The following is a 130,039-nucleotide window of genomic DNA, read 5'->3' on the forward strand; positions in this document are numbered from 1 at the left end:
TACAGACGGAATGTATATACACACACACACACACACACAGTCCCGGCTCACATGCTTAGAATTTATAGATGCGCAATTTTGGGATTATTTTTGTACATTGAAAAAATATTGGGGGTCCTTTGCTCTTGCCATGACAATGTTTGAGAACCACTGCTCTAAAACAATATTAGACAAAGTTTGAGACACAAACACATTGCTCTCTCTCTCTCTCTCTTCTCCTTTTGTATAAATTAAATAGGCCTATTCATGATTCTGCTTATAGAGAAGTAGCCTATGTTAGTTTGTTTTATGGACTTGAGAGCTACTTTCAAAACGACCAGCTCAACATACCCACCAAATAAAACTATCATCCCATTGCTGCAAATAGTGACAAAATGTAATTGAGGGGCCTTTCATATAGGCTACATATAAGACAAACGCACATGGAATGGGAAATAGAGGGGGGACAATGCAAATCGTAGGCTTTTATTTTTGTTGGTATTTGACTTTGCTACTGATGATTGTAAGCAACAACAAGTATTGCATTGTGTGTTTGAGCTGACAGGCCCTTTTTGATGTCAATCACTCAAGTCATTTCAGTTCATCTAAAGCGGAAGATGCAAAAATCGTTTTTTTTATTAAAATTATATATATTTTTACTGCCATGTCATGTGGTCTACCTGCAAAGCCTTTGTAGATCGTGATCTACCATTTGGGCACCACTTAACGTCAGATCAGGGGTTTTTGTCGGCCAGCGCCAACAATGCTCCCCGAAAGCATAATCGCAGCAAATACCGGGCAGTGTGTATGAGCCTTAACATGTTGACTACACTACACTACACATAATAACTAATAACCCGTTTTCAGCTTAAAGCAATTATATTTCATTGAAGCAACTCCTTAGCATTGTTTTCATACCATGGATGTGATAAGAAAATATCAAACATAAGGGAAATATTAAATAGTATCGGGTGTACCAGTTTGGCCTTTTCTTTTTTTTCAATGGGGCAATACATTGATTAAACAAACGTTTGATTGATTGAGTTGTACAATGTTATACAACCCTAAACTACTTTTCGAATACACTACACAATACAATACAATTTCAGAACATATAATATTGGCCAATATGTCAAATATGTAAATATTACATATCCCATTGAATGGAAGCGGACCATTTGTAACACATGTTACAAATGACCCGCTTTTGCAAGTTTTCTTTGCAGTTGCTTACAGACCAGAATGAACGTGAATTCCGTCTAAACATGATGAAACTAATGAAGAACATAAGCATGAACACATCCATGTGGATTTTTATTCACCAACACCAAAGACAAAAATTGTAGCACACATATACTCCAGGTGTAAAATTATACGCATTTTGAAGGTAAACACTTCAAACTTCCTGGGCACGTAGAGTACGTTGCTGTACACATACTGACGCCATGGCGTCATGGTGGCGTTGACCAATCAAGATATAACGTCCATGTTACAACCGTGAAGCGTTACAACCTTGGCGGCTCTCCCCTACATTTGTTACTAACATTAGGTTGTGGCGAAGTAGAAACGTGGCCAGCAGATACTGTGTTTTGGACAAACAGGCTAGGTATTGGTGTTGATTTGGGTCAACTGGACAAACAGCGTGGTGTTGTTTTGTGTCTGTGTTTGTGTTGGAGCGCCTCAGTGTGGCCGTACAGGTCATGTGCAACCTCTTCCACAGAGAGATGGAGACACTAAATCTCAGCTGGACAAACATGTTTGCATGCATGCATCGCTGCCTTGCATGCTGTGTGCTACTGTTGAGTCTGTCACTTACTTTGACTGATTTATGGCATTGTCTTTCTGTTCAAATCCAACTATGTTAATTTAAGAAATCTGGGCATATAGGTCATTGTTTCTTCACTGTGCACACGTGTAGCCTATTGTATGTCAGACTGTATGTCTGTCCCACAGTCACAATCCTTTAGTAATTAGGCTGTGGAAATATTCACGACAAAACAATGGTACATTTCCAATAACCCATCCGTTACTACATGTGGAGTCAACTCCCGCCATTTCTTTCTTCCCATAGTGCGTGGCGAAGTAGCTCTGGGATGAGTGCGCGCGAAGCGCGCACGAAATTCTAGTATATATATATATATACAGGACTGTGCACACACCTGACGACCCTGTAAGTGCCTGGAGTGAGTATGTTTGTGTGCACTTTCGTATGCACATTGTAGTTAACAAAATCTATACGAACCGGCACAAATGTTTTTTTGTAGTAAAATAAAAGTGAGAAGATTTGTCAGGCAAGCATGAGGAGGCATTAATGTTTATGAGAGGGATGAGTCTACATTAATGTGAGTCAAATGCCTTAACAAAGTGCTGTGTTTGTATTGCAATACTAATTCCAGTTCCATTTTGTCTTGTTTCATTACTTCAAATTGCACTTGTTTATCTGTATCCATTATGTTCTCTCTCGTCTCTCCTGAAAATCTATTTTCAGACAGATCCGTTACTGAACACACTCTATTAAATAGCAATGATTGCTGAAGTGAGCAGACCCACTCTGGAAACTAACTGAAAACAAACTGAATTGATCAAAAACAAAATAAAAATGAAAACTAATGAAAGATATAAAACTATGATTTGTAATGTATAGCAGTGAGAACCATATTCGAGTCGCAAGTGTATAGTTTATTCTGATTTATTTAATTTATAAATCTGAATTAAAAAACATTTTTTAAATATTCCGTTTCTAGCTAATATTTCCAAACGTGTTGTGAGCTTGTAGATCTGCAGTTTTCACAACTTTTCAAACAGGACTTAAGTCATTAGTTCATAATGGGTTTTCTTTTGTCCTGGGGAGACACCAAATTTCTCTTTTGGTTCTGGTGCTGAAAAAGGTTTGGGAACCTCTGATGTAGAAGTTCCCAGGCTAGTAGTAGCATAGTGTACCAATGGGTTTTTTGGCTGGAGCTTATGGCCTTGCTTCGGCTCTTGAAGGGGGCTGTTTTTGCTATTCTGGGATGTCCCGGGGTGACCTGAGGCGAGCTGCGAGCACCCATGCCAAAGCTCTGAGCAGCGGCTAATGAAAGTAAGGTTCCAGCAGTTTATTTCAGCAACAAAATTCCCTGGCAAAAGAATCTAGGAGTTAGGCCACCAGCGTTTCATTAATTGCCAGTGTGAATGTGGAGAATTTGAAGCTATATAGCAGTCGTTGTGGGATTTGAGGTTTGAAGACGAGAGGGTTTTAAAAATGAGCCACGGCCAGGAGGTCGTTGTGGGTTTTCTAAGAAAGGTGGCTGGCTTGGAACCTCGTCAAAGGATCAATCTCAATTCACGAAATGTGCTGAGATGTAGTGGAGTATAGTATTTAAAAAATAAAAAGAGAAAATACTCAAGTTAAGTAATAGCACCTCAATATTTTACGTCATTGTTATTGTATGTAATTACTTACTTTTCACACTGGAAAATCCTTAATAATGATATGAATTTTATAGTATTTTAGTAGTTTACTTTAGGCACTGGTTCCCAAACTTTTTACCTCGAGATTAAATTTGATGTCTCCCCATGTAGAAAGTAGTGAAAATAAAGTGTGTTCTAACTTACAGAATTGATTTATTACATTATTTTGGAGAAGAAAAATAATCTATCTATATATCTATATATGAGACCCACATATGGGTACTGAAATTTGGACAATTTTATAGACTTCTCAGAAGAATGACCTATTGAACCACTCCCTGAGGCTCAACCCAAACTGGCCTTAAGCGAGGTCAAATATGCTTCGAGCAAACTATAAAGTAAGATTGATCACAGAGGGAACTGAACTGGATGTTTGTCACTGAAAATATTTACTCAAGTCCAGCCTCTCAATATTTTCCTCAGAGATGTAATGTAAAAGTATTGAAAATTAGAAATACATTTGGAAATACTCCACAAAAGTAAAATTCCTCAAAATTGTACGTCACCACTCCACCACTGTTTGTCTCTGAATATATAGTTACTCAAGACAAGCTTCTTGCCCTGAACCATGTTGGGGCTCAACTCAGGCTGACGGGATAATGATACCAGGAAACCAAGACAAAAGCCCGAGAAAACGACACTCACCACCGCAGAGGTTCTCTGGTGAACAAGCAGCCCACGGAGACATCTCTGCTTTATGTCTGATCATAAACGTGGTGACAGACAGCTGTATCCAACTTCACATCACAACATCCACTGCATGGGACCTGCATGGTGAAACAATAACAAAACCATCAAGCAGAGCCCGGGTCTGTGTCTGTGGCAAGACTTGGCCTCACCCATTCAAGATTTGTTTTTTACATATTACATTATTTATAACGTTGTCATTTTGATCATAAGACCCAATTACTGAATGTCAGTCTGTAGGCTTTCTTCATAATATCAATGATATGACACTAGGATTTACTAGAACACAATATATACGCATAATGAGTTCACTAGGACAGTGGTTCTCAAACCTTTTATTTTCAAGGACCCCCAGAACTCTGAGAGTATACAAATGGAACCAAATGGACCATGTAGTGTCCATTTGGTTCCATTTGTGCGCACTCAGAGTTACAGACCTGTAAAGATCATTAAAGGTTCTAGCTCTTTCATTTCTTATATTATTGTACACTCATTTGTATGTCCACCACAAGCCAGCATGGCCATGACCCCTGCCATCAAGCCTCATTTATAGGCTTCTGCAGAGAAAAAAAACAAACAAAAAGGATGCTAAAATATTGTTAAAATAGCAGATCTACAAGCTCATGTGTCACAATGCGATGTGTTGTGAGCTTGTAAGTTTCCTAATTTCAACATTTTTGAATAGGGCTTTGGGAAGCCCATAGGGCCAGGAGTCACTTGCCAAAAATAACTGATCTACAAGCTTAGCTCACAGCCGTGAACTTGTAGAGCAGTGATTTTCAACTATTTTCATTTCAAGGGCCCCCAGTTTGACCGGAATCTATCTCTGGGACCCAAATATAAAAAGACCCATAAGGGTCCACTTGGTTCCCAACTATCATTTAGCTGGGACCCCCTGGAACTGCCTCAACGACCCGTAGGGGACCCCAGACCGCACTTTGGGAACCACTGATGTAGTGGAGTAGAACTAAAGGTATAATATAAAAGTAGGCCATTGAAACTGGATAAAACTCCAGTAAAGTAAAAGTAGCCTACCTCAAAATGTTACTTAACTTAAGTAACCTGCTGCAGGCCTATTTGAGTAGGCTACTTCGTTTCCATCACTGCATTTGAGTAAACTACTTTTTCCACCACTGCTTGTATTTTTTGGCTACTGACGGAAAAGCAGTGGAGCCAACTCTCGGGTCCAGTTGTTGTTAACTCAAATGCCATGGTGGCTATAAAAATAATAATCTTTATTGTCCCCGAAGGATATTCATCGTCACAGTCTGTTCAAAACACCAACAACAAAACACAGTCACATAGCACAAGTAGCCTACCTGTAGCTATAGCCTAACACACCGCGGGGCAACTGCATGTTAGGGTTTTAAACACGTCCTATTTCAATATCCAGAGTTGTTCTTTCCATCAGTCAAAATCAAGAAACTCCATCAAATGAAAGGCATTGAATGAAAGTCGACAAGAACCGGCATCAAAACACGTCAAAAACGGTTTGGCTTTCCCCCTTGCACAGCTGATTCCCATCACCGAGTGCCAGTCTGCACCTTGAGGCCTATAGGGCTGCCCACTGATTAGAATGACATCCAAGTCATTATTACCAAGGCCAAACAATTAATTAAAATAAAACAAAACAAAATAATCAGAAAGGCATTTTAGCTTCAACAATATAAGGGTCAATTTGGTTACCAACTCTGCTGGGGTCCCCGGACCACTGGTTGAGAACCACTGCAATTAATTTATAAGCACGTTAAATGAATGACGCACGGTCGCACGTGGCCTGCCCATGGATAATGAATGTATGATCAATTAGTCTCTAAATAAATATAAACTGATAAGAAACTTCATGTTCTTATTTTAGGCTGTAGCCTGCCTTTTAGCATATAGACTATATGGGATATAAACAAATTGCCATAACCGACAAAATAAAGGTGAATTCATTAAAAATCCAGGTTTTAACTTGCCTTGTTCCATTGAGCAGTTTATTTGGTGACAATGGCGCACCATGATGCCTCTGAGGCGAGCCAATTGGATTATCCTCGCCCTGCCTGAGCGCTGGCTGTTAACACTTGCGACCCGAATGTGAAATACGGCTATAATGATAACAATAAATCAATCAACTATTTTAATGAGGTTGTCATAATTTAATAACGTTGTCATTAGCCCATGCATAAATTAAATACCACCACAGTTTGGAAGAATAGCCTACTGCACCACTGCATGGTAGGCACTGGGCAGACGGGAATGAAACCAGTTTACACGTTAGAAAAGATGACGCGCGCGCGCGCGCGCACACACACACACACACACACACACACACACACACACACACAACACACACACACACACACACACACACACACACACACACACACGCTGAAGTCCGAGCAGCGATGCGACCTGTCCTGAGTTGACCGGAGGTTTTGGGACGCAGCCTGGACATTATTGTCATCTGTGCGTAATCGTCGAGCGCCGTCTAGTGAACGCACGTGGTCATTCACTTCCCATAAAGTCCAATTAACGGAGTCAGCTCAGCAGCCAGCTATACGATGGGATATCAATATAGGCTAGTTTATTACTAATTACACTGTTCAAATCTGCAGTGGTACATGGGAAAAGTAAACTACTCAAATGTTCTACTTATATAAGCAGTGTTGTAGTGGTACTTGGGGGGACGCCAAATATGACACGTACTGCGCGCGCACATGCACGCGCATTTGTGTGCCCGTGTGCGCCCACAGACACACTAAATAAATATATTGGACATGAGAGAAGTGGGAGGGATGCCCCCCCCCCCACACACACACACACACACACACACACACACACACACACACACACACACACACACACACACACACACACACACACACACACACACACACACACACACTCACACACACACACACACACACACACACACACACACACACACACACACACACACACACACACACACACACACAATTCAAAGGGCTTTATTGGCATGAGAAAACGTTTACATTGCCAAAGCAGAAAGCACAATACGATCAAAACAAAAATGATGTACATTTGAAGGTCAGAATCTACAATAGATAAAATTCTATGTACCAAGATCACTCGATGCAGGTATAGTGCAGGAATATACACAATGATTAGTCTTTAGGGTGGTTGTGTTCCATTTGATATCCTTCACAAATCTTGCTGCTGTGTTTGCACATTGTTGTGCTTCACCCGCAGCAGATTAGATATGGGAGTTTTTTGTCATTGGTCATGTTTTCAATGTGGTCATGTGGTTGTAATCTGTGGGAAGTATGTGTCTCTGATGTCTTGGTACAATGGGCAGATGGTTAGGAAGTGTAGCTCGGTTTCCACTTCATTTTGTGTGCAGTGGGTGCATAGTCTGTCTTCTCGGGATACAGGTCTGCTATGACGGCCTTTCTCGAACACGAGACTGTGCTCACTGAGTCTGTACCTAGTTAAGATTTTTCTTTGTTTTGGGTCACACACACACTACTGGCACTGTATATAAGTTTAAAAAAAATATCAACACTGCAATCAATTAGCCGATATTGGCATCAAAATGTGCTCGAAGTACTTTTACTTTTACTTTAATACTTTTAGTTGCCTAGCCTAGCATGACTCATGCAGAATGTTCCAATTCACAAGTATTAAAATCTATACAAATCTTTTGAAAACAGCAGACATGCTCATTGCATATCACATTCACATCACAAGACGTTATGAGCATTATAGGTCTGAAGTAAGAGTAGGTAATATAGGCTATGTTTGGCATTAGCATTAATAAGTAACTTCTAACTTCAAATAACTATAGAGTAAAAATACAATATTTGGATCTGAGATATAGTGGAGTAGCTATACGTAAAAATTCCACCTCTGCAACCACTTCTGAGACTTTATAGGACCCTGCATATAGTCAGTTGTTGATGCACTCTACAAGTGGATAACTTTAACTACTAGTGGGTTTATTAACACTCAAACACATGGTGATTTACTTGTAGCTGTATAGGCCTATTTCCAACATAACTCTGCCAACTTGCCCAATAAGACTATTCAATTAAGTGTGATCCAGGCTATCCCAGCTACTTCATGAGCAGTTCGTGGACCATTAATAAAAGGGGTTTGTTAAAAATTAACACGACATTGAGTAAGTTTATGAATTAACTATGGTTAAACAGTTTGCCATGCAATTAAGTAGCCTATAGTCTTGAAACATCTCTCTCTCTCTCTCTCTCTCTCTCTCTCTCACACTCACTCACACTGTGTCACACATACACACGCGCGCGCAGACAAGCACACACACGCACACACACACACACACACACACACACACACACACACACACACACACACACACACACACACACACACACACACACACACACACACGCTGACACATACTGACACACACTATAGAGTTGACGGGAGGTAAATCCCCACCATGTGAGTGGGCGGTGCGGGCTCCGGAACAGGCGTCCCTCCCCTCTCCTACTCTCATTCAAACGCAGCTGTATAAAAAGAGCACCTATAGGCTCTCGGCGTCACTCACAACAGAAGAAAAAAAAAAAAGGCGACGAGTGCACTAATAAGCAGCGCTCTCTCCCAGCCGGTAGGCAGGCAGGCATAGGGGCATCATCCCATTCATACTATCATCATCATCATCATCTATCCGTGAAGAAGGAGAAGGAGAAGAAGAAGAAGACGAAGAAGAAGGAGAGAAGTGAAGAAGTGATGCACGACTCCGGCGGTGTCCATACGCCGGCCAGGGTGGCTCTGAAGCAGGCAGCCCTGTGCCTGATGCTGCTGCCCCGGTTCCTCCTGGCGGCCACCATGCTGTGGCTGCTGGACTTCCTCTGCATCAGGCGGAAGGTGTTGCTGAGGATGAGCGACAGTAGTGTCGGCGGCGGCTCGGGCTCTCCGGAGCCGGACGACCCTCCCGTGTGCATCTCGGACTCCAACAGGATGTTCACGATGGCGTCGCTGCGCGCCGTGTGGTACGGCCAGAAGCTGGACTTCTTCAAGGCGGCGCGGCTGGGCGGCGCGGCGCCCAACACCGAGGTGGTGCTGGTGCAGGAGGAGCCCGGGCGGCGGGTGCGCATCCTGGACTGCATCCGCGGCCGGCGCCCGCTCATCCTCAACTTCGGCAGCTCCAGCTGACCGCCGTTCATGACGCGCCTGGCGGCGTTCCGGCGCGTCGCGTCGCAGTACGCGGACATCGCCGACTCGCTGCTCGTGTACATCGAGGAGGCGCACCCGTCCGACGGCTGGGTGAGCTCGGACGCGCCGTACCAGATCCCGCGGCACCGCTGCCTGGAGGACCGGCTGAGCGCTGCGCGGCTCATGCTGTCCGAGCAGGTGCCCGGGAGCATCAGCGTGGTGGTGGACGCCATGGACAACGCGTCCAACGCCGCGTACGGAGCCTACTTCGAGAGACTTTACATTTTGCGGGACGAGACGGTGGTCTACCAGGGCGGCCGCGGACCCGAGGGGTATCGGATTTCCGAGCTCAGGAACTGGCTGGAGCAGTACAGGAACGATCTGACTAGTGCCCAAATGGCCGTTGTTCAAGTCTAGATCTTTATATTTGTATTTGTATTTTATATGTTCTGCCTGCAGCATGGCCAGTTTCATGCTTCAGTGAGAAAAAAAACTTTCCAGATGCTGCTATACGAACTGTCAACACGATACATTTTATTTTATTTTATATTCATATGTCAAATGTATAGCCCATACCAGTCATTTTAAAGGCTGTTTGGCTGTCATGTGCTCGTGCCATATAGGCCTACTCTGTGACTGTGATGGACAAGTCTTAGAATCATTTAAAACTGTGCAGAATTCTATATCGGTAATACTAGCCTATTTAATTTGTGATCACTTTATTTTTATACTGTGTGTGTGTGTGTGTGTGTGTGTGTGTGTGTGTGTGTGTGAGTGTGTGTGTGTGTGTGTGTGTGTGTGTGTGTGTGTGTGTGCGTGTGCGTGCGTGCGTGCGTGTAGGTTTAACATCTTTAACTCCAGTGAGTGTGAAGTTCGGTTTTTAAAAGGTGCTGCCAGAAAACCGATACTGATGTAATTACACTGGAGCAGGATGGTGTTAAACTGCGGGATTCTCCTTCACGATCAACCGCCAAAACGCCCTCTGTAGCCGACTACTTATAAAGATGTATATTTCATTGAACAAATGTTTGTTTTTTGTTTGTTTGTTTTTTAATAAATGTCAAACATTGTATTTAATCTCGACTCCTCCTGAGACTGTGTATACATGCTCCTGAACTTTTTCTCTTTCTGCTGAGAATGAGCTTGTTAATTAGTATTCATGTGGAAGGAAATTAGATATTTTGTACTCTGAGCTGCTTCTCTGTCTGAACAGTAAACAGGGATAGACTAAATGACTTTACTTGTATATTGTCTGTGCTTTCATTCCCACAGGAGTGATGCCTCCTGATAAGAGGTCATCTTGAAATGACCATGCAGTCACAAAATATCATCAATTATAGGCTATAATATTTATTGTGATCATGATTTCAAGAGGATCAGTCCAAATATATTGTTTTCATCTTTTTCTGACTAAATTGTTTTCGCTTTGTGTTTACAGCGGTGACCTGAGACAAAAAAAGGTTTGTCTTTGCCATAAGGGCTCTTTTCAGACCATTGGGTCTGAGGAACTGATACAAAAAAATAGACTACCTTGAATGGGCTCTGTGAAATACACAATTTGGAAAGAACTTGCTTGCTCTACTTCCTTCACAGGTGTTACAGATGATACTATAAACTAAAGGCTCTGTTCCATTCAGGTCAAAAAGAGTCAGGGTGCTGCTATTGTGCATGTTGGAGCCAACATGCACAGTAGCAGAGTTATGGGGGTCCTTAAAATTGAAAACCACTGTACACTTAACTGGAACAGAGCCTTCATTAGTATCATCAGTAACACCAGTGAAGGAAGTATAGGCAAGTGGCCCGGAGGTAGGAAGAGTTATTCTGTGTGCATAAACACCATTGCCATGCTGTGACCTTTGACCCCACCATGAACAACTAGGCCTCTTCACTTTGAACGCGTCAATGAACGCTAAGGGTCTCTGGAGTCGACCCAGTTTGAGAACCATTGATTTAAACGTGTCATTCCTGGATTCCTGTAAACATCGACCTCGGAACAGATAAGAGAGGACAGCATATTGAAACTCTCAGATGTCTTAAATCACTGGTTCATAAACATTTCCATGCATAAGACGATTTTGTCTTGTTAAAGTTTTTTTTTCAAAATTATTCCATTTGATTTTCCCAGAATTCTTCCAAGATCTTTCTAAATAGACTGGGATATTTTATTGGGTTAAAGATCCCTATGTCGGTCCCTGGACCCCACTTTGAGAAACACTGGTTAAATCCACACAGTGCTATTGGTGTCTCTGACGTCTTTTATAAAAATCGTTGTGAATGAATACACAAGGGTTCCCCAGGGTTCACTTAACTCCGAGAACGAGTGTAAAAATTGACCCAAATGAGGTTTTCATACAGCTCAACACATTTCTTTGCTCATGGATTTATCAATCTTTGAGACTGGTAAACAGAAAATCAATGGAGCAGGTCGATGTGTTTGCTGAAACATGATCTTTGTAAGCCTTCCAAACACACACTTTGATATATAGCCTGACGTGGAAACATATAGGGTCAATGTTGTGTCTAGACATGCTGTAGGGAGCATCCATTATGTATGTCAAAGATTTAATACTTAATGGACTGATCATTAAACAAACATGACCCAGCCTGAGCAAAGTAGACATGTACTGTAAGTGTATATGGCACCACGTTTGACATTTATATAAATTTATGTTCGTGGGGAGAGAGAGAGTGGGGAGGTATAGCTAAAGGTCCTTTGTACAATTGTAGATAGCGTTTCTTATCTGAAATGCATCTGTTTTATATCTCACTCTCATTTCTAATTTAATTTTAGGAACTGCACCTTATCTCACAAGCACGCAGACGCACACACACACCCGCACGCACACACGCTGTTGTGGGAAATATGAAGACTCAAATCTATATAGTGTATGGTTCCATGCTAGTCTGTCTGGTCGTGTCTGTGAGCAACGACACCTTGGCCTGAAAGCCAAAGTCTTAATCCAATCAAGTTGTATGTAAAAGACCATGTCACACCTATTGTTTGTTATGAGTAGGTATCACTAGGTAATTCCTGTCTCAGGAGGGGGGGCGACAGCCAAGACAGCGATTGTATTGTACCTTTGTGATGGTCATGTTTATCTGTGGACCTGCTCGGGGGGTATAAGAGAGGACCCACGGAGAAGCTCAGACAGAAAACTGGTGGGAGGGACTAGGGAGACCACAAGTGAGAGATGTACTGGGAGACAATGTTGAGTGATACAGGCTAAGCCTGCTATAGACTGAGAGATGTTGTTTGCTTGTTGCTGTTCTTCTGAATAAACTTCTAAGATATACATTCACCCGGATGGACATATATTTCCATAACAACACACACACACGCACGCACACACGCACACACACACACACACACACACACACACACACACACACACACACACACAGTATTACTATACTTGTGAGGTCAGAAACATTCTACATTGTATTACATTGTATGGTATGTTTTGTAATAAATGGCACGTTTACCTTTATATTGACATGTGTAACCCTAAGCCCATAAACCTCACCCCTATACCTAATCTTAACCCATAACCGTGACTATATCCATAAACGTAACCCCTAAATTCCTAATCCAATTCCTGACTGAATATTTTCCTAGCTTTATTATAATCACCTCTAAAAATGTGTATTAACCATGAATACACCATACCGGTATCTATTGTGGATCTCACTGGAGAAAAATACACCCCCAGAGGTATTTTCTATACCTACCACTTTTGTTTCTCCATGTTTTGACCTCAAAGGTATCTATAATATCTGGTTATACCTGGCGCACGCACGCACGCACGCACGCACGCAGGCACGCACACTCTCTCACACACAGACAGCCATGCAGATACATTTAGGTTTGTGGAAAATGTGATTATACATCTCTAGCACATGTCTGTCCTGCTTCAGAACATGTAATGTCATTACATCAGCGCGTGCATGTGTGCATGCTTGCATGTTATTTGTATGTACATCTGTGTGTGTTTATTTGTATGTGCATTTGCATAATGTCTTTGCATGTGTGAGTGCATGTGTGTGTGTGCACATACTGTATATACAGCACATGTGTGAGTGCATGTGTGTGTGCACATACTGTATACACAGCACATGTGTGAGTGCATGTGTGTGCACATACTGTATATATACAGCACATGCTGATCATCATAATTGGTCACTGTCGGGCAGAAACCTCTTATCGTCGACATATTCTAACTTTTAGTCTTTTTGTAAATGAATGCCGTACTTGATCATGATACGGCGTCACACCAAAGCATCTAAAGTACAAGTAGCAGATCTGCAAGCTCAAAAAGTGACGCATTTTGAGCTTGCCGATCTGCTACTTTTGAATTTGTACTGAAAATCCTGTTTTGGAAATGAGGTTTCCATCCGACAGAGAAAATGTATGCCTGTACAGTACACACACACACACACACACACACACACACACACACACACACCCGGCACCCATCCGCACACACGCACGCACGCAAACACACACACACACACTCACGCAAACACACACACACACACACACGCACACACACACACACACACACGCACACACACACACACACACACACACACACACACACACACACACACACACACACACACACACACACACACAGCATTAACCCTGGCCTACATACTCGGATGTACGATCGAAAATAGCCAATCTATAAGCACACAACGTGCACAACCTCCGTATGTAGATCTGCTATTTTTGCAAAATGTTCATACATTTTCGACCAGACTATATTTCAGCCCATTGGTTCTCCAGTTGGGCTGTGTTTCAAGCTGCAAATAATTTCAATTAAATTAGTTTTTACATCATTTCTAATGTAATTATGAATTAACGTTATGCTGTCATACATTTCTTAGTGTTTTACTAATGATTTGCGGGGCTCGCTTCCAATATCTACACAGGCCACCCAGGTGCCCCGAACCCCAGGTTGAGAACCAGTTTTAGCCTATTTCACATCATATTGCTTTCTATTTTTGCCTATCATGATTTATGACATGCCCAGAATTAGGACGCTATAGGATTCATGTGCACGGCTAATTGTACACCAAGGGACTTAATGCCATTATCTCTCTCTCTTCTCTGATGCACTGAGACTAGTTTGTGTTCAAATCAATCCTCGTGCCTTTGGGACCACGTACATGCAGGCACAGCGTTCAAATTAGTTTCTGTCAGTGCCAAATTGTTTGTTTTTTGATGGCCAGCTTTGTGTCTGTGTGTACCACGGAATTGATTGGCTGAGCATGGAATGTGGATGATGATGTATGATGATAAGAGCGCCCCTCACTTCATTTTTTAAATACCAGAGTGACATTTCTGTGAACGCTTTTTCCCCCTAGAATATGGAAGCTAGGATTTAAGTGCTGTTCACTCAGAGTGGTTTAAGTCAGTGGTTTTCAAACTAATTTGTTTTTAAATGATCCCTATTTTGATATACTGTAGATTAGGTCACGGATCCCCATAATTCGAAGACATGTAAGGGTCCATTTGGTTCCCTTTGTACACGAGTCTCAAGAGTAAGGGTTCCATTTGAACACTCAGGGAAACAGACCCGTTTGATTCCTATCATACATGTTGCCGTGTGAGTGGACCCCCTGGAAGTGGAACCCCAGCTTTGTGAACCACTTGTGAATATACACAGGTGTGTGTGTGTGTGTGTGTGTGTGTGTGTGTGTGTGCATCCTGTACAGTGAGGTATCAGCTATCCTGCTGTATAGTCATAACATGAATGCGTCATGTCTCCAGATCTGAGCACCCGATCCCTGATAGCACAGCGGCAAGCCGGCAACGTGCACGCGTGCGCGCGCGCGTGTGTGTGTGTGTGTGTGTGTGTGTGTGTACATGACCATTGTTTAATGATCAGAGGATTCATATTGTATAGACCATAATAGTTCCAGTTACAAGATGTGATGAATACAATCTGATTGTTTAAAAGTGACTCACAGTCACAAACGGTCTGTGCTCTGCTGCAAAAAGGAATTGGTGTTGAGACGTGTTGAGAACAAGGTGTCCACTGACTTCCCTCTGGCCTCTTTTGGAAGAGAGCTGGTTGGGAACCGTAAGTTATGTTATTCATATTCAGCATATTGTTAATTACAACAAATGTATGGTTAGATATAAGTACCGGTTTGGAGATACTGCAAAGCAGTGGTTCCCAAACGAGAAATGTTATGTTTTTGATTGACCTGGGCACCCAAACTATAGTGAAATAGCCGATCTATGCAAGCTCACAACGCTCTTATTTATGGAATTTCATGAAAGTACTGAAAATGATGTCAAAATGATAATTAAAAACAAAATGTAGGAAACAAAAAATAAAGGGACCCATAAAAATGTGTCTGCGACACACAATTGGGTCCCGGCAAGTCCCGACCTAGTGTTTGGGAAAGTGCTGTAAAGTATATGTTCCACAGCTGTCTCTCTGTCTCCCTCTCTTTGTGTGGTTCACGTGTGCCATATGCTTGAGAGTCTGCATCATGTCCTAATAGTTAGTCACCTATTTGGATTTCTATTGTAAAGCTCTCATATTGTTTATTTTCCGAGATGTGTTTATAAGTTAAAATAACATGAGAAATATCCCTTAGGCTACAGTACAAAATAGCCAAAATTTGCATTTTAAAACAAAATGGGAGACGCCAGAGGGGTTTAATAACAAAACTAGATAAAATGCCCATCGGCACAGGTCTCCACCAGGGAAGGTCAGGTTGTGGCCTCATGGTGGCGCTATAACAGGCCATTGAGGAATATTCTGTCGTTGGCATCCAGGGAGTGTGTGTACAAAGTTTGGCATGGATCAGGCCAACGGTGCCGGAGATTAAAGATAAAAAAAAGCCAGCAAAGTACAATCTATTTTGAACTTTGATAGCTTGTAAAAACCTGTCTGTCTGATGTACACAACCATCCATAATCTTCCTCCTACACAAAGAAAGGAATCTTTGTCTTTCACACTGTGTTCAGACACTACCCGGCAACAAGTGCTTAGAGGCGACTATGAAGCACAAAACAGAGCAATCTCTTTCTCTACCTTGTTACTTGAGAATGTTGACGAGAACATTGAATGATGATTTTATTCCACCGCTGGCCCCATGATGCTCATGGAACAAAGAAGTGAGGGAACATACAGGACCTAAGCCGACTCCACCGGTTGCACAAACAGTAAAATGAGGGCATTGAGGCCATTTCACGAGAATACAAATTCACACAATCCATCCTATTAGAGCCTGGTGTCTCGAAACGTTAGTAAATATCCTCCAATAGAGGCTATGAGCAATTGCTCATGCGTAAAGTGAGTGGCAAATCGAGTGGCAAAGTGAGTGGCAAATGAGTTTACTGTTGTTTAATGCAATCAGATGCAATTGGATGTATGAACTGTCAAGGCCAGAAAGTAGGTTTTTTTGCCACCCAGTAAGAATTCCTGCATAACTTCCGGGTATGATGCTGATGTCACGCACATATACCGTGTGGCGTGCAGATTTGTATTCTTGTATACCGTCTAACGGTTTTGATCCACCAGCACCCAGCCTAGTAGGTCTGGGATGTGTGCGTATCTTCTGGCTGTTAATCGGCTTTTCTCTCATCTCATGACATTACGGGTACATCCGTGATGAACTGATTAGAAGTAGGCGGTCATAGGTCAAAGGTTATATGGTCACTGTGACCTCTCAAAACACATTAATTTAATTTCTTCAAAGTCTTCATTCACTGCATGCAGTGCACTATATGAGTCTGGACACAACAGACTGGTTGGCATTAGTGGGACCTCGATCTTAAAAACATGCACGAGATTTCCACTCAGCTATAGTGAGCCCACCTAGCACTCCAGATGTATTGGAACTTTGGAAGGTAACCCAGGTATAGTCCACTTGACCAAATGTGCTGACCTCATCACATTTGTGATGATGACTATGGACAATTTTAGCCGAAGGAGTGTTTTTCGTGCAAACCTAATCAATGGATTGCAATGGATTCAGAATCATTATTATGCTAATTATGTAACATATAAAGTTAGCATCCAGCAGTTTCTAAATGCTGGGGATCCATACTCAACATTTCTAACATGATGAAACTTTAGGGTACTCAAAGTGTCCAGGTTCACAACGGGGCTCTATGGGCTGGCAAGCAGACTAGTACGATTCCAGCTCTCAGCAATGTGCCGAAGTGTCCCTGACACTTAACACCTACCTGCTCCCCCCTCTGCACGCCTCTCTGGGCAGCATTGTTGTATATTGAACCCATTGCATCACTAAACTGTCGACGTGATGCAATAAGTGTACGTATTGAGTCCTGGGTTATCTTCACCTGAGGGTCAACTCAGGGTCAAAACATTGTTGCAGTTTGCTTGTGTTTTTGCACAGTATAATATGGTGAGAGCAGCAAACTGTTTTCCTTTTGAGACCGAAGGAACCGGCTGACCCGACCGAGCTGACCCGACCGCCAAATAACTAACTCGAGTTAACTCAGCAAACGGCCACTCAAGGTGAGAAGAAGTAACAGTTTACAGTTTTGGTTTGATTGGATAAATGTCAGCCTGGGAGTCACTCCACGTCACTATGTGCCACCAGGGTGGCATCTGCAACCCCGGGGTTACCCGGGCAACGCTTGTTGCTATGAGATTGATTTTATCTGGAGATCTTCCCAGTCTGCTCTCACTGACACAAGACTCACACAGGACGCATGAAGGACTCGCACACCCACACTGTTTCATATCTGCAGGTGGTCCATGGGAAAACCTTTTAAAATGTTGAAATATTTTTATCGTAACTTTGCAGTGGTGGAAAGTAACTAAGTGCATTTACTCAAGTACTGTACTTGAAGTATTTGTACTTTACAGAATTTGCAATACTTTTACTTCTACTCCACTACATCTCAGAGGCAAATATTATACTTTTACTCCACTACAATAATTTGAGTTTAATTACTATTTACGTTTTTACATTTTGATTATTAATACTAAACACAAATCAGCAGATCTACTGTACGAGCTCACAATGCGTCGCGATAGCTTGTAGATCGATCAGCTATTTTCAAAAGATTGTTTACACATGTTGAACTTTTGAAATGGGACATTCTGCTACTTTTATGTAAAGTAAGCCATGAGAGTCATGAGGCCCATAGGGCAGGAGCCTATCTTCTGTTTCTGTAGCGTGAGCCAGCTTGATGTTCAAGTACAGCCCCTGGACATGACACTAGCATGTCGCAGGGACTTGATGCTGAGTGCCAAGCAGGGAGGCACTGGGTCCCATTTTTTTTTGTCTTGTACACTCGTGTACATTTTGAATACGGGACTTCCACTTAATTGTAACAGAGTATATCTGCATTGCGGTTTACGGCAACTTCATTAAAACATGCGAGTACCTCTTCCATCACTGCTGTAGGCTATTGTTTATGGATGCTGCCAGACACACAGTTACCTGCAGTGGAATTTTATTGAGTCTGAACTTTGGCTGCATGTGGAGAAGGCGATCGATGCCTCCCCCCACCCTCCCACCCCCTCACCACCAGTTTGATTGATTGGAAGGGGAAAAAAAACATTATTCCAAGTTTAACCGTTTGTAGAATAAGCACAGGAAAGCACAGTTCAATACAAGATCTGCTAAGAGGATTGAAAAGCCCAATTAAGCACCAAGGCTTGTTTCCTTTGCGGTCCTCCATTTTCAATTCATCAGACCAAACAGACAGACTTTTTACTGGTGCCAGCTAGTTTTGAATTGCAGTTTAATTTAATTTAACCCCCTTGTTTGAGAATTGAGACGAATCTGGTTTGAACATGATTTGTGGAACTCCCTCTGGTGTTGTGACTCAGTGTGGACGGTGTTGATGTTTAGGAAGTAGTTAGAGTAGATACATGGGTATCTGACAGTACATTTACTCAAGTACTGTAAAGTAACATTTTGAGTTCTCCAGTACTACTTTACTGGAATGTTTCCAATTCTCAATACTTTTACTTCTAGGCCTATACTCCACTATCCAGGCTAATACTCCACTACATCTCGGATCAAAATAGTGTACTTTTACTGCATTGCATTTATTTGAAAACTTGAATTACTAGTTACTAGATTTTGATTATTATTACAAAACAGACATTAAACACTTCAACCCGATACATTTCAGCCATTTGAAAATAGGCTTAGATTTGTATACATTTGAAATTTTAAACAGGAGCATTTTGCATTAGGACTAGGAGTACTTTTACTTTTGGTACTTTAAGTACATTTTGATGCCAATACTTTTGTACTTTTTGAACATTTTGAATTCCGGACTTTTCTATATTACAGATAATTTTATTACTTAACTGAAAATTGTGAGTACCTTTTCCCCTGCTCAGTGCTTCTCAGCCCTTGCCTCCCTCCCCCCTGCGTTGCGGGCTCTATGGCTCTATATCTCTGTTAGCCCTGGTCCAGTGCTTACAGCGAGTCTCTCTCTGACAGAGACTCGCTGTAAGCACTGGACCAGGGCTATATGTCTGTGCACTTGTGCAGCGCTCAGCGGGTTCCCAGAGTGACGCACGTGTTCCATGCCTGCATGCGTCCATGATTTGTGACGCGGCTCAGCCGGCGGCGGACAGGGAATACCCGCTGTCTGGCTCTGTGACAGGCTCATACCTCATCACGACAGCCTCGTTCAGATGGTGATGTACGACGGTGTGTTGTTGAGATGATGAAAACATGGGATCTACGAGCTCTGTTTCAAGCTACGTTTCAGTCATATGATGGATAATAAATTAGCCATTAGTGCGGCCATGAGAAATAATCACATTATTGATTGTTGTGCAGCAGCAGCACTCTCTCTCTCTCTCTCTCTCTCTCTGTGTGCGCGCGTGTGTGTGTGTGTGTGTGTGTGTGTGTGTGTGTGTGTGTGTGTGTGTGTGTGTGTGTGTGTGTGTGTGTGTGTGTGTGTGTGTGTGTGTGTGTGTGTGTGTGTGTGTGTGTGTGTGTGTGTATGTCACGTGTGTGTACTCTCTACTCTGTGTGTAGAATGAACACAATAGGTGTGTGTGGTGTGCTCATGTTACATGTAAATGGATGTTCAGAACTCTGACCTGCTAGTGGCCTTTGCTGCACACAAACCAGATGGCTGACACTCTCAACAGAGGCCTTCTTCCCTTGGTCAATTACACACAAATGTCTAATTATATCCAATTATGTAAACAATTAGTAGTCCAATGGAGGTTGGCCCGCTTACATTTGAGCTCTAGCATCCCTATTCTGAGGCTAACATTTTGTGAAAATATAGTCAAACTACATCGCCTATTTTCGGCAAAGTATATGTATATGCCTACTCAGTTTAGAGAAAATGGAGAGTTGGTAACCAAATGGAATATGGACCCTTATAGATCTTTAACACTTGACAGTGTAAAATGACAGATCCATTTGGCTTCATTTTACGCTCTCAATTTAAATTATTGTTAAACATCTACATTACTTAATTTACAAGAAGTCTACACAATTAGAGAATGTAGAATATATTTTGGTCAATGTTTGCCTGATGGTACCAACATCAATACAGCATGGAATTGTGGACAAAATCTTATCCAACGACAACAACATAACATTTTGTGTCTGAGAGGCTAAATCTCATCAGAATTGGTCCGTGGCTCAAATGCAGAATAAAAAATAGACCTTGATATGAAAAGGGTTGAAAACCACTAGGTATCCCTTTAGATACACATAGTGTAACCCAGCTGGGACATTATATCACATCAGCGCTGACATTGAGAGCATGCAGACAGGACACGGCGTACTACATGGCACAATGCAGTAGTTCTGGTATGGTGATTTGGGTATAGTATGTCACCAGGCAACCGAAATAAACAGTGGTTTTCCGTTGCGGTGGGACCTTCGTCAGACATACAATACACAGTACACAGACAATGACTTGTACTGTACATACTGTACACACAACGTACTGTACAGTGTTGCCAGACCCTGACTGTGAGAGAAATAAGCGACTATAACTAAAGGCCTATTCACACTCCAGTTGTAGGTGATAAGGTGACCACCGAAAACTACAACATGACGTCACGCCACGGTGGTAAACGACTCACTGCTCACCCCAACACATCTCTCTGTTTTTATTAACCACCATGGATAGGCCTTAACACGTTTAAACCTATTGTCTATTTGAAAATAGAACACAAATCTGGTATTTGAGGGTCTCTGCCCCAAAAAGAGAGAGACTTTAGAAATAAGTTTTAAAAAGAAAAGAAAAAACACATTCACACACAACCACTACTACTAATATTTACGGTAGTTGCGGGCGGCAGTGGCTCAGGAGGTAGAGCGGCGAGTTCGATTCCCAGCTCCCCCAGAGTTAGTGTCAGAGTGTCGTTAGTGTGTCCTTGAGCAAGACACTAAACCCCAAATTGCTCTCGATGAGCAGGTTGGTGCCTTGCATGGTTTCCTCCGCCATAGGTGTACTGTATGAATGGGTGAATGTGATGCACAATCGTTGTAAAGCGCCTTGGATAGAGGCACTATATACTGTACATGCACCATTTTGCCATTTATAAGCGACTTTACAGAAAAACATGCCCAAAGTCGCTTATAATAGGTAGACATGGCAACACATGGGTACTATATGCTCAAGGGAACATAGGGGCCAACGGTTAACAAAGGGATGAGTAAAGAGCAAAAGGACAGACAGTACAATTATTGTATATATAGGTCACTGACTCACTGGATATGGGGAGGTAACCTGCAGCGGTTGAGGGGTAGGACCTGTTCCTCAGTAAAAGTATATACAATTGCAGTTTTTGTCGCACCACGACTAATCTTCAGTGTATTTAAACAACCTTTTTAAGTACTTGATACTTAGGTATTCAAAAGTGCATGCTATAAAGAATGTAGACATTTCAAAGACTTTCCAGGAATGTTCAACACATATAGCTTGTAGGCCTACATCTGTTATTTTCACTACCGGCATTCAAAATGGTGCGTGGTTAATTTAAAGCTTATCACTAAGCACACTCTGCTATACAGTATACTTACTTACTTATTCCTGGCCTATTCCCACTCAAAGTTTTAGGTGATCAATCAATCAATAAATCAATCAATCAATCAATCAATAAAACTAAAAGTTTTAGGTGATAAGGTGACCACCGCAATGGTTGGAATAACTACAACATGACGTCACGTTGTATTTTGTGAGACAAATAAGTAACCAGGTCTAGGAAAACAAGCCCCAAAGACGCGACTATTAGGCCACATGAGCACTTCAATTAAACTGTATATCGGTGAAAATAGCAGATCATAAATAGCCCCCCCCCCCCCCCCGTAAAAAAAACACAACTACTGTACCAATATTTAGAAGCGCCTTTACAGAAACGAGCGCGAGGTGCACTTATAGTAAGCGTACATGGCAACACTGCTTGTGCAATGCGCACCCTGTACATTTTGTATACATTTTTTCCAGTGTGAAAAAGTCAAATTGCAACCACATTTGTAGCACCTTCGCTGGGCAGCAAGCCAAAGTGTGTGTGTGTGTGTGTGTGTGTGTGTGTGTGTGTGTGTGTGTGTGTCTCATGACCCTCCTCTCCAGTCCCTGCAGCACTTCCATTTCATTCCATGCCCCATCAACTTTTATCACCCTGCATGTTATACGCATAATGTGAGTGGCTCAGCCTTCCCCTTCAATGCTGGTACCATGATGCTTACCTTCCTCAAAGGCTGATCACATCCACATGAACCATGACAGACAGACAGACAGGGACATGTGGTTCATCACACGCACGTGCGCACGTACACACACACACACACACACTTACGGTTGTCCATCGAATCCGATGATGACGTCCTTAACGGTGAGTTCTTTGGTGGCTAAAGAGTCCAATCCTGGAATGACAGGTTTTATTGCGGGTGGGGCATGGGTAGGTTGTAGTGGTCGTAGTGGTAGTGGCAGTCATGGGTGTGTTCCTCCTGTGTCTCTGTTGCTGTCTCTCTCACTCACACACACACACACACACACACACACACACACACACACACACACACACACACACACACACACACACACACACACACACACACACACACACACACACACACACACACACACACACACACACACACACACACACACACACACACACACACACACACACACACACACACACACACACACACAGACACACACACACAATTACAATTTAGGCATTTAGCAGACGCTCTTAATCTTGAGCGATTTACATTAAGCAAGAACAAAAAAGCATCATACATCACATAAAATCACATAAAAAGCATTTATCATGAAACATGCGTAAGCTAAGAACGTAACAGTGGAAAATCTATATAATCAAACTATACATATAAACTATACATACTATGCTGCATATGTACTATGACGTGCTATGGCTACATACAATGTAATTATAGTGCTGTCTACATAACATGCTATAAATCTGTATCAAATGAGAAATGCATCTAAGGGGGTAGGGTAAGTGCTATGCAGCTATGGGCCGTGATGGAGTCTGAAAAGGTGGGTTTTCAGACTACGGCGGAAGATTGATCCCAGACAATCCACTGACTAGACAATCCACTAGATAACTCCACTAGACAATCCACTAGATATCTCCACTAGATATCTCCACTAGACAATCCACTAGACAATCCACTAGACAATCTTTCTTACATATATTATTTATTTGACAATTTAGCCAATGTTTGACCAGTTTCTATAGCAAATACTTTGTTGATTAATTTTGATGCAGTGATGGTATTTTAATCAATCAATTCATTGAAAATCAATGACAAAACAACAACAAACACTGTCCTGGATAAGATCCTTCTCAAAAAGAGCCTGTGGACTACATTACCCAGAGAGCCATGCAGCACCATTATGCAGAGGTCTCTGTCCCAGCTGACAGTGATCTAATCATTTATAGAAACATCAGCCGCAGCTGTGACATTTCCGTGGCCGCAGTTATAAGCCAGATTTATCCCATTAAGTTTCTGATTAATTAAAAATGTGCGACACCAATGGCAACATGACTTAATAGTCCTCTCAGACCTTGTATTGATTTCCTGTTATTATTCTACAAAGCAAACTGTAAATAAAGTTTTCAAACAAGTGTTTGGTCAAACCACATGACTTCCATTGGAAAAGCATTGGGGCGGCCGTGAAACACAGGCAGAGCACAGCACAGTGGTTCTTTAAGTGTGTACGAAGCCTCAGCCTACTGCTGTCCCCACACCTGCACGCAAGCTTTCACAATGACCACGATGTCCCAGAATCCTGCTTTTCAGTTCAGTACAGCATTTAAAAAAAGAATACATCTGTGTCCGTACAACAGTGCAATTTAGAACAAGAACACTGCAATTTGGTGCCACAGTGGCACAATCAGAAAAACAAGTTCACAGTAGGCTACGCTTATCGAGCCCTACTTTCATACGCAACGCAAAAGGCCTACAAAAAGTCGGGTGGAAACCTATGTTCCAATAGCTCCAGTGCAAGCTCTTGTGTTAATACTTTCCATTTGCTTGTAAAACCCACAGACAAGCTCACGAAGTGACGCTATTCTACCACTATTTTCTTTCAAACTAAACATAACCTACAGTGCTCGTCGTGGTGGTGTGTGTATATCCCATAAACCCATATGCTTGCCTGTTCATCTTAGTGCTGGCATATGCACTGGCCTCTCAACAGTGTGTGTCTCACTCTGCAGATCCCAGGCCCGGTGAATGAACGTAGACTCCCATCACAAAACACTCACCTCAGTAGCCTCGGGTAGCCATGCGTTGTAACCTCTCAGAGACCTAATGTGCTCTATTATTGAGTGGTGGGGAGAGAGAGACGCACGCACGCACGCGCGCACACACACACACACACACACACACACACACACAGTTTTACTGAGGTTAAGGTTAGGAATAAGATTAGTTTTAGTCATAGTTTTTTACATTATGAAAACTTACATTTTGATGCCACTACTTTTGTACTTTTACTCAATTACAATTCCACTTTTACTGGTAACAGAGTATTTCTACATTGCAGTATTGATACTTTTACTAGTAAGTAAAAAATGTGAGTACTTTTTCCACCACAGCCAAGCAGGATGAAAGTGCCAGGCAGAAGTATAATGTAATAATAATAGATGCTGGGGGAGGAGACGAGACGAGAGAAGAGAGGAGGAGAGAAGAGAAGAAAGGATGAGAGGATAGAAGAGAAGAGAAGAGAAGAGAAGAGAAGAGAAGAGAAGAGGAGAAGATGAGAGGATGAGAGGATAGAAGAGAAGAGAAGAGAAGAGAAGAGAAGAGAAGAGAAGAGAAGAGAAGAGAAGAGAAGAGAAGAGAAGATGAGAGGATGAGAGGATAGAAGAGAAGAGAAGAGAAGAGAAGAGAAGAGAAGAGAAGAGAAGAGAAGAGAAGAGAAGAGAAGAGAAGAGAAGAGAAGAGAGGATGAGAGAAGAGAAGAGAAGAGAGGATGAGAGGATGAGAGGATAGAAGAGAAGAGAAGAGAAGAGAAGAGAAGAGAAGAGAAGAGAAGAGAAGAGAAGAGAAGAGAAGAGAAGAGAAGAGAAGAGAAGAGAAGAGAAGAGAAGAGAAGATGAGAGGATGAGAGGATAGAAGAGAAGAGAAGAGAAGAGAAGAGAAGAGAAGAGAAGAGAGGATGAGAGAAGAGAAGAGAAGAGAGGATGAGAGGATAGAAGAGAAGAGGATAGAAGAGAGAAGAGAGGAGAGGAGAGGGGGAAGAGAAGAGAAGAGAAGAAAGGATGAGAGAAGAGAAGAGAAGAGAAGAGAAGAGAAGAGAAGAGAAGAGAAGAGAAGAGAAGAGAAGAGAAGAGAAGAGAGGAAAGGACAGGGGGGAAGAGAAGAGAAGAGAGTGGTATCGCCGTTGGGTGAAGGTATGAGTCATCGCGGCTGATAGTTCCTCCTGTGAGTCGGTTCATCTGAACCATTCATCCACGAGCTGAGGAACGATGCTGAGTCACACTCTCTCACTCACTCGCTCACTCTCACACACTCTCTCTCTCTCTCTCTCCACACACACACACACACACACAGTTAAAGTGTATTGCAGCTGCAGCTGAAAGCTTTTTCCCTAAAATCCTGATTGGACTGAGTCACAATGGGGTCGACGCTCGCTCAAAAACTTTTGAGCCCAGCTGTTTCCATGGCAATTAGGTTCTGACATCTCCCGTGGTGACGAGATCTTTCTGGAGGCTGCCCAGCAAGACAGGGGCCAGGCCGGGGGGGGGGCAGGCCGGTGAAGGCTGTCAGAGACAATTTAACCACTAAAAGCAAATACGTCTTTCAGGCCAAGGACCCCTTACAGAGACAGATGAAGCACCCCCCCCCCAAACTACTGTACATACTGTATAAAATTGTGTTGCAAATTAATTATTTTGATAGATAGCTTCATAGACTTGTTTGACGTTGTTGTGTGGTTGGATTCATGTTAATGTGAATTTTCAGACAGTTAACCACTTAAACCCTCAATACTTAGAAACACACATGTACAGTACTTGGTCCGCTCTTTATACCCCTACACCCAAATAACTCAGAATAGGGATGCTAGGGTTCAAGTGGTTAATGTAGAAAACAAAAAAACAGTTTCATATCACACAAAGATTTGACAGCCTCCCCCTGTAGGAGCTCTGAGGACTCCCATGGGTCCTGGACACCCTGAGGTAAACCCTATACATTCCGTTGAGCAGGGTCCCCCAGGGGTCTGTACTCTGTAGCCTACAAGGGGAGCTCATTTCCTGCTACAAAGCCTGCAATGCATTGTGAGCTATTTTTGAACAATGTATGCCCAAAATAGAGCCTCCGTGTTGAAAGTGCAACCATGGGCCCCTTGTTATTTGTCATTTCCAGTGACTCATCGCAGGCCGCCAAAGGAATGTTTCTTATGAGATTGGGAGCCGATGGTGTTGATGTGAGACAGTGAGTTAATTGTCTGACAAACACAGTAATTAAGAGGAAAGGGGTGCTCTGCGCAGCGCGTATCACCGCCATGGAGGCTGGGTTAGCTTCCCGGGGCTGTGTGAGTCGTGGGTTGCAGCTGTGAGGAATTAAGCTGCTGCGGAAAAAGAAACAAGACCAGTGGTGGTAAAAGTATTTCTTCCAAAAGTATCAATACTGCAATGTAGAAGCACTCTGCTGCTGTAAAAATCTGAATAGAGGGTATATGCGCATGCATATAGTGAATGGCAGATCGAGTGGCCAAGTGGGTGACAAAGTTAATTTAATGTTGTTTAAAGTCATTTCATGCAATGAAAAATGACTTTTGGATGTATGGGCTGTGAAGGCCAGAAAGTAGTTTTTGCCACTCAGTACGCATTCCCGCATAACTTCCTGGTATGATGATGTCACGCGCATACCCTCTATTAAAAAGTAAAAGTACAAAAGTATTGGCATGAAGTACGATATGTATGATATACATAAAGTACCAAAAAAAACAGAAAACAGCAGGTGCATGTGCATGTTGTGAGCTTGTAGATCTGCCATTTTCTAAAAGTCAAAGTTTAAATAGGGCATAATTAAGTGGCCAATTTATGTTTTGTAATACACTCTCTCTAGGTCGTCCTCAGACGAGCCCTCCATCGTCGTTTCCAGTCATCCCGGTTCTCCATACATCCGGCCAGTTCGTTGGTACTTTGCGCTCCTGCGTCGTTCTTGAGTACATCCACGTATGTTAGTGTTGGACGTCCTCGTGACCGGTGCCCGTGTGTTGGTTCCCACAGCACTAGTTTACTGGCTGGCAGCTCTTGGTGTCTTTGGCAGTGTCCTGCTAGTCTCATTCTCCTGGCTGCTATTTTCTGGGTCACCCTTGGCATTCCATCATACAGAGTTGTGTTTGTAACATGTGTGCTCTTATTGATGTTGAGTACTGCCCGCAACATTCTGGTGTAGCACCCATCGAGAGACTTCTGCAGGGTTGGCTTCAAGGTCCAGCATTCACTGCCATATAGGAGAACGGACTCTACCGTTGCGTAGAAGAAACTGAGTTTGGTTTGACAGGGGAGGTTGGAGTTCCATACACTGGCCATGCCGTTTAGGGCCCTCCATGCAAGGGCCTTCCTCACTTTCAGGTCTTGTTCGGTGGAGTTGACCCATGAGCCCAGGTACTTGAAGTCATTGACTTCCTTCAAAGCAGTGCCTTCTGTTGTTGTTAGAGGTGGATGCTCTGATGGGATGTTATAAGTGATAACTTGAGTTTTCTTGGCATTCAGCCGGAGGCCAACCTTGGCACATTCTGACTCCACCCTGGTCAGGAGCTCCTGCGCTTGTTCCACGTGGTCAGAGAGCAGGCTGATGTCGTCCGCGTAGTCCAAGTCTGTCAGGACTACTGTTGGGTGTCGCCTCGACCTCCTTGGTGTTATGGTGAGGCCAAGGTCCTGCTCTCGTCCATTGATGGCCTTCCTCAACGCGTAGTCCAGGACTATGACGAAGAGGAAGGGGGCTAGGGTGTCTCCTTGCAGTACTCCAGCCACGATGTTAAACTCCTCACTGTTGCCATCTGGAGTCAACACCTTGGCCCTTGTTCCTGCGTACATGGTTTCTATTGCCCGGAGTAAGTTGGGAGGGACACCGTAGGCCTTAAGGATCTTCATCATCGTTCCTCTGTGTATCGAGTCAAATGCTTTCTTGAAGTCGATAAAACACAACACGGCAGTCAGGTTGTTCCTTTTGACCTCCTCAATGATTCTCCTTAGGGCCAAGATCTGGGCCACGGTAGTTCTCCCTTCTCGAAAACCGTTTTGGTTCTCCCTCAGATGAGGGTCGATGGCATGCCTTATCCGGTTCAGGATCATACGGTTGTAGACCTTTGCGGTGATGCATGTCAGGCTGATGCCTCGGTAGTTGTCTGGCTTCGAGAGGTCCCCAGCCTTAGGCACAGGGATGATGTTGGACAGAGACCAGATGTCAGGCTGCTTGCTGTTTAGCAAGGCGAGGTTACAGAACTGTAGGATGACGTTGTCAAACCCGCAGTTCTTTACCACCTCTGGAGGTATGCCGTCCGGCCCAGCACTTTTGCCCACTCTCAGTGTGGCTTTCGCCCTGGCTAACTCACTGACCGTGAAGGGGCCATCATTGATGTCGAGGTTCTGGAGTAATGGTGGTATGTCTTCCTCCTCTCCCTCAACTGTTGTTCCCAGCAACCTTTGGAAATGGTTGAACCAGGTGTTCACCCTTTCCTCAGGGCTGAGCCCCTCCACCTGTCCCTCCTTGGTCCTCTTCCGTCCAGTCATTTCGTTAATGACCTTCCAGGCCTCACCGTACTGCCTCTCACCTTGCGCTTCCTGGACTCTATGCACCCTCTCCATGAGGTCCTCCCCTTTGATCTTATCGTAGGTTCTGAATAGAAGCTGTTTGGCTTCATTCAGTCGCCCACGTCTCTCCGCAGTTGGCTCTCGCGCAAAGCCAAGCCGTGCTTCCTCCACCCTTCCTCGTGCTGCCACGACCTCCGGGTGCCTGGACTGCAGGGTGGTTCTGGATTTATCCAGAACAGGCACACACAGCCTGGTTGCCTCCTCATTTGCGACAACGAAGCGCCTGTATTCATTGTTGGGCTCCTCACCCTCATCCAGCAGCTGAAAGCGCCTTGTGACCTCCTCTGTGTACCTGGCTTGCAGGCCAGGGTCTGTTGAGAATGCCTTCCAGTCATAGCGGATTTTAGGGCTTGGCTTGGGGACCCTGAGGCTCAGTCGCACCCTCATGGAGACCACGCGGTGGTCAGAGCCCACAGAGCTGAACGTGCTGTATGACTCAGCATTCAGGATGGAATTCCTCCACTTTTGCCTCACTAGTATATAATCCAGTTGTCGTAGCATACCTGAGGCTCGGTCTTGGAACGTCCATCTCTTGCCTGATCTTTTCCTGAATATGGTGTTCGCTGCCAGTAGCTGGTGTTCTATGAGGAGGGAGGCAAGGTGTGCACCATTGCGGTTGGTAGAGTCATGATATGGGAAGGGCGCGTCCTCTGGTCCGAGCCTTGCGTTGAAGTCCCCCAGGATTGCCAGAAAGTTGTGCGCTGGGACGTCTTGAACCGCTGTTGAAAGGTCCTCATAGAACTTCTCCACCTCCTCAGGTGGTGCCACGTTGGTGGGCGAGTACACAACTATGACTGTTGTTACTGGGTTGCCTGAGAACTCTGCGATAAGGATCCTGTCGGTGTGATGGTAAGCCCGACGGAGAGCCTTACGCGCTCGAGAACCCAGCAGTAGCCCTACGCCCCCTGTTGCAGCCTGGGCCTCGTTTCGCCACGCGGATGAAGTGATGAGCGTGCATCTCTCCACTCTGCGGTACACGATCCGGTCTTCAGTGTGCACTCTCCTGTGTTCCTGGATCCCCAGGATCTCCACTCCCCTTTCCTCAGCACAGTGTGCTAGCTCCACCAGTCTAGCATCTTCTCTTACTGTACATGCGTTGAAGGTTCCCATAAGAAATGGTCTCCGACAACGCAAGAGTGCATTGGACGGGGTGCTGTGATCGGACAGGGCCCTCCCTCGCGGGTTTAAGGTCCTATCGTCATGATGTCCTCCGGGAGGAGGACCAACACCACCGTCCGCTGCGATGTTCCTGCAGACTCCCGCTGCTGGAAGTATAGGATTTGGGATGACTTTGTACTTCATGGTTGGCTTTACAATGCTAATTAAGGACTGTGGGGCGCAACTCCTCGCAGTCCTGGTTTTAATTCAGAGTGTCCTTCTCCTAGATGGGTTGCCTTGCCTTCCACGGCTATGAGCCCCACCTGCCCATACTATTTGCCCATAGCTGGGACAGTGGTTGGCAGGCGCCAGGGCGTGTCCACACACCGGTGGGCCTGCACGCCTTGCCTCTGGGGCCCACTGTTGCTCCGAGATCCTCTACAGTTTGGCCTGGGACCGCAAGGTACCCAGTTACCGTGTGTGGCCACGAGGAGGCACTGCAGAAGTCTTGGCGGTGGAGAGGCTGTGTACCGGCAGGAGGAGACTTACGCAGCTCAGCTCCTCTTTTCACCCCCCGCGAGGAGGGCTAGCCGGCGGCAGTAGCTGAAAGCAGAGTAGCAAGCAGAAGCAACATGCACAACATGCACTAACTACAAGCACTACTGCAGTCCTACTGCACTACGCATCACACAGCCCTGCATGCACGCACGCACACACACAAATAAAGTAATACACTAATAATTTTAATCTACAAAGAAACTAGAAAGTTCTTGAGTAAATGTACTTAGATACTTTCCACCACTGCGTAAGACTGCTACACGCACGCGCATGCTGTGATTGGAATCATATTTGTACTATCTTATATTTTACTTGCATTGTTGAGGAAAGTCCAAGCATTCCAGAGACTGGTACTGGCTGTATTGTTGGCCTGGCTGATGATAGGACTCTGGACAACATACAGAGTCTGTTGGAGGCTCTTTTGATCTTGTCATCATATTACCTCCTAGATAACGAAAGGGCTCTGCCTGCCAACAGGGAGGGGGAGAGAGAGAGAGAGAGAGAGAGAGTGTGTGTGTGTGTGTGTGTGTGTGTGTGTGTGTGTGTGTGTGTGTGTGTGTGTGTGTGTGTGTGTGTGTGTGTGTGTGTGTGTGTGTGTGTGTGTGTGTGTGTGTGTGTGTGTGTGTGTGTGTGTTGGTTAGATATCTCCATCTGCAATCTATCAGTTCCACAGTTAATAGTGCAGCACATCACTAGGACAGGGCTGAAGACTGCAGTGGTTAATAGTGCAGCACATCACTAGGACAGGGCTGAAGACTACAGTGGTTAATAGTGCAGCACATCACTAGGACAGGGCTGAAGACTACAGTGGTTAATAGGGGGTCATACCTATGTTCCCTCAGCCCTATGTTCCCTCAGAAGGAGCATTGGTCCGAGGTGCGCTGGGGGTCGGGAGAGGGCGGGTGGTTAGGTTTAGGTGTCTGCCCCGGGGGAGGTTAGGGTGAGGGTTTGAGGTAGGTTGTCGATCGGACCGTCGGCATATTGACGCGGACCCGAGGGAACATAGGGCTGATGGAACATAGGTACGGCCCGGTTAATGGTGAAGCACATACTAGGACAGGGCTGAAGACTACAGTGGTTAATAGTGAAGCACATACTAGGACAGGGCTGAAGACTACAGTGGTTAATCGTGAAGCACAGTGACATCACCAGGACAGAGCTGAAGCACTTAGAATTGTAGTCCCAACCCACAGGTTGAGAACCCCTGTTCTACACCCAGAAAAGGGCAGTTTTGGGCTGGGCTACTCAAGAATTTTCACTCAGTCAGCGTGGCTGTCACTGTCAGGGTATTTCCAAAGTGTTTAATTGGAGTGGTATCTCGCTGCACCTGGGGTGGGCCTGGTGCCAGAAATTGACTGTTCACTCTGCCAATATCTGCCCAACGACAGCGTGTAGTGGAGCATACAATCGTTCAGACCTTAAAACGGCTGAACTCAACAAATAATAAACTGGAACAGGATTATGGTTGACGGACTGCACAGATTCTGCTCACGTTGTGTTGCCCACTTGCCCTTTCTGTATGTTGCCATTTTCAGTAGTATACAGACCTTTAGAATGTTCACGTTGCAGCCACTGTCTGTACACTGTGCCGTTTGTATACTGTACATAGCAATTAGTCTATTAAGTAGAAGAGACTATGCTTGCACCACCTGGTTCTCAGTCCAACATCTCAATGGCACAAAAAACTAAGCTTCAGACCTCCCAAAACAAACTAATCTGACTTCTTCTAGGCCTAGGGCCCATGACCCACCTTTATGCAACATATCTTGATAGCATAGGATGGCTCTGGGTAGAAGACAGTCAAGCAATTGAAAATGGGACTGACTTTTTATTGTTCCCTTTAGTATAATTTAATTGTTATTTGATATTTTGCCATCCATACTAATACACTTGAAGTACAATAAATGAATAGACTAGAAAGATACAAGCTGTATGTCAGCTGATCTAAATCTTCAATTTTAAAACCTCACATTTTCCCACGTTAAATGTAGGTAACCGTGCAGGACGCAGGTAGTCCAAAATAACAGATACTACATATCTGAATATTAGCCCACATATCCCATTATTACAAAAATACTGAAAGGATGCGCGCTCAACTTTTATTTCCACAGCAATCCACAAGATGGCGAGAGAGGATTTCATTGTATACAAGCCTCTTGGCCTGCCAGGATCAAGGGTTTGTTATTGGCCATGAGATCTTGAGGGAATTTAAAAAGGACATACAGTATAATCAGTAGTAGACAGAGTACTCAACACCAGTACTTGAGTCAAAGTATAGAAACTAAGTACAATGTGTACTTGCTTTTAAAGATAATTAAGTATTCAAATGTGCAAAAAAGAAACAATAGTTCAAATAACAGCTCTACAAGATCGGCTATTTTCACTAATTGAAATAAGAGTCAAAAGTACAAATTTGGCTTGATATGCCAAATTGTGAGAGTGAAACTCAAGTAAAGTACAGATACTAATGCCAATACTATAGTGGTATTCATAGTCAAATAAATGTACTTTGATACTGTCCCCCACTGGCAGAGGCTACAATTCTGTCTAAGAACGACACACACGTGTTTAGGATGAAAATATAAAACTCACATGTTCTCTTTATTTACTGTATATAGATAGATGTACACCACTGGAGATTTGGATAAAAGCACACAGAAAAAGCTAAACGTATGTCGAATCTCAACACATATGTCTGCCCGGAGCTGCAAAAAAGAATTATGAAAATGTCAGGTTACAAATAGATTAAAAGTTTAAAAATAAAAACTATCCAAATTCTATGCGGTTTCTAAATGCAAAAAGTCACATGTGTTGAAATCTTTATCATACCATCTATCTGCAGAAATCTGTACACGGGGGGTATTTTTGTAGAAAATATGGAAATCTACCATTTAATAATAGATAACATAAAATAATAGTACATAATATGTACAATATTAGATGAAGCCATTTAGTACAAGACAGTATACTAAAGGACACTTGCAATACAGTCATTCTTAAAAAAGTAAAGAAAAAAAGCTGATGTAAAATGAAAGAGCTCCAAAGAAGCTACAGTATTATTATTAAAGCCATTAAATGAAGAACAGACTCTAATGAGACTCTCTGATGACAGCCTTGTAAATGTGACAACAGCAGCACATCACCAGTCCCAGAGGATGGAGAAAACACTGAGGATTGAAGGGAACTATCGTTTTGCTTTCATCAAATCAGTGAATGAGTCGCTGTTATGGGCTGTGGGTTTTGGTATGTATATATTTAAAAAAAAAACTTAAATTAACGGTTAAATGTTATTCTTAAGACAAATGACAATAGAGTAAAATAAAAAACAAAGAAGGAAACCAATGAGATTTGCATGGGATTATTTACAATTTGCACATTCAGTGGAGAGACACTGACTTGAGAAGCTTCTTGCAGGCAACAACAAAAATAATTAACACAACAGAGGGAGAAAACCTTGCAAGCATCCAGTAGGACTTTGACGTCCAAAGAACAACCACTCTGTAACTGGCGGGGGTTTGCTGGGATGAGGGGGGCTTGGGGGGCATACAGCCACAGCGTGCAGGTCTGATGGGAGGGAGGGTGTTAAGCTTAACATACTCCATGACACGACGGTGTGACGTGCCAAAAAGGTGCCGATCTACAAGCTAAGAAATCGGCACTATTTTGGGTGAGCAAAAGTCATCCTATGGCGTATATACATTGGGCTTCCTGACATTGCGGGACATGAATGTAAAGAACAGCTAGAGGGTCGAGGATGTACAAGGGGATGCGTTGAGAGATCGATTGCCTCTCTTATAGACTAGGGCTGCGTCCGAAGATTCCATACCAACATACCATTTAGCGTCAAATTATGGGACTCAATCAAATGCAGTCCAAATTTGGGTAATATTACAGTGCTCTGGACACTGGACACAACACTGGTGTTAATGTCCCACAATGCAATGCGGTAGCCGTGACATACATGCCATGCAGTGACCAAATCACTGGCATAAAACCAATGGCATGTCCACCAGACCTTTAACTACTATGTGTGTAGTGCTTCTGCATTGACACAAGATGGGGCACTTTCCTAACATTCTGTATGCTCTTATCAGTATGTCTGAAATTAAAAGTATTAAAAATGGCATACCGATTAGTATGTAGCATGTGATTTTGGACGCAGTGTAGCTCTTTAAACGTATCATAGGCACACAGCAGGGGGGGGGCGGAGCTGTCCTCCCCACTTTCACACCACAACAGACAGCATCGAGGATTTCCAAATCTTTTACTCGTTTAGTTGCGTTCTCTTCAAGTTTCACCAGGAAGTGCTTCGTTGCTGAAGTGGTCAGAGGGCGTGGGTTAAAGTCCTCTCATTCTCTCTTACAAATCTTGCTTTGTTGGTTCCAACAAGGTCATGAGCTGCGGTCAAAGCAGCTTGGATGCACTTTGCTAGTTTAACGAGGTGAGCATACCCACTAACGAGGAGCTCCATTCGATGGGGTGGCTCCACTTGGAAACCAATGTTGGATTTTAAACAGGAGCTGCTCTTCTCTTTAACCCTCTGCTGAGCCAATACACCCCCTCCCCCCCTCCATTGTACAATTAAAAAGGCACTGTGAACTGAAAGGCTTGTGTACAACTTCTTCAAAAGCAAAACATAACTCACCACTCACGCCATCTAATCTCCTAACTAGCTAGTAGCTTCTGCTATGCTTGAGAAGGAGATAGTAGTCACCGGAACCTGCTTCCTCCTTGCTCGGCTCAATGTGCCACTGAGCAAGGCAGTCAGTGAGGAGGTAAACACTGAACCTAGGTACGGCGACTCTCTCGTAAGTACAACACACTGAGCTTGAGTGTGTATTTATTAGCATGACTTGAATGGCAGCATGTACACAGAGTGACCAGATTTATGACTCAAACGGAGATTTATGACTCAAAATGTCTTATTTGACAAATACCCTCTCATATTTAACCACTCAACACCAGTGAAGCGGGGGAGATTCACAAGGAACTAAGCCCCCGCCACCCTTCCCCCGACAGACACAGACACACACACACACACACACACACACACACACACACACACACACACCAACTTATTGCCCAGAGTAGGCTATTGAACAGCTCTAAACATTAAATTTGAAATCATACAAGCGCCATTTAAAAACTAAAGGTGATTGACAGAGAAAGTAAAAGTTGGTACCAAGCCACGGTTCTCCATTTGAATCTAGAACACCTGGACCTCCATCAGACCATCAATACTGGATGTCAGACACCTCGGTCCTGATCAAAACTTTCAGTGGTTCTCAAAGTGAGGTCCAAGGGAACCTCGGGGGGGATCCTTCTTGGGGGTTCCAAATGGACCCTTACGGGTCTGTAACTCTTAAGTGTGTACAAATGGAACCAAATTGACCCGTTACGGGTCCATTTGGTTCCATTTGCACACACTCAAGAGTTATGGGAGCGTGAAATGAAAACATTTGAGACCCACTGTTAGATCTACTCTTCAGCAGATAAGGGAGATGACAAAGAAACAGATCTCGTCGTCAATAACAGCAACCAAGATGCAAGTAGTGTGCTGCTCTCCCAGCTGAGCCAACATGACAGTTCGTAATATTCATATCTAGACTTTACAAACAGGAACTTCATATTCAACCGGTTGCCCTGTGTCACTTTGACCCATATTCAATCAAGATAAATCTCTCAAGTACAATCAGGGAATATTCTTTGGCTATAGTCTACATACAGTTTAGTTACCCGTGTTTCAAACCTGTGTTTCAAAGAAAGCGGTCAGCTATGTTGACCCTTCACACAAGGTTTTGTTTTGTTTTTGAACACCCCAATTAACTTTAAGAATTAAAAGAAAAAGAAAAAAGTTTTACATTTTTAAATTCGCTTGTATGGCTACTGCCGACTTTATCCCCGACTACTAAAGCGGTTAGTTAAACAACTAAAACTATAATTATACTTCAGTTAGTTCCAACTTAGCAATTTTATTGGCTGAGCGGTAATAAGTGCCAATGTTTCATGATACATCATTCGGAACACTGTTCTGAGTGAACTGTACCAACAAAAAGTGTCTAAATCACTAATGGTGAATTGGTGGTGTATATAATATATTTATGAAATAGTTTAAAAATATATAATTGTCTATAATTACATATAGGTAATATACATATACCAGATTGAAAGTAAATAAATTTGTGGTTTTTATAAAAATTAACCAATGAATTTTCTTAACAAGAGCTCGTGACTAAATAATTACATTTGATGGCATTGGAACCCTTTTTTCCTATTTCCTGAAAAGTAACAGTTTCCACCTGACTGACGAAATAAAATTGTAATGCTGTGCAATACAAGCATTTCAAAAGAGCTTGCGTGTTCAGAATAAATAATGTTTACTTTCCATTCTGTTTTCAATTAGAACCAAATGTCATTTCAACAGGCTAACTTTCTGTAGGGGAATGTAACCTGTGGTGCTTTGGTCAGTAGCTTGCTGCACTTTTATGAAACGGTAGTCGGTTAAATATCTAGTCACATTTTGTACAGCCCCGGGTATGAAAACTGTCTTGTCGTCATTGTAGTGAATGATACAACATAGCTGAATTTAAATCACTTTTTTTAAATGTCACGAATGTGACGTTTGATATTTTTTAAACCACTTAAACTCCAATTGGTCGAAAGGATTCCCAAAGGTTATAAACTAGGCCTTTTCCCGTTTTCACTGTACACAAAATATCTTAGCTGAAAAAGGTAATCTACCACAGTGGTTCTCAAAGCGGGGTCCAGGGACTCTCTGGGTTCTGTGAGGGGGTTCTAAATGGACCCTTTCAAGTCTGTAACTCTGACAGCATACACCGTCAAAATGTAATAGTTAAACACCGATCTACAAGTTCGCCATGAGCTGGTAAGACCTATAATTATGTCAAATGTTAGAGCCAGAAGAGGGATGATATAGGGTTCAAGTGGTTCTAGCTAAACGTAAGGTTTAATTTGAGAAGAGCGAAGAAGTTTAAATTACTCATGACGACAGCTACGCAGTATGGACTGTGGTTTTATAGCTCAATGAATGTTAACCCAGTGTTATTTGTAGGAGGGCCATAATTTCCTCACCTGCGCTAATCATTCTAAACAACCAATAGGATAGGTAGTTGAGCTACAACAATGGAAGTCAGGGAACAAAGAAAACAGGGCCAATTATTTACATGGCCATCTGTGAAAGAGGAGGCAGGAGAGAGACGACTCACATCGGGGACAGTAAACAGAAGACCTGAGAGATGACTACACCCCAACAACATGAATGACGAGAGAGATAGAGAGAGAGAGACTGAGACAGACAAAAAAGAATAATACTACTCTTTGAGGGGTTTTAAGGGTCAAGGGCGTAGTTCTGGTCATGCAACAGTCCAGAACTACTGACATCATTACTGGACTATGACTACTGTGTGTGTGTGTGTGTGTGTGTGTGTGTGTGTGTGTGTGTGTGTGCTTGCGTGCGTGTGTTTCAACAGTGTTACATCTAAACCAGGCTTCTCTGATCTCCAGTAGAGATGTGGTTCTGTATTGTAGTCGGGTCGATTCGGTTCGGTTCAGTCGAGTTCGGTTTGGTTGCCGTTGTGTGTGCAAGCGAGGTGCTGTAGTTGTATTGTTGTGCTGGCCCCTGTTTGTGTTGCGTGTGGATACTTGCTGGTGTGTTAGTGAGTGTGCATGTGTGTGTGTGTGTGTGTGTGTTAGTGTGCGTCTGTGGTGATCATGTCCTCGGCTCTCCGGTGAGTCTCCAGCGCTTTGACCGTGTTCAGGTCGGCGGGAAGCTCCGACTTCCTCCTCATTAACGGAGGACATTTGCGCGGGTCCCTCTGGAGCTGAGGGAGAGAGAAACGGCGTTGATTTAGTTTTAGTCATGGTCTTTTTAATAAAATTCTGTTCAGTTTTAGACATATTTTAGTCACCCGAAATGTTCTACTTTTAGTCTAGTTTTAGTTGACTAAATATAAATTATTATAGGATTATAGTCGGGCTGATTTTCACTTAGCAGCATGCAGGAGAAAAAAAACACTATCCTACAGTAACATGTACTGCTTCTTCCTCTACGGTTTTCTTCAGCATGCCGACATCGTCCAGCAGCAGTCCGTCTGTCTCTATGTCCATGGGACTGCCCAGGCCCGTCGAGTCCACGTACACCACAAACTGGACAGACAAGGGGACAGCGTGAGACAGGGGTCACATGAGGAACACAACCAGATGTACTGGCAAAAAACACACTATTCAGGTTTGAAGATGCAGATGTGAACCAAAGGAAAAGGGGCACGAGAGCGCTCTCTCTCTCTCTCTCTCTCTCTCTCTCTCACACCTGTGGGTTTGTCTTGGCCAGATGCTCAATCTTCAGCCAAGCGTCTTCCCTCTCCTTCCACTTGGCTTTCTCCCTAGAACACAACACAACACGCAAACCAAATCATATAAAATGCCCCCCCATTACTTTCTGCTGATTTTATTTAACACTTTCAAATTCAGATGAAAAAACAAATAAATAAATAAAATAATTTAAAAACAAATGTTCCAAAGCTGTTTTTTATTTTATTTAAGATTTGATCTTGTGTTTACTCACTTGCTCTTCTCTGCTCTGAACTGCTGTGTGCAGTCATCAAACAACTTCTGGTTCATCTCCATAAACAGCTTCAGAGCGTTGTAGATCAACCCGTGGATAGTCCTGCACAGAATCACACAGGGTTTAAAAACCCCTTCAACCTAATACAATTATTTAACCCAGGAACAATAAACTCAACATTTGTCAAACCCCGAGTATATTTGTCCCAATGTTATGGGAAGAAACCACCACCTCTCCCCCTCTCATGCAAGTCATGAGAGGGGGTGGGGTTAGCAGACAATTGGAGGGTCCAATGGAGTTAAGGTTTTGTCCGAAGCACCTTTTAATACTGTTCATCGGTTCAAGATTTTTTTATAACCAACACAGACGTAAAGAGTGTTCAATAGCATTGATTTATGGGAGAAAAAAATCTAAAACCTCAAAAATGGAGTAAGCTGGTTTCCTCCTGACAGCGACGATTTAACACTTCTGGTGCCGCCAAATCTTTCAGAATAAAGGCAATAAAGGCCATGCAGATGAGGGACATTTTATTCTTTCCCCCAAAAAACAGGGGTGTGGGCAAGGAAACAAACCTACAGTACCTCCTATGATGTTACTGAGGATCATGAAGCTACCAAAGGACCCACCCACCTCAGACATCAGCAACATTATGAAAATCTCAAACGTAATTGTTCGTTAGTGTTCTAGGGTTATAAAAATAGCTAATGTTGTAAATATGTAGATTTAGAAAACTAGACCTGTGCCCACCTGGCACCGGAATACTCTACTCTACTCTGCAACAATGAAAATAGGGAATGCATACCCCACCCTGTTATGCAATACCTGTTATACCTGTTGCCATAGCACCCGTTTTAACCATCTGTCTGTGTCCCTTTTGTGTCCATTGATTGATTGATTGAATACTTTATTAGCAGTGTCCAGAAAAAAGGCACAGGGATGGACAGTTCAATACAAGGTCTGCTAAGAGTGTTTAAACCCACGAATGCACTATGGCTTGTTTCCATTTGGGTCCTTATGTACTCAATTCATCAAAACATTTAATGACAGACAAAACTACGGAAGAAATGCATTTTGTCGAGGTGCCAGCAGATTGCCAGAAGTATTGCTACTAACTAATGTCTATTACAACTGCTGTTCTAAATCCTTTAGACCCGTTATTGACCTTATACCCACCTTGAAGCGTACCTTAGTTACGTTACCATGATCAACAGCCAATAAGGGACCACCATTCTTACCAACATAGATACATACATGCATACATATGTTACCTTTTACCCATCCAACATTGAAACGTATCTTAGTTACATCACCATCAATAGCCAATTAGAGACATGCATACCATACATACATACCACTTTTAGTCCAGCCGACCACAGTACTTGCGAGCTCTGTTTGCGCAAGTAAATATGATACTATACAAAACATCATATAAACATTTGAGGTCTAGGGGGGGAGGGGGCTAGGTTTTATAAAAATATATATTGAGATCTCTGTATGTCCGTCTGCCTGTATGGCATGCCGATAATACCATGCCCAAAGTAGGGAAGTCAGGTTTAACATGATCAACATTCTCCTTGCTGGCACCTAAAACTGAACGGCAGAACAAGTAGCATTTCCATCACCGTCAATATATAGTATAAAAGAGACTGACTTGTTCCAGTGTGTCTTGGAGTTGCGGTACAGAGCAGGAAACATGATGGGAAGGATCCTGGCAGCGTTGTCACTGATCAGACTCATGATGTATTCGTTGTTCCAATAGTACAGAGCCCGCTCTGCAACCTGGAAGCACACGGCAGGCTTTTAGAGACTCTTTAGACCCGTGTTTTCCCCTATATGCATTATTGTGGTGGGCCTACACAAACATGACCGCCAACCACAGCAATGAATCAATTGCCAATGGATTATATTATCTCTTTTTTTTTTTTTACAATTCACACAGCAGTGGCTAAGCTAGCTTAGTGTGTGTGAACCCTTTCACTTCCCTTACAATTGTGCGTTCACGTAGGTTAGTGCATTCACGTCTGACGTGACGTAAACAAAGATGGCGGTGCCCTGTTAGGCTGTGGCTAAATCAGTACTCACGGCTGTTACCGATAGCTTTTCACTTGCAATGTCGTTAAGAAATGGTTACCTGCAATATCTGTACAATGGACTTCGCTAGGCTTTGGATAAATTCCACAATGTAATGCGGGAGCATTTGAAGAGCAGGGCCGTTGCATTATCCAGTAAACCTTGTTAACTTGTTATGAATTAAAACGGACGCGGAAAGGCTCGTGCCCGATACAGTAGGCGGGCAGTACACCGGATCCGAGCACTAAGGAGTGAGGTAGCTCCTCACCAGCGGCGGCAAGTAGTCACTCATTAAATTACAATATCTATAACCACAAAAATCTGCACGCGTGAAACCTCCCTCCACAATCAGATTCTGGCTATGGGAAGGACCGAGACCGCAGGCAAATCTGATTCGTTTATCAAATCTGATCTTTAGGACCGACTGTTCACAATGTTATTTACAAGCGATCAGAATTGTTCATGTCCGTCCCATCTGCATTGGTTGCTGTGGTAACGACATGTGATGCATTGCAAACTTGTTGGACGGCTATATCTGGTGAGAGACACTTGTTGCACGTCAACGTATGAACAATAAATAAGTCTCAGGGGTCAGTGCCACAGCAGCATGTGGTGGACATTTTTGTAAAAAGAAATGCCACAGACAAAATGAGTTGACAATATTACCAGAAACATATATAGAGAGATAGCCCTGAATGACCATAACAGGTTCTGTAACTCTGTAAGTTAAGGGTGTCATTGCAAATAAAAGTACTTGACTTTCAGTATTTGGAATCTTATGATCAAAACATTACAATGGTTTGAAAAACAGAAAATCAAACATTAGCCACGGACAAGACCAAGGCCTCTTTTAGACGGCGACCATCTCCAGATAAAACGGCAAAGTCCTGTTGCGTTCTCAATTTTTATTGACCCTTTACAAGAGAACGCACACTTTATGAAAACGCTATAACGTCGCTAGGTGGCAGTAACGGGCTGCCAAATAGACCAGTCACCCACGGACAAGAAGATGAACCCCTACACGCAACCCTATTGGGGTTTTGAATGATTCCAGAACACAACGTGGTTGTGGACGTCGCGCGCTGCCTGCTTTCTACTAACACATCGAGGTGACAGGCAGCCCAGAGCATGCAAGCAGAGCGCGCCACGGGATGGTTATATATTTTATTTTATAATACATTAGGCTACATAAACACTGGTGGCGCGGCTGCCGCCTAACAAGGCTTTTTATTTACATCACGGTTTTACATTCACCATCGCTGATGAGCAGCGCTTTGTAGGCGAGGAGGGAGGCTTATTCAGGAACTCTGCATCAATCAGTAATAAACATATGCGCTGTGAGCCAACGTGAGCCATGATGTCATAAGTTTTGCGGATTCACAGTTTTGCCTGTTTACACGGAGAAGGGATGAAACGGCGGTCTCAAAGATTTCCACTCTGGAAGGTGTTTTCACTTTGCTGCGCTTTCACCTCCTGAAAACACCAGCAAACGATACTTTATTTTGCCGTTTTCTATGAACACCGTTCGGGTGTAAAGACCACCCAAGTCTCTGCCACGGACACATTTGTCAGTGTACAGACATATTGATAAGGATTCAGTGTCCGAGTGTCCAAACGGAGAAACATCTTTAGTCATCAGATCGGAATCACATTTAAAATCACCCGGCAATGTGCTTCAGATCAGACTCGCAAAAATATTTTCCCATCTGTTCAGGTTTACCTGGAAGTGTGGACTGGACACACACTTGGCCAGCTGTCTGAATAGGGGCTCCATGACCTTGACAAACTCGGACGGCTCGATGACGTCCAGGATCTCCTCCAACTCGTTGAGGAACATGACCTCCTTTGGACTGTGGGTCTTTGGCCAGTACTTCAACAGAGCCATCACCGTCTGCACGCATGCACACAGACACACACACACACACACACACACACACACTGTGAAGCATTCCACTTGAAGCAGATATCTTTGCTCTCTTTCCTAATAGCGTAAAGGGCGAGAGCCCTGGACTGCAGAGCGCTAGAGAGGGTGGTGCGGAGCCTCCCTCCCTCCAGGACTAAGAGGATCAATAAAACCCATTAAGACCTGAGGTAGAGTCTAAAATGTCTTCTAAATCCCAACAAGTTTCCTGAAACAAGTTTCTATATCAGCAATCCGGGAACCCAATAAAAGAAAAACAGCACCCTCTGCTGTTTGTGTTCTTGAGAGATGACTATATCAGTGACACTCAAACTTTTTCATGTCAAGGACTCCCAAAATTATATCTAAAAATGTTTTGTTCCAGGGACCCCCATGAAGCAAAACAATTGAGATAAAAAATATTATTTCCACAAATGTTCACGACAATTTAAATAAAAATACATTGCAGATCTACAAGCTTGTATAAGTGCTATTTTTGAATAGCATTCAAGTATAAAATATAGTTAGTGGTTAAAATCTAAAATGACACAGATTCTTTCCCCATCAGGCAGGCCAAACGAGGGACATTTTCCACAGTCGGGCCATCAGGCTGCTGAACACGTGCTGAGATGCCCAGATGTATAACTACTGCTGCATTTTCCCTAAATTTAGTCGTGCGATTTCAATCGATTCCTCCCCACACACAGTTCTGTGTCCAGTCACTGCTGTATCCTACTGGCTCGCCTGCCAGCGAGCGAGGAGCCCCCACTGGGAGTACATAGACTCCTCCCACCCAACACTCCCTTCTAACAGGTGGCAGTGGTACCACCTTCACACACTTTATATATTAGTTTAGATATTTTCACATTCACTCTTATTCATTCAATTAAAGCACAGTTCGTAGGCAGCTTGCACAAAATAATTTCAAACAATCTTATTCCAATGTGCATAGAAAAAAAAAAACTGAACATAGGGGTCTGAACATAGCCTTTTATGCAGTCTTACCGGTTCTGTAAGTGTGCTGTCCTTCTCTAGAAACTGAACCACACAGTACGCCAGCTGGCAGAGAGAAGGGTGCACACACAACAGATAAGTCAATGACAGCCGTAAGTTGTAAATGATAATTAAAAAAACTAAACATGTTGAACATGAGACATCATGAGGAAGCTGGCAGTCACCTGCGGGTGGTAGACACTAAGAGACTTCACTTTGTGTAAAGGCAGTAGGACTTTCAATAGGAAGATCTTGTGCTCCTCTTTCAACGGCAACGCAAAGCCATTGATTATACTGAGAAGAGAAGAGAGACGTCACACAGTTAGACTGAGAACGGGCAAGGTGCAACAGCAACAGTTGCAACAGTTAACACTGTTTCACTGCGAGTCACGCAGTGAAATTCATGAGGGGAAGGGGGGGAGGGGGGCAATAGGGGTACGTACCATAAACGGTCAAGAGGGGGAGACATGGTATAGCGAAATACTATGCAGCATAGGAATAATACTGGTAAGGACCAGTATTTTAAAATCAGGTAAAATCAAAATGTGTTAATATTTTTTTTCCATTCCGATTCGTTAATGTATGTTAAAAGAAAGATTGAAAAAGTAATTGATAGAATAATTGCCAAGATAATCGACAGTTGCAGCCCTCTTATTTACTGAGATAGTCAGGAGCTCTAGTATTACCATGGGGCGGCAGTGGCCGGATGGGAACCGCAAAGTTCATAGTTCAAACCTGTGATCCCCCAGAGTTAGTGTCCTTGAGAAAAACTCTGAACCCCCAATTGCTCCCGATGTGCAGGTTGGTGCCTTGCATGGTTTCCTCTGCCATTGGTGTGTGAATGGGTGAATGTAATGCACAATCTATGTAAAGCGCCATGGATAAAGGCGCTATTTAAATTTACCATTTACCATGATGGCAAAAAGGATCATTTTAGCCAGATTAAAAAAGTATTGATTTTCAAATAACTAGTTGATTATCAGAGGTAACATCAGCGCTGAGATTCACTGATTCTGAAGTTGTGAACCGATCAATTGTGCAAAGGATATACAACACTACAGTAACAGCCCTCAAACTAAAGTTCTTCTGTTACAGTAACAGTAACAGCCCTCAAACTAAAGTTCTTCTGTTACAGTAACAGTAACAGCCCTCAAACTAAAGTTCTTCTGTTACAGTAACAGTAACAGCCCTCAAACTAAAGTTATTCTGTTACAGTAACAGTAACAGCCCTCAAACTAAAGTTCTTCTGTTACAGCCCTCAAACTAAAGTTCTTCTGAATGGGAATTAAGAGTTGGTTAATGAGGATATTAGCTTACCTTCCTAATATTTCCAGTAATTCTGCTATTCCATTATGATGCTCCGTCTCATAAATGAACCTGAAGAGAAGCACACAATGTTACAATCCGTCCATCCAATCAGAACATCCAGTAGTCTTTGATGAAGTGACTGAGAGTCGCATGCCCTTACAGACACCTGCATAGTCTCACCTATAAAATATGTTATTAATGTGTTTCCTGATGTAGGCTCTCAGACCCAGGAATTTGCCGTAGATTCGGTGAAGAGTGGTTTTCAGGAAGTCTCTCTCCCTGGGGTCTTCACTGTCAAACAAATCTAACAGCTGACAGGATGGAAACAGAGAAAAACCTAACATATTAACTTGAAGGAGTAGTTCACACCAAAGATTTCTTATTTTCTATCAATTGCACACCCCACGAAGCCTTGAATTCGTGGTTCAAGTTAATATGGAGATGTGTTTGGTTTTGTCAGATTCCTATGATAAATAAATTATCCCTAATGTGGGCATGCTCATTATAGGAGAAAGCTCACGATGCATTTTGAAGGTGTAGATCTCCTAATTTAGCTTCTCTGTCGGGCAGAACCCATATCTCCATATTCTCTGTCACACATACTGTAAGTATCTTCGCATCACATTTTGAGCTTGTAGATCTGCTACATTTACTATTTTTGAATTTCATTCCTGAACAGTAACAGTTTTGGATATAATGGGGTTTACACCCAACAGAGACCCAAATATAAAATAGGCCATTAATTTATGAACAAATAAATACAGATATAAGGTTTCTGCCCGACAGCAATGTGTTCCTGTATGCCAACCACACATTTTGTTCTGCGTGCGTCATCATGCATAGCTTTTATTCCCCCTCCTCATTTCATGCAGGCTTTTGGTATCATGTGTGAAAGATTAAACTAATAAATCTATAAAAATAAGAAAAAAAGAAAGAAACTACACCGTATATTACATTTTTATATGAAGCTCTCACCTGCATTACATATTTCTGGTCAATATATTTCTTGGCTACATTTGGTTGAAAATCTGGCGACTCCAAGAACCGGAGGAAGAACTCATAGACAAGCTGCAATAAAGAAAGAAAGATGGTCATATCACAGTAAAGATTTAAACATTTAGACAGTGTTGCATACAAATTAGGCTTAATTGTCCAGAGAATAATATAAGGTTAGTTAATGTATGTGTGTTTTGGAAGAAAATAGAGGCCACCTGATTCACCTGCTAGCTAATTTGTGCATGCGTGTGCCGTGTGCATGCGTACCTGTAGGTGGGGCCATGCAGCCTCTAACGTTGGCTCGTCCTCCTCTGGGTCGAACTCCGCTCCAGTGGGATTGGACGACGGTGGCAACGTCCTGAACATGTTCACAGCAAACTGGACACGGACAGACAGACAGACAGACAGGTCACAACCACAGTCTGAGTCTACTGATGGGCACAGAGAATTTGGCCAAAATGTGAGCTTGTGGAGTAATTATTTGCACAAAACGACACCATCGTACGACAAAGTATGAAATAGGTGTTAAAATAAAGGACATGAAAACTACTGTAGGCAGATTTGGAGTTTATTTAGCATTTAGTCTATGCTAGTAAGCAAAACAGCTGCAGCTAATCAAATTAATAATGGGCACAGCACGTCGTTAGATTTAGGCCAGTGTGAGACCAGTGTGCAAGGAAGCACACAGGTATATGGTACTGACTCAGACAAACACACCCACTATTCATTAAGAAACAGGATTGCTGGATTCACATGAAGAAAGGAGAAGACCATCATGGCCTGAAATTCAATTGTCTTTCTTCAGCAAACAGGTTAACCACATAAGCCCTGCTTTGTGTCTACAATGGTATTTTTCTTTCTCTTTCTGCACCCTCCCCTATAAAACACCCAAACGTTGCCAGCTACATGGCACATTGTATACGTTAAAAGTTGAAATATCACAGTGGCCTATGTGATATTTACAGAACAGAGTAGGACAAACAAACAAATCGTCAATGGAGCGCTGAAAAAAGTTAAAGCTTTTGTGTGTGTGTGTGTCAGGCTTCTGTATAATATTTTTCTGGCTTCCATAGACAATTTCTTGTAGCCTGATACTTAGTGATAGTGATGCAAACACATGCAGGTGAATGTTGGTTGCTCTTCCCAGTATGAGACTAAAAGACTAAGAAGAGGATGACAGGAGACCCGCCGCGCCACCACGTCGGATCTCCGATTACAGCTCCGACAGCAGGATCGTGCTAGCATACACACAGTCATTATGTCCAAAGAGGAGTTGGTCGTGTCAGTCGGACACACTTTGATGATGAAAGCCAACAGCTGACTTCAAAGTGTCCCCATTGTTTAAGCAGTCAGCCCTCCGAGTATATTTTCATGCTGATTTGGCATCCCTCTTGCATTTTCCCCCGCGCTGATCAAATGAGAGGCGGGACGAGGGTGAACAGGGGTGAATCTGCAGTTTACCGTGAGGTATTGAGGCAGGGCTTTGATAAACATCAAACATCAAAAGGGGGTTTAATTTAGCTCCGAGAAAGCTGACCTGGAAAGCCAGAGGAGCACCCAGCCAACCAGCCTCACTGGAAACTGTTCAAACTAATGGAGACACAGCAGGCATCCTCGCTGTGTGGATGTTGTATCACGTCCAGCTCTACAGCTGGTACTAAGGAACCTCTAGTACTGCTGGTTATATACTGTATCTCTCCTAATACTGTTGGGGTTTCTATCCTACTAGGACCCCTAGTAGTCCTACCAGGAGCTCAAATATTGCTGGTTTATTACTCTAGTACTGCTGCGTTATCCCACCAGGACCTCTAGTACTGCTGCCGTTATCCTACCAGGACCTCTAGTACTGCTGGGACTCTAATCCACTTTCTAATCCACTGTAACCCTAATTTACCAGAAAGCTTATTGCTTTCACCTAGCTGAATTAAAATTAAATTAACAATGGATGCCATCTCCACATTGCTAACCATCATTTCTCAAAATTGTCTTGTCCCGTCTATAATCCCCATGCAGTCATCCTCTAAAATTCTAAATAGAGCCTACGGTACATTTTGACGTGTAAAATCACCCAGCCCTAAACCTATTTTTTTACAGGTTTGTTTGTCGTAAATACAGTAAACATCTTTAAAATAGCACCACATCTTCAGCAAACAAACAAGCTTAACACCTCCAGTAAGACTCAGACTGTAGTAGTAATCAATGTACAGTAGGTTTGTGTTAACCAGATGCCTTCTGACTCAAACTGGGTTAATTGACAGCGACATGTGAGTTTCCTGTGACTCCGTCGTCAGGGGGAAAGCTAAGTAGTATGAAAATAAACCACCGACCACAGGAACGCATCTCCTCTTATACACGGCAGTGATCAAAGACGCATTTATTTACAGTACATGACAGCGGTGTCAAAAAGGACCCTTATAGATTCAGTTCTATACTCAACCTGGCAAAACTTAATTATGTTATAAATTATTCAACATTTACTAGCTCAGGGAAACACCTTTTCATTATCACACTTCTTAGGGGGTGACACCTGTAAAAAGGTGAGAGGACTTACAAATCAAAACAGTAAACGCACATTTTCACAACTTGGCACCATCATCACCCTCCCTGTGTTCAACGCACATACAGTATATGTGAAGTAATAATTACAGTAGAACACAGTAAAATCCTCACTGTCCATTTACCCTTTGATAACCCAAATGTTACCAAATGGACCTGTAAGACACACTTGCTGGGTTATTGCGCAATCGATAACATTGTAGTGCATCAAACATTAGTTTAACCTATGTTAATAATATTTAACATTTAGTATAATACAGAGGTTGGAGGTGCTCACTACTCTTCTATTGAGTAATTGTGACCCGACCGCAAGTCACAGTTTACTATGAAAATCTCCCGTCAGTCAGTCAGTCCCGCCTTGTGACACGCTCCATATATGGCCAATACAGAATTCATTCCATATGTTGATCTGACCTCTGACCCTCCGATCTCCATATATGGAGCTGACCTGTTCTGACATTCCATATGTTGATCTGACCTCATCAAACCCTGGATAGCCATACATGGAGAAGACTGTCATCACCTAGATCTGCATATATGGAGCCGGCCAGCAACTCTACATCTGTTGTCACTGACACCAGGTTAATAGTTTAACTCCTGCTTCTTAACTGTGCCGTATTAAGAAGCTCCGTTTCATCTCTTCTCGCCCCAGGGCGTCTTACTCATGTATATCCTCTGGGTGGGGTTCAAATCCACTGCTGCAATTTGGTGGAGCGTCTAATTTGCTACGTTCAGGGGAGGAAACCCAGGTGGGGCGGCGCCCACCAGCAGGGGGAGTTGAACCGGGAGCATTTTTAGGACGGAGGTGCTATTTTCTTCTGTTGGGGGCTCCTCACTAGCAGGTGTCCTCCCCACACATTTATTAATTGGCTAAATTGGGCAATTTTTCCTTTTAATGGAAATTAATTTGGTATGACAAGTATCGCATGAATCTCAAAGCATAATATGTACTTCCCGTCTCAGCTCAGCGGTAGACATTTCGGCAGAACCAGGTTCAGGTCCCGGGTTGGAGATAAATTGTACATATTGCAGCTTTGAATTAACAAGTGAGGATTTTACAGTGTATCCCATTGCATCACCCCATCCTCCCAAAACCCCCTCCCAGGGGACGTACCCATCCCAAACCACAGCCCCCCTGCAGTACTGACCATATGTACCACCCATCCCAGACCCCTGCTGCCTGCACTACTGACCATGTGCACCACCTCTGGGTAGATGGGCTCTGTGATGACGTTGCGGTTGTGGGTGATGTACTCCACCATCTCGCTGAGCGCCGCCCGCTTCACCTCCTTCCATTTCAGGTCGCTCAGCGGGTCCGAGACGAAGTCGAACAGGACGCAACACTGACGCAGCTTCTGGATGAAGAGCTTCTCCTGCTCCGCCGGTGGAACGTCTACAACCAGAGGAGAGGAGAGGACACGGGTCAGTGTTTGCATGGCGGGAGGAGGCGGGGGGAGATTGTTTGAGGTTCTTTTCAAGCAGACCAAAGAAATCCCATCCAACACCAGAGGTGTGAACCTGCACTGGCCTCATCATGATTTGATTACAATGCAGTAAGCCTGTCACACGATTTATTACATAAGTGCCTGATCATTCATTTCGCGTAATCGTTTCCATTCCATCTGTACTATAAAAACAGCCAGATGAAATGAACAGTAATGTCGTAATTCCAATTTTCCATCATTATTTCAACGCTTGTTTAAACACTTCCAACATCGCGTCCCTATTTTGAGCACTAAGGGCAACATTTTTATTTTCTTTTAAATTCCTAAAATGGCAAAAATGCATCGTCAACTAAATGTTGTCATGATTGTGACAGCCCTAACGATTCAATTCTACTTGTTCCATCTGTTAATACAATAAATATGATGAATTGAATTCCTTTTTGATTCAGAAACTGCTTTTACACGACGTATATACAATAAATTACTCTCCTTCAAACATACATTTTTGTGTCTACTGAAAATGTTCAATCGTCAAAATCAAATCCTTCTGCAGTGCATTATAATTTTAAGTGTGCTGGCCTTGTAATAAAAAATAAGTTTTCCCATAACAGCTCTAAGACAGATTCTTCACAAACATGTCTGACTATAAGCTCTATACAATACAACCAGCGGAGTCCGCTCGTTCTGAAGCTGCACGCACACGCCCAACATGTGCACGTCTGCACGAGCATGCCTGCGAGAGTCGCCAACGCAAGTTGACGGCGTCACACTCGCAAAACACATAGAACAAAAGCTCTCTACCTCGCTGCTTTGCATAGCATTACTACTAGAGCTTCAGCCAGATGAACTACATCGTCACACCAATCCGTACAAAGTTACTTATTTAAACGGGTATCAGCCTTGATGTTCATCATGTCACCTAGACCACCTGTAGAGGACTGTCTGGGACCCTAAATATTATGTAATCTCTTACAACCAATGTTAACCAATATAACCATGAAGCCTGATTATACTTATGGCATGCCACGTTGTTAGATTTAGAAGTGTGAGACCAGTGTGAGACCAGTGTGAGACCAGTGTGAGACCAGTGTGAGACCAGTGTGAGACCACCACGGGTAGACGGTACTGACAAACCTAGTACATCTAACACACACCCACTATTCATTAAGAAACAGGATTGCTGGATTCATGTGAAGAAAGGAGGCCATCATGGCCTGAAATTCAATATAGAGACCTCTCTCACCGAAATAGCATGTACAAGCTCTCAATGGGCTTCCCTAAATATGAAAAGGAGATAGATAGATAGATAGATAGATAGATAGATAGATAGATAGATAACAGCCACAGCAGGTCGCATTATCGATGCGTTGTGAACTTGCAGATTTGCCATTTTCAGTTGTGGGCATGTAGATTGGTGACTGTGTTGTGTTTGTAGTTGTACAGTGTTAAATTAACACTGAGGATTTTACTATGTACGTAGTAAAACTCAGAATGTGCCCAGATGTCTGCCATCAACCACCCAGCATGGGTGTGCATAGCTTGTAATGACTTATTTCTGATCTCAGCCAACCCTCAGTCATCTCTCCGGTTGCATTAGCCTAGCATGTTATGTAGCCTAGTTATGTTAGTGCATGGGTAATCATGGCTCCTGGTAGGGGAACAGAGTGCCATTCCGACACACTGCCATGATCGACTACGTGGCTTACGCATGCGGTTATGGAACAGACTAGTTAGTATTGAGCGTGTTGGAATGGCAGTGCGTTGGGATAGCAGGCTTAGGAATGCCGGTGTGGAACCATAAATCGATAGATGTCCACTCTTCTAACACTAGAGATCATGCGAAAAGTGTTTGGAATACATCACTGTGACTGTGAGCACTACTCATCATCACCTCATGTCAGCTTGAACAGGCTGCAACATGTAACAGGCTGCCACTTCATTCTTCACATGGCTGCCGGACAACACAGTCCAATTGAGCACAAACGCCCAGCTAAAATTAATTCAAGAGCTCAAAAACAAACAGAAAATCAGGGTTACAGCGGCTATAAGATTGATGATGGGAATTTGACAAGCAACCCCAGCCACTTATGCTACAGTATATGCAGCAGGAATACCCCGTTTGCAGCGTGTTGGCCACTGTTCTGACAATTCTCTGTTGCAGTTCATCTGAGTGTCAATGCATGTATACCTATCAAAGCCTCCATGAACCACCCAGAGTCACTCAGTCAACACTGTGTCTCTGCTGTACAAACACTGATGATGTGTGATGATTTCATGAATATGGATATAGAGTTGGAGAGTGGAGCCACACCTGTTGGTCTGCGATCACTAACGTCTTAAGCGTGATCACGAGTCCCTGGAGGAGATGAAACTCAATCACGACTGTCAGTGAGTGAGCCAGTCAGGAATGATGGATGCATGCATTAACAATTTAACACGGAGCCCGCCAGAAGCATAGAAAGCGTAGATTAACCTTTGCCTGGCCAACAGCGTAGCCTACGTTTTATAGGCTTTGTATTCTTTAATCCATGTTTTGATCGGATCACATCGATAGCTGTCTCTCGTTAGCATCCTAGTGTAAAGTGTGACGGTGGCCGTGGCCATTTTGAAGATGCGCGCACATCCACTTGTACTCTATGTGCTGCTTTCAATGACCTGCATCTCCAAATCCAAATATATGATACTCGCGGTCGGAGAACAACAACCGGTTAAGACACCACACACAGCATTGTAACATCCGGTTACGGATATTTGGCTCTACAAAATAAGGGTTGAATGCATGCATGCATGAATGCCTGCATGCATGCATGCATAACACTGTCTGTGAGCCAGCCAAGCCTGGCGGTGTGCATGCGTGAGCAGCATGCGGCGGACAAATCGATGTTCATCATCTGCCGAGCATGACCTGGACCAACTACATGTCAAATGACGGCACCATCTGCGAGCGGCAATTGGAAAGCAATTGGAAAGCTGGCTGCAGAGCGAAAGCAATTATCCTCCCCAAAAAATGGAGTGAATACCATGAAAGTAAAGTACAGCAGTTAGCTTAGACTGAAAAGAATACATTTAACCACTGACCCCCTGGTGACGTGTCCCCATTTTGGGCAAGCATCATGACACAAGCTTGTAGCGCTACAAGCTTGTAGCGCGGCACGAGTGCCCTGCTATGAGCTTGTAGATCTGCTATTTTTCAATAGCTAAAGTATAACATAATGCTTAAAACACCAAAAGAGGTTCCCGTCCTGAATGACTTGAAGTACCAATAGTTTAACAACCGAGTCTGACGCAAGACAGTCAAGACTATGGTGAAAGATAACTACATACACGTCTTGATTAGTGGTGCATTCAATTAATCGATATGGCAATATATCGATAGAACATCCGGACGATAGGTGAATCGATCGAGCGGCTGCTGTATCGATACGGCAGTAGACGGCATGAATTATCTGGGTGATCAGCGTTGACAAACGTAGCTCTGTTTAACGTCATCAAAGACGCCCTTGCAAGTTGCAATGCACTCCCTTCCCAGACCCCTTGTTAGGATGTTTTAGACATCTTATTTTAATTTAAAGTTTCTGTGGGCCTGAAAGTGTTTTATTGTATTTGTGCAACAGAGACATTTTGAATAAACATATAATCGATATATATTGATAGACATATTGATATATATATCTTATCATGGCCTCTGTATACATATCTAATTATCTATACATATCTATCATGAGATTGCAAGCAATATCAACCACTAGTCTTGATGTTGGCCTGTCTCTAGACTGTAACAGATGCTACAGTAAATTCCTCATACAAGGCAATAATGTGTTTCTGATTTTGAAACGTGAACCTGTAAGAACAGCTGGCTACATAAAACAGCTGCATTATTACAAACAGATAACTTGGCGAGAACAAACTGTATAGCACAAATCTGGGTGTGATCATGGATAGATTTAAATTGGACACACAGATCAACTCAGTGATCTAATCCAGCTTTTTCCAGCTGAGGATCTTATCTAAGGTCAAGTCCTTTTAATAATTCTGCTGATTTTGAACGGGTAATACATGTTTTCATGTCGATCCGGCTTGGCTACTGTAATGTTGGTGTTAGCCAGCCTCCCTCTCATTCTTGCAGTTAGTCCAGACTCGAGAATGTAACAGCACATCTTTTAACCGAAACACAGCAATAGCAAGAACATTTCACACGCATATACTGCATGTCTCCCCTCACCGTCTCCCAGTACATTTTGGGATAGATTTTGGGCACGTCACTATAGGCACAGATTTTCCAAAAATAGCCAATCTACGTGCTCAAGCTGAAGCACGCAAGAGATCGTGTAGCGGACTCCAAACTCTGGAAAGAGTTGCTCCTGTGTGTTGACTTGCCTGGCCCTGTTAAAAGACATCTGTATTGCTTGGCTTTCAACTCAGTATGAGTTAGCTTTGTTTAGTTTTCTTATCATCTTAATGCTTTGATAATTTTATTGTAAGTTTGTCTTTTAAACTGTTCTTTGTGTCGACTAGTACTTTGGTCAGAGTTTTTTTTTTTTTGTGTTTTATAAATACAATTTGGATGGATTTAACCTTTCCTGCAAAGTACTGCTATTCATCTCTGCAGGGTGTATGACCTATGCAGGGTTTATGTGTGTTCATGCCGTAAGAATAGATTTGTTTATCGCTTTGAATAGTTAATTAGTTACGTTGTTTTCTTTCTCTCAGCGCAGCTGTGGTTTTTGAGTCAAACCTATTCTCACTCTAAACAATAGGCATGTTTAAGTTACCGTAGTGACGGGACTTTGGACCAGTGTGACTGCGGCTAATCGGAGATGCCTGCAGGCGTCTGGTGTTGCATTGGATACACGACGGGGTCAGCTCCAATCATCACCCTGCTGATGCTACCAACTGATCTACGGTGGCCATGGGTTGAGTCAGCCGCCTCAACAGACAAAGATGTGATAGCTTTTTGAACCATGACAAACATGACTAATGACACGTGTGTGTACAGCGCCAAAACATGTTGGATTTACTGGACAATCCATTTAAACAAGCTCATGAAGCTTGTCTAGCTTGGCCGTTTTGCCATTTACTTACATCTTGATTCTTTGCTTCTGGAGTTCCCTGGACAAGTATTTTGAGATCTGGGTCACAGGCCAAATACATATAATTGTGGGGGTCCTTGACATAAAATGTTTTGAGAACCACCAATTCTAAAAAAGAAACTTGACTTTTTCAGAAATGTCTTTTTTAGAATCGCCCTCTCAGGTTTTAATGGGTTAAATCACTTCCTAAAAGTCCAAATAGCAACAACTCTGTGATGGTGAACAAGAGCTGGACATCTTGGTGTGAAATGAAAGACAAAAGAATGAACACATCACGGTGGGACGCAGTTCAGATAAGCAACGATGGCTTATCACTGCAACAACAGCAAACACAGAGATGTTCCCACTTCCCACACAACAAACCTCAAACTGACAGACAGCAGAACACTACACAGGCCATAACTAGGCCCGTCACAATTATCATCTAATTGCAATTTATTGAAAATAAAATATTATTTCAAAAGATTTTAAAAAGTTTAAACTAAAGAAAATCACAACTTTATCAATTAAAAACAATTCCAACGTATTTCAAAAGCATATCATGAATACAAATTTAAATTTAAATAATTTCCATGATTAAAATGTGAAATAAATGTAAGATGTAATGAAAATAGCAGATCTTCAAGCTCTCACAAGCTTGTAGATCTGCCATTTTAACTAGTTTGGGTCCCAGGCAAACTCTTTTGGGTCTCGAGCTAATAAAGTTTGGGAAACACTGCCCTAAGCAAATCTCACCCCGTTGACATCGTCCTCCGTGTAAGGAAGCTGCTGCCCGTTCACTGACTCTTGCCAATGACATGAGACCAACACACAGCCTAGGAGCAGTGGTTCTCAACCAGTGGTCCTTGAGGCTGTTACAGGTGGTCCGCAGCCAAATGATGGAGAGCTAGTAACCAAGTGTACCCTCATAGATCTACCGTAATCTATAACGCTCAATAGTTAAAGTATTGTTAATCATCTGCATTACTTAATTTACAAGAAGTCTCCACAATTAGAGAATGTAGAAGAAATGTCATGTTGGTCAACAAAATGGTCGCACAATTGTGGACAAAATCTCATCTAACGACGGACAAATATTCTACGTTTTGGGTCTGCAAGTCTAAATCTCATCAGATGGTGTTCCGTGGCTCAAATGCCGAATAAATAACGGACCTGGATATGATAAAAGGTTGAAAACCACAGCCTCAGAGATGAGTGGCGCCGCCTCTCCCCGAGGCTGTCCTCAGGTCTGCTCCGGTTACACAACAGCAGCACTTGGGTTTCTGAACGGGCCTAAAATATTAAGGGACATGCCGGGTACTCGACACAGTCTGCGTGGCTTGGAATCTGGATCATGACCTTTCCTATGCTACAGGCTGCAGTGGGGAGATACAAGCTTAACCCGTGTATACGAAAATAAACCACTAACTGATTGACTGAACTTTTTCATCATATACATACATTAAAATATAATAATACAATTGTTCATCATACAATAAGGCATGGGAGGATAATTATTATTATCGTTTATAGTGATAAAAAAACTGCTCCCCAGTGCTCCTCGCAAAAACGCAGGTCTCATTGAAAATGAACTATAGGCGCGTTATATTGCTTCACATTTGAAAGGCCCTTTATTCACTTTTATTGAGCTGCAAATTCAGTACCACTTAAAACCTCTATACTTGATCAAAACGGACCTGTAACGAGCACATTTGGTATGCTCTTATATTTAACTTTTCACAAATCGATCGCCAAAAATAGCAGATCTACAAACTCACAACATGTTGGCACGTTCCGCAGAGAATTGGGATGCTGGGGGTTCAAGTGCTTAACAAAAGTGCCATTTATTTTGCCAGAGTAATCATGACATGTAATTTTCAAATCATCCCATCCCTATATCGACGACACGTCCGCTCATGAGGGACACGTACTGTAGTGTGAACAAAAGCTCACCACAATCCAGGTCTAGTCGCCCGCGGGCACGTGCACAATTGAACACATGTGTGCCAATTTCACAGGACCACGCTAGCTTGCGGCAATGCCTTCAACTTCTCTGGTGTCCGAAATAATCGCCCACCTCTCATGAATTACCAAGGTTGAACAACGCCTGCTTGGTCCAGAGCGATATTATTGTTGGGATATATGCACAAAATAAATCTATTTTTCTATAAGTATTAACTTCTCCCAACTTCAAAACAAGCCATAACAGTTGGGTTTCAATTTAGTCATTAATTGCTTGGCTTCTAAAATTATTTTGTTGGTACAAAATCGTAGCTGATTGAACTTGGAAAACATTTCCAGAAAGATAGATTGATACATTTTAAGTTCACCTTGTCCATACACGTAATAATAATAATGAAATGAATTTATACAGAACACTTATTACATAAACATTTAAAAACATAAAATGTGTGAATAAGGGGCAGTGTGAAATACAAACACTAAGAGAATCAACAATAATGAATGAATAATGAGACTGGCGTCTCCATCGTTCACTGCATTCAACAAGTCAGACGCGCTACATATGTTAATTTGTATACACGTTACAGTTAACCACAGATGAGAGCAAACACATTTACGAAAATCTTGCAGACATGCCCTCAAACATAAATGTACAGCAGGGGTAGACAACCTTAGGCACAGGTGGCAACACAGGTGGCCCAGGGGAGGATAATCACTTAAAGTGTGCCAGTGAGAGGGGAGGGGATTTTTTTTTTTCTTCTTTTAAAATATCAATTAAATTAAGTACCCTCACATTCTGTATGCAAATGACTCCTGCCTATCCTGCACACACAGATAGGTGGGGTTATATTGATCATTACAATGTCCTGATGTGAAAGAAGTTCAGAACATATGATTTTCTCCTATAGACAGCTTTTGTCCTCACACGTCTCACTATTTGCTATTGACAATGAAAAGGGAATTCAGGTCAAATGTCTGCTAAATATTGTCCCCACGGCCCACACGTTCCAATATTTGCCATTGACAATGAAAGGAGATAGCAGGGGGTGAACCCGTAAGAAATCACCAAGTTTTGGCTTTTGGTGACTTATTTTTATTTTGGCGTGGTGTTAGGTATGGGTATAAGGTTTTCAAAAAGCTGTGCAAACGCATTGGGCACGCCCCTAGTAACTACTTATACAAAAACCTTATACCCATACCATACCTAAGTGCGCCCCCTGCTAAGAAATTACCGGTAGGTCAAAATTCTGCCAAATATGACGTAAATATCAAAACATTAAACGCAATTGACATTTTAGGGAAAATGTATGTGTAATTTACGTCTTTCTTTCGGAGTAGCCCCGGGGCTATGTTTGCCCTATTTGTCATTTATGTATGTTGATGCTGTTGGTAGTCAAGGATGCCAGTTTCCACCTGATGTGGGAGTCCAGACTGCTCCTGAACGTACTGCACTGTACAGCACAGTTTGTTGCTGAAGGATGTTTTTGTCTCTTACGATTCATTTGAAAGGATAATTGCATGGTTGTGATGTAATTTGCACCTGGTACCATGACAATACACACTCCATACTTGGGCGTAGCTGCATTGGAATTCCTTACTTTTCCGTTCCTTTGATGGCCATATATGAAGATCCCTGATGTCATCCGTATATCAGGCATGCAAACAGGCCCAGGGTGAGAAAGGTGACAGTGTGCGGGGCCCGACGCTGTGACGAGCGTTTTTATCAGTACCAAACCCACTTTGGGGGGGATCGTGGGGGACAGTAGGGTTATACTACGCTAAGAGTCATCAGTACAAACCTATCACTCTCAGTATGTAGAAATTAATTCCCTGACAAGATCATAGAATAAAATGACAGATGATTTACTAAATCAGTAAAAAGTCTAGTCAGTATTGAGCAAGATGTTAACATTAATTTCCTGATACAAAAACAAAAAACAATTAATTTACTCCAACAGTTTTGAGGAGCGCTAGCCCCTAATATATTTAGCTAGTGTAGATTTTTTTCCTAAATGCCATCGACAATGAATGGAGAATTAATGTCATACATCGGCTATTTTTGTCTTACACAATTAAATTACCATGAATGGGATGAATGGAATGACAATGAATGGATGCGCGCGCGCACACACACACACGCACACACACACACACACACACACACACACACACAGTAACGTGAGATGCTAAATAGCACACAACTCTGTTGACTAATATCCTTCCTATGCGTGAGGGGCCGTGGTTTGTCATTTACTCAACTGTTAATAATTATTTTTGATTTTGTGAGGAACAGCAGCTGGAGCTGCAGGATTCTTTTCCAAAATAATTATTAAAAATAAATGAAAACAGACAATGAAAAACCACGGCCCCCTCACATATCAGTCAGGACAGTTTAATGTTTTGATGTTTAATTTACGTAATATTTGGCGGAATTTTGACATACTTTCTTTCATTGTCAATGGCAAATATTGAGACGTGTGGGGACAAGATTTAGCAGACATTTGACCTGAATTCCCTTTTCATTGTCAATGGCAAATATTGAGACGTGTAGATCTACTAGTCTGACAACTGGGGAGGAAAGTGGACCTTGATATGAGTCAACTCTATCCTCCTCACCTGGTGAAGGCAGGCCTGTCTAGTGCCCATACTGTTCTCGCCATGGGGCATTTGAGTGTACCTAGTTATGACTGTGGCACACAGCACAGCATCTAGCTACATACAAATGGTCTGCTTTGTGTTGGTTGTGGTCACTAACAGGCCAAAACAAAGACCTTCACGCCTATTAGAGGATTTCAAGGCCAGGCCAGGCTACATCATTACCAGTACATTGACACAGGGCCCTGCAGGCAAAGCAATATGCTGAATCAAAATGATGACATTGACAATATCCAAACAGCATGAAAGCACAAAAGTGTGCGTGCGTGTGTGCGTTACAGGGTCATTCAACGTAATGTAGCCGAATACAGCATGACATCATCATCAACAGCTATTCTTACATTCTCCTATTATAAAGACAAAAGTGTTGCCTAAATACACAGATAGTGCATGAATGTTTGTTTTCTTTCACCACCAACGCTGCCGGCATACTGATATACTTGATCTGCTTAGAGAAAATAGCAAATAAGTTATTGAAAGACCAGAAAAAGCACAAATAAATACATGAAGCAAACATATGTTGCGGCCCCAGACAGATTTTTTAAAAACTTTTTAGGACAAAAATGGCTCATTTGAAAATAAAGGTTTGCCTACCCCTGCCCTAGGCAAACAGGAATGCTATTGGCTTACACATGGTTGCTTCATAATCCATTTTCTAGCCAAGATGGCTCATTGACACAGAGCAATCAATGGTGAGCCAAAACATAAAACCGGGGTGTCATTTAACCAGTTAAAAACGCTGAGACAAAATAGCAGATCTACTAGCTCACAACACGTTGCTGTGGACGCCCTGCATAGCGGATTTCCGCCATACGACAAAGTATATAGGCTTAAGTGGTTAAGGGTTCCAAGACAAGTATGGAATGGAACACTGGGGTCAACTGAAGGACTTAGGATTTAAGTGGTTAACGAGGGTTTTCCTCAGATCTGAAATGTACAGTAGGCTTCAACCCCATCCACCCTGCATTCACTAGGCTTCAACCCCATCCACCCTGCATTCACTAGGCTTCAACCCCATCCACCCTGCATTCACTAGGCTTCAACCCCATCCACCCTGGATTCACTAGGCCTCAACCCCATCCACTAGACTTCAACCCCATCCACCCTGCATTCACTAGACTTCAACCCCATCCACCCTGCATTCACTAGGCTTCATCCCCATCCACCCTGCATTCAGCACACACAATGAACCCTTTTTACAGACCACTGCAGCTAATAAAATTGATAAACGAGTCAGCCTGATTAAGGTAAGCCAAAGAGCAAGCACTGACCAGTCAATAGTATGGTTGTCAATGGTTGCGAACTGGAACACCTCGGCTGAACCAAACATACCCTCTATAAATCTTTATCATATTAGCTGTGTTTATTGTTATGACACGTCTGTTCAAAGGGGGCTATATATGCTACAAATTTCCATTGAAGTTCAGGTGTCGTAACTGTGTGTGTCTGTGCGTGTGTATGTGTCTCTGTGTCTGTGCGTGTGTATGTGTCTCTGTGTCTCTGTGTCTCTGTGTGTGTGTGTGTGTGTGTGACAGAAGGAGCAAACGGTTCCCACAGCTCTGTCGCACAACACCACACGTGCATACACAACAGATTAGACATTTCACACAAACACACACACTCTGACCTCACTTCCTTTGACATCAGGTGGGGGGATGGGAGAGGCAAGAGGCAGTAAAACAACCCGCGTCCCCACACCCCCGGGCTGAATCTGAGCTATGCAATGCCCTAGGAAAAGCCTTCCTCGTTGACATATAAACACTGTGCTTCCTCCTGAGACAGACACACAGGCCGGGCAGAGAGACAAAGAGCAGAGGCGCGCTAGCACGCTACCTCACGCAGGGAAAAGTCACTACGTCCAACAACAATCTGCTTTTACCGGCCACAGTTGGTGAACGTTAAACATTAACATTCGTACAGACATCAAATAAACACGCGCGTGCGTGCGCGCGCACACACACACACACACCACACACACACACAAGCAGGCAGCAAAACAAGCAGCACTCTGGTGGTTCTCTCACCTCTAAAATGCATGAGGGCCACGGGCGGAAAAGGCCCGTTGGAGCTGGGAGCGTCCAGAACCATGCCGCCGGCAGCTCCAGTACCTGCCAACATCCGTGAGCAGAGGCAGGGTGGGAGCAGAGCGCGGGGGCAAGCCCAGGCTAACGCAGCAACCAAGCCTCCATTTTAGCACAAACACTCGGAGCAGAAAATGAAGCTTCCCCCAGTGCTGGAGGGAACCAGCTAGTTAGTGATGTCACCCCTCGCAGGGGCCGCCCGGTTGGCCGGCCACGGTCACATGGGCTGGCTGTCAGAATGCATAAACATGAGGGAAGGGATTGGCTGGGCGGGCAGAAGAGGGGGGGGGGGGGGGGGGGGGGGGTGCTCCTGCTGTGATTGGAGGTCTAGATCAAGCAACTGCCAACCTGAGGGCCATGGGAATATTGCCAAATAATTCTATTTTAATGATAATACAATTAACATTGATATAAAAAATATGTAATAAATAAATAAAATGTGTCTTTTTTGAAAAATGAAAAAAGTTCTCATTGAGATACCAATAAATGGAAACTTAAACTACATTATGTTACCTCAGTGCAGGAACACAATTTTAATTTGTATGATTAAAATAATCATTCTCTGAAAATGCACGGAGCCCACACCCATCTGACACAGCCAGGCCTGGACTGGCCACTTGACGTACAGCCCCCCACCCCTTATTTTATTTTTATATTTTATCGCACATGTTTTTTATTATGAAAGTGGTGGTTCTAGGGCTTGTTTGTGTGAGCCTCGACAGAGCAGGCCGTTAAGAGTATCTGCTATCTGCTTGCCAGTTGTGGTGGGCCGGTCTGGGCCAATTGTCAGGGCCGAATTTTTGACCCAGTCCAGCCCTTGACACTACAGCCACTTATGGCCGTTTATACTTCGAACTTCAACGTACAGCGAGTCATACACAAAAATAGCCGATCTACAAGCTCACAACACTTGTATCGGCTATTATACATTGGGCGTCAAGTGGTCAGATGGGCGGGTCGCGAAGGTTTTCAGGATTTTCATGTGGGCCCAAGGTGGGTCCATTTTGGGCAGTTGAGAGTCCACGCTAAGCTTTACCACAGACAGATCGCAACATCAGTTTCGGCCTCCATTACGAAAGCTAAATGTAGTAAAGCTCTGTGGAGCTGGAGAGTTATCCACGTTTCAATATTACTGATGCAATATGGTCCTACTTGACAAAACCTTGTTTAGCCAAGATAGCCTTAAATGTTAAATAAATGTTTACACTGTATAGGATGCATGATTGATCACAACTACACCAGTTACGCTGGGTGACAGGTACACAGTATGCCTCCATACAAGGTTATTCATCACAACAACAAATGTTTTATAATACTTCAATATTACGTGGTGAGCTTCGCCTGTTGTCTACTGTAATATACCGTCTGAATTGATGCTGTACAACAGCGGTTCTCAATCTGTGGGTCGGGACCCCCAGGCAGTCCCCACATGATTTTGGGGGGGGTCCCACCCCAAATGACAGTTGAAGACTACAAGCTCAAAGACTCGCCTGAGCTTGTAGTCAAACGAAATGGAATGCCTCAACTCCTACAATTACTAGTGCTTGTCAGGGTGGAGGGTCCTCGTTCATAAGATAATCATAAGATTATCGTGGTCGCGGCCTGAAAAGGTTGAGAACCACCACTCTACACTACAACATTTAGTCATGATGACTCATGACCCTTAAAAATGGGTCCCGACCGATCCATGATTTGGAAACCGCTTCTCCACAATGTACATGCTAGTGAAGCTTATACGTCCTCGGGGCCTTGTTGATCTTTCTTGTGTGGGTTGTTCAATGTTATCTCTGCACCAGCGGCCTTGAATGAACCTCATGCTTGAGGTTCAGTTGATTATAAGTAGGAAATCGGGGTTCCCCACTTCCTCCCAGTCAGAAAAAGATTGAATCACTCAAGCCTGACACTGTCCGTCACATGACAAAAATAGTCAACCTACAAGCTCGCATCTCGTTGTGAGCTTGTATAGCGGCTATTTTCGCTGCTCATCGCTGACATACTTGTATAAATTAACCACTTGAAACCTAGCATCCCTCCCTAGTCTAGGGAACATTCACTGAAAATAGCTGAGCTTGTAGAGCAGCCATTTTCAGCGAAAAGATTTGGTGTAGAGTTAAATAAAGTGTGGAACAAGTACAGTTTAAGTGGTTTTAATAAAACATTTCTTTAGATGGGAGTTCCTAGCCAGGAGGTTGGGCTCGTTTACTGAGACCCCAGTTCATCACTCTGATTTAATTGATTTGAAAACAAATAGGGAAGCCAGGTTGTACTAGAAAACACTTGCCAAGGGGCAACCATGGTGGTCACACCTTGGTGGTTAGAACACGCCAAGGTCGGCAACGATATGATGTCTCACCTCCAACCAGAACAGTAGGATAGTCACTCCCAACAGAACACACAACAAACACAGCACTACCACTGAAGTAACACATTCAGTTAGGAAGGTATGGCACAAAAATCTGCAGGTATGCAAGCAGATTTATACAACAGGTCGTTTTGAGCAAGTGTGTGGTGAGCAAGTATTTGTGTTTTACGTTCTTTCAGTGAACCCGTGTGCAAATGTGTGAGGGGGGCACTAGGTGCACATATGTTGCATAATGCAATAGTTGTACTTGTTGTGTGTGCATGCGTGAGTATGTTTGCCTGACAGATGGCTCACCAGGAGAGCAGACCTAGCCCAGGTGTGTGTGACTGTGTGTGTGTGTGTGTGTGTGTGTGTGTGTGTGTGTGTGTGTGTGTGTGTGTGTGTGTGTGTGTGTGAGAGAGAGAGAGAGAGAGAGAGTGAGAGAAAGAAACAGAGAGAGAAAGAAACAGAGACAGGAAGTCTGTGTGTGAATGCACAGGAATCAGGATGTTTGCAGGATTTATCTCTATTACAGCAGAGCGGCATCATGTTGAGAAGCACCACGACATAAGTCTCACATTTATATACAATATTGCTCATCAAGTCAAACACATGCATAGTTGCCCTTATTATATTATTATTGTCATGATTTATGACTTTATCTGCTTGACTCAGTGGCGAATGACTCCTCTATGTCAGCATATTGATATGCGTGATGCGATGACCATCAATGACTTTATCAGAGACTGATGTCTGTGCACAATGATACGAGATGCATGTTCTGTTCCTGTTCATTCTGTTCTTGTCCTCGTTTCATATCTTCTCGTCACGTCATGTGTCCAAGACTGTATATGCTCCATGTGTGTATTAAACTTCAGAATGTGTGGTGTGATACTGCCTGGTGTCGTCATGTTCTCTGTGCACACGACTCAACTGAACCATGACTCACCACGTTAGATGGAGACTCACAACACCTATCAGACAGAGCTCGGCGCTATGAAAATACAAAGAGGACTTCCGTTTGCTACCTCCGCAACTGAAGTTTCAATTTCACAATCTGTGAAGTTACATTGACCTACATTAGTGTACGCAAAATGTTAAGACCCTATAAACTTCCAATATAACATTAATTAATATAATATGGTAGTAGGTACTATATAGGCTATAAACATTGTTCTAACCATGGACCATGGTAGTGGACTGGATACAAGCACGTCAATGTGCCGTGCGTATAGCCACACTGATTTCTCTGCCACACCATGATTCGTCGTAACATCCGAGGAGATCCATGCGTACGAACAGTGTGCGTTCACATCCATTTACAAGTGTGGATGAGGCGGCTGAGCGGGCCTTCCTTCCCACAGTGCATATGGCCCCTGGGCTCTCATGTGAGTAAAAGCCGACTGTCCCCCTGGTCATGGGGCACTCCCCCGTCAGAAGAGCTGTTGTTCTGGTGTAGGGCGCGCTCGCACCGAACGCAGCCCACGCACTGTCATTTGCCCTGCGGCATCTCCGTTAGGAACATGCTGCGGCTTTCTATAAAGTCCTCTCTCAAGCCTGAATCATCCCATTAAGACCGCGGCAGCATCCATGTAATTTTAGATGTTACTGTTGGCTATTCAAAAATAGCAGATATACAAGCACAGCGCGCCACGTAGTGCTGCACAGAAAGCTAGTAGATCTGTTATTTTTGTCCCTGGAAGGTTTTTTTTTTTTAAGATGGGGGTCAGCCAAGGGGCCAGTGAGGCACTCTCCAACGTTGAAGCGCTGGGCCCTAGTGGTAAGAGGAAGGACTACAGGCGGACAGTTCAGTCTCTATCCTTTTAATACTCTATGGGGTCAGCGGCCAAATACATATCAATTTTGTGGATCCTTGAAAAAGTTTGAGAACCACCGTATATATAACTGTTTAGATTGGTAGAATTAGCGTCAGGTCTTAATGGGTTATACACAGCCCATTTACAAGATCGAGCTCGTAGATTAGTACTTTTTCTCTGCACAGGCCATGAACCGGGCATCACAGTTGGCAGCTATGGAGAGAGCGGAGACCTTGTGAGGCGTCATGGGTGTCCTGGTGTGTTTTAGTGCGACTTTCAGAGAATTCACGACATCGGACGGCGGCGACCTGCACTATAAATTAACAGTGGAACATTTCATGGGTCTGCTGATCCTTCCATGCTGGTCAGCTATAAAAAGAAGTGCTTAAGGCTTAAGTCTATTTAGAGAGAAGGGCCTATATCGACACAGCATCACCTTTAAAAGATCCAGGGGGACAACTTTTAACAGTAGTAGCTGATGACGTCAGTTTTCATCCGGGTCACACAGCGTCTAGGGGTGCAACGGTTTTCAACCGAAAACCGAACCGTTCGGTTCCACATACACGGTTCAATGCGCTCTAATGAACCGCGCTATTTCGGTTTGCATTAATTAATTTATTACAGCTGCGAAGAATGTATTTCTCGGTCACACACTGGCCTACTTAGAAGTCTAGCACTCTATCGGTCACACACCGTCCTACTAAGAAGTCTAGCACTCTTTCGGTCACAGAAGTGTAGCACTCTGTCGGCCCACCCCCTACACACACACACACACACACAGAGAGAGAGACGGCATGATGAGGAGAATCCAGCACTCGTCTTTAAACGTCGTTCTTGGAATAATTATTGATCGTCATACACAGAGACACACACAGCGGAGTAACCTCGCGCCAACAGGCTTCTAAGCACGGTCGTTGTAAGTTTGTTCAGATCTGATTCTGCATCTGCACTCGCTGTTTGAGTGCTAATTAAGAGGGAGAGTGAGAGCAAAAACAACCCGCAGCAGGACATTCATTCCGTCAGAAAAGTACCAACAAAATACTCCCATGTCCAATCCATGACTGTAGATAGAAGCCCTTCTTCTAATAATATAAGCATAATATCCTTAAATCCTCATGTAGACTTATTGTAAACTTTTGTAGGCTATTTTTCTGAGACACGACGCATTCACTGTGAATGACTCCCCTCCCAGGAGACACTCTCCTCTCCTCTTTCCTGCATGTGCTTAATGCCCCGTGTGAGCGCATAGGTGCATTTATTTCCCCTTAAAAATAATGATGAGGCACATTAAAATAGCAATATAAGGTTTTTTTCCCCCTTTAAAATAATGAAAAGGCAGAAATGCCTAATAAAATAATATATGCTAAAAAAAGAGAAGAAAAGAAAATGCTATAAATAAACTTTTTTGAGTGGTGCAAGCCACTGCCTGGCTGGCTGGCTGGGTATGAGCATGAAAACAGCGTGGTTGTTTTTCACCACCTGTGCACAACCTAACACACACGCACATTATTAACTGTATATATGATGATTTCGTGTGTGCCAGTACAGTGACACTAGTACAGTACAGTACAGTAGAGGGTACAGTAGGGCGCGTTCTTGGGGATCACTTCACAAGGGGGTATTTTTTTTTTACTGTACCGAAACCGAACCGAAACCGTGGCCCCCATACCGAGGTTCGAACCGAACCGTGGTCTAACTGAACCGTTGCACCCCTAAGCGTCAGACATTCACAGAAGGAGGTCCATGTTGTTTTAGCAGGAGCAGATATGGCTTAGCTTTCGCCAGAAACGGTAATGTCGAGCGCGGTGCGATAAAAACAACTATTTACATCAGATGGATTGGACAAAAAACAACAACTTTGGAGTATTTTTCTAGGGAAACAACAAGCAAAGAAACTATGAGTGGATTCCTATTGGGTGGATGCCACTTCATCCCCATGCTGGAAAGGACGCAGGCGCTGCCTAGCAACCTGGAGCAGGCTAGAGGTTTGTTTTCAGCGTTGGCTGGTTGGTTTTGATATAAAGCTTTATCACTGCGATATCCCCGCTTTGGCACACAGCGGCTACAAATCTATCACCGTGATAACTGTTAGCCACTCAATAAATTCTATTTTATACTTTCATTTTACTTTTTTTATTTTTTACACTTTTCCCATCAGCATTTTCACCTAATTGTACGCGTATCCAATCCACCCACCATACATCTAGGCTATGCGACTGAAACTACATCCCGTGGTGGCAAATCAAACAGTAAAAATGTGGGTATACCGACAAATTGACTCCTTCACTCCCTGCATGTGGCAAAGGCCAATGGCCATTTGCAATTACAGATCGATTGGTCAACAAACGAAAGAGAAAATGTACATGGAATATGGACTTCATATGTTTATTTTATTATAGTAGGAAAATATAATGCCATGCCCAAAGGGACACCAGGGGATTAAGTGGCTAACCATTCACTGATTTCTATGTAATACAGCATAATATGCCAATTGTTTTCCTGTAATAGATAGAACCCACTACACTAGTATATCCAAACAAGTCCAAGGACCGGTAATACAAACTTTATGCAATACTAAATTGCCTGCAACACAACCCTTCTGAAAAGCTCCTCAAAGTGTCACTTGACGTCTCAATGCGTTGAGCTGCACGCTGCCACGCACACACATCAATACAGATTAGAAGCATGGTCGATAGTTATGGGGGCAGAAGTTACAATTAAGCTCTTGTTTAAATGGACCATATGTATATATGGAGTGCATTTACAGCACTTTTCTCCAAAGCGCTTTACAATGTGTAATTCACTCACTCACACACACACACACACACACACACACACACACAGCGGAGGAAACTGTACAAGTAACTCATTGGGAGCAGTTAGGGGTTCAGTGTCTTGCTCAAGGACACTTTGACACGTGTTGCCAGGAGGAGCCGGGGATCAAAACCCACATCAAAACTGTTCCTGTGTGTGCGGAGGAAGGGGAGAATGTTTAGGCCCGTCATCAAACGATATTACACTATATATCTGATTGACTTTTATACCACATAAATCGTATAAAGAATTAGATCGGTTTCTCCATGATCGGGTAAATTGACGACCACCGATCGAGTCATTTGGAGTGAAAATCACAGATTGGTGGCCGATCCATCGGAGAACCTCTAGTTTCCACCAGTGTCCTGCTCCAATGAAGCAGAAATGCTCTACCAGTGTCCTGCTCCAATGGAGCTCAAATGCTCTACCAACAGTTGAACCTGTTCAGCTACTTACCACCAGGTGGAGACAAACACAGTCACACACACACACACACACACACACACACACACACACACACACACACACACACAACTGTTTCACTACCACTTCAGATGATGAGATGCAGTTACGCAAACACAGTCAGTTGTTTATACTGATTGATTGGGTGGATCCAGTGTGGTGTTTACCAGGAGACCTAAGCCCTGGACGCACGCTGTTCGACACCATCTGGTTTTATGACATTACCCTCCAGAGGCTTTCTGTTCCAGGCAGACAGTGGGAACATGAGTTGGCATTGTGGGGTCAGGGTGACAATACGATATACGTGTCATTCCATCCACATTAACCCTGGACAGTAATTATTTTGGCCATGTCATTATAGGCAAAGGTTTCTTCACTTTTTCTTATTATACGATTTTTCAGAATTTGACCAAATGCCTATCTGTCAAGCTTGAGGAAAGAAGTGCTTGTATAAAACCAAACCAGCAGTCACTCTTCCCCATCATCAACCTGCTGTTCTGCTAGCGCTGCTGGGGATATCAGCCTAAATGTCAGCTACTGAGTCTATAGCTGCTCCCGTCAGCCAGGGGAGGGAGGGGGAGAGAGAGAGAGAGAAAGAGAGAGAGACATTAAACAATATTACTTAATGTCTGCCAGACACTGCTTATCTGAGTACCAGCATCCTGAAGCACAAGGACCAGTGGCATTAGGGCCTTATCTGTGGATTACACCCTAAATATAGACCCTTGGGTTAAATCCAGCACAAAGTCCATTCCATCTATGTCCTCTGCTTGTTTCTGTGTCTTGATGTACAGACGGCGAAAGTGGCCGATCTGAATGCAATCTCACAACACCTCGCCGATGCGATGTGTCATGAGCTTGTAGACCGGCTATTTACGGTGCGCGAGTATAAATTAGCCGTGCGAGGGGGAGCCATCGGTGGATGTGTTTAGACACATCTGACCGCGGAATGGGTGAGTGGGTGAGCCAGTACAGTTTGTTAAAACCGCGTATGTCCCATGTGCGTGGACATCAATATGTTTTACATAAAGAATGCAAGGTGTTACTTTGGCTCATCACGACCAAACCACATTATGAGAGATAAATGACTATCACAATTATTTTTGCAGAATAGTCAGAATAATTTATTTTTATGTCGTGAATGAATCAGTTTCAATTACAAAATAGAGGAAATAGCAAGTATACAAGTGCTAAGGTGTTGAGTTTGTAGATCTTTCAAAATTAGTGGAAATAGCAAAATAGCAAATAGTATAAAATGCACAGCAGTGATTTTTCTTATCGCTGCGGTCAGAATAGTAAAAAGTGCTTCAGACAAAACGTCTTAACTCCATTGGACCCTCAAACTCCACCACCTGTCCCCCTCTCATGCAAGTACATAAAGTACCAACACCAACTTTGATGAGGCAGTATTGGTTTGTTTTCTTCATTTCCTGAAAAAAGATTTATTTTTTCATTTCCTGAAAAATAACATTTTAGAGTTAGGTGGTTTCTTTCCAACAGCAAAAATGTTCAGATTACAAAGCCTACAAGGCAAACAGAAATGTAATTTGCATTAAATGTCCAATGCAAAAAAAAAACAATGAAATCGTGAATTACTTGTACAACAATTAATCGTCAACTACAACTACAATGTCATATCGTGACAGGCCCAACCACAAGCCCCAGGCCACCACTGGCACGGTACCAGGCCGGGGCTGTAAACATACAGCTTCACATGCCTGTAAAACATTCACATTTACAACTCTCTGCAGACCATCAGAGGCTGCGTGACGTCTTTGAGGTCATTATGTGATTAGCTTCACTAATGGCAGGCATACACACACACACACACACACACACACACACACACACACACTACGTGGCTATCAAAGTCGCGAGATCTCATTGCAGTTCACACCACACATACACAACTTCCTTGCCGTGTATACCGGCCATCTTTCCTGAGTCATTGTGGTTTACAGTCAAGACTACATGACTGATCGGCAACACATTACAAGATGGAGCCCATCTCTGACAAAAGAACTTGAAACTACATTTTGTCACGAAAACACAGAAAGAGGTGACAATACTGACAAAAAGGAAGTTAAGTGACAGGACTTTTGTTCTTCCAGAAATGGATGTCTGCCAGAAACGTCCAAGTAGTTTGTGTGCAAAACAAAAATAAGATTGAGAAAAGAATGTGCAGGTATTACGGTGCCCCATGGTTTCCCCCCACCCTGTGTCCTGTGTTCTGATTGGCTTGAGCTCGGTGTATTTTTTGTTGGTCACAACACTTTTCATACTACATTAATTTTGGACTCAGTCCCGATATTAGGCGCTCTATATTACTAGTTACTATACTTTATAAAAAGAATAAAGGTTTAAAAAAAAGAATACACACACACATACATACATATACACACACTGTAGGCTGCAAGATATCATCGGACTGTGACGCATCTGTGAGTCAGTGTCTCCAGCATGCTCAGACTGTGTTTGTCAGTCCACACACAGCGATCAATGTTCACGGGAGCGAGCAACGATTTGCTCCTGGATGTGGGGCTTTTGCCAGCTTTGTCAAAGACCTGTTGGTGGTGAAAAATCAGGGCTACAACCGTGTAGTCTGAACTCGGCTTAAGGTGGCTTGTTTTGTTAAATACCTTTGAAGGCAGGCAGCTTCTGCAGCTCTCTGTTGTTACTGAGGCTGAAACGAGAGGAGCTCTGCCTCTTGTCCTTCTTGACAGCTGGGGAAGCCGACAGCTTCCCCTTCAGCAGCTGAGTGGTCGGTGGGACACTGTTACTACTCTTCCGGTTGGAACCCTGCTGGGAGGAGACACAAAGACAGTCTGCGTTAATGACCTGGACATCAAGACAAGACAGGCTGAGAAGGTCTGTCAGAGTCAAAGTCAACACACTTGAGGAGCAGTATAGGCACTCTGGATTAGGGATGGGAATTATATCAATCAATTCATTAATTGATACATTTTGATAACCGTAACCCATTTAGACCCGAGTTAAAAACATTCACTTTGAAATAATATATATTCAAAGATTTGTGCCACATTTTTACAATTTTTCAAAAATAGCTAAATTATAACATAATATTTAAAACACCAAAAGGGGTTCCCGTCCAAAATGGGTTAACCTATCGATTGATTAATCTCTCTCCTAATCCAGAGCGCTCTCCGTGGTTTTGAACAGATCGATATACTAGCGCTTCATTTCTGCTCCTCATCCGTCTCTCCCGCAAAATATGAACGCTTCTTGGATCATATATCGTATGAATTAAAACGATAGCAATGTAAAGGGAACTTTTTTGAGCGGATTGTTTCCGGGTCGTGGGTTTCAGAGCAAAAGCGGCCATGTCTTTAAGTTTCCGGCACCCCAGAGCTCCTATTTTGAAGGAATCCCGGCACTGATTGTGTTAATCAAATATGTATTTGACCATTGAGATACAGGGCCAGGCAATGGCATCTTTGTATGAGGAATAAAATGAAAAGTACACTGTCTAGTCCGTCACATCACATGCAAAAGCAGAGACGTTTCTGTGGCTACCAAGGTGGTGGGGGGTATTCTTTTTAACCGGCACACATGTACGTTCCCCGGCCGCACTAATATGCATTGTGATCAAATCTGTACCTGGTTATTTAAGCTAACCCATCTTAAAAAAAAAGTATTTAGCAGACACTTTAATCCAATGCAATTTACTAAGTGGAGGATCAGAGTAAAGGGTCAAGGAAATTAAGTATAAAGAAAATAATTCAACTAAGTGCTACAAATAAAGTACCTAGGATAACCAGCACAGGTAAAAATCAAACCCAACATTTGTCTAAACAACATGCCATCTAAATAACGTGTGGACATTAATCAGTATAAACTAAATAACACATGATATGACCAAAAGTCAGTGCACAACAACGGTTCAGGAGTTATAAGGCAAAATGTAAAGTGGGCTGTTATGTGTGAAAATAGCAGATCTAGTAGACCAAAGTGGTTAAAAGACCTAAGACTTGTCTGGAGTCAGTGTTGTCTACAAGAGACATCTCATCCCACCCTACCAAACCACTCAGCCATGGAGAAGACTTGACTAAAGGAAAGTTTAACCCTGCCTGGGGCCAAAGAAGTCCCATCAAGGTTTGTTGTTGTGTGGATGTGGAATCTAGTGAATGTGGGCCGTTTCTCATGGCTGGTGCCACCTGCCTGCCAGCTAGGATCCATTCATCAACACACACCTGACAGCACAAAGGGTCACTGCAGCTGTGGACCTGCCTCAGCCACGGCCTCTAGCCTTGGCCTCACCAGTTTCCACACGGCAGAAAGAAAGTTTGTGTTCCGAATTGACCAGCGTGATCTGGTCTAGATCCCGCCTACTAATATAATTTGATTCGTTTGTGTCCAGTTTACAAAAGGGGTTGATCCAAGCCAAACAGGGGGAGTCTAGTTATGTGCTAGATCAGTCGTTCTCAACCTTTTCAGGCCGTGACACCCCCCACCCCCCCCCCCCCCCCCAACCCTGATAAGCACTTGGAATGTAGGAGTTGATGCTTTCAAATTAGTTTGACTCTGTTCTACAGAAGAATAGTGAAAATAGCTGATCTACAAGCTCACAATGCCTGAAATAGCTTATACATCAGCTATTTTAATTATTATTTTTGTATTGCCACTTCACCGTCATCTGGGGACCACCAAAAATTAGGTGGGGTCCCCAATGCGGGTCCCAACCCCACAGGTTGAGAACCACTGGGCTAGATTACACTCTCATGGCCCTCTGAGATGTGGGATGGTGTTTATAGCCCACCATGCCAAGCAGGGTTGACGGTGACAAAGAGAGAGAGAGACCATAAGTGGAACATGCATGGTTACAAGAAGGGAACACAATCTGCCTCTTGTGACAGAAAAAGATCCAAAACCCGCAGCACACCTGCTGTCATACACACAAACACAAGGCCATGTTGTGCAGTTGACCTTACGTCAATCAATAACCAAATAACTGAAAAGAAAATCTCTTGTGCATGAATAGTGTTAATGCAGTGGGTAGATCGACCTGTCTGAACTGCATGACAAATATAATATATTATTTTTTGTGGAAAGAAATGAATGACTTAATGTAATATCTAAAAGCCAACAGGTCTGGTGGTTCCAACAATCAGAGGGGCTTAGAGGGTGGGGGGGTAATACAGCAACAGCTTGCCTCCCGGCTATTTCAATTTGACACGGGGTTGGCGCATTAGCAGATCGAGGAGTGAGGGCAGATAACCATGGGGATTACTACCCAGAGAGAGAGAGAGAGAGAGAGAGAGAGAGAGAGAGAGAGAGAGAGAGAGAGAGATGGGAGGGGGCAGGGGGTTCAGACTGCACAGACTTAAGAATATCAACACAGGTTTGGGACTGGGAAGGAGGGACTCAACTCTTCGAATGCTGCTTGCATGGCTGAATTTTTTTCCATTTCAGCGTGACTACATCAGCGGTGTGCAGTCGTGTTGCGTTCCTGCGTCAGTGACGAAATGTGCCACCCGTTACACATGCCTGACCGATTTGAGGCAGAGAGAAATAAGCTGTCAGAGATGACGTCATCAGCGCAATCATACACGACTGGCCACACCTTTAGAAGGGCTTCTCAGAAAAGCAGTTCTAAGAGTGATGAAATCCAGTGGCTGAAAACGTTTTTCCTCTCTTCCCAGCTGTGCTAATATATGGAATAAATCATCAAGTGAATTTTTAGTACACTTCTTTTTATATATTCTGTAATCTGTACTAGTCTACTCTGTGTCTGTACCATAGTTCTGTGCGCAGTGGACTCAATAATCAGACGCAGTTGTAAAGAGAATTTTATGCTCATTAGTGTAAAGTGATACATCTGTCAGTATACGCAACTTTGAAGAAAACTGCTTCCCCATCTAAAAAACAGTAAGCAATGACGGCCAGCTCTCGTTTTTTGTTTTAACGTTTTGGATAGGAAAGTTGCTTATACTAGACAGCAACAGTCTGGAAAAAATAAGTGTCGTCTGGCATGGAAATGTAGTAATCTAAATAGAATCCTGATTCATACATCTATGCAATCTCATTTCTAAATGACCATGATTCCTTTCACGTCACATTCTTGTACGTTGCATTCTCGTGTTGACTTAAAACAATTCTAGTTGCAAATTGTCAATCAAATATGCTATTAATTCAATATTATGTCATACAACTCTACATTTCTGTTTCTCATCATCTAGTATTCCTCATTGACTGCTAAAGATACTACAGTAACCAGATAGGCTACCCTGGCACTGCATTGTCGAAGGAAATGTGTTTTCAAGTTGAAGAAATTAGCGACTGACTGAAAATGTGAGAGTGAAGTTGTGCTTATATACTTTAAAAGGAGGAATCCAGTCCAGTGTGGATTTGGAAGGACTCACATTTTGCAACAAGTGCTTTTGAAACAACACATTTTATCAACATAAAATAATTTAGCAACAGAAATCTAAATCTGAGCTGCCAGACCACACAAACCTCAATAACGTGTGTGAGGTTCCCAAAAGGCACAACATTACACAAGTCATCACCTATCACTGCGATATGACTGCAATCAACACCGATAATGGGATATTTAAAGAATAAAGATGCTAGACAGTAAACACATGATAAGCTAGGGCTTCTCGCAACTAGTGTTGCATTACCTGCTCTATGTCGAACAATAGAAGACAGACAGACCTGAATATGACACGCTCGATCACTGAAAGATCTACAAATCCACAGCGTATCACAATGCCTTGTGAGCTGGTACCATTCTGGAATCTACCATTTTCATCAAGCAACATGACAAAATGTAAATCAGATGCCTCAGAGTGTAGGCTAGCGTAGTTACTTTTATACTTTGGTATTGTACACAGTACTAAACCAACCACTGTGCAATTTACTATGGAATCTTGCAGTGTGTCACACCAGGCCATCCCTGATGATGTCACGATGACCTGGGCACCATATATGGGGGCTGATGTCACAATGACCTGAGGGCTTGTCTGGGGTGACCAACCAACCAACAAATAATGATAGTGCAGACCTATTGGCTGTTAAATTTTGGACAATCATCAGATACTGTGACAGGTGAACTAAAAGAAGAATTAATTTGCCACCCTGACAGGCAACTAACTTGTGGGGATCCTTTAATAAACATATACATAATTTATAACTATATTATACTAATATACTACTCTACACGGGAATGTAGATGTTATTTTTTTATTTCACTTTCAGACATGCTCAAAATAGGGATGCCAGGGTGAAAGTGGTGAAATCAAATTACCAACCTAGTTACTCCTTACATAATGCATCATAGACCACAAATCAATCTCAAAACACTAATATCAAGGGTAGGGATGTTAATGATCAACTAAATTCAATGTAGGCTATTGGTATTTATTAAATGGCTCACAGCAGACAGCAGCCACAAATAGTGCATTCCCTTAACGATGGATTAACCTATAATGAATGCTGATTGACAATCATGAAACATAATAATAATTGCATACTTAATCAGGGATTAGCCTACCTCGAGCTCCGGGCTGTCCTGTCCTGCATTCTTGACCACTTTTCCACTTTTAGGGGGCTCCTGAAAAGAAATGGTTAAACGTCAGTGGAGTTGATGGAGGTATTATTAGCTTGTATAATAACTGTGAGGAACAATGAGTCATGCCATGCACAGACCAACACTGCAACTTCTGCAAAGCATAGGCGGCACATGGACATGTATGCATGTACATATACTGACATTTTGAACAGATACAATAGGTGGCAACTTGGAGATCTGGGCACCTTCATGTAAAATTGGCTATTTTGTCCAAAATGTAAAAGAATATATAATAACAAATACATAAATGTAAAGTATGTATGATGTGAACATGCACTGTACATCATTATCAGACTTAGTTTTGTCTTTCAACTTCTTGTTTATGCCTCAAAACGACTGGATAATATACAGGTTTTGTAGCAATTTATAGCAATTGTAGTAGAAATATTAGACCTTATTTGTCAAATGTATATTAAGCATGTTCCAATAATGTAGTAGTATACTGTACTTTAGTTAGACCAAATATTTTGAACATTTTGAACAAAATAGATATTTATTTATTTTTTACATCGAGGTGGTCAGATGTCCAAGGTGCAAAATAAAATAAATAGAAATAAGGACATTATGCAAATGTCACATTGTATGTAAGAAACACATTGTTTATATTGCAATAATTATATTATACAATTATAATTATTTAATTAAGTTACATTAAACTACTAGACTGTCTACTACACAATTAGCTAGTAGGGACCCCTTTGGAACCAACCCAAGGACCCCTGTGGGTCCCCGGACACCACTTTGAAAACCACTACTTAATCACAGCCAGTCTGAGTCAACCTCAACATTGATGCCGGTTGGATTTACACTTTTTAAAACAAGCAAACGATGACTTCAATACCATAAACAAACACTTGGCGCGTGCTAAAACACAGCGCGCATCAACATAAACTAGTTTGTTTGGACTTGGTGGCAGCCAGGCGGCAGCACCGTTAGCGAGGCGCTACGTTAGCATGCTAGCCACTAGCTGCTGGTGACTGCTGCTTGGTGGGACTTATCTGTGCACACGCAACATAACACACCTCGGTTTATCCCGAAATAGAAGCACGTAAAGCTATCTTAAACTTGAATTAACGTGGTCATATGGAGACTTCTAAGTGCTCCTGTGTTACTCACCTTGTCTTTTTTGGTTTTATTTGGCATTGTGGTGTGTACACTCTCTCTCGCTCACTCCCCTTCAGAGACTATACACAACTCTCTGACTGCTCCTCCTCACTGTCAAGTCACACACATTCTGACACACACAGCACTTCCGGCCGCCGGCTAATGTGTTTCTTCTCTTGGCGGGTTGGTTGCGTTGGTTGCAACCGTGGCTTATTATCAGGTGCATACCCCCATCTAGTGTACAGGAGTATTAAGTGTATGGGGTTTTTTCTGGGTTTTTCCTCTCTTACTGTATTTTGATTGATTGATTGATTGATTGATTGATTGATTGATTGATTGATTGAGTGTGTGTGTGTGTGTGTGTGTGTGTGTGTGTTCATTCTTTTCTGCCTTTTTGGGGCAAATCTTATAGCCATTAAAGCCATATATAGCTTATTATATTCAATATATGGTAGCCCATAATATAATGGTTACAAATACAGTTGGTACAGTAAGATTGGTCACTCTGAATAACTGCTGAACAGTTGTTATGGTGCAATTATGGGGGATTTCAGGTATGGTTGCACTGTCCCTCAAGCAGCTCGCTTAGTACTATAGTATGATATATTGACACACATTACATCACATGATGCCATGCACATGACATCACCAAAAGCTTATACAGAATTTAAAAAATCACACCCATGTGATGTGTGGGGCGCTCTTATCGTACATGATCATGACGTAACATGTCGATTTGCTCAGACACATGACATATTCCTATCATTGTCAATGGCATTTAAAGCCGATTTGTTCAGACACGTAAATTCTCCTTTCATTGTCAACAGCAAATGTGACACGAGTTATGACAAAAAGCTGTATATTGGACGTGTGAGTCTAAGTTAAATATGTGCAAAAATAAAATAAAAAATTGGCGCTGATTTGTCCAGGACTGACAGACAGCTGTCACAGACAGAATGATTTGTCCAGGTCTGACAGACAGCTGTCACAGACAGAATGAGAGCCCAGTCTGGATGACGTATAGTGGGGTCATGTGACATGCAGTCAGAGAGACCAATGTCTCCCTCCAAAAGTCCAAATGCTGTATAAAAATGCATATATGGAGACAAACAGACTGTCTGTGTCCATATATGCATTTTTAAATGCATATGTCTGAGACAGTCAATGCCACAACATGGTAGCAGGAGCCCAGGACACAGAGGAAGCCCAAGGCAAAGGGTTTGACGAGAAATGCATTTTCTGCAAAATTGTGAGCAAACATAAGGGCGGGGACCTTCTTTACAGTGATGAGGACATCTCCTGCTTTAGGGACATCAAGCCAGGAGCCCCCCATCATTACCTGGTGGTTCCTACTAAACATGTCGGGAACTGCAAGACCCTCGGCAAAGAACATGTTCCAATGGTGGAGAAGATGGTGGAGACAGGGAAGGAGATTCTGCGGAAGAACAACGTCACAAACCTCGGTGACATTAGGCTGGGCTTCCATTGGCCTCCATTTTGTTCTGTTGGACATCTCCACCTCCACGTACTAGCACCAGTCAGTCAAATGAGCTTCATGTCCCGCTTCTTTTACAAACTGAATTCCTGTTGGTTCATCACAGCAGAGCAGTTGATTCGACTTCTCAATTCTAAGGAGAAACTAAATGATCAGTGATCACTTTGTTTGGAAGCACTCCAGTTCTTGGATTGCATCTTGACCAGGGTTCCATCCTGACACAGAGGCTGCACTTACTGGAGGAGACTGCTGGAAGGATAAATGGCCACTTTGATTTATACCTCCAGTGTGCCGAAGTTCAGAAGCCAAATCTCAAATGTTTTTGTTCTCACTATTCTTTTGATAATTCAGGTAGGATAGGGTAGGTGGCGCTATCTCTTTTGCCATGCCTCCTTCTGTGCGACATAGGTGTGAGGTCTGAACATCTAGTTACTATTAGTTGCAGTGGGGAATGTCAGAGTACTTAGAGTCTATGATGTCAGTACTATGACATCAGTACCTATTGTCAGAGTACTTGGAGGCCAGTCTATCCAATTCCTACAGAACTATGCAGTACACAGGTAATGCTACCGGAGGAGCCACACCACAGCCCATGGCATAGGATATTTGGCCATGCCCCAGGGTCCCCCGGGAAACCCAGTGGCCCAGGTAGTGGTGGTGGGGGTCGGGACGGGAAGCACTACGTCTGCGGTTCCCTCGCGGCCATCACAACCACGGTGGTGATCTTCCCCATCCATAAGGTGCAGTTCCGCCAGCAACTGCACGGCTTGGGGACCATCGAGGCTGTGCGGCAGCTGCAGAGGGATGGGCTGAGGCACCTGTACCGAGGCCTGCTTCCTCCGCTGCTCCACAAGACCACCAGGGGCGCGGCTATGTTTGGCCTGTATGAGGACTTCTCCAGGACGCTCCTGGACCGAACGGCCGGCAGCGGAATGCCAGAGCTGGCCACGCGGAGCTTTGCCGCGGCACTGGCCGGCACGGTGGGTTGCGTCCTGACACCGTTTGAGCGGGTGCAGACTCTCCTCCAGGACCACCGGCACCATGCCCGCTTCAACACCACGGCACAGACCTTCCGGACACTTCTGACCGAGTACGGGGTCAGGGAGTGGTACCGGGGTCTAGTTCCCGTGTTGCTACGTACCGGTCCCAGCAGTATGCTTTTCTTCGCCTTCCGCGGACCTGTAAAGGAGCATCTACCCGAGGCCACCAGCCAGACGGGACATTTTGTCAATGACTTTGTGTGTGGAGCGGTCTTGGGGGCGTTCCTCAGCCTCCTGTTCTACCCGATAAACGTGGTAAAGTCGCGGTCACAGTCCAAGGTAGGCGGGGCCTTCCAGCCCTGCAGTGAGGTGCTGCAGACGGTGTGGAGAGAGAGGGGGAGCAGCGTTGTCATGCTGTTCAGAGGGGCTCACCTCAACTTCCACCGCACGCTCCTCTCCTGGGGCATCTTTAATGCCACCTATGAGCTTCTATTGAAGCTCACGCGAGATTAGATGGGACAGAGTGGGGTTGTTCTTCTTCCCGATGATGACTGAAGTGCTAACCCATTATGCATGAGAAGTGTAAGGTTAAAAGGTTAATAATCTTAGTCAATGTGAATGAAACATTGAATTGCCCAGAGTGACCATGAGACAACAAGCGCACAGGTTGGCCCAGATGCATAACCTTTTTTACTTTACTGTGTTTCTTTTCCCTTTTCCTGTTTTTTTTATATAGAAATGTATATTTGTACATCTCTAAATGTTTTGATGAATTTGAAAAGGGTGGACCCTGTTTTAAACAAGTGTAATGCTTTATCAGTGTATCTTCCACATGAAGATACACATCTTAAACATGAAATAAACATGGGGCGAGATATCCATGCTTTGGGGCGAGATATTCCACGCTGTGGGGGCGAGTTGGCAAAGGGGCGAGATGACCTGTTGTTACCCTTCTTAGTTCTTATCATCGGATTCGGGGTCTACAGTGTCACATAGCAGGCTCCATATGCATGTTGCCAAGAGCAGCAGTGTTGCTGCCTTTACAACAAGAGACTTCATGCCGGGAAAGTTCACTTCAACAAAACGCCTGCCCTGCGGTCTCCGAGGCTACTTGAGCTGAGCCTGTGACTCTGAGCCTGTGACACGGTTACCAGCCAGCCAGCCAAATTTCGGGACCTTATTTGCTTTGTAGGAGATTAAATTAAGAAACCATCATTGTTGTTATTATGACTAATGATAATATTGCTCCCGAGGGACATATGGGTTGGGCTAATAGTTGTGGACTGTGTGGACTCGGACTGTCCATAATTCTTGGAATGGAGCAGCATGCCATAATGGTAAGGAAAGGAAAGGTATTATGTTTACCCAGGGTAACTGGACTAAGCTCAAGAACTTGGTCATATTTTATTCTTAAATATAGGCCTCCCTATAGTCTTTCACGACATTGCTTACCAACCAAGACATTAAAGCTGCAATTGTTTGTGCAGCAAATGTAATGACTAATAATGATGATGATATAGAATTATAGATAGATATAATATTGCTAATAATAATAATTGCTCAAATACCGCCCCCATCTGGCAGTGTGGAAGTGTAGCTCAGTGGGTTAGATGCACACTACAAAGTGACTATGGTATGGACACAGAACCCGAACCTGAATGCTTTTCATGGTAAGATGCTGAGTTGACTGATCGAGCGACTGAGACAAAACCATGCAGCATTTGGAGTGGTTTCCTAAATTCATAAGATATATTTTGGGGGGATGCTATTCCAACTTGTAATTCTTAATATTGTGATGTAATAAGGTTATAATGATGTAAATCGGATTAGAACTTCACATCTGAAATCTTAACTTTAAACATACAAATACAGTAAGTGAAGCTTCGCTGACCCTGACTGGGATGAGTTTAAAATAAATATTCCTCTCTCGAATCTAGAACAGTGTTTCTATCCATCTAGCACAAAGACTGCACAAGGCGTGACTGGTGGTAAACGTGGTAAACCTTTATTTCTGGGTTCCACCATTTCAAATAACAGTATCAATTATTTTCAGAATATTTACAGTATTAGACCACGCAAACAAATGCTGGAATGTCAATAAATACAACAACAAAAATGCTTCAAAAGCAACTCAGCATACAAAACAAGTAATAGAACATTGAATCTCTTTTATGAAAAAATAAAAAATCCCCAACATCTTACGGAATGAAAGTAACCGAAAAACAAGAAAAAATAAATCGAATAAACCTTCATAAGGAACGATTGTTCTTCAACAGTGTGTGAATGCTATGGGGGTCTTATTAGCTCAGAGGGACATTCCAGGTACATCAAAATGTAATTTTGTATAACACTATTACCCTATTGCTAGCGGGTATAGGAACAAACAGCAGGGGGGTCAAACTAATCGACCTCCTCCATCCTGGATGTGTCATCATCCCCTTCCAGAGGGGGCATGTCCTCCACCACGGGGGCCGAAGCAGGCTCATCTGAGCCCAGGTCATCTTCGTCAATACCTGGAGCGGAGATGGAGGAAGAGGAGATTCGTTTTTTCCCCTTCTACTGCCATTTCACGGGAAGGGTTTTCCCTTATTAAGACCTGAGGCAGATTCTAAAAATGCTTCCTAAATCAGTAGTTCTCACACATTTAAAAAAAATGTTCAAAACTATCAGATGTACAAGCTCGCAGCGCGGCACTAAGTGACGTGTGAGCTTGCTGTTACTTTTGAATAGTCAACGCAAAAACCTCAACTGACACAGATGTTTTCCCGATTTTAATTAGATAGATTAGAAACCACAAAACGGTGTTCAGCCATATCCATCTTATAGTATGTCAAAGATGATACAATAGATTATATAAAGAAAAATAACTATTAGTTGAGCTACAGCACCCCCCCCCCCCACACACACACACACACAGTGGCACTCACCCAGTCCCAGTTTGATCATCCTGTAGATGCGGTTGGAGTGAGTCTGAGGGTCGTCCAGTGTGAACCCAGAGGACAGCAGGGCCGTCTCAAACAGCAAGATGACCAGGTCTTTGACCGACTTGTCGTTCTTGTCCGCCTCCGCCTTCTGCCTGAGCGTCTCCACGATAGGGTGGTCTGGGTTGACCTCCAGGTGCTTCTTGGCGGCCATGTAGCCCATGGTGGAGTTATCTCTGAGGGCCTGCGCCTTCATGATCCTCTCCATATTAGCCGTCCAACCGTAGGTGCTGGTGACAATGCAGCAGGGAGATGAAACCAGGCGGTTGGACACGGTGACCTGTGGATGGACAAGCACAGACCGTTTTAGGGGTGTAATCAAGATAAAAAATAATTCAAATATGTGCTATTTACAACTTCACCAAAATGTCTTGTCTTTATTATTGTGTCTTATATTATTATTATATTTGTCCTTTATTGATAGTCCATAGTACAGAGACAGAGATAATTGATGAATAGAAACAGAAGTACGTCGGTCTCATGGCCAAGTGTACGCGCCTGCGCCACCTTCCAGGGAAGGTTAAAAGGGAAGGGCTGTTCTGTTCTTTAAAGACATTTTTGAGTTGCATTTAATGCTGCGCGCCTAAAAGCGCATTTATCCTAATAAACGGCCGTGGTGGCCCAATCTGATCAGTGCCTTGTGTGTTGATGTCCGCTCAGTGCTCACATAACCAAAGTCACTATGTGATGATTTTGGCGACCCGAACTAAGGGTTCTGCCACCTCTGTATCTTTGCTCCAAATTGAAAATTGTTGGCTTCCCACCATCAACACTGACCAGCACAACCAAAGTGGAGTGCTTCAAGTGATCTTTTGGTGAGAACGCACAACTTGGACCACTTATTCCCGTTTACACCAAATCTCTTTTCTAAAAAATAGCCAATCTACAAGCTTACAACACGCTGCGTTGAATGTTCCCCCGTCAGAAGTAGGCATTCTGGCCTGGGGTTCAAATGGTGGAAAAACAATCTATCTCAGCCACTGCAGGAAACTCACCTTCTCCACCTTCTTCTCCAGGATGTCCTTCATGATCTTACAGAGGTTCTCAAACTGAGATTTCTTGTCCTCCTGCCTCTTCTTCTCGTCCTCATCAGCAGGCAGCTCCAGGCCCTCCTTGGTTACTGAGACCAGACTCTTTCCCTCGAACTCCTTCAGCTGCTGCACACAGTACTCATCGATGGGTTCGATCATGTAGATGACCTCCAGGCCAGCTTTGCGCAGCCGCTCGACAAAGGCGGAGTTGGCCACCTGGTCTTTGGTCTCACCTGAAACATGGGGTAAACACATAATGTTACTTTTCACCAAAGAACATCGGATATATAACATGGATTAAAGAAAAATAAAATCCTAATGTGTGATTTGTGAAAACCCCCAATACTGTATGTAAAATTATGTTTTAGTTGTATACTATTGTTCCTACTGTCAGCCAGGTGAAGAAATCACAGATTGAGGGTTAGACCTTTGCTCTTTCTGAAAATATTCAAATGCTCTATTCTTAAAATTATAGAGTATCGATCAATACAGAGTACCAATCCCATTTTTTTATAATAAAAAAATCTCAGACAGTCGTTCTCAAAGTGGGGTCCAGGGAAACTCAGGGTTCCTTGAGGGGGTTCCAAATTGACCTACTCTGAGAGTTATGGGGATCATTGAAATTAAAAGGTTTGAGAACCACTGCAGTAGTGCAAAATCAACTGGTATACTCACCAATATCAGCATTTTAGGCATACTGGTATCGGTATCGGAAAACAACTCTAAATGAAAGGTGTGCAGACGTGCATGCGGTCCTCACCGGTGATGTAGTAGATGTGTTTCTGGGTGTCCTTCATGCGTGTGACGTAGTCCTTCAGGGAGACCAGCTCGTCTCCGGAGGCTGAGGTGTGGTAACGGAGCAGCTCTGACAGCCTCTTCCTGTTCTGAGAGTCCTCATGGATTCCAAGCTACAGTACAAAAAGACAAAGACCACAGAAAGCATGAATTAAAGCAAAATAACATCTCACAATTGAAAATGTAATGTGCAATTGGTGAAACAGTATGAAAACATAACGTGCGACTGAGAACTTTAATCCATGATTTTTTTCAGTGTAACACACCAGCTTAGTAACATTTTATTATGGGCTTTTTCTAAAATAGGGTTGTTGATCACATGACATTAGTCATTAAGCCAAGCTTTGCCTTCACCTAGACAGACCATAAGGTGGCAGTAAAGACCCTCTAAAGGACATTTGAAGCAGATTATCACAGGGGATCAGACAGGTGGCTGTTGAAAATGCAGACAGATGGCCCTTTAAAAGGTCAGACAGACGAACTGGAACAGTTACCTTTCATGTATATTCCTTTAACATTTCTAATAATTTTAATTCACCAAAGAAGATCAAGTTTCATATTCATTCCAAAGATAATATTCTGAATTTAATTCATGCAGACACTTCATATTACACTCCATGGGAAATACCTACACACATGACAAAATGGCTGCCAGAAGTCCTTCTACACCTCATTAATGACAACATGACAGCGCATTCTTAAGAGAATGGTGAATACTATTTCTGCATTACCTTGATATTCTTTAAAAAATCACACCCGTGTGAACTGAGTGGTGCAACTCCCCCCCCCCCCCCCCCCCCAACCTCTCTCTGTCTCTCTCATAGGCAACAGTGCAGCACTGTCTCTCTCTCTCTCTCTGTTTCTGGCACAACAGCGCCCATACTGGTACTCCTCATACTGGTGCTCATTAACGTCACATACTAGGTGAACCAACACATAAGGTGAACACGGACATTGCTGTTCCTTGGAGTGGTTGCACCACTCAAAAACGGTTGGTGGTATTTCTTTAATACTGTGATATTCTCATATAACTAATGGTAATATTTCTGTATTTAATTACGTTGATATTCTTAAATAACCATTGGTGGCATTTCTTTATTACCTTGATATTCTTCGAGAACTGATCGTAGTATTTCTTGTAGTTCTCCTTGTCCTCGGCCAGCTCGGTGAACAGCTCCATGCATTTCTTCACCAGGTTCTTGCGGATCACCTTGAGGATCTTACTCTGCTGCAGCATCTCTCTGGAGATGTTCAGAGGGAGATCCTCAGAGTCCACCACACCCTTGACGAAGTCTACAGAGAGAACCAACAGTCGATGTTTAGAACTTTTCATTGTTCCGCGTTCAATGAACAGAAGATTTTAAACCATAATGTTCCTGGTTAACTCAACCTCCATACAGTAGTGGAGAGGTCAACTGGAAAGGCTAAGAGACATTGCCTCAAGCGATTAGAACCAAAACAAGGTTCTACTGTAGTCTGTATGTACATACAGGGAACTGTTTCACTGTACTTAAACCCTACATACTTCCTAGACCAGGACTCTCTCTCTCTCTCTCGTGGAGCTATGGTGGAGGCCAATAAATGTAGCATCTTTGGAGCATGATCCAGTGTGCAGACTTTATATATTTTTGGGGATTTTTCACTTCTGTCCTGCACCTGGCACTTTATTGAGTGGATGTACGTGCTTTCTTGTTTGCTATACCGGTTTGAAGAATCCCTCCAGTCCTGTTCTTACTCACTGAGGTATTCAGGAATCAGTTCGTCACAGTTGTCCATGATGAAGACCCTGCGAACGTACAGCTTGATGTTGTTCTTCTTCTTCTTGTTCTCAAACAGGTCGAAGGGCGCGCGGCGAGGAACAAACAGGAGGGCGCGGAACTCCAATTGACCCTCCACAGAAAAGTGCTGTGGGGGATGAAACAGCATAATAAACCATCTTGTACTACTATGGAGGGCAAAGTTTCATTTGAAGACTATGACATTCAGATGTTAAATTGTATTTTAAATAAATCAAATGCAATGCATAGTCACTTTAAAAGCTGTGACCATCTCTTGGTTTGCGCTTGAAACTTTGACAGACCAAACTGGCATAAAGGTACGACATTATTAAGTATCGGTATGTACAGATTCATACAAATAATAAATTACTCATATCTAACTATATATCATATTATGGCCTGGGCCGTGGCTCAGAGGTCCAGGCACCTTGGCTGGTAGTCCAGAGTGGCAGTGTGCGCGGGTTCGACTCCCAATCCCGACGGCCTTTACTGCATGTCACGGTTGTCGTCACCCACCCCCCCCCCCCCCCCCTCCATTTCCTGTCAGCCTACTGTCTATCCCTCCATAAAAAATACAGGCGAAAGCCACAACAAAAAACATATCATATCATGTGGAGACATTAGCCATCCACAATCCGTATAAACATTTCTATTTGAAATTCCTATCCTCCAGGGTTTACCTTGACAGCCAGGTGGTCCTCCCAGTCGTTGGTCAGACTCTTGTAGAACTCTCCGTACTCCTCGTTGTTGATGTCGTCAGGGTTGCGGGTCCAGAGGGGCTTGACCTTGTTCAGCTCCTCCTGGTCGATGTACTTCTCCTTGATCTTCTTCTTCTTCTTTTTCTTCTCCCCACACGTGTCGTGGTCGTGGTCGTGATCGTGCTCTTCGTCCGAGCCCACATCCTCGATCTCGGGCTTGTCGTCATCTTCTGCGTCTTTGTCTTTGTCCTTTTCCTTCTCCTTCTCTTCCTTCTCCTCTTCCTCAGCCTCGTCGTCACTCACCTCTTTGTCGCGCTCCTTCTCCATCTGAAAGTGAAGAAAGAAAATAACAATTGAAAATGACTGCGGTCGTTTGAGAATAGTTCCACTCATCTGGAAGTCCTTCTGTTCTAGAAATTACAAATCACGTCCTAGTTACGATAATCCACAGACCTTGTTGTGAAGAGTTTCACTGAGAAACAGAAATAGGTCTACCAACTGGCACACATTGTATTATGGGTGAACAACTGTATGGTACTTGTATCCCAGGTTTGTGTGTACTTACAAAGAGTGTGATGGGGTAGCCGATGAACTGAGAGTGCTTCTTCACGATTTCTTTGACGCGCTTCTCCTCGATGTACTCCGACTGATCGTCCTTCAGGAACAGGATCACCTTGGTCCCTCGTCCCATTGACTCACCTAACAGCGGGAAACACAGGTTCACAAAAAAAACACAGGTTAGTGTACAGAAAGTAGCACCAGTAGCAATGAATTAAAAAACACATACATTATGAAGTGCAGCTGTTGAATTAGTTTCAATTAATTGACCCGAGTGCAATTCTACAAATGTCTTCTAAATCGTAACAGTTTTCTGAACATTGAGTAAAACATGTTTGTGTTTAAAATATACATATTCAAAGACAAAATGGAAGATCTACAAAGCTTGTGTATCTGCTGTTTTTTAATAGAAAAAGTATGCTATATGCCAAAGTGTGCTATTCTCTAAAATGACACAGATGCTTTCCCGGTTTTAATGGCTTAACACATAAATGTAAACAAAAAGTCACACTTGTGTGAAGTGAGGGGCGCTCTTCAATCAGCTGAGCACATTCCGTGCTCATACGGACACACACACATAAGAAACAACTGTTCAGTAGGTGTACCGTGTTACTTACCGGTGTCTACTTTGACAGTGAAGGAGCCCCCCGCTGAAGACTCCCAGATGTATTGCTCATCATCATTGTGCTTGGTGATCACCGTCACCCTCTCTGCCACCAGGTAGGCGGAGTAGAAACCCACACCAAACTGCCCGATCATGGAGATGTCCGCTCCCGCCTGCAGAGCCTCCATGAAGGCCTTGGTGCCAGACTTGGCGATGGTTCCCAGGTTGTTGATGAGGTCGGCCTTGGTCATGCCGATGCCTGTGTCGATCAGGGTCAGGGTGCGGTCCTCTTTGTTGGGAATGATTTCGATCCTTAGGTCTTTGCCAGAGTCCATTTTGGACGGATCAGTGAGGCTCTCATAGCGGATTTTGTCCAGTGCCTGAAGAAATAAAGTCAACCAATGCAGTCATCGATTTTAACCTGCTTTTAATTTAGGTTATTTCCAGTTTGTGTCTTTTTTATAATGCCTAAATGGTTTCAAACAACTCCATTTGGGGAAAAATACATGAAAACTGCATCATTCAGTCAACCAGTAGGTGTCCTACAGCACATTACATTTCTCAATTAGAAGAGCAGGTAGACAAACTGCAATAAAAGTTTATTTCCAGAAACGAGTTATGGATTGCAGCGTTAATATCTCTACATGTATGTACTGTATACAATACATATATTGGCCAGCGACGTTCTCAGTGAGGCTGTAATTTAATGACAGTAAATCAGAATGAAACATTAATGGTAGACTAGACTTACATCTGAGGAGTTGGAGATGAGCTCCCTGAGGAAGATCTCTTTGTTGGAGTAGAAGGTGTTGATGATCAGAGACATCAGCTGAGCGATCTCAGCCTGGAAGGCAAAGGTCTCAGCCTCCTCCTCCATTGGCTGGTCGTGTGCCTCAGGCATCTGAACACAGAGTACAGAAGAGGCCATTATGGTTCAGATTCAGAAGCTGTGAATTTCATTTAGTTTGTGTTTTAATTGACTGTTGATCACTTTAAAGCTGTCGTCCTTAGGTGAAAATGTCCAGATTTTGTTTTAAATAAAATTCCAATAACATCAAATATTTTCAAGCAATTTCTAAAACAAGGCTTAAGTGGTTGCAGTTTAAAACTGAAAATTTTGTTTCACTCCATCACGGATCTAAAATCTGGAAGTTATTATAAGAAGCCGAGTAAGACCTACGCATAAGCCTCTGTATAGTCTGTAACTGACAGAATACTGATGTCATTGTCCATTGGTCTCCACACCGGCAGGGTGAGTCACTACCGCCGGTGATGTAATGCACCGTTACAATATTGTATCTGTAACTGTAATATATACACAAAGGAGACTCTTTGTGCCTTCATAGGGAACCACTGCTGCTGGTCACCAATGATTGGCTTAGGAAATAGGAATGCAACAAAAACATAACCATGAATAAGCCCTATTTGTCGCACAATGGGGTCCTGCAGATAAATATATTAAATAGACAATCTATTACAAGCTCACAGCCTCAAAGCTTGAGATGTTTTTTGTTTTGGAATGAAAATAAATATATATTTATATATAATCAATCATGATTACCCAAAATAAGAATAGATTATTATTAATCTGATATTTTATTAAATTATTTGTACTGCACCCCCACTGCATCTTTTTTTTGTAGAGATTAACTTGTGTCACTACTAATTAGGAGTTCAGCAGACTCAGTAGGGGTCCAGTTTCAAACAAGCAGCTGGTGTGACAGCTCATCCTTTCTGTTCTGCTGCATTCATTTCTATTAACCATCCTTCTCAAACAGAGTCTGAATCTGGACTAAAATACTACTTTGCAATTGGACATTTGGGGTGTTAAAATTCATTACTACCCGAGTTAATATTAAGACGAGGTAACTAATATGTTTTATTGTGCAGCAAGGGCGATTTGGCTTGGGCTCGAAGTCGCTGCGTTTCACAAAACACTTATATCACAATATAACATATAACTGTGGCATAAGCCCATGTTATGAGCGCAATAACAGTATCACAATGCAATGAATGCATTGGCACGTAACACATGCATAGTACATAATATATAAATGCATACACGTGCCACTTGAGTGTGAGACAATGGCTCAATGGAATAAGTATACATTAGTATAACGAAGACCATAATCAAACAACTTTAAAATAACATTTTAGTATTCATACACCTCTCCTAAAATAATAACTATTTGATGCCATTTAATACTTTAATTGATGATGGAATTAATTAATTCTTACAGAGAATTATTTCAGTAATTACAAGATAATTGTGAGAAACTGTGGTATGCATTGAATGGTGACACCAACCACCATCCATTGAAGATATAACTGAAATAATGGTGTGTGTGTGTGTGTGTGTGTGTGTGTGTGTGTGTGTGTGCATCGAGTGATGGGTGATTGGGTACATAGATTGGGTACATAGAAGTTGATCTATTGAAGATTCTGACCTTCAAAGTACATCATTTTTGTTTTGATTGTATTACTGTATTGTTGTATTGTTCTTTCTGCTTTGGCAATGTAAACGTATGTTTTCTCATGCCAATAAAGCCCTTTGAATTGAATTGAATTGTGTGTGGGATGGGACCTCACTTGGGTTAATCAGACTTCCAAAGCACATGATGGCTGTAACTAAGAGTATAAGATGCATTCAGCTCAGTGGAATACTCATAGGTGACTACTCCCCCTAGTGGCTCCATCTGCAAATGACAAGTTTCTAGAAGCTACCAGCACTCTCCAGCACCCAATGGAAATGTGAAACGAGAGCAAGTATGCAACTCACTTATCACCATGCCAAATTTAAATAAACGATGGCCAGTTCTTTATTGGGATTTTAATTCAGATCTGAATTAGCCTACATTTAAATGTTTAAGCAGATTATTGTTAGTTGGGTCTCTTCATTCCTGATTGGAAGTATGTATGTGCATGCATGTCCATGGACCATGTGGCTGCAGCAGTCTGCCTTTCCAAGTAATTAACAAAGACTTCATGACATGTCAGCTGGCGTGGCCGGACAAGAGACAAGTGTGCCATGTAATCTGAACACCAGCCACAATTAAGTGAGAGGCTACAGTGAGAGAGTTACATTTTTGGAGTTTTTCCCCCACGCGAAATAAAAAGAACATGATAGCCTACATTAAGTATGTATCATGAAATTAAAATGATAAAACAAACAGTATGGCATGTCATGTCATGATGTCAACGTCGAATTCATAAAAAAAATGTCAAGCTCAGTATAGTAGTAGTCAAACAAACAGAACAAAAAACAAAGAGAGCATTCATAGGTTTGTTTAATTACGTTATTAATAAAAATGACATTAAAACAACATTTTATCTTGGCATATCATTATCCATACCTTGCTCGTCAATAAATGGTCCAGTTGGGAATGTTCAGCGGCGGGTCGTTCCACACACGGAGAGAGCGGGTAGGAGTGATGCTGGCTCGGCTTGAGCTATATATTGGGTTATATTTTATCCCTCTGAGTGGACTGTTCGAGAAAATCCTCCGCTTCCAGAACCATCTGGAATGTTCCTCGTTCCGGCCTGGGCGCCGATAGGCCCGCCGGCCCGTCAATCAGTGTACCCACCCGCCCCTACCCGACTGAAGCCCGAAAATATCCGGATCTACAAGCAGACGATGCGTCGCGTCCGCGCTGCGCTGTGGGCTTGTAGATCCGTCACTTGTGAAGCCTTTTGTCCTGGGACGGTGATAGGCCCGCTGCGCTTGTCAATCCTATCCCCCCGTATTATCCATTCAGCTGTCTATAACCTCATTGGCTAACTAGTTGGTTGGGCGCTGACATGTCAGGGCCAGGGGAGAGACAATGATCACGATTTAACTTTAATCAAAATGAAATTCTATAGTTTAATAAACAGCTACATATCTACGTACATATATACGCTTATATCTAGGAGTCAAGTTTGTACCAAGGGAACCCTTAAGCTTTTGCATGGCTAAAGACAAGCAACCTTCAGACTATGGGAATTGGGAAGGAGGGACTATAGGCCTAATACATTTTTGTCTGACCACAGTGACTTCACTAAAGTTGAAAGTTCCAGAACAAATATGTTTTTTGGATTCAGATGAACTAGAATGGCCCCATGTCACACTGGCTGCAACCAAACCAGCTACATGAATACATTATGAGAAATAATTGGAGCTAAAGAAAATGAGAGAACATCTACTATGGCATATTCACGTTTTATTACAAAGTTTTTAGTTTTCACAACAACAAAAAAAAACATTCAACATCTACAAAACTTGACTTGATATTACTTCTAGAAGTGATTTTAGACTATTCTAGCTGATGTTACAGTACTATGATTGTTGGCATGGACCGGCTACATAGTTTCATAAATTCAGGTATAATAATTTGTAAATATTATTGTCTGTCAATAGTCAGCTGAAAAATATGAAAAATATATTTTGGAAAAAAGGAAAAAAAGATAAATGAAAAAACAATATAACTTAAAAAAAATTAAAGTTCAAAGCAAAATAAATAATCTTAGTCCACTTCTTCCATTCTTGACGTGTCATCATCTCCTTCCAAGACGGGCATGTCTTCCTCAACGTCCTTACTGAGATCCTCCACAGCTGACTCATCGTCATCGATGCCTGTGTGAATGAAACATGTGGCTTCCATTAGAGTGAAAAGAAAATAATCACTTAAACCCATGTGGTTGTCCCTCAGGGCTCTGTACTAGAGTTATTTTTTCAGTTTTCGCTCACATTAAATACATTTGCTAAAAATAGTGATATTTTTCATCATGCTGGCTGAAACCAGTTCCTTCTTCCCTCATCTGTAATTCTCTAGACGCATTATTATAGTATAGCCTCAACAAAAGATTATTCTATCATCTTTGAAATTAATTAACTAAAAGACACAAAATATTTTTTTATAATGGAACCAAATCTGTTACAACCCTATTGGACTGTGTTCCATTTATGTCTTTTGGCTATGTACTGTGTAAGCATATTTTAATTAAAGTGGTTTAAACATCCTTATTTTGGCCATGTCATTATAGGGGGAAATGGTCCAACGACGAGCTTGTACTGTAGATTGGTTGGGTACTTGGGTTAACTGTTGCAACTCCAGAGACCACACTCACCAAGACCCAGTTTGATCATCCTGTAGATGCGGTTGGCGTGTGTCTGAGGATCCTCCAGTGTGAACCCAGAGGACAGCAGGGCTGTCTCGTACAGAAGAATAACCAAGTCCTTGACTGCTTTGTCGTTCTTGTCCACGTCGGCCTTCTGCCTGAGCGTCTCCACGATGGGGTGGTCAGGGTTGACCTCCAGGTGCTTCTTGGCGGTCATGTAGCCCATGGTGGAGTTATCTCTGAGGGCCTGAGACTTCATGATCCTCTCCATGTTGGCCGTCCAGCCGTAGGTGCTGGTGACGATGCAGCAGGGAGATGAAACCAGGCGGTTGGATACAGTGACCTGTTAAGGGGGGGGGCAGGATATAGTTTGTTTTTATCAAAAGAAAATACTGTACATATTGTCACTGGACACCTTTCATGTGCAAAATGTACTTTTCAGTAACCTGCGTCGCAATAGATGAATAAAATCTTTTATTTAAAGAGAACCGTTACCTTCTCAATCTTCTTGTCCAGGATGTCCTTCATGACCTTGCAAAGGTTCTCGAATTTGACTTTCAGTTCCTCCGACTTCTTCTTTTCGTCCTCATCTTCAGGCAGGTCCAAAGCCTCCTTGGTGACTGAAATCAGGTTCTTGCCGTCGTACTCCTTCAGCTGCTGCACGCAGTACTCATCGATGGGCTCGATCATGTAGATGACCTCCAGGCCGGCTTTGCGCAGACGCTCAACAAAGGAAGAATTCGCCACCTGGTCTTTAGTCTCACCTATAAAAAGTAAAAAGTGAATAAGTACATCATTGCTGTCGGGCATAAATATCACATTTTAACAGTTTTCGTAAATTAACGCCCTACTTGATTATACTACACAAAAGCATCAAAAGACCTGCAAGCCCGAAACGTGGCACGAAGCAACTTTTGCCATTTTTGAATTTCAATCGTGAAAAGTAACTGTTTGACATGACTTATCAAAAAATAATAATAAAAAAAAGAATGTGAATACATTTTCCACAAGGGTTTTAAGAAGGAAAAAAAAGTGTAGGGACAAATGCTAACCGGTGATGTAGTAGATGAATTTCTGGGTGTCCTTCATGCGGGAAACGTAGTCCTTCAGAGAAACCATCTCTTCACCAGAGGTTGATGTGTAGTAACGCAGCATGTCGGACAGCTTCTTTCTATTCTGGGCGTCTTCATGGATACCAAGCTGCAAGATGATAGAAGAAAATACTGTGAGCAACACTGACTGGCCGAGCCTTAATGGGAAGGGAACTATTTAACCATTTGAACATTCCGTGAAAATAGCCCATCTACAAGGATAGAACCATGAGGGACCCCAGTCAATAAAGTATATAGGTTTTAAGTCATTAATTAAAATCTTTCAACTGGAAAAACTATTTCCTGGTGGATTTCTCAGAGAAATTGGTGGCATTTCTTCATTACCTTGATATTCTTAGAGAACTGCTCGTAGTATTTCTTGTAGTTGTCTTTGTCCTCGGACAGCTCAAAGAATAGGTCCAGGCATTTCTTCACCAGGTTCTTGCGGATCACCTTGAGAATCTTACTCTGCTGCAGCATCTCTCTGGAGATGTTCAGAGGGAGATCCTCAGAGTCCACCACGCCCTTGATGAAGTCTGCAGAGATGAGGATGAAGACAAAATGCTCAGATCATTTATGTATTCAGTTTAAGAACAAATTGAAAACGTAAGAATGTAATATAATTAGGCTTAACTGCCGTTAAACCTGAACCAAGCGGTTCAGGCTCTTTTATGTTTGAATTACAGATTCAGGAGTCACTTTTCTGTTTGAATGTGTTAGATACTCACTCAGGTATTCTGGCATCAGCTCATCACAGTTGTCCATGATGAAGACCCTGCGAACGTACAGCTTGATGTTGTTCTTCTTCTTCTTGTTCTCAAACAGGTCGAAGGAAGCTCTCCTGGGCACAAAAAGCAGGGCGCGGAATTCCAGCTGGCCTTCCACTGAGAAGTGCTGCAGAGACCCAAGAAAATAAACATTAATTTCCATTTGTTCACTCACAGGATTTCAACAACCTGCGTCCCTATATTGTGTCTTGATTGTAAAAGAAATTCTAAAGTTTCAAAACCTTTTGAAACTAGCAAAATTGGCAGATCTACAAGCACAAAACATGCTATCCTAAGTAACAGGAGAAGTGGGTGGTAGGACTATAGGGGCTTAAACCCTGCATGTTTAAGTGTAAAGTTCAGTCCCTGCCTTAGCTGACAACTACAAAATACATTGTGATGGCTCGCCAGTGACCCAAGTTATTCATAGTTAGGAACCAAATGGGCCCTTGCAGGTGTCCACTGTCCAGGGCTGAATGCATATCAAATAAATGTATGTTAAAGTTTGAGAATCACTAGTATTTAATATGGAGACATGAGCCATCCACACAATTATACCCATCCTCCAGGGTTTACCTTGACAGCCAAATGGTCCTCCCAGTCGTTGGTCAGACTCTTGTAGAACTCTCCGTACTCGTCGTTGGTGATGTCGTCAGGGTTGCGGGTCCAGATGGGTTTGGTCTTGTTCAGCTCCTGGATGTCAATGTATTTCTCCTTCCTCTTCATCGTCCGCTTGATCTCCTTGTTCGCCTTGGTGTCCTCGTCCTCGTCGGCACCCACATCCTCGATTAGAGGCTTGTCCTTTCCTTCTGCGCCTTCTGCATCCTCCTTCACCTCCTCTTTCTCTGGATCATCCATATCCACCTCTTTCTCCCTTGTCTTCTCCACCTTGAAAGAAGAGCACAAAATTGAATCGTAAGGGAATGGTAAAAGAAAAGTGGTACATTTCTTTATTAAAACAAAAAGTGTAGTTAAACCGTAAAGCTCTATATTCTGATTCTAATCATTGTCATTCTATAGTGTGTTTGTTCAATAAGGGTCTCCCCATCTCTGCAGCTTTTTAATAAACAGAAAGAGAACCCCACAAGGATCATTTATGAGCTTGTGTTCCAGTTAGGTATGCCGATTGCCGACCTGAAAATTAGTTTACTAAGAACTATAGGCCTATAGCAAACAATATCACTTACACACCACCTTAACTTGATTAAACACTTTGCGTTTGTTTCGATGCTGTTTCAAGCTTCAGCCTTAAATGCTACAAAGTCCTGGAGTTCTAATGGTGTTTTTTTATTTGGTTCTGTGTTGAGCCATTGTGCAAAGAACTTACAAACAGCGTGATAGGGTAGCCGATGAACTGGGAGTGTTTCTTCACCACCTCCTTGATGCGTTTTTCCTCACAGTACTCCGTCTGGTCCTCCTTCATGTGGAGGGTGACGACGGTGCCGCGGCCGATGGACGCACCTTTTAAATGATGCATAAAATGAATTACCACAGTTGCCAGATCGATATACCATAACCTTCACGTTCACCATGCTAATCACTGCAGTTTAGCAGTGGTTCTCAAACATTTTTATGTCAAGGACACCCAATTTGCTAAGCAGTAAGCCACAGCTCCCCATAACTCTGAGAGCGGACAAATGGAACCATGCAGTCCATTCAGACCAGTCTCACGCTCTGAGTTACAGGGTAAGGGTCCCCAAGGACCCCACTTTGAGAACCACTGAAATAGAGATCTGTAAACTCACCAGTGTCTACTTTGACAGTGAAGGAGCCTCCGGCTGCAGACTCCCAAAGGTATTGCTCATCATCATTGTGCTTGGTGATCACCGTCACCCTCTCTGCCACCAGGTAGGCGGAGTAGAAACCCACACCAAACTGCCCGATCATGGAGATGTCCGCTCCCGCCGAGAGAGCCTCCATGAAGGCCTTGGTGCCAGACTTGGCGATGGTTCCCAGGTTGTTGATGAGGTCGGCCTTGGTCATGCCGATGCCCGTGTCGATCAGGGTCAGGGTGCGAGACCTCAGGTCAGGTCTGATTTCAATCTTCAGATCCTTGCAGGACTCGAGTTTGCTTGGGTCTGTCAAGCTTTCATATCTGATTTTGTCGAGCGCCTGAGAGAATGGAATTACAAACAGTGGTTTGACATGGAAGAAACTAAGGATATATGCATTTATTAAGTCTTGTGCATTTCATGGTTAGTTGGCATTTTCCCCCCACATCTCTAAAAAAGGAACATGGTGAGAACTGATATTCTACTTACATCTGAGGAGTTGGAGATGAGCTCCCTGAGGAAGATTTCTTTGTTGGAGTAGAAGGTGTTGATGATCAGAGACATCAGCTGAGCGATCTCAGCCTGGAAGGCAAAGGTCTCCGCTTCTTCCTCCATGACGGGGCGGGCGGCTTTCTCTGGCATCTGCATGGGTGAAGAGATTTATTGTATCTATTACTTATGATCCAATTGGAGAAGTTGATTTGGGGTGGCTGTTGAAAAGAAAAACTGTCTAAAACAAAACAAAAAAGTGTATTTCTAACTAAAAATGCTTAACTCGAATTTGTTAATGAAAACTTGTCCCTCACTGCAGCAGCCTCATGGCCATTAGAGGCAGACAGCCTGGTGAGGGAACAGCTGATACGGCCATAGATAATTGTGGCCTATTGCACATGCTCCATCTGTCAATCAAAGCGTCACCATTTAAAAAGAGGTGGAGCTTCTGTTGCATCTCACACCAAGCTGCCAACAGCTGCAGTGTCATTTGACACTCTGCAGACAGAAAAGTCTAATGTTACCATTCAACTGGAGATATTATATATATATATATATATACACATATGATTTGAGAAATAAATTAAAATGGTGTAAAGATACAGCTATAGTTTAATCTGGAGTGTGCATGTTCAATATTTGGATATGAATAAGCTATAATGATGCTTTATTAATCGTTTGATGATATTTATGCTTAAATGCTAAATTAAACTTTCTTTCTTGTATCATTCCTGTGATTGTCTTGTTATATTCAACACAAAAGTGTAACTGTCACGCTTGAATGTCATTCCTGCTAGTCTGTCATGGCTCCTCTCATGAGGGCCCATGTTCTTTGCCATGTGCTGCTTTCTTCCATGCCACCCTCTCACAAAGACATCCACAGTAGAAACACCACTTCTCTGCTGCATAACCAATACATGGTAAATTAATTTGTTGGCGTTCGTTGCCTGGAAGAATTTATGCTTCACTTATATGCACAGTTTCAGAACCAAGTACGTGTTCCTCCACTTAATTTGTATTTAACTTGTCCTGTTTCAAATGACATGACCTGATTTCAGTTGAGAAAACTCAATCTCACTTTGACTTGACGTACCTTGAATCTTGGGAGTGTGTTCTCCTTGTAGGCCTTGTAGTGAGTGTTGCTGCTCTTAGCCTCTTGTGGATGGTAATCCTCCAAGTTGGTTCTAGTCAATGACTGTGTCCAACATGTGGCCTGCCTCCACCTCTTTATACTCTGGGAGTGGTTTCTAGAAGAACCCCACTGAGAAAGTTCCAGAACAAATGGTGGTCGCTGCACTGGAGTAGTGGCCGTGGCATTGGGGTGGGGGGTGGGGTTGGATGCATTTCATGTTCCCTTATAGGGTCGTATGGTCACAAGGGGTGCCTGTCACTCAGAGACAGGAGTCCTCCTGATAGCTTGCATTGTGGGGGCCCAGCCCACCCTCCTCTTATCACAGCTGTCTATATGCAGCCTTTCCAGCCCCCCCTCCCCCCTGCCCCTGCCCCTGCCCCCCACCTGGGCCGACACAGGACGGAACACCTTCACAAGAGATATGGGTCCTTTCTGATGGGGGGATGCTGAGATTGTGGTGAATCTCACACATTCACGTGTTTCTTTCTGTAGGCCTATGTGTCACAACATTGTGTTAACCATATGAACCCTAGTATTGTCTCTACTCTGGGCATGTTGTAATAGGGAACATTTGGCAAAAATAGGCAAATATTCAGCGGAAATAGCAGATCTGCAAACATTTTTTGGCAAAGGGTGATGTAGTAGGCTAGAGGACCAAAAGGAGGGTGCCAAGTAGTCAACAACACAGGTTTACTATATAGATAGGCTTAATGTTTGACAAATATAATTAGTACAGCATTATGACTAATTACAGAATATATAATATATGCTTATAACATCTCACCCAGAAACATGAGTTGTATTTTGAGGGGGGTGCTCAACTCTCATTCAAATGTTACTTGCAACATAATCAGTCCAGTGTGTTCAACAGAAGTCACAAGAACGCCCAAGAAAAACCTGGATGTTTGTGGCCAGATCTGACCAGGGGATGGCAGTGTGTTTCACTGAATACAGCTCAGTTTATGCAGTAAAATGTTACCAGAGTACCAGAATAGGCCAGTCAATCTAAGATTTGACCCAAAAGAAATGGCAAAAGTAACCATTCAAGGTTTTTTATGACCCGTAGGTTCATCCAAATAACATTAAAAATAGAGTATTATATAAATTGTGGATCATGGCAACTTCAGGGGTTGAAAGTTGGAGTACCATTAAAAACAAATCTAATTTTGCTTTAAGAAGCATGTAATGTGTCAACCTAGGGGATTTTCATGATTCTGAATCCATTCCAAGCATTAGTTTCCCCTGAAAAACACTTCTTGGGCTAAAAAGGCCATATAGCCTCTTGCCCAAAATTTATTTTGGGTCACGCACCTTTTTAGCTTAGATTGACTGGCCTAAGAAGCTACCTGTAAAGGCCTGGAGATGGTTCACTTTACTTATCGTAAGGCCAACAGTTCTAAAGCAGTGGTTTCCAACAGTGGTCCTCAAGGGGGTTCCAGGTGATCCCCAGCTAAATGATGAAGTTGGTTAACCAAATGAGACACTTATTTAACTCTTAAATGAAACCAAATGGACTACAGGTCCATTTGGTTTCATTTTACGCTCTCAAGAGTGAAATTATTGTTAAACACCTAATTTACAAGAGGTCTACACAATTAGAGAATGTAGAGCTTTTTTTTTTAAATCATTTGTCATCTCCTATGGTACCAACATCAATACAGCATGAAATTGTGGACATAATGCTTATCCAATGATAAAATATTATCGGAGACGATAAACCTCATCAAATGGTGGTCCGTGGCTCAAATACCGAATAATGGACCTTGATATGAAAAAGGTTGAAAACCACTGCTCTACCAGTTATGCAGTAGTTGTCAAACATTGCTTACAGCTGTGACATTGTGACCACACATCTTCATGAAATGCCCACTAATTGTGCTGTACATGCCCATCAAGAGTTGCTGGCTGGTGCATGGACACAAACTACAAACAAACTACAGACTTCACAGTTACTTCATTCAAGAAAAGAATCACCAACAATTCATAATCATCTCTCTGCCACCTCAGATGTGCTGTGGAACCTGAAAGAGTCAAATTGGGGTTCAGGTCATTATATAGGTTTGCCAGGAAACGCACCTGTAGCCAACCACATTGATTGGGACGAAATTGGTCCAAACCAACCAAGGTTTGAATGTGTCAAAGAGGGACAGTGAACTTTAGGAAAGTTAAAATATCTTTGACTGAACGCAAATACTGTAGCCTATCCATAACTTATTTAAATGAGATGTGCAATGTGTTCCTGAATGTCTTGACAACATAACATAGTATTTTGGATTGCCTTATTAATTTGTTCAATTTAGTGGGAGAGGCCATGTGGTATATAACGGCTGAAGACATTGAGCTGTCTCTCCTAAGGAGGTGAAGTTTTGAATTGATATAGTTAAAGCCATTATAGAATTTTGAGTGGCCTAATCATTTGTCTTTATTTTATTTTTACATGATCATTTTAAGTATTGTTTTTGATTACACATCTTTTTGATGGTCTCCTTTGATTTGGCTGCTTTATACTGTGTTATGTACCATGCCATCATTGGCTTATGTCTGGTCATGTAAGCGGTTACATACTATAGTACCCTCACCAGAGACAGGGTGACCCTTACCCTCCAAAACTGACATAAAAGAGAACCAGGGGTGGCGGTGGCTCAGGGGTAGAATGGCTGGATGGTAACCGTAAGGTTGCCAGTTCAAACCCGGTTGGTGCCTTGCATGGTTTCCGCTGCCATCGGTGTATGAATGTGTGTGTGTGTGTGTGTGTGTGTGTGTGTGTGTGAATATAATGCACAATCTCTGTAAAGCGCCTTGGATAAAGGTGCTATATAAATGCATAATTTTCCATTTAACCTCTGCAAATGGTAACTGGTCCTATAAACCAGTGGTTCCCTAACTTTTTCATGTCAGTCAAGGACACCCAAACTGACACTAATTAGCCCATGGACCCCCATTTGAAAAGATATGCCAGAGACCCCCATAAGAGAAGATTTTTACGGCTCTAGCCGTAAAAATTCAAGGACCCCCAGTTTGATATGCATTAGGCTACGGACCCCCATTTAATGGCATTTCTATCTCCGTGACCCCAATTTATACTGCAAAATCGATGTTAACTGTTAACAGTACATTTCTACACTCTCAGAGTTACAGAGTTATTTGGTTCCAAACTATCATTTAGTTGGGGACCCCCTGGAACTCCCTCAAGGACCCCTGGGGGTCCTTGGCCCCCATTTTGGGAACAACTGCTCTAAACTAAACGTCTAAGCTTAACACCAGAAATGACCCCCCTCCCCAACTATATGTCTTATTGCTACTATAGTGTTGACGCTGACTTGTATATTATTCTATGTCTTTAAATGTCTCGATTAATACGGAGGCCCACAATGGAAACAAGACCCTTTTGTTTGTTATCCATGGACTGTAGTTATATTAGATGTAATACATAATTCAACAATTCTGGGAGAAGAATGTAAAACACTAGTTCCGTACTTCCGTCTAGACGACAGATGTTCTGTGTCAGTTGATCTAGGTGTGTGGAAAGGGTTGTAGAAGTGGATCATGAGGGCAAGCCAGCAAGGAGGAGGGAGTTGCAATAGTCAAGCCTTGAACTGACTGAGCCTGAGGATTAGATAAGGAGCTGGTCAGACTTTGGTGGAATAATGATTTCAAACTAAAATGTTATTTAGGCAGTCAATACAATGCAATTGTTTTTCAATGTGTCACTATTTGTGTCTGTCCCTAAACTAGTAACCAACATGCTGGTGTGATAGTTTGTTTCTCACATGATGGGTGACATACCATTTGGCCATGGGTCTCCATTCACTGTAGCTATGTGTATTGTGGGAACAGCCGTGGACATCCTGAGCTCCCAGGAGCAATGAGCTGCAGCTACGCACAGCACCACATGACCAGGCATCTGGTCCAGATTCACAGCACCCAAATAATCTGCACTTTCCTTCTATTGCCACCTCCAGCATCTGTTGAATAGAGGTAAAAGCTTGCACTCTATCGAAACATAACATAATGTACATACACATCTATAGGACAGCAAATGAATGTGGATCCCAAAAATCACTAAAAGATGAAGTATGGTGTCTGGTGTGTAAGACTGAATTGGGTTGTGGAAGGGGACCAGCTAATAACACATGTATTAGAGTGACATCTTCTGGCAACAATATAAGATTACAGATAAAAAAGGATGAAGTATATTCTTGCGAATTAACGATTTGCCATACTATAGTTTAAAATATTATGCACACTTTGTTCAAACAAAAAGCGACAACAGCATACAGGTGTAACAGTAAATGTTTTATTGTTTGTTGGTTTGTCAGTTTCCTGCTGTTAAGCATCGCAGGACAGAGCAGCTCACATTTGTTCTAGGGTGACAAATAGTGACATTGATCATAAATAAAATCGGGAACAGAAAAGTCTCCGGTAGGTTTATGAATATTTGCATAGTAGAGCATTGGATACGGAGACGCATTGCTTCCATATAGGTTACTTGGTTATTGCCGTAATAGGACTGTTTAATGGTTTATCTGCCCTAAGTGAATCCATACTGCATTTACATGCCAAACAGTAGGCTTTTAACTAACTTATTTCCTGACAGCACTGTTGTTCTGCCTCTGTTTACATTGCTATGGAAGCAGAAGCTGAAGGTGATTTTCTTTAAAGCCCTATTTTGAAAAATAATCTTGAGCTTGTGGACCAGCTATTTGTTTTGCCTATATTAACATGCCAAAACGGTGTAATATTATGACAATGAGTCACGGTCATCAGTGCAAAAATAAAACCTATAACCCTATAATACACAATCCTTTCTTCTTCCCAGGATCAGTATAATAGAATATTATTTCGTGAGATCCAATGTTTTCTGTCTGTGTGAAAATACAGCTTAAAAATAGAATATTTAATTTGTGTTGCATCAACCACAAGTCTTAACCTTGAACACGATGCACTCTTCGTTCAAGAGATCATAATTCCTATTATATACCAACACCAAGATTCCCTGAATAAAGACAAAAGCTCGCTCTGATATGCAACTGAGATCTGAACAGCTTAAAACTATTAATTGGATCCAAAAAGGTACAAGATATGAGTTGTACTGCTAAGTTCGTATGTATGCAATATATATGTAAATGGATGTAAATACAGGTCTACTCTATACAGTACATTACCAATTTGAAATTATGAAAGTAAAGTATATTGGGTTCCTGGGAAAGATTAAGTAATTCTAAGACATTATATTATGACATGTTATGTTTTAAAGAATGTAGAGGAACTGTTGAGATATTGAGAGAAGAATTTCAAGGACAAGGATACTCATAAACGGATACAATATTGGAACCAAACTTCAAATACATGTCGACAAAGAAATATGCGACGAAAAAGAATATAGATCTTTCCTTCATTTAACGGATCATAGTAACTTCACGTACAAGCCTGAGTTTAGCCTGAGTCATCATAACAGTCAATATTTATAGTAAATAATTACTGATGAGTATCATTTACACACTGCAAATGATACTCAATACTCATGTCTGCCTCCAAAAGAACAGTTCAATGAGCCTGGAAGAATGGAAGTTTGTTCAAGTTCTCCAGCAAAGCAATGGTACGATGCGATGGTACTGCAAAATAGTCGATTTGCAAACTCACAAGGCATTGCGATGCAAGGCTTTGTGAGCTTGCCGATCAGCTAGCTTGCACGACAGCAGTCATACAAAGGTTGCGACACCATCGTACATCTATAAGAGTATACATTAATCATAATACTACATTTGGTTTTTGCACCTTTATATTTTCAGAACTATACTTTAGTCAATTGTATTTATGTGTTCATGTTAGTGCATGCCAGTGACTAAGACTAGTGGTAAACTTCCAGGATCATGGAATAGCGAACAGTGCACTTCAATTTCAGAGATGTGAGATTTTGTTGAGACTATTCATTGATCATCGCTCCAGCATTGTAAGCATTGGGGTTCTGAAGCAATTGGTCTCTAATTAACTTAAAAATGTGAGAGCATTCACCCAACTGCTAAAATTATACGCATCATACGACGGAGTGACATGTGCCCCAAAAATCCGATCTTCAAGCTCACAAGGGATCACGGTGTGACGTGTTGTGAACTTAAAGCTATTTTCAGTACAAATCAGGCTAATTATGTGATGGAGCCGAGGATGACGCTGAAGAACACTGTTCTAAAAGGAGGCCCCTGGGAATGATCAGGTACCATGACGACAAGAAATAGTCACGTAAACCATCTTGGGGTCTGTCATCAAACGCCTCTCGATCTGTGCTGGGGGGGGGGGCAGTGGGTTTTGGAGCGGGGGGGCCCTAGGGGTCATGGGTCACAACAGTTTTACACCCAACAGCTGCACATCTCCCATGGCCTCCAGCTCGGTGATCTTTTTCAGGTCCTGAACGCGGTGCTTGTAGTCCAGTTGATGAACGCCATTCACAGCGACCTTGAAAGCATGAGCTTCGCACAGGATGATCATCTGGAACGCACACACACACACACACACACACACACACACACACACACACACACACACACACATTTGGTACAAAAACGTGTCTAGCTACAGCCTTCTAAGCACCTCGAGCCACACGGTGCATTTTTGCTTTTCTGCAAACCATCAATTCTGAACCAATGCATTTCATAACAACATTTCTGGATGCAGTCAATGTCGATACAGCGCGATCCACTTCGACACTAACCGAGGGGGGTGGGGTGTCGAACAGGCGGCATTCTGAAATCCAAGTGGCCACTCTACCTCCTGTGCCACTGCTGCCCAAAAGTCTGTAAGACACGCCTGCATTTAGCAGCTGGTGGAATTGTGCAATTACCTCACTCGTATTGAAGGAATTCAATACACAACAGTTAACAAGACACGTCTGACATTCACAATCATGTCAGACGTGTGCAATGCAAGAAGGTAGACTAGCCAACACCAATTCAGGAGTCCAGAATTGGTGTTGGCTATTGGTCAGTGGCCCATTGGAGGTAAGGCCCTTCAACATACTTGTACGTGTACTTGTACATCAAGCTGCCTCACGCTACAAAAACAGGATATAGGCTCCTGCACTATGGGCCTCATGGCTCTGCAAGGCTTACTTATTCCCAGGAGTTGACAATAAGCACTTTCGACCAGGAGGATGTGGAATGTGGAATTTAGCTGCAATATATGAATATTCCACAAGGTGAAGCTCCAACACAAGCAATATGATTGATGATTCAATTAAAATGGTGTACAGCCTGTAAGTGATACTGATGATCACCATAAAAAGCTTACTTTTTTCTTCTTCTTTTTTTACCCATTTAGGCCTGGAAAAAAAAGTATTCTGAAAGAATATATATATTTAAAGATTTGTGCCACATTTTCACGGTTTTCAAAAATAGCAGACCTACAAGCTCGTAGGCGCTCTATGAGCTTGTAGATCTGCTATTTTTCAATAGCTAAAGTATAACATAATGCTTAGTTAAAACACCAAAAGGGGTTCCTGTAAACACATTTTGGACAAAGTAGCCAATTTTACATTGAGGTGCCCAGATGTCCCTAGTGCCTATCCATTACCCTAACACACACACTGAATGTATCAACATTGTGCTTTAAATTACTAAGTTACACTCCATAATGCTACAAAGTAAGGACAACAGAAAGGGTTATCAATACATTTACAGTCAGTAACATTACAAACTGGTGTCCCTATTTCTGGTGTCCAAGTGGTTTGAGAGACTATCAGGTAATCAGAAGGTCGCCCAGGGCTGGGGTCAAAGTGTCCCTAAGCAAGACGCTTAATGTCTAACTGCTACCCGGGCACTGGTAATAGTAATTCAATAAGAAGCCTTTGTTGAATTCAAGAGTCAACTCTATGGAAGCTGTGTGCGGCAAAGCATAGGATTAATTTATTTTTAGCTTACCGTGCATTAGCCAATTCAATAAAAGCTTTTTGACTTGTTTTTGACATTCAACTTGGTCACCTGTGTCCAAAAAGACATACCGGTAGTCCCTTTCCCAGTATTTATCAGTTGATTTTACCTCAAAGTATTCTCCCGTTTTGAAGGGGAATGTGCCAGGCAGGTCGGTCTCCTCGGGACCCCAGCACTCTGACAGGTAGGAGTTCCTGATAAACTGTGCTTCCTTCAGGCGGGGGTTCAAATGGAGGGCGATGTCTGTACCCCCTCCCACCCTGAGGTTCACACCGAAACTACCACACACACACACACACACACACACACACACACACACACACACACACACACACACACACACACACACACACACACACACACACACACACACACACACACACACACAAAGGGTTGAGAACCCTTGTGGTAGAGTATCTTAATACAATATAACTAGTACACTCTTACATGGAGACATTTACTGCAGTGTCAGTTAGGACACTTACTTGCTGACGTTGGTCTTTCCTTTGATGGTGATGGTGTGTCCAACACTCAGCCCCTTCACCAACTGACCCCTGAACGGAAGACTCTGGGAAAACATTGTTGTGTTGAGCAGAAAAACAGAACAGAATGAACTCTGTGATTTGTAGACAATAAATGTGAAAATAAAAGCTTGTTTGTAGCTTCAGCCTGCTGACTGTTTATGTATTTACCATCATGCAACAGGACAGGTACTCACCAAGTCACCCGACGATGACAGCAGGGACTGCAGAAGGAAGGAAAGTAGGAATAAAAATAAATAAAGAGAGGAAGAGAGAAATAAACATAAGAGATGAAGTCTATGGTATCTACAGTATATTGAGTAATCTCTACTTTCCTTCGCATATCTTGAGAACCGTTCCTCAAAACGACTTCACACTTGGCGGGTGCATTCCCAAGGACTGAGGGAAGTGCAGTCAGTGCCGAGTGTGAAGTTGATCAGATCAGCGGTTTTCCCAGAAATGCTCTGAAAGGGTACGTGTTCCAAATGGTGGATATGCCATGTGGAACAGGCATTGCACTACTAGTAGTGTAATGTAATCAACCACTTACATTAGGTTCTGTGGCTTCTGTCCTCAGATTGGCTGGAACGGGAGCTGTGGTCTAAACAGAGGAACGATAAAAGCGATAACACACTATACCGGTAGTTATAATTTTAGCGCCTGCTTGGTGTGGAATAGCCCTTTAAATCTCTCATCCTCTCGCTAAAGAAATACTACAAAGAGTCAATTCACTTTAACTTAATAAACTATATATTGTGTATTGTAAAATGACAACTCACAGTGTTTGATGGAATGATGCCGACTACTTCGACTTTGACCATTCCAGATATGGCCAAAGTGTCAACCCTGTCCAGGTCAAGTCTGTGTTTATATTCCAAACAATGAGCTCCATTCACAGCCACCTTGACGAGACAAAGAAAAACGCACTGGTTAAACTGCAGTCTGCATCGTCTCCACTGTATGTGAGGTCTTGTCTATGTACCATGTGTGTCAATGTGTACCGTGTTACTTATGAGCAATTTCATGGAAGTTCCATCAGTGAACATTTCCAACTCAAACTCTAATAAAAAACAGAATGAAACTACTGTATCTCTCTCTCCAAATACCTCAGGAGGAGGGGAGGCTCCACTCATTGACAATAGAAGCGTCATCAACACGTCCACTCGCTGAATGTAAAATAAATTCACTGGAGGACAATCATCGCATCCATTCACACACAGAAGTTTTTGGCTCAATCGGACACTACTATTTTAACTCAAGGGTCCTGCCAGCATAAAGTCTGTTGCATGTCCGATTAATGTTGCATTCATACATACAGCCCGTTTAAAGTCGGGAAAAAGTCCATAATACAGTGCATGTGTGAAAGTGAAGTAACGTTAGTTCACTGTAAATGTGTAATTGAGGGGTGTCGTCTCTGTTCCATGTGTGTCAGTATTAGGGCTGGGGGGGGCGATAAGCGATAGGCCAAACCGCTGTGTGATTTCTTTACTGCGGTTATGAAAATCCAGACCGCCACAGGCCTCTTCAGCATTGGGTTAGTTGACTGTAATTGAGGGGTGTCGTTTCTCTTCCATCCAGTGGCGTATATCTAGTTTGCGTCCGAGCTAGCATAGACATGGTATACAATGGTGTCAGTGGGCCATACCGCCCCAGGTCTCGTCAGTATGTACTGGGTAAGTTCACTGTATCCGAGGTGTGTTGTCTCTTTACCATGTATGTCAGCTATACTGTTGCCATGTTACCACATGAAATTCATCATAACAATTACTGTATAAAAATAGATTATGTAAAATTGGTGACTGTTGCAACATCAGATGGATGTAAAGGACTGCATTACATAATGCTATCTCGAGGGCTGTCTAAAGCAAGTAAGACGGCAGCTATCATAAACAAGCCTTTCAGAGGAGGATATGCAGACCAACCAGCCCACTGACCAACCAGACAGCAAAGGAGAGAATGTGATGTCACTCAACTCACCAACCAACATGGGCATGTGTGTGTGTGTTTGTGACTGTTTACAGAACATATTTCCTGTGGAGAGTGTGTATAATATACGTATGTCAGTATGTTGCCTGCCTACATTCTAAATAAATGTAATACTAATGAACAATTGTTTAGAATAAGAATGAGTGAAAAAAGCCGGTCTACAAGCTTATAACGCAGTGCGAACAGACGCGTTGTGATCTTGTAGATCAGCTATGGTGGGTATTGAGCTAGAACATTTGGGAACCACTGGCCTAGAGGGTGGGCCAATGAGTACACCTTCCGTATGTCACAGATCACATGACCCCAACAATCAATTCCCCAGTTCAAGGCAACACAAAGGGAGGACCTTTTTCTTTTTTTAATTTTTATCCCACGATTTTGGAACCCATTTTTCACCCCTGTGTCAATTATCTAATGTGATCCTGGGCTCTACACTCCCTCCGCCAACCTAGTCCCCATATATGAGGGACATGGGGAGAGCAACGGACTTGAACTCATGCTTCCTTCATGCCCGAGTGTCCAAGTTGCTCCTTTACACCTGACAGGGGGGAGTTTCTCTGGTTGGACATAGTGCGTGGAAGGAACACGTTATTCCAACCAGTTCCTTTCCCCTTCATCAGGCGCCCCGGCTGGCCAGGGGGAGGCAGTTTAGTGACCATGATTACTGCATGTTTTTTGTGAGGGTACCTACCCTAGGGGACACGGGGAGAACATGCAAACTCCACACAGAAAGGCCCTTTCGCCAACCCCGCCTCGGGTATGGGCACTGATGACGTGGAGGACGAAACACGCCGCCAGCCAGCACCCACAGCGTCCCGAGCGGGAATCGAACCCAGGACCTTCTAGCTGTGAGGTGACAGCACTACCAACAGTGCCACCGTGCCCCTCTTTTTTCCAGCTCTAATGTATAAAAATGACATAGTTGAATGTTGAAAATGAGTGGTATTCCCTTTTAGTTACACCAACATTGATCTTATGAAGCAGTTTGCACATTAATGTAGGGACTTCCCTTTTGAAATATTAAAATTATTTTGTTATAATCAAAGTCAGAGAGGCTCGGAAGGGGCTGAAACCCTGCACAAATCTGAAGTCATAGGTCATAGATTGATACGTCAAAGAATAACAGACATCACAGACGGGGCACATCGCAGCCACACCTATCTTTTTGGGGGTAAGAATCTCATACTAACCTTACTGTCCCTGAAAGACCCCTGGGGGTCCCTGGGCAACACATCACAAAACTCTACCACACAACGAGAAGTGGAAAAGACAGAATTACACAACGTGACATCTGTTACAACCTCATCACACGTCTTGTGCTCTGCCTGGGGCACGAGGGGCCTCCTTCAATATTATACAGAAAGAATAAGAAGCAGTCCTATGTCAAACAACGCTTTGTTTGTCCTCGACTCAACACACTCCTGTTCCCTCTCACCTTGAAGCTCTGCGTTTGTACGAGGACAAACACCTCGAATGCTGATCCTGGCTTAAAGGACGTCTGGGACTGCATCTGCTCTTTGCCCCATCGTTCGTTCTGCATGGTGTTGCACACGATTCCCTGAGACTTCTTGAACCTGGGGTTGAAGTGGAACGCTACGTCTGCTCTCGGCTTTACGCTGCTGCCGCACGTGAAGTCGATCTGAAACCTGGAACACAGCGTGAGACAAGGATGGGACGGGACGAGATCAGAATCCGCTTCAAGTTCTATCTCGACCTTTTTGAATTTTAGTTCAGAAGAATCAGAATCTGTTTTATTGTCACATTGCAGGTTTGCTAAGTAAAACAGTGGGTGAAATTTGTTTTTGTTACTTCCATTTAAAAAAAATCACATTTGTGACCCATGTGGGTCACGGGACTAACGGATGTGATAAGAGGGGCGCTCTTATCATCGTACATCATCATGAAGTAACATGTTTATTTGTTCAGACACATATGACGTAAATTCTAATTTCATTGTCAATGGGAATTTAATGTTTGTGTGAGACGAAAATCTACACTAATAGCTGAATATAGGAGGCCCTCAAAAAAAGAAGAAGGGGGAAAAGAGATCAATTGTCCTACTCAAAACTGGCCATTCATAATCAATGGCATTCGATGTCTGTTAGGACAAACATTCAAGAAAACAAACAAAAAGAATGATCTACATATTTACACATAGTACCTGAGATAAGACCTGTAAGGATCCTAACTATCAATCATTTAGCTGGGGACCCATACAACCCCCTCAAAGGCCTCAGTAGAGAATAGTGGACTCAACTCAATAAGCGGTGTGTTTGTATTCTTTCTTCCACAATATTACTTTCATGGTTACCTGTCAGCATCGGAGGGCACAGAGCCCTGAATGAGAACCATCTCCCCTGGGAGCAGGCCCCCCAGTATGGTCCCAGCAAATGGAACAACCTGTAATGGAATTCACCATAACAGACGTGATCGTTCATTTACTCATTTTCTCAGGAATACATTGAGGGGTGGGTCCATCATAAAAAAAAAACAGGAAAAAATGCATGCGACTGTCTAATGAGCGTAGTGCTGAAGGAAGATACTGGGGCTAGCGACTGTCAGACATGACTAAAAGAACACAGGACAACCGTGTCCATGTACTTCATTAGAAGTCAGTGTTTATTTTTATTTTATTTTGGATCTATAGACGTTCATCGTAACGAAGTGTAGTGTAGGTAGGGCAACAGAAGAGATATCAAATGGAGGACTGTTAGTCTTTCATGGCAGAAGAAAACACAAGTTCAGTGTCTGATGAACAAGCTCCTGCTGCGCCATTGATTTTAGCAAACCTCATGACAGGCAGCTGCTACTAACCGCAAATGTTACCTGACATAATCTCAATAGGTAAAGAATTGCATCTCACCGGGTTTAAGAACGTCTGCCTCGGGTTTGTAATGGACATGTTTGTTTGTAATTTGATCAGAGGATCTCACTGTCAGTGTCACTGCTGCTGATCTGATGCTACTTGGAAATATACCAAAAACCTTGGAGTCTGTTTACTTCCGTCTACGTAAGCAGCAAGGTTGGGAATGACAAGGATGTAGATTGACGGAGACCAGGAAGTGGTAGTTTCATTAGTTAGAAAATAAAGTATCAAAATATTGCTGACGTTCACGTCTCGTCCTTGTATGTGATGAGGTCCTTAAACGGGTCATGTGTGAGACCAATAAACAAACCAAGCCAATGATAAATTACGCATAGGCCTACATGTACATGTACCGGTAGTTAACTTTTTTGTACCAACAAAAATTTGGACAACGTACGTCTGACTTTAATTGAACCGAAATTAATTCAGCCAACATCAAATCATTACATTGTAACTTACGCTTCTGTGGTGCTGCTGCACGCAACAAGAATGCCACCTCCACCATCAAAGAGATTCGTCCAAAGTCTGATTATGTTAAGTCTACGTGCGTCTAAAACTCACACTATAGGCTTAGGTAGGCCATGAGCAGTTCTGGGCGAGAGTGCACGTGCGTGGTAACAAATAATTACCATTACACCCAGGCCATTACAAGGACTGGTACATTAAGATTAATTTTAACTACGATAGGCAACTGTATGCATAAACAGACTATAGATAAACACCACCACCTAGTGGAGGAATGCTCAAACCGTTCAGCAATGACCCAGTGCACTACAGTACAGCTGCACAACATAAGTTTGCAAACTATTGTCATAATCAGGAAACCATTTCGTGAATAGTTGTAGTCAATTACATGTGGTTCTAAACATGGAGTTTGTACAATGGACTCATTACTTTAGCATTATAATCTCACTCGCACCAACCCAGTTTCAGAGATGGGGAGTACTGAAGGCTTCGCTTGTGAATGCGTCTGAAAGCAGTTGAAACTTGACTTGTTGGGAAAGTTGAAGCTGGGTGGGTTATTGGTTGCCCTTTCATTTTGTGAGGAAGCTGCATTTACAGCAGTTCCACTCCTAGGACAACCTATACCTTACCATATCATGTGTGTAAGGGTAAGGCCCTCCCATTTTTTATTTCTACACAAATACAGGTGGAAAACAGCTGACAGGCTTAATTTTGAGTCAGTATTTTGTGCACAAAGAAAAACACGATCTACAGTAATTACTCAAAGAGCTGCATATAGCCAACTTTAATTACAAAATACTGTACAAGAACACAACTAAAATACATTAAACAGACTACATAAAAAAAAGTACTGCATATACAAGCGCCAGAATAGCTTAAAATTATTATACAAACATAAAATCAGGGCTGCAGTGCCGTTGAAGCAGTTTACACAAGCAGGGCTGCAGTGCCATTGAAGCAGTTTACACATTGAACCAAATATTGTCTGCACCAAATATTGTCAGTGCAAGAAAGACTTGGAAGTATAAAAATATATTTTAGGTCCTAGTCAAAGTCTTCCAGTGAATTTTGCTAGTGAATGCTGCAACACAGCAACTATAGAATGTTATGTTTCACACATTAACTCGACTTGTGGCGTGTTCACGTTTAAGACAAAGAACCAAAATTCTGATTCCAGACAATATGACACCCGGTAAAAATCTGAGGCCAAAATGACAGTCTAATGAAGAAGTTCCAGAATGATCACTAGTATGGAGAACAGTCTTTCAAGTGTCGAACAGGTCCAGTGTCTGTCCACTGACTCTTTAGAAGTCAGCATCCAGTCTGAAAGTATTGTCCACGGTACCGGACATGACTCCCATCCTCTGGTACTCGCCGACCCGCTTCTCAAAGAAGTTGGTCTTTCCCTCCAGTGATATGTTCTCCATGAAGTCAAATGGGTTCTCCACTCTGTAGAGCTACAGAACAAATAAAACACATGATTTACCTCCTGAAAAATATCATGTAGTCAGCTTGAGCTGTCACTTAAATCTACACCTGAGCATTCACTTATCTACAGAGTTGCAGCAGCAAAGCATTGTGTGCAGATTACTTATCAGTTGACAGTATGTTAAATGTTAAGAGGGTGAGCTCAGACAGGCGTCTATATCATGCCGGTACGTCTCTGCCAGTAGACTACACGCCCACTGAGCAGAGTGTGTACCGACACTCAGCCCCCATCATACGGCTGAGGTCCGTACCCCTGCGCCACTCATCATTGCAAACCCCCCCCCCCCGTTTAATGGTGACGGGTAATACTCTGATCCATGTAAATGTTTGTTAATATACATCAGACTACAATTAATTCACTGGATGAGTTAAAGACAAGGCGCTACTGCCGATTATGGGATGCCTTACCTTGTCAAAGCCCAGTTCCAGCATCAGCCTGTCTGCCACAAACTCAATGTACACCTTCATCATGTCACAATTCATACCGATCAGCTTCACTGGCAGTGCCTCGGTCAGGAACTCCTGGACAGAGAGAAAAGTCAGATTGTTGTGAAAGGCTCAAAACTAAACATGTTACACCTCAAGGACGATCAAATTATCACAATTGAACCCACCTGCTCAATAGCCACAGCATTCCTGATGATCTGTGTGACCCTCTCCTCAGAAGGCTTGTTCACCAGGTGTTTAAACATCAGACACGCAAAGTCACAGTGTAGACCCTAGTATCAAAGAGAAAGCATGGACAATAAGTTAACAAACTGTACATTTAAGATGAAGTGCATCAGTACTTTTGGAAATTGGTGTAATAAGTAAACTAAACACAACCATGGCCATTCTGAATGTGAACAGAAAGTCATACCTCGTCCCTACTGATGAGCTCATTGGAGAAGGTGAGGCCAGGCATCAAACCCCTCTTCTTCAGCCAGAAAATGGCAGCAAAGGAACCAGAAAAGAAGATACCTTCTACAGCAGCGAAGGCCACTATACGCTCACCTAGAATGACAAAACATTTCATTACCAAGAGTGGAAAGTTGACCAAACAGGACAGTGCATAAACAGACTGTTAAAGAGGGTGCAATTTTAAACTCCCCAAGTGACCCAGCATCCCTACCGAAAGCAGCATCCTTGTTCCCGATCCAGTTGAGTGCCCAGTCGGCCTTCTTCTTTACACACTCGAGTGTCTCGACGGCATTGAACAGATAATCCCTCTCCTTCGGGTCTTTGATGTACGTGTCGATGAGCAAGCTGTACATCTCAGAGTGGATGTTTTCCATGGCGATCTGGAAACCATAGAAGCACCTGGCCTCCGTCACCTGTACTTCCTGGGTGAAGCGCTCCACCTAGTTGTCAGAGGAAATAAGCCACAGTTGAACAACTAGAGCAGTGCGGGTTACAGTAGGACTAGGGCAAAGACTATGAGTCAATACAGCCATCATGTAAAAATCAATGGTTCCAATTAGTCAAGTCTGTAATAATGTTTTAATCCAGTAGCAAACATTGAGCAAATAGCAGATCTACAAGCTCACAACTAGTGAAACATTTGCATATGAATAAATGAAAATCCGACTCAGTGTTGCCAAATGTTTGTTTTTAGAGGACAATGCACCAGGGCAGTCGGAGCACGGTGGTGACAAAGATATTATGCAAATTATGAAAATGGCTCAACATATGCAAGTTAGCATCCAGCAGTTTCTACATGCTGGGGACCCATAAAACGTTGGTGTACTCATATCAACATGTCGAGGCTCACATTCTGGCTACTAGACTAACATGGCAGTAAGAGGGTGAGCTCAGACAGGCGTCTATATCATGCCGGTACGTCTCTGCCAGTAGACTACACGCCCACTGAGCAGAGGGTGTACCGACACTCAGCCCCCATCATACGGCTGAGGTCCGTACCCCTGCGCCACTCATCATTGCAAACCAGCTCAAAAGGGGGAAGTTATCGCGCATTCAATTTGCACGCATACAACATGGACCAATAGAACAAAGACTAAAGTGTTACGGCTACCTTGATTTTACAAAAATGAATAGAATTTTTTTTCTGAGAAAGATAATTGCCATGTAGGGTGAGCAGTGTTTGAGAAGTGAATATTGGAATGGAACTAGGCCTGCAACCATCAGAAGGTAAAGCTCACCAGGTTCTCGTTCACGATGCCGTCACTGGCTGCAAAGAAGGCAAGGACGTGAGAGATGAAGTATCTCTCCTCATCCTTCAGGGACTCCCAGTGCTGCAAATCCTTGGACAGGTCAACCTGAGACAGACAACAGCATTAACATCTACTGTAAAACACCATAAATGCTACATGTTGGTTTCTTATTCCTGAAACATAATCATAATCTTGACAGCCATTAAGCAGCAAAGAGAAACAAAGCATTGTGCACAGATTACTTATCAGTTGAAAGTATAATCATGTTAAGAGGGTGAGCTCAGACAGGCGTCTATATCATGCCGGTACGTCTCTGTCAGTAGACTACACGCCCACTGAGCAGAGGGTGTACCGACACTCAGCCCCCATCATACGGCTGAGGTCCGTACCCCTGCGCCACTCATCATTGCAAACCCCCGTTTATTGGTGCTACTCTGATCCATGTAAAGGTTTGTTAATATACATAAGTTTTGGCCACCCGTTACATAAATGTCACATTGCCTTACTCCTGAAACAATCATAATCTTGACAGCCATTAAGCAACTTCACCCCAGTTTATGCACGCCACAGATATTACAATTTTGTGTTAGCATGTGTGCCTTCTGTATTCTTCAATAAAAACAATACAGGGGGGAAATAGGTGCACACCAATACCCACCCAAGCAAAATTAACATCCATGGCCCAGAGATGAATGGATCAATCATCTCATAACAGTGGTTGATATTTTCTAATCAAGGACCACTGACATGCATTTCATCCTCACCTCCTCGGCTGTCCAGAACGAGGCCTCTGCCTTCTTGTACATCTGCCAGATGTCATGGTACTGGATGGGGAACATGACAAAGCGTCTTGGGTTCTCTCTAAGAAGAGGCTCGTCTTCCACGGACTTCTTTGCAGCTTTGGCCTTAACCTTAAGGTAAAAGCAAAGGCAATTAGTTTTCTACAAACCACCAGGATCATGAGAAATTTAACACAAAAAGGCGCTATGCACTCAATTTTGGAAATGACTCCTTCCGGGCCTCGGAAGTAGGAATAGATACTTCCAAAATGGCATATTAAAAAGTTTAATACTTTTCAGATGACAAAGACTACATAGTCTAGTTGCCAGCCCATAGAGCCCCATTGTGAACCCGGACATGTTTAGTACACCAAAGTTTAATGTTTTGCATTTCCTTAGCCTAAGGAGTGTATTTTGTGCAAAACTAATGCTTGGAATGGAATGGATTCAGCATCATGAAAACCCCCTAGTTTGACATGTCACATGCTACATAAAGCATGATGAAATTTAGATTATTATTAGATTGGCAGTAAGAGGGTGAGCTCAGACAGGCGTCTATATCATGCCGGTACGTCTCTGTCAGTAGACTACACGCCACTGAGCAGAGGGTGTACCAACACTCAGCCCCCATCATACGGCTGAGGTCCGTACCCCTGCGCCACTCATCATTGCAAACCCGCTTATTAGCAACAGATGCCATCCCAATCCATGCAACATTAATATGCACACATTTCTCATTAGCCAGATTCAATTCTGGTGTGCTGTGGCATTATTACATTTGCAAAGACTGTCCAGTGACTGTTCAGCAAACAGTGAGTGGACCAAATCTACAAAATCCTTCTGCTTGCCTTCTACCCAAGTCTGCTGGCAGATAAGCAGTTTTATTTTACTTTGTCTGAAATGAATTAGCAAGTAACTGTCCTGAGAATGAATTAAAAGTAAATGTAACCTGTAATCATAGACAGTCTGTACAATAATTATGTACAAATATTTATATAGTCATACAGGTACAGTACAGTGGAATGCTGGTGTGGCAGTCTCCATACTGTGCAACAATGTCTAGCATAATATAAACACAACATAATCACAATCAAAGTCAGCAACAAGTGTAAAAAACGTTAAGCATTTAAGCTCGAGTGACCACAGACTAGGTCTAGATATAATGAATTGCACTCGCCATAGGGTAGGACGACTGGGACTTCCGATGCTACAATTTTAGTTTCAGCTGATCAGTCAAATCTATCTAGGTCACGGTGCAATCATCAAACAGTGACAAAACACCATAACAAATCGACAAAAGCAGTGTTAGTATCCTTATAGGCTATAACAGTCCATACTGCATACAACTTAACTGCTGTGTAAACTGGTTTTGCAGTCTTTGTTGGCGCCATTACGTCTAATTACGCGCCACGTTGTCACAAAAGCCCACCAAATACTAGTAAAGATTCAACGTTGGGAACATTAAATTAATGTTGGCTTCATGTGATTTTATTTAGCGTCATCATATCATTTAAATATTGCTATAAATGTTCAAAGACAGACTCACCTCGGTATTGTCGAAGATTTTACGCGCGGTTTTGGACGCAAGGATTCGGGTGGAGTTCAGGCTTGGGGGCTAAAACATAAGAAAATATCACAAGCAATCACAGATCACATAAAATCATCATCAAGTTAACTTCGAGTGTACAAATGGAACCAAATTAGACCATTTCGGGGCAGGACGGCGAGTATAATGTCAACTACAAATGGCGGGCACATTTGTACACTCTAAATTACATAGATAATTTAACACTAGTGTACAATCTTTCAATGGAATTATACGACAAACAAACGCTGATTGTAATCCCTTACCGTGTTTTCTTTGTTAACTTTCAGAGACATGTTGTTGATCTGGGAAGTGACGGCGTTCTCGTTCTTTACAGAGAAAGGAGAGCGAGCGGCCTGCATTTTGATTATAAAGTATAAAGTAGTAGAAACAGACGGCAGAAATAAATTAAGATTAAACAATAAAAACGATACACTAGCTAAAATAAAATGCTACTCTATTAATTACACGGCGGACACTGCAGCACAAAGAAACTACTCTGGTAAACGCAGCTGTTTTCCCTTGTTCCGTCCTTTTTTATTCCGAACCTTGGCGGCAGCTTCCAGTGTCGACCAATGAGAGCGCGCCTTGTTGTGGGGATTTAAGGTTCGTGTCCGCTGGGAACCAATCGGATGAGTTGCCTTTAAAACCCGGAAACTACGCAGAAGGAAATGAGCCAATCGGGGCGCAGTCCGCGCGCTCACGTACACACTGACAATTATTGCGGGAGATTTTTAAACGCTTTTGTTCAAGTCTTTGTATAGCGTAACGAATAAGAAGCTTACATGATCCAGGAAAAGAAAGTTACAAAACCTTATAAAACCGCGTTTATGAAAACGGTGTCCGTTGAACCAGAAAACATTAAAAAGTATTAAAAAAAGATCTTAGATAATAAACTATGTCGTTTAACCATGGACACAAAATGTATCACTAGTACACTAGTAGTATGTATTTAGTTGTAGATGTTACACACTACACACAGGCAGCGCACCAACAAAACAGTTTTAAGGCCAGTCCACTCCACACCAGTACAACTCCTTGCAACTGTGACGGTGATAATGTTCGTGATCAGGAGTTGCATTTGGTGTGTACTGTGGACTGGCCTTAAGATACACACAGCTGTATGTTTACTTAGGTTGTCCACAAATGCTAAGAATGTTATTTACTGTAGATAGCAGATTAGACAGATGACATCATATATCCCCTTGTTTGTTATAAGGTATTGAGATAGAACAGCCTAACAGGGCCTAAAAATAATGGTCCTTCTATGGAAGGACCATTGTTTAAGATATCAGAAGAACCATATCTAGTGTTCAAGCAAAAATCTAATTATCTCCATAAAACAAGCACTCCCGCTGGTTAAAAGAGCGGGGGTATAACATGAATATGCATCGTGACTGATGTAATCACAGACAGTAATTTCAACACAAACGTTGTGAAACAGGAGGCATAAATGATGCTGCATTTATGGGTTCGTTTCCCGCCAGCGCGCTTTCTCTTGTGTGTACTTTGCTGTTTAGCGGCAACATTCAGGATACATAGTGTCCAATATTCAGACCCACAACAAGCATTACCGAGCAACTGTTTATGCATTTCACATCATGTTCGAAATATTAACCCAGTCTTTTTTATGTTCCACAAAACCGCAGGATGAACGAACATTAAGCTCGCTTTCCTCTTGTGCCTTTGCTGACCAAAACCTCCCGTAATATCGATGTATAATGAGCTCAAATTTATGTATTTCCATCTGCTGTTTATAGTTTCCTGATTAAATGGGAAACGTGCTTATTCTATCCAGCAGAACTACCAAACATTTAATAGCAATATTTCCCTGGTAAAAAAAAACCCTTTCTTTATGCTCTGCGCTAACTCTGTAGTAGCCGCTGCAGAGTGCAGAGAGTCAGAGACCAGCTGTTTCCGCCTCGCAACAACAACAAAGGTTCTGATTGGCTGAAAGCAAAGACAACAAGTGGCAAAGAGTGTGAGAAGGTGCTGTTCAGACGAAGCAACCACTGACCAGAAACACTGCCACCTAACGGTTGATTGTATGACATTATTGTGTGACATTATTATCTTCGTCTTGATTTAATTGATATTTATATTTCACAGTAAATGGGTACATTTCAAACGAAAGCATTTATGGGGGCCAGTTTCGAATTGCAGCCTTCCGTCGGTGCTCTTTGAGAGCGGTTTTGAAGCAGTGAAGGGATTCACATTTCTTATAATGGCTGGTGGGGCGTTCTACATCGTGATCCATTAATTCCGCGAGGTAGAGACTACAAGAGAATAGTAGAGTTTGTCTGTGTATGTTAACTTCACATTGCAAAAAGAAAAATGTAATAAAAAACTCACTCAACCAAGCCAGTTTTCCACATTGCATTGCAGTGCCGTAACGATGTTAAACCACTAGGTGTCACTGCTGCGCCTCATTGAAAGCGCAGCTCCCGCTGTCCGCTGAGCCAGTGTTTTATTTATTTATTTTCTCTGTTGAATGAATGTCGGTCAGTAAGGCAAAGGGGCGGCACCCATCAGCCAGTGACGTCACACACACAAGCCCGGCTCTTACGTCGTCGTCTCCCATTGGTCACACCCCCTCGACGCGGACACATGATTGGAGGAGCGCTGTTACCGGGGAGACCGCTAAGATGTTTGGGGGTGTACAGCAGCATAGATAAAGAGCGTTGGTCGCATATGGTATTTTATTTCCTTCACTTTTTAATTAGAGACGTTTTTCTTGTACGTTTAATGGGACATAAAAAACGACAGAGAGCCACCATTAAATATTAATATTGAACGTTGTTAATGTTTAAAAGAACAGAAGGCCTTAAAAAATGTGCATGTTAGGCTACATTTCTAGGCCCTATGTAATTAATACTTACATGGCTATGTCTTTAAAGTGGCCACCTTGTGTTGTACCTTTGTGTTTCCTGAAACAATTGTTAAATCTATGTTCAACTTTAAAAAGTAAACGTAATTTATGCAAGTCCTACCTATGTAAGAAAAATTGTTCCTTATGTACACTCTACTGTTGTATAACAGAGTACGTAATAGGTACCATTGTCTCAAGGAATGCAGATTGGGGGAAAAAGTATAGGCATATATAGGCCTCTATTAGAATGTAAGAATGTGTAATTCAGTGGAAAATAAATGACACAGAATACACAATGCTGATTCAATGGTGAATTTCTTTTTTTCTTTCTGTTTTTTATTATAAAAAAGCCATGTTCTTTAAGTTGCTTACAGGCAAGTGTTCAGAAAGTGAATTATTTCAGATATAATAAGCCATTATTAAGAATAACATTTAATAACATGAGGTATTTTCTTACTGGCTACACTATAGGCCAAATCAAGCTATAAAAAAAACTGCACTTTTTGAACAAATGTTTATTAAATAATAATAATAATAATAATATGTAAAGCAACATAGTAGGTAGTATCACAGTGAAAAATACTGTCCACTGACATTTTTAACATATCAATAAAATGATACTCATGTATTGTCAATAAATGCAGATTGGAATACACATAACATTCATATAGATATCAATATTTACATTGTATATACAATCACAGACAAACAGAAGTAGACTAATAGAAGCACATTACAGAGGCTTTGGCAAAAAAAAAGAGTGCATACATTTTGCTAAACATTACATTATACACGTTGGGTACACATGTAGCTTACATGTATAAAGTACAAAACAAGCATGATAATAGAAAATCCAGTGCAACGTCAAGGTTTTGTTTTGTAATCCGTCCATGTATGAATGAATAGCAGCCTGTTTGTTTTGAGTCATTGTGTGTCTGGAGAGAGGTATTTATCCTGAGCAGAGTAGGGAAACTCAACGTTCCCATCGAATGGAACTGTAAAACAAAAACAAAAAAACAACAACACACAAACCAACCGTTTAAACAACTTCACCATCCAAAACATTGTCTAAAATGGGAAAACAACCACGTGATGGCCGGCTACCTAGTAGAGTAGAGTCAGGGTTCGATTTGTTGTGAGGGGGGGGGGGGGGGGGGGGTGTCAGGCTGAATTAAACATGCATTTCTTTTGTTTCTTTTGTAGACTGTCCGATATGTTTCATAGTTGTATTTCATAACATCACAATTTTAAAATTATATAAAAAAAGGTATGTTAACCACACTAACCCTTGCATCTCTATTTTGGGCAAATTGTAAGAATTTGATTAGGATTTTTCCAATAGCCTATATATCTAAACAAATCCGATCTACTAGCTCAAAACTTAGTATGTCAAACAGTGAAAATAACTGATTTACAACCAAGAAGTATAGGGCCCCCTACAAATCGAACCCTGAGTAGAGTAATATACCAAACATCTCGATGGAATCTATGAATGATGTCTGGTTGCCTAATGCGGACAGTACATTAAATCAGCACGTGGTTGTCGGCAGGTTGGCTGGTGTCAAGTGTCCCCCACCCTGGTCCTGAGGTGGTCCTGTGTCGTTGAGCCGTTTTAACTGTGCGGTTATGAGTTAATTGTTTGCGGGTACGAGCATGCCGAGGGAGACGCCGGGGCCTCTCGACTGACCCGCGGGCAGCGGCACTTTGTTTTGCGTGTCGCAGCGCATCTCGGCGGAGGTCCACGCCACGCTCGGCGCCGCCATCGCCGTCCTCTTGGCGGTCATGTGACGGCGGGCGTGCTTGGTCAGGTGGTCGCTCCGCATGAAGCGCCGGTCGCACACGTTGCACACAAACTTCTTCTCGCCCGTGTGCGTGCGGCGGTGGCGGGAGAGCTCGTCGGAGCGGGCGAACTTCTTGTCGCAGCCCTCCCAGTGGCAGCTGAATGGTTTCTCACCTGCCGGGAGACAAGAATCACATTCTGTTACGGACACATCTCTTCAAACATTTTCAAAGAATTAAACTTTATTGGACACATCAGGGAAGAAGTACCGGCCATGAGTATTAAGTAACGGACAGAAAGTTATAATAACCCATCCGTTTTATTTTCATTGTCTCCAGTTTGCTTCAAATGATGCCATAACATTATCAACCAGTAGGTGTCCTACCTGACAATGACCAGGGTCTAAATTTCTCAGTGGCAGAGGAACAATGCCACTGTGCTATTTATTATTTTATTAAGATACTCTACCATACAGTTTGGTTTAAATTATGTCTTATTGATTAAAGTAAGTCACAAAATGTGAGCCGAGTTACTGACACGGCTTTAGGGTACGGTCACAGTGACCCAAACAGTGACAGAATGCTTCCGGTTGCGGCACTCCGACTCCGTGGCATGGAGTTACATTTCCACACCCCTGCCATCCATCGGGGCGGGCACACTGTGCCCTTATCTGGCTGGCCTCTGTCTCTCTTACTGGAGAATAGTAATAATAATGTTCAGTACCTACACTACTAGTAAACTGGGAGTGCTGGATTACATTACCTGTGTGTGTGCGGAGGTGAGCCTTGAGGTGTGAGCTTTTGAAGTACGTCTTCTTACAGCCGGCAAAGTTGCAGACGTAGTTCCTCCTGCGGGAGAAGTCGGCCTGGGCGGCGCCGCTGTGGACGCCGCTGCCCCCCGCGGGTCCGGAGGGCATGTAAACGGGGGCGGGGGCTAAGGGCAGCAGCTTGGTGCTGCCCAGGGTCATGACGGTGGTGGTCTGGGGGCAGTGGCCCACCTGGGAGTGGGAGTGGCTCTGGTGGTGCACCATGCTCTGAGGGAGCACGAACATCACCGTGCCCTGAGGGACCGGCGAGCCCACCAGTATGGGCGTGGCCGAGGGGAATGGAGGCGAGGAGGAGGAGGTCGGGGTGCAGGCGGAGGGCGGGGAGGTGGCGTGGTGGTGAGGGAGGAGGTGCTTCTGGACCTGAACCGGCGCCTGGACGAAGGCGGAGATCATCCCCGGCCGCCCGCTCACCGGAAACACCTGGCAGAGCATTGGAGGGGAGGAGGAGAGAGTGGAAGACAATGTGGGCCGCGAGGAAGGCGAGGCGGGTGTCGCGGCCTCCGGACAAGACGGAGAGCACACTTCCTCTTCCGCCGGACTCCGACTGGCGATGCTCCGCACCTCCGTCTCCATGGGGACGGGTTCCGAGGGAGGAGGGGCCGCCGTGAAGCAGGGGCTCATGGGTAACTGCGGGGAGGCGTCTGCGCGCCAGACGGCGGCGACTGGAGGAATGTTGCTGCTGCTGCCGTTGCCGCCGGGATTACGGGGGGAGCGGTCGGCCGTGTGTCGGATAACGCTGGTGGCCATGGCTCTGCCCGACCAGTCCGCGGACGGGGCGAGCTGGGGTTCCGAGGCGGGCACGTGGACAGAGGAAGCTGGCGGAGGGATGCCGATGCAGAGCCTGGGCCGGCTCGGGGCCGGCAGGGGGGCTGTGGCAGCGACCGCCGCGGCTGTGGCGGAGGTCTCGGCGAAGCTGGGACTGTGAGGTGGAGTCATGCACTGAGGGAGACACAAAACACACACCTTGGGTTAGATTACGGCTTCATCATGAGTGTGCGTGCGTGCGTGCGTGCGTACGTATGTGCGTGCTCCTCACCAGCGAGGACAATGCAATCATGTCCTTTGGAGTGTCGGGGGGGCTCCCTTCTGGGGGGAGGTGCAGGGAGTCACAGGAGTCTGAGGTAGGGGTCAGTGGGCGTGGCTTGTGCTGATTGGACCGCTGGCACCAGAAGCTCATGCTGACGAGCGCCTCGGCCGCCTCCAGGTCGTGGTACTCGAAGGTACTGGTGGTGGTAACGGCGGTACCAGCGCCGCAGGAGGCGGACCTCTCCATGGCCCCGCCCTGCGGCCTGGAGTCCATGTGGTCGACCTGCAGACGACACATGGAACACCTTTAGTCTACACTCTACAGTACTTGTTTCCCAAATAAGAGGGTCGACTCCGGACCCATGCCTGAGACGCAGACCAATGTTTTGATGGGTAATTCTTTCCTTTCAAAAGTGTTTCATAAATAAAATGAACAAATGAATGTGGGGGGGGAAAAATATATGTCAATTGTTTTGAAAATACTTCTTTGTACTGTTAAAGAAAATCAATAAACATACGTTTTAAAAAAATGAACAAATGAAATCATTTCTATAAATAAATAAATAGTAGTGAAAATAGAAGATCTACAAGCTCACAACAACACGGTGGAAAGCTGTAGATCTGCTGTTTTCACAAGTGTGGGTCACGGTCAAACGTCTAATTTGTCTTTTGGGTGAGCTAAAAAAGTTTGTGAACCACTGTTCTAATCTAAAACACTGTAAAATCACTGTATTTGTACTGTAGTACAAATACATACAAGTGAAATTGAAATAAGCAGAACCTCCTCCATTCTGCACCCTGGTTCTCTGTGGGGTTAAATATGGACCATAAATGAGCTGCAGACCTATTCTCTTGGGGTGCTTGTATAACAAGAACCCATACTTTTATTTTCCCCTGTCACAATTTGTTGATTTCAGATAGTTCAGTGTAGTGTAGAGAGAGAGACAGGAAACCGAGGAAGAAAGACGAGATACAAGATGGGGGTCGGATTCGAACCCAGGTGGTGGGAGTATATGGTGGTCTGTGCACTAGCCGGCTGAGCCACCAACCACCCCGGAGGTATACGTTTAAAAAGAAAATCAGCCAAGTAAGTCAAATTACTCTTACTTTCATCTTATGTGATGAAAAAGTGCTTTGTGTGATCCTGACTGATGGGCAACAGGAAACTTGAGGCCTGCAGCCACCCACAAGGCCACAAGTCAAACTTGTGACATCACAAGCAAAGCACGCGTCTGCCCACTCAACCCACGGGGGGGCACGCCACAACTGTGGATGTTGACATTTAGCTTTCTTTACAGCCTTCCAGCTGCTCCCTAACGACCTTGTGTGACATCACACAGGTTAATTGGACAGGGAGGGGCTGAGAGTAAATAGCGCTAAACAACAGTGTTATGTCCTATGCCTGTAAATTACGATATCCCACATAATATCCAATCTCCTCACACAGTCATCACAATATCAATATGATAGCGATATACATTATTGAGCAGCCCTAGTGCCCTACTGTAAACCATATACTCACTCACTGGGAGAATTAAAGTATGGTATCAGCGAGTAGAACAGTGAACTAGAGCTTTGCTTCACTTGAAGAAGATGGAGGAGTAAAAAAAGTCACCGTGAATCCACAAACTGCACACCGACACAACTCAAAAAGGTATTAGTTGTAAATAAAATTATATAACCCGACTACAAAGAACAACCACAATTCCACATAACCTGCACAAAACGGATTGTTGCGCTGCAGACTGCAGTGAGCGCATGCAGTCAGTAGACATAAGAGTATTTATAAATATAATTATCGACCAGAGTGCACATGAGGTGAATCAGAATACGGGAACAAAGGGCTTCTGAGTGCAGTGCTCAGATATAAGTTAACTGGCATCTGTTCTACTAGTACTGCTGCTGGCCAAGAGAGAGAGAGAGAGAGAGAGAGAGAGAGAGAGAGAGAGAGAGAGAGAGAGAGAGAGAGAGATGTGAGGAGGAAGATAGACAGGGAGGGTGGAAGGAGGAGAAAGAGGGTAAAGAGGGACACGGAGAGAAGAGAGAGAGTAAGAAGAGTAGGGGGAGGCAAGGTGGGGGGGGGGGGGGAGGCAAGGTGGGGGGGGGGCAGGCATCAGACAGAAAGAGAGAGAGAGAGGCGGAAAAGAGGGATGGAGAGGTGGGCTGGGGAGACAGGGAGGGTGTGTGCTGGAAAAAAGAGATAGAGAGCGAGGTAAAGAGAAACAGACTGGGGGATGGAGACAGACTGAGACAGACAGACAGACAGACAGACAGACAGACAGACAGACAGACAGACAGACAGACAGACAGACAGAGCTGAGAGTATGAAGTAAGAGCAGAAAAGGTAAAGAAATATACAGGCAGAGAGAGAGATGGTGGGGCCCACTGCAGCACAGCCATTAGAGAGGGTACGCCCAATATCTCACATAACACACTGGACGGGTCGGGTGGTGGACTGGTGGTGGGGGTGATTTGGCCCCACGTATTAACATACGCACACACACACACACACACACACACACACACACACACACACACGCACCCTGAAGCGCACGCACACACACGCGCGCAAGGGAGGAAGCCCCCCAACAGGAAGTACTTGTGAAAACAAAAGTCATCATAATGTGTTTTTTAGAGAACTGAGCCTGCAGAAACTGATCCTCATTAACGGACAGTTTATTTATTGAAACCGTTTGATTTGATTTGACAGCCGCACATCATGCAAAATAAACAAACGACACAATAATGTGAAAATAATTGGAGAACGGGGCAAAAAAGGAAAGGAAAACTAAATTGGAAACTCTAGTGGAGTCTATGGCTCCGCTCAATGTATTAGCGATTGAGGCTAAAAATAAATGAAAATAACTTACAGTCTGTGTATACACAGAAAAACTCACACCCAAACAAATCTGAAACCACACAGCAAACTATACGGTCATCATATAAATAGCCAACAACGTCTATAATATTCCAATCAATCGATGACAAATTCGTCCCTGCAAAACAGCATCTAAAACCAATAAACAACACGCCTCCGGCATTTACGTGTGAAATCAATCAAAAACGAACTTGAATGAAACCTGTGATGATGGTGGTGGTGGTGGTGGCAAAGCGTAGTCCATGGTCCCAGTAAAACAACGGCAATTAATTTCTCAACTTGCAACAATTAAGACAAATGTGTTGATAATAAAAGAGCGATCAGAAACTTTACGACGTAAGGTTGTGCAATGCAGTCGCTCTGTAAGTGTTGGGAGCATAACATAATAACATAGTGTGGGATTGCATATTGTTGGGCTGCAGAATCCACAGCTTCAATTTGACCTTAAATAAACCAGCCCACATTGGAGAGGGAGAAAAAAAGAAAACGCGCTCCCCGAAATTTTAGCAACTGACAGCATCCGACGCACTGTTGTAAAAAGAAAAATACCTGTACAGCAGACTTGTCTGTCTTAAACATTCAGAACCAGCTTAAAAACAACAATAACACACATAAAGCCAACGCAATTTAGCGGACGCCTTATAATAAAGAATCAA

At 43.1% G+C, this 130,039-nt stretch overlaps 8 protein-coding genes across 13 annotated transcripts in view; 2 read left to right on the top strand and 6 right to left on the bottom strand.

The window, feature by feature from the left end:
• The first annotated feature begins 8,713 nt into the window (after nt 1–8,713).
• On the top strand, nt 8,714–10,342 carry dio3b (iodothyronine deiodinase 3b). The gene has a single exon (XM_080790577.1). The coding sequence runs from the start codon at nt 8,845–8,847 to the stop codon at nt 9,685–9,687; it is 843 nt and encodes a 280-aa protein (XP_080646703.1). The 5' UTR covers nt 8,714–8,844; the 3' UTR covers nt 9,688–10,342.
• A 22,984-nt stretch (nt 10,343–33,326) lies between these two features.
• Nucleotides 33,327–79,081, bottom strand: LOC308334446 (serine/threonine-protein phosphatase 2A 56 kDa regulatory subunit gamma isoform-like). 3 transcript variants are annotated; one of them, XM_080791196.1, is made up of 16 exons: nt 78,984–79,081; nt 77,790–77,849; nt 72,916–73,075; nt 50,824–51,023; nt 47,342–47,452; nt 47,054–47,146; nt 46,259–46,389; nt 46,088–46,147; nt 44,956–45,064; nt 44,783–44,836; nt 43,598–43,768; nt 41,459–41,586; nt 39,808–39,909; nt 39,553–39,625; nt 39,267–39,389; nt 33,327–39,064 (listed from the first exon to the last, which is right to left on the bottom strand). In XM_080791196.1, exons 1-16 carry the CDS (start codon nt 79,008–79,010, stop codon nt 38,933–38,935), a joined length of 1,734 nt encoding a protein of 577 aa, XP_080647322.1. In that variant the 5' UTR covers nt 79,011–79,081; the 3' UTR covers nt 33,327–38,932. The 3 variants fall into 3 exon arrangements, with proteins under 3 accessions (XP_080647322.1, XP_080647321.1, XP_080647323.1); XM_080791195.1 differs by having other exon boundaries at nt 72,916–73,078; XM_080791197.1 differs by lacking the exons at nt 72,916–73,075; nt 77,790–77,849; nt 78,984–79,081 and adding an exon at nt 62,786–63,003.
• A 1,064-nt stretch (nt 79,082–80,145) lies between these two features.
• On the top strand, nt 80,146–81,959 carry LOC308334563 (mitochondrial nicotinamide adenine dinucleotide transporter SLC25A51-like; the record flags this gene model as incomplete). The annotated part of the gene is made up of 2 exons (XM_080791361.1): nt 80,146–80,434; nt 81,088–81,959. The coding sequence occupies 2 exons, from the start codon at nt 80,146–80,148 to the stop codon at nt 81,957–81,959; spliced, it is 1,161 nt and encodes a 386-aa protein (XP_080647487.1).
• Nucleotides 81,960–83,429: 1,470 nt separating this feature from the next.
• On the bottom strand, nt 83,430–93,386 carry LOC308333707 (heat shock protein HSP 90-alpha-like). Its single transcript, XM_080790160.1, has 11 exons — nt 93,245–93,386; nt 90,643–90,792; nt 89,905–90,271; nt 89,295–89,428; nt 88,712–89,056; nt 87,993–88,158; nt 87,356–87,546; nt 86,219–86,366; nt 85,423–85,691; nt 84,374–84,707; nt 83,430–83,959 (listed from the first exon to the last, which is right to left on the bottom strand). Exons 2-11 carry the CDS (start codon nt 90,790–90,792, stop codon nt 83,847–83,849), a joined length of 2,217 nt encoding a protein of 738 aa, XP_080646286.1. The 5' UTR covers nt 93,245–93,386; the 3' UTR covers nt 83,430–83,846.
• A 687-nt stretch (nt 93,387–94,073) lies between these two features.
• On the bottom strand, nt 94,074–100,375 carry hsp90aa1.1 (heat shock protein 90, alpha (cytosolic), class A member 1, tandem duplicate 1). Its single transcript, XM_080791690.1, has 11 exons — nt 100,204–100,375; nt 99,108–99,260; nt 98,592–98,958; nt 98,174–98,307; nt 97,423–97,734; nt 96,808–96,973; nt 96,425–96,615; nt 96,041–96,188; nt 95,484–95,752; nt 94,998–95,331; nt 94,074–94,503 (listed from the first exon to the last, which is right to left on the bottom strand). The coding sequence occupies exons 2-11, from the start codon at nt 99,258–99,260 to the stop codon at nt 94,394–94,396; spliced, it is 2,184 nt and encodes a 727-aa protein (XP_080647816.1). The 5' UTR covers nt 100,204–100,375; the 3' UTR covers nt 94,074–94,393.
• A 4,150-nt stretch (nt 100,376–104,525) lies between these two features.
• On the bottom strand, nt 104,526–113,662 carry lgals8a (galectin 8a). Its single transcript, XM_080790850.1, has 9 exons — nt 113,535–113,662; nt 112,983–113,071; nt 112,107–112,317; nt 109,465–109,587; nt 109,236–109,286; nt 108,883–108,909; nt 108,650–108,732; nt 108,274–108,442; nt 104,526–106,728 (listed from the first exon to the last, which is right to left on the bottom strand). The coding sequence occupies exons 1-9, from the start codon at nt 113,571–113,573 to the stop codon at nt 106,579–106,581; spliced, it is 942 nt and encodes a 313-aa protein (XP_080646976.1). The 5' UTR covers nt 113,574–113,662; the 3' UTR covers nt 104,526–106,578.
• Nucleotides 113,663–114,758: 1,096 nt separating this feature from the next.
• Nucleotides 114,759–120,724, bottom strand: rrm2 (ribonucleotide reductase M2 polypeptide). Its single transcript, XM_080790330.1, has 9 exons — nt 120,271–120,724; nt 119,966–120,034; nt 118,405–118,551; nt 117,629–117,745; nt 116,602–116,830; nt 116,350–116,483; nt 116,105–116,209; nt 115,899–116,012; nt 114,759–115,459 (listed from the first exon to the last, which is right to left on the bottom strand). Exons 1-9 carry the CDS (start codon nt 120,364–120,366, stop codon nt 115,307–115,309), a joined length of 1,164 nt encoding a protein of 387 aa, XP_080646456.1. The 5' UTR covers nt 120,367–120,724; the 3' UTR covers nt 114,759–115,306.
• A 2,452-nt stretch (nt 120,725–123,176) lies between these two features.
• Nucleotides 123,177–130,039, bottom strand: part of klf11a (Kruppel like factor 11a) — a 7,094-nt gene continuing 231 nt past the window's right edge. The window contains exons 2-5 of one of the 4 annotated variants that reach the window (XR_013965848.1): nt 126,516–126,788; nt 125,416–126,418; nt 124,255–124,827; nt 123,177–124,216 (exon numbers count right to left, since the gene is read on the bottom strand). Coding sequence is in view for 2 of the 4 variants with exons in the window: in XM_080790556.1 (XP_080646682.1) it covers nt 124,505–124,827; nt 125,416–126,418; nt 126,516–126,788; nt 129,586–129,627 (1,641 nt within the window). In the remaining 2 variants the exon portion in view is untranslated. Of the gene's footprint in view, nt 124,828–125,415; nt 126,419–126,515; nt 126,789–129,585; nt 129,962–130,039 lie in introns of those variants that run through there. The other 3 variants (XR_013965849.1, XM_080790556.1, XM_080790555.1) reach the window with 3 other exon arrangements.

The sequence above is a fragment of the Protomyctophum bolini genome (assembly GCF_963924005.1).
Source record: "Protomyctophum bolini genome assembly, chromosome: 19".
In the NCBI taxonomy this organism is placed as follows: domain Eukaryota; kingdom Metazoa; phylum Chordata; class Actinopteri; order Myctophiformes; family Myctophidae; genus Protomyctophum; species Protomyctophum bolini.

Excerpts from the sequence above, each read along its gene's own strand:
- LOC308334446 (XM_080791195.1), bottom strand. The coding sequence starts at position 79,010 with ATGCCAAATAAAACCAAAAAAGACAAG. Across the intron at positions 77,850-78,983 it reads ATAAAACCAAAAAAGACAAG|GAGCCCCCTAAAAGTGGAAA; the intron begins GTGAGTAACACA and ends ATTTCTTTTCAG. Across the intron at positions 39,626-39,807 it reads TTCAGAGCAGAGAAGAGCAA|GGAGAAAGCCAAGTGGAAGG; the intron begins GTGAGTAAACAC and ends GTTGTGTTCTAG.
- LOC308333707 (XM_080790160.1), bottom strand. The coding sequence starts at position 90,792 with ATGCCTGAGGCACACGACCAGCCAATGGAGGAGGAGGCTGAGACCTTT. Across the intron at positions 89,429-89,904 it reads CACTGTCAAAGTAGACACCG|GTGAGTCAATGGGACGAGGG; the intron begins GTAAGTAACACG and ends TCCCGCTGTTAG. Across the intron at positions 84,708-85,422 it reads TGGAGAAGAAGGTGGAGAAG|GTCACCGTGTCCAACCGCCT; the intron begins GTGAGTTTCCTG and ends GTCCATCCACAG.
- hsp90aa1.1 (XM_080791690.1), bottom strand. The coding sequence starts at position 99,260 with ATGCCAGAGAAAGCCGCCCGCCCCGTCATGGAGGAAGAAGCGGAGACC. Across the intron at positions 97,735-98,173 it reads GCTACCCTATCACGCTGTTT|GTGGAGAAGACAAGGGAGAA; the intron begins GTAAGTTCTTTG and ends TCTTCTTTCAAG. Across the intron at positions 96,189-96,424 it reads AGTTCTCTAAGAATATCAAG|CTTGGTATCCATGAAGACGC; the intron begins GTAATGAAGAAA and ends ATCATCTTGCAG.
- lgals8a (XM_080790850.1), bottom strand. The coding sequence starts at position 113,573 with ATGTCCATTACAAACCCGAGGCAGACGTTCTTAAACCCG. Across the intron at positions 113,072-113,534 it reads GGCAGACGTTCTTAAACCCG|GTTGTTCCATTTGCTGGGAC; the intron begins GTGAGATGCAAT and ends ATTCCATTACAG. Across the intron at positions 108,443-108,649 it reads GGAAAGACCAACGTCAGCAA|TTTCGGTGTGAACCTCAGGG; the intron begins GTAAGTGTCCTA and ends TGTGTGTGGTAG.
- rrm2 (XM_080790330.1), bottom strand. The coding sequence starts at position 120,366 with ATGCAGGCCGCTCGCTCTCCTTTCTCTGTAAAGAACGAGAACGCCGTC. Across the intron at positions 120,035-120,270 it reads AAGTTAACAAAGAAAACACG|CCCCCAAGCCTGAACTCCAC; the intron begins GTAAGGGATTAC and ends CTTATGTTTTAG. Across the intron at positions 118,552-119,965 it reads AAATCTTCGACAATACCGAG|GTTAAGGCCAAAGCTGCAAA; the intron begins GTGAGTCTGTCT and ends TTTTACCTTAAG.